Source organism: Solea solea, chromosome 3 (genome assembly GCF_958295425.1).
Source record: "Solea solea chromosome 3, fSolSol10.1, whole genome shotgun sequence".
Lineage (NCBI taxonomy): Eukaryota > Metazoa > Chordata > Actinopteri > Pleuronectiformes > Soleidae > Solea > Solea solea.
In genome coordinates, this window is record NC_081136.1 from 10,823,403 (window position 1) to 10,939,175 (window position 115,773).

Genomic DNA, 115,773 nt, shown 5'->3' on the forward strand with positions numbered 1-115,773 from the left:
ACCTCATACAACCACACTTTAAAAAAAGAAAGAAACCCAAACAAAAACTAAACGCTCCCTTTAAAAGGAACGCCTCGGAGCATGTTTAAGGGAAAAGAAGCAACGTTGAGCTGCACCTTACCTGTAGGCAGCAGGTGTGTGTGTGTGTGTGAATGAATGAATGAATGAGTGAGTGAGTGAGTTGTGTTTCATCTTCCTCACCATGTCTCAGTGTCGCAGTGACCTTCCGTCCTGCTGTGGTTCTTTGTTAAACCCGTGCTGTTGCCTAACATTCTGTTTCACACTGATCTCGATGTTATTTTTGTTTTTTTTTATTTATGGCTAGTGTTGATAGAGTTGTGCATTATTCTGAAGACTTTTATGTATGATTATGTTGTTGGATTGTACATTTAAAACAAAATATGTAAAGATTAAATTTCGTTTTAAAAGGAACAACGGTTCACGTGTCGTCGTGTTGGTGTTTCTTTCCTTCACACGGTTTCTCTTTCACCACAGTCAGGCCGGATTATTTTGTCCTCATAATCTACATTATTAGACGGCAATCTTTAATCTTGTCTTTTATTCTTGTTGTTGACGTTGGTGCCAAAATAATTCTGATTTAAAAGTGAACATATTGATTACAATTGTGAAGATTTAACATAATCAGTGTGATAAAGATGAGTACTTCTTATCATTCCTGATCATGAAAACTAAAATTAAATGAAAATAATATGTATATAGAGACATTTTTACTTTGCTATGGCATTAATCCAATACTTAGGTGCATTAACAGGCATTTTTATGGTATATGTAAGTATTTGTTTGGGCACTTTTATAACACACTGCTACATATTTTCCCACGATGTTGCTTTTCAGGTGTTATGGGGAGTTTTCGTCATGCAATTTTGGTCTTTATTTTTACCATGACATGGAGTTTTGTAGCGCCTCAATGACGTTTTATAATTTCGTGTTGCTAATTTGTACCCAGTCGTATTCAGGTGTTTCTGTGACGTTTTTACTTCACCACACAGAGTGGGAGTGAAGTATTGTTTTTAGTGGCTCTGTCTGTGTTTCCGCACTTGCACTTGTCAATATGACCAGCAGAGGCCGCCAGAGGCTTGTTGCATGAATGGGGTGAAGTCTGCCATCCTTGTTTTTGTACAACATACACATTTTTGACACTATTTTAACCATAATCCAGCATTTTCATCACATTGTTATACTATGATATAAATTCTGTGGTTGCTGCTTATTTCAGCTGAATTATTGCCGTTTTAGAGGTTTTTGTGACATTATTATAACTTATTCAAGAAAACACGTTTCCAAGTCTGTAGATAAATTATTTTATTTTATTTAATTTTTTTGCACAGCACTTCCATTTTTATTCCACTACCAAAAAAAAAACAGAGGCATTTCAAGAGCACCAGTAAAAGAACAGAGTCCAGTTCATCTCCACCACAGAATGGACCATTAGCCAAGCAAAGGAAGAAAGAAGTCCTTTTAGTCCCAGAGAAAGATGCCAAACATCTCCATTGTTCAATTTCACATGCAGCAGAAATGCAACTGTACTGGAAAGAAAATAAGCCTCTGCAGAAGCGAGAGGAGGCTGAGAAGTGGAGTTAAAAATCTAAAAGGGCACATGACAGAGGAGAACAAGCTTCTCTTCTCGACTGAGAAGACAAAAGGGCTTTTTTTCTTCTTTTTTTTTTTTTTTAAACTAGCCGAGGAACCAAAATCACAATACAGCAGGTAATAATATTATTATACTTAATAATAAATCAAAGGAAAAAAACTCTATCCAGAAGTGTGTGTGACCCAATCAGGGAATACACTCAGGTTAACCTGGTTTACTTATTTCGAGACATACAGTAGAACATACAATCATGAAGTTGGGACCACTCTCAGCATGCATCTCTGTGTGAGTGTGTGAAATACCAGTGGATCAGCAGTAACGGAGGCTGGGCCACCCATACAGTTTATTTTATTTTGCCATGACTAGATTAATGACGACGAAATTTCCAGAGTACAGTTGGAAAATCATCTCGACATTTCCAACAGAAATTTCCAACAGTCGGTCTCGGACTGTGTTTCGCTGACATCGCCAAGGAGAGAGACTTCACGTGATTATTATTTTTTACTGCTTCCAGTCAAAAGAGTTTCAGCAGCTCAAAAACTAACTCACATTTCCAACCCCATCTGACACTGACTCTCCGGATTCAGTGGAGCTTAATCTCGTCATGGCATAAAAAAATGTTTTCTTCACGCGTGGCCCGAGTACTTGAACGTTCATGGTTTTTGTGGAAAAAAAAACGTCATGAGGAGCAACTTGAGGAAGATTTCTTCATAGAAATCTTGCCACTGTAAGAAACTAGTGACTGAAATATCAGGGACCCTAAAGTGAGACTTTAAATAATATGTGTGACGGTAATGTTCCTTTACAATTCTCTGCTTTTTACATTAATAATAACATAGTTTATTCCTCCTCACGTGTACATTCAACCATGGAAAGACCCGAGTGAGAGAAACAAAAAGCAAGTGTCTAAAAACCTTGTATCAGTAAGAACCGCCTACAGAGGTTTAAAGAGATTGTTCTGTTCAGAAAAGACAAATAAAAGTATGATAACTTCTCTCCAAAATGTGAACTAAGAAAATGTTTTGTGGACCTTTAGATAATTTTTTTTCAAGTGAAAATGCATAGCAGGAGAAGTCCTCGTTTCATCACACATGGCTTTCATAGAACACCTGGCAGGACGGGCTCTTGTTAGCCTCCGGCTCTGTCGCGGCCTGTTCCACACTCTGCTCCGCCTCCACCCCTGTCTCCGCCCCCGCCTCCGCCCCCGCCTCAGGTTGCTCCTCAAGGTGAAGAGGAACGAGAGGTGGGAGGGGGGGAGGTGAGGAGGGCGGGGCCTCTGGGGGAGGTGGAGCCTCGATGCTGCAGTAACCTCCGCCGGCGAGCTGCGGGTGGACCGACACCTGGATGGCGATGTGCTGCGGCTGCTCCTGAACGGAGGAGTTGTCGGAGTCGGCGGCGGGAGATTCGCTGCGTTCCCTCTCGCGCCCGCGCTCTCTCTCCTGCAGGATGGTGAAGACGTCTCTCGCCCCGATGGAGGCGACCCTGCCCGTGATCTCGCGCCGCCCCTCTGGTGCTTGTCTGACGAAGGTGTGCCTCATCTCTTCCACACCCACCACCTCCAGGATCTCCTCCATGAAGGTGCGGCAGTTCATGATGAGCGGCGGCAGCGGGATGCTGCGGGCCAGCTCCTCGATGTACCGCGCAAACTCCATGGTCTTGAACTGCGTGACCTTGGCGAGCTCCAGCGTCTTGGCCGAGGTGATGATGGGGATCCTCTTGGCGATCTCGAAGGCCTTCTGCAGCTTCTCCGCGCCCTCGGTGCGGAAGAACTCGTTGATGGCTTTCTCCGTCTTCTTCAGGTGGCTGCTCATCATGCAGAGGCGCGTGATGTTCAGGGCCATGATGATGGTGAAGGTGACCAAGCACACGACCATGTAGTACACGCCCATGTCGCCCTTGGTGATGACCACGCGGAGCGTCACCGTGCAGTTGGAACTGCCGAGCGCGTTGGACGCCATGCAGGTGTACTTCCCACGATCTGCAAACTCAATGCTGCTGATGTTAAGAATGCCGTCGTCCAGCAGCCACCACTTCCCACCTGCAGAGACACAGAGACGTTATGGAAACTGAGGGCTGTCATTAGTGATGTTAACCCTTGGCATGCGTACTTCTCAATACTCAATACTCCTGGACCATTTGTGATATCTAGAAAAATATGGACTGCCGATCTGTCCAGTGTGTGACCTATGTCAGCTGAGATAGGCACAGCGTCCCCCGCGACCCTCATGTTTTACAATTCTAAAGAAATGAAATCTAAATAAATCCAGAAGGCCTGAATATCATGATGGTCATAAGAAGTATTTATATATTATCAATAAGCATCTGCACAAACTACAGAGGAGTCTGCCCTCTGGTGGTGAGGTCGTCACAGATTCCTCACAGTTGCTGTGCAAAATGCTGAGGACGTGACAACGAGGCTTCAGTAGATGCCAGGCGAGGCCCCCTCTGCCCCCACAGCTTGCTTGTACCTTGCAGTGGATCACTGTCAGTCCAATTAAGAAGCAATTGAGAGTCAGGCAGGTCGTCTCTGCAGACATCTGTGATCACTGGTGATTTATGCTCTAAGTTCAGCTTTGACAGCTGTTCATGTGGCTGTGTGTGTTTCATGTTTGTTTGTGGAGCATAGACTGTGGTCCTTATTCAGCATCTGTGAAATGCTGTATCATTTGTGTTAATTAGAGAAAACAGAAATAGTTGGCACAGCTGTAATGTCTTTTATTTCCTCCCATTTTAAAGGCACACTAAAAGGGACTAGTTGGGAGATTGTGTTCATCTGTGTTCAGATGGAAATAAACCTGTTAACAGACACTCCCGCCTGCCGTGTTCTAGACTGTCTAACCACAAAAAAGAAGCCGCTCGTGTGCTGTAACGTGACGACAGAAGCTTGTGTGTGATGCCTCTGCAAAAATACTTCCTTCTGCCACTTTCCTGATGCTTTGGTGTCGTGATTGTCCAGTCAGGTGGACGGTTTAGCTCGTTTGTGTCCTCCATTGACTTTATGCACAGTCTCTTCCTGGTTTTTAATAAGCCAGTCCCACTATTTCCAGGAAGCTGTCGCGCAACAATGCACTGCAGTTGTACAGTCAGCGTGTGCTGACGTTACTAAGAGTATTAAGTGACGAGGCTGTGCAAAGACGGATGCAGCAGTGCTCCGCTGTTGTCCTCTCACAATGCTGAAACTACTCAAAGACTATTTAAAAGTTTTCAATCGATATTTGGGGAAGTTTTCACAAAACAACATAATTAGTGTTGCCAGTATTTCTGGCATTTCGAGAACACGCTGTTATGGCATTTAAAAAAAACACGACCTTTAGGCCTAAAGGAAAGTCCTTAAAGCAGTAATTTATACGGTGATGTCATATCTCATCCTCCATTTTTACCGACCTCAGCCTCTGTGAGGTCGATCAACTGCATGTTCACTATATGTATTTTTGAATACAGATGAATCATTGATGTTTTTCAAAGTGAACATGTTCATCTGTGTGGGTAACTTGAGTCCAGAGTGCACCAGTGACTTGACTGAACCTGCCATGCTTTCCATATTAAAATAGGTGGTGGCTCTGTGTGCTGTGGTTTGAGTAGGGAAAACAAAAGCCATCTCGCTCACATGTTTTCATCAAATGTTTGTTTATAGTCTTTTAAATAAATATGATACTGTATTTCAAAGGACCTTCAGTGACTAGTCACCGGCAATGTCTGTCAGTAAGTGAATATATGAATGATGGAGGCTGTATAGCAAGTGCTTAATGTTCATATCAAACGTAATTAAGTATTTCAAGGCATTTTATCTGGTCAGGCAAAAGAAAAAGAAACCCAACAGATCACACAAAGAGAAAGCACCAGGTGTTAATGGAGAGGAAACTGAACGAGAAGAAAGAGAAATGAACAGAAAGAGTGCAGCATCTGCCTCAGGTGGTTGGGGTAAAGGAAAATAGGGGACAGAGGAGAGGTAGGAGACAAAAAGAGAAGGAGCAACATAGGGGGTTGGAACAGATCAACATATCAAGGCCAGTACAAAGGACAAGGACACAGCAAACATAGCATCAAGGACACAGCAAAGGGGACAAAAAAAAGAACAATTACATAAGCAAGCCAACAAATCCAGAAAGATATACAAATAATTACTATAAATCTTAATTTCACTGAGGAGATAATGGTTTGGACTGTTTTCTGACCCAAAACTAAACGGAAAACCTCTAAAAACACTAAACCTTTTATACAAATTGTTGATGTTAATATTATTCTGCCTCTGTTTTTATTAAACAGTAGAATTCACTTGTGAAACTTCTCAGACAAATCACTTCCTCAGCTGCTCAGTCTCTACATTGTGTATGCATAATGAGATCTCTAGCCTTGCGTGTCTAGACAACACTACTACGACGTTCCTGCTTCCCTCTATGCTGCTCGCACGATCAATTTACCACAGCCTGGCCGACAACAGTGTCCCAACCATCCGCTCTCTTAATGTTCGAGCAGGATTTCTAATTTTACCTCCCAACACTGAATCATGCTGCAATCGACGCAGTGCCCGATACTACAAGAGACTGTGTGGGAGAGTGTTCGACAACTGCAGGGGAAACTACAACTAAAGGTTTCTTCATGGTGCTTTTTAAGTAAACAACCGCCAGCTATTGCCTAAATGTTCTCCTGAGTGTAACCCAGGGGAAATGGCTCTCATGGTACAGACACTGTTCTGGGTTTGTGGGTCATAATAATAATAATAATAATAGTAATAATAATAACGCTGCCTCTACATGCTGCGACTGCAGGTTTCAACAGGTCAGCTCGGGACTAGAAACAACAAATGTTTCTTCACTCTGCATTCCTTCTGAGGGGAGTCCCAGTGACAAAATTACATTTGGTATCATTGTGGCTTTGAAACATATTATATAATAATATTTTTTATCTTTAGAATAAGCCTTTTATGTGTACTTTTTGACAGGTGTCTTACAGAGGCTGCCATCTTGTGCTGCCATGTTTCTACAGCAGCCTACGTAAGAACAAGATCTTTTTGAGGGTCAGTGTAGTTCCCTGATGCTTTTGGAGGGGTCTTCCATTTGTTATAATCTGCAATGAGAGACAGAAGGGGAGAGGGGAGCGGCGAGAGGGCGTGGTCTGGTCGTGAAACCTGACACAGAGTTGCCTCTCAATCTCTCACACTGCACTTCAAGTGGTGGAGACAGAAAGGTGACGAAGCGACAGCTAAGAGGGAGGAGTGTGGGATAACCAGCCTCAGCCTGGTTGGACAAGTGGGTGATAAAAGCTTGTACCAGTGAAGCAAGTGTGGACTATGACAGCAAATGGCAAAATGCAGTTATTTGACCATAGAGACAATAGCTAGTATACACCAATGTTCATCACAATACCTGAATATGCAAACAACACTAATAGAATACTTGTTTAGGGATTTGTTTGTTGACTTTCAGATGCCTTGTTTTCCAGTCCACAGTAAACTTGATACATTATGTATAAATGAAATAATAACTGAGAGACTGGCAGTGCTGGTGACAAAGAGAGCAGGAAACCAGGTGTAAAGTAACAGTGCACTCCGTCTTACCACTTGTCTCCGTGTCCAGACGGTCACCATGGGAGTTGAACCACCGAACACTGGGGAATGGGTCTCCAGTGACATTGCAATCAATGAGCACGCAGCTTCCCTCCCGGGCAATTATCTGGTTCACTTTAGTGAACACAACTGGGACAAATCCACCATCGGTCACATTGATGCTCTTTGTTCCGTTTACATCAGTGTCCTCTGATAAGGCCCCGGCGGTGTGAGAGGTGATAAGGGACACCAGGAGCACAGAGACGTATCCACAGGTCCAGTGCATTTTCTCTGAATGATGGCGAGGCTAAAGAGACTTGTCATTCCTCCTGGATCTTCATCCTGTACACTGGCTATCTCTTGATGGTCGAAGGCAATTTGGTATTTAGCTCAGTGGCTTCAAACTTCTTCCTGAAAACAAGAAAATAATTAACATTTATTCATCTAATGCCTTTATCGGACAAATACAGCACAGGACAAAACAACAGAACAGCTCCTCCACTGGCATAAAACAGGCACTTAAATGACACGGGACTGTAACTTAACACTATTTTGATTATTAATGCATTGTTTGCCCTGCAGTACATCTAAAAATAGAGAAATAGAAGACCAAAGACCAAATGACACATTAACAAGACAAACTGTACTCTTTTCTTGAGAATACATTTGAGTTTTAAGAGACTAAAATTCATGGATTGAACAGTGATAGAAAACAATACAGGATAATCACATTTGAGAGGCTTTAAAAAGCAACTTTTCAAAGTGTTTTCCAATTTCTTATCTGTTTCCTGACAAATTATGGCTCAATCTGGTCAACAATAAATGGTTAACAAACCACTAAATAACCTCTCGTTGTGGAGTTAAGATAAGATATTCCTTTGGTTAAGATAAGCTATTCCTTTAATAGTCCCACTACATGGATATTTGCTCTATTGTGGCAGCAATAATAATTGGAAAAAACGTATATTTTATTCCCATAGGAGGTTGTATTTGACTGCAATAAGCCACAAAAGTGTCTACAAGATATCTGAAAACTGAAGTGATTTTTACTGCCTTTCTTTTGACAGTAGTGTAGTTATTGTTGATATTTGCAATTAATGTCTCGTTTTGTATGCGGCGTCAAAGACAGCGTATAACATTGTGGACAACAACGTTCAAATTAACCTCACTGCCTCCCTGATCATATTCACATTCATTAATAGTTAAATAACGGTATAAAAACACCAACACCACCATATAATCCGGCTAAAATGTGGTCACGGCTAAAACCAGTCATGTCATATGACTTAAAACAATATATATAAGTATCTATAGACGCAGTAACATGACGTGTGTCCAGCAGCATATAATAACCACACTGCAACATGGAAATAACGGAGCTATGCGGGCTCCGTCTAAATGCTGTTCACACGACTGCAGCACTTAGCCGCCGCATTTGAGTCCCATACAAATGTACTCACGACAACATCGCTCAGTGTGTATATGTCAAAGGTACATTTGATACGTGCTACGACCATTTAAGCGCATTAAACCGTGTCGTTTAAACGCAACACAAAACAAAGGCGTGGGACCCGGCTATGTACTGGGCCGCTCCGTGTTTCTCTTATCACGGGACCCTTTCAGAAGAATGCACTGTAAAACACGACGGTAAAAACAACGTCTGTAAAATACATGTACATTTTTTAATTAATTACGATTGTTTTAGTGTCCCGGCAACAGTAGTTCGTGAATATTGCTACCGGTAATACACGGATAACGTTCCGAATTCACGCCGAGAAACGGGGCAGCGCTGCAGTCCAGTTGCCGACTCAGCGTCGACGTTAGCGGCTAAATGTTGATCAAAATGTAAGGTAATTGTTCATATCTAGAGCCAGTTTTGTTTACTTACACCATGGTCCGCTTGAGTGTCACTGCGGCTATGCTGTAGGACACACCAGAGTAGTTGTTTTGTCGCTTATTTGTCCGCTGTCTCCATCCTCCTCCTCCTCCTGTTCGTCGTCGTCTTACTGACGTTTGTCCGCCGCTGTGAGGCAGCAACTAGCAACGTGGCCACGTTGATCTGGTTGCATTGCTGTGACAGACGAGGCTATGAAGTTGACTGTGTGACTACAAAGACTGTTATTTAAAATAAGTGTATATGTCTTTTTAAACAGGGCCCGAGCACTCACACAGTGGTGCTATGTATAGTGGAACTATTGGAATTCCATGAATAAAATGTTTTTCTTCGCATTTTTGAAGGCATAAAACGTTGGTGAAAACGGGCGAAAATTGGCATGTAAAATCAGAACTACTATGATGTTTTTGGGTGATACTATAATATGACGTTTTTGGGTGTGACTATTTTAATTTTAATGTAATTTAAACGTTGATTTGTATTTAATATTAATGTCTTGCTTTTATTATGATGAATGTAATTTCAATGTCCAGCTTTTTATTCTGTGATTTACTTAATGTATCTCTATGCCTTTGTAAAGCACTTTGAGTTACCCTGTGTATGAATGGTGCCATGCAAATATTTTGGTGTATTTCTGGACGACATACTATACTATGACTTTTTTGACAGATTTTGGACGACATACTATATACTATAACATTTGGGGGGAATTTTGGACGACGTAGTATAACATGACTATTTTGAGTGATTTTGGACAACATACTATACTATGACTTTTTTGAGTGATTTTGGACAACATACTATACTATGACATTTTGGGGTAACTTTGGACGACATACTATACTATGACATTTTGTTGCCATTTTGGACGACATACTATACTATGAAATTTTGTTGCCATTTTGGACGACATACTATACTATGACTTTTTTGACAGATTTTGGACGATATACTTTACTATGACACTTTTGAGTGATTTTGGACGACATACTATACTATAACATTTGGGGGGAATTTTGGACGACGTAGTATAACATGACTATTTTGAGTGATTTTGGACAACATACTATACTATGATGTTTTTGACAGATTTTGGACGACATACTATACTATGATGTTTTTGACAGATTTTGGACGACATACTATACGATGACATTTTTGAGTGATTTTGGATGACATACTATACTATGACATTTTTGAGTGATTTTGGACGACATCCTATACGATGACATTTTTGAGTGATTTTGGACGACATACTATACTATGACGTTTTTTACTGATTTTGGACGACATGCTATACTATGACTTTTTTGACTGATTTTGGACGACACACTATACTATGACTTTTTTGAGTTATTTTGGACGACATACTATACTATGACATTTTTGACTGATTTTGGACGACATACTATACTATGACTTTTTTGAGTGATTTTGGACGACATACTATACTATGACATTTTTGAGTGATTTTGGACGACTAACTATACTATGACATTTTTGGTTGATTTTGGACGACATACTATACTATGAAATTTTGTTGCCATTTTGGACGACATACTTTACTATGACATTTTTGGATGATTTTGGACGACATACTATACTATGATGTTTTTGACTGATTTTGGACGACATACTTTACTATGACATTTTTGAGTGATTTTGGACGACATACTATACTATGACTTCTTTGACAGATTTTGGACGACATACTATACTATGACTTTTTTGACAGATTTTGGACGACATACTTTACTATGACATTTTTGAGTGATTTTGGACGACATACTATACTATGACTTTTTTGACAGATTTTGGACGACATACTATACTATGACTTTTTTGACAGATTTTGGACGACATACTTTACTATGACATTTTTGACAGATTTTGGACGACAACTATACTATAACATTTTGGGGTAATTTTGGACGACGTAGTATAACATGACTATTTTGAGTGATTTTGGACAACATACTATACTATGACTTTTTTGAGTGATTTTGGACGACATACTATACTATGACATTTTTCGGTGATTTTGGACGACACTATACTATGACATTTTGGTGCCATTTTGGACGACATACTGTACTATGACTTTTTTGAGTGATTTTGGACGACATACTATACTATGACATTTTGGTGCCATTTTGGAACGACATACTATACTATGACATTTTGGGGTAACTTTGGACGACATACTATACTTTGACATTTTGTTGCCATTTTGGACGACATACTACACTATGAAATTTTGTTGCCATTTTGGACGACATACTATACTATGACTTTTTTGACAGATTTTCGACGACATACTTTACTATGACATTTTTGAGTGATTTTGGATGACATACTATACTATGACATTTTTGGGTGATTTTGGACGACATACTATACTATAACATTTGGGGGGAATTTTGGACGACGTAGTATAACATGACTATTTTGAGTGATTTTGGACAACATACTATACTATGACTTTTTTGAGTGATTTTGGACGACATACTATACTATGATGTTTTTGAGTGATTTTGGACGACTAACTATACTATGACATTTTTGGTTGATTTTGGACGACATACTATACTATGAAATTTTGTTGCCATTTTGGACGACATACTTTACTATGACATTTTTGGATGATTTTGGACGACATACTATACTATGATGTTTTTGACTGATTTTGGACGACATACTTTACTATGACATTTTTGAGTGATTTTGGACGACATACTATACTATGACTTCTTTGACAGATTTTGGACGACATACTATACTATGACTTTTTTGACAGATTTTGGACGAGATACTTTACTATGACATTTTTGAGTGATTTTGGACGACATACTATACTATGACTTTTTTGACAGATTTTGGACGACATACTATACTATGACTTTTTTGACAGATTTTGGACGACATAGTTTACTATGACATTTTTGACAGATTTTGGACGACAACTATACTATAACATTTGGGGGGAATTTTGGACGACGTAGTATAACATGACTATTTTGAGTGATTTTGGACAACATACTATACTATGACTTTTTTGAGTGATTTTGGACGACATACTATACTATGACATTTTTCGGTGATTTTGGACGACACTATACTATGACTTTTTTGAGTGATTTTGGACGACATACTGTACTATGACTTTTTTGAGTGATTTTGGACGACATACTATACTATGACATTTTGGTGCCATTTTGGAACGACATACTATACTATGACATTTTGGGGTAACTTTGGACGACATACTATACTTTGACATTTTGTTGCCATTTTGGACGACATACTACACTATGAAATTTTGTTGCCATTTTGGACGACAAACCATACTATGACTTTTTTGACAGATTTTCGACGACATACTTTACTATGACATTTTTGAGTGATTTTGGATGACATACTATACTATGACATTTTTGGGTGATTTTGGACGACATACTATACTATAACATTTGGGGGGAATTTTGGACGACGTAGTATAACATGACTATTTTGAGTGATTTTGGACAACATACTATACTATGACTTTTTTGAGTGATTTTGGACGACATACTATACTATGATGTTTTTGAGTGATTTTGGACGACTAACTATACTATGACATTTTTGGTTGATTTTGGACGACATACTATACTATGAAATTTTGTTGCCATTTTGGACGACATACTTTACTATGACATTTTTGGATGATTTTGGACGACATACTATACTATGATGTTTTTGACTGATTTTGGACGACATACTTTACTATGACATTTTTGAGTGATTTTGGACGACATACTATACTATGACTTCTTTGACAGATTTTGGACGACATACTATACTATGACTTTTTTGACAGATTTTGGACGAGATACTTTACTATGACATTTTTGAGTGATTTTGGACGACATACTATACTATGACTTTTTTGACAGATTTTGGACGACATACTATACTATGACTTTTTTGACAGATTTTGGACGACATACTTTACTATGACATTTTTGACAGATTTTGGACGACAACTATACTATAACATTTGGGGGGAATTTTGGACGACGTAGTATAACATGACTATTTTGAGTGATTTTGGACAACATACTATACTATGACTTTTTTGAGTGATTTTGGACGACATACTATACTATGACATTTTTCGGTGATTTTGGACGACACTATACTATGACTTTTTTGAGTGATTTTGGACGACATACTGTACTATGACTTTTTTGAGTGATTTTGGACGACATACTATACTATGACATTTTGGTGCCATTTTGGAACGACATACTATACTATGACATTTTGGGGTAACTTTGGACGACATACTATACTTTGACATTTTGTTGCCATTTTGGACGACATACTACACTATGAAATTTTGTTGCCATTTTGGACGACATACTATACTATGACTTTTTTGACAGATTTTCGACGACATACTTTACTATGACATTTTTGAGTGATTTTGGATGACATACTATACTATGACATTTTTGGGTGATTTTGGACGACATACTATACTATAACATTTGGGGGGAATTTTGGACGACGTAGTATAACATGACTATTTTGAGTGATTTTGGACAACATACTATACTATGACTTTTTTGAGTGATTTTGGACGACATACTATACTATGATGTTTTTGACAGATTTTGGACGACATACTATACTATGATGTTTTTGACAGATTTTGGACGACATACTATACTATGACATTTTTGAGTGATTTTGGACGACATACTATACTATGACATTTTTGAGAGATTTTGGACGACATACTATACTATGACATTTTTGAGTGATTTTGGACGACATACTACACTATGACTTTTTTTAAGTGATTTTGGACGGCATGCTATACTATGACATTTTTGGGTGATTCTGGACGACATACTATACTATGACATTTTTAGGTGATTTTGGACGACATACTATACTATGACATTTTTGAGTGCTTTTGGACGACATACTATACTATGACGTTTTTGACTGATTTTGGACGGCATGCTATACTATGACATTTTTGGGTGATTCTGGACGACATACTATACTATGACATTTTTAGGTGATTTTGGACTACATACTATACTATGACATTTATGGATGATTTTGGATGACATACTATACTATGACATTTTTGAGTGCTTTTGGACGACATACTATACTATGACGTTTTTGACTGATTTTGGACGACATACTATACTATGACATTTTTGGTTGATTTTGGACGACATACTATACTATGACTTTTTTGTCACATTTTGGATGACATACTATACTATGACTTTTTTGAGTGATTTTGGACGACATACTATACTATGACATTTTTGAGTGATTTTGGACGACTAAGTATACTATGACATTTTTGGTTGATTTTGGAAGACATACTATACTATGAAATTTTGTTGCCATTTTGGACGACATACTATACTATGACTTTTTTGAGTGATTTTGGATGACATACTTTACTATGACATTTTTGAGTGATTTTGGACGACATACTTTACTATGACTTTTTTGAGTTTTTTTGGACGACATACTATACTATGACTTTTTTGTCACATTTTGGATGACATACTATACTATGAGGGCCACACGGTGGTGTAGTGGTTAGCACTCTCGCCTTGCAGCGAGAAGACACGGGTTCGAGCCCCGGTTGGAACAAGGGCCTTTCTGCATGGAGTTTGCATGTTCTCCCCGTGTGTGCGTGGGTTCTCTCCGGGTTCTCCGGCTTTCTCCCACAGTCCAAAAACATGCAATGTGGGGATAGGTAAATTGGACACTCCAAATTGACCATAGGAGTGAGTGTGAGAGTGAATGGTTGTTTGTCTCTATCTGTGTGTGGCCCTGCGATGGACTGGCGAACTGTCCAGGGTGTACCCCGCCTATCGCCCGATGTAGCTGAGATTGGCACAGCACCCCCCGCGACCCTCTGGCAGAGGATAAAGTGGTAGATGATGACTGACTGACTGACTATACTATGACTTTTTTGACAGATTTTGGACGACATACTATACTATGACTTTTTTGACAGATTTTGGACGACATACTTTACTATGACATTTTTGACAGATTTTGGACGACAACTATACTATAACATTTGGGGGGAATTTTGGACGACGTAGTATAACATGACTATTTTGAGTGATTTTGGACAACATACTATACTATGACTTTTTTGAGTGATTTTGGACGACATACTATACTATGACATTTTTCGGTGATTTTGGACGACACTATACTATGACATTTTGGTGCCATTTTGGACGACATACTGTACTATGACTTTTTTGAGTGATTTTGGACGACATACTATACTATGACATTTTGGTGCCATTTTGGAACGACATACTATACTATGACATTTTGGGGTAACTTTGGACGACATACTATACTTTGACATTTTGTTGCCATTTTGGACGACATACTACACTATGAAATTTTGTTGCCATTTTGGACGACATACTATACTATGACTTTTTTGACAGATTTTCGACGACATACTTTACTATGACATTTTTGAGTGATTTTGGATGACATACTATACTATGACATTTTTGGGTGATTTTGGACGACATACTATACTATAACATTTGGGGGGAATTTTGGACGACGTAGTATAACATGACTATTTTGAGTGATTTTGGACAACATACTATACTATGACTTTTTTGAGTGATTTTGGACGACATACTATACTATGATGTTTTTGACAGATTTTGGACGACATACTATACTATGATGTTTTTGACAGATTTTGGACGACATACTATACTATGACATTTTTGAGTGATTTTGGACGACATACTATACTATGACATTTTTGAGAGATTTTGGACGACATACTATACTATGACATTTTTGAGTGATTTTGGACGACATACTACACTATGACTTTTTTTAAGTGATTTTGGACGGCATGCTATACTATGACATTTTTGGGTGATTCTGGACGACATACTATACTATGACATTTTTAGGTGATTTTGGACGACATACTATACTATGACATTTTTGAGTGCTTTTGGACGACATACTATACTATGACGTTTTTGACTGATTTTGGACGGCATGCTATACTATGACATTTTTGGGTGATTCTGGACGACATACTATACTATGACATTTTTAGGTGATTTTGGACGACATACTTTACTATGACATTTATGGATGATTTTGGACGACATACTATACTATGACATTTTTGAGTGCTTTTGGACGACATACTATACTATGACATTTTTGGTTGATTTTGGACGACATACTATACTATGACTTTTTTGAGTGATTTTGGACGACATACTATACTATGACATTTTTGAGTGATTTTGGACGACTAAGTATACTATGACATTTTTGGTTGATTTTGGAAGACATACTATACTATGAAATTTTGTTGCCATTTTGGACGACATACTATACTATGACTTTTTTGAGTGATTTTGGATGACATACTTTACTATGACATTTTTGAGTGATTTTGGACGACATACTTTACTATGACTTTTTTGAGTTATTTTGGACGACATACTATACTATGACTTTTTTGTCACATTTTGGATGACATACTATACTATGAGGGCCACACGGTGGTGTAGTGGTTAGCACTCTCGCCTTGCAGTGAGAAGACCCGGGTTCGAGCCCCGGTTGGAACAAGGGCCTTTCTGCATGGAGTTTGCATGTTCTCCCCGTGTGTGCGTGGGTTCTCTCCGGCTTCCTCCCACAGTCCAAAAACATGCAATGTGGGTAAAATTGAACACTCTATATTGACCATAGGAGTGAGAGTGAATGGTTGTTTGTCTCTATCTGTGTGTGGCCCTGCAATGGACTGACGGACTGTCCAGGGTGTACCCCGCCTATCGCCCGGTGTAGCTGAGATTGGCACAGCACCCCCCGCGACCCTCTGGTTGAGGATAAAGCGGTAGATGATGACTGACTGACTATACTATGACATTTTTGAGTGATTTTGGACGACATACGATTTTGGACGATTTTGGACGACATACTATACTATGACTTTTTGTTGCCTTTTTGGACGACATACTATACTATGAAATTTTGTTGCCATTTTGGACGACATACTATACTATGACTTTTTTGATTGATTTTGGACGACATACTATACTATGACATTTTTGAGTGATTTTGCATGACATACTATACTATGACATTTTTGGTTGATTCAGGACGACATACTATTCTATGACTTTTTTGAGTGATTTTGGATGACATACTTTACTATGACATTTTTGGGATCATTTTGGATGACATACTATACTATGACATTAATGGATGATTTTGGACGACATACTATACTATGACATTTTTTAGTGATTTTAGACGACATACTATACTATGATGTTTTTGACTGATTTTGGACGACAAACTATACTATGACATTTTTGGTTGATTTTGGACGACATACTATACTATGATGTTTTTGACTGATTTTGGACGACATACTTTACTATGACTTTTTTGATTGATTTTCGACGACATACTATACTATGACTTTTTTGATTGATTTTGGACGACATACTATACTATGACATTTTTGAGTGATTTTGGACGACATACTATACTATGACATTTTTGAGTGATTTTAGACGACATACTATACTATGATGTTTTTGACTGATTTTGGACGACAAACTATACTATGACATTTTTGGTTGATTTTGGACGACATACTATACTATGACATTTATGGATGATTTTGGACGGCATCCTGTCCTGATTTTTGACAACAAACTGTACTATGACATTTTTGGTTGATTTTGGACGACATACTATACTATGACATTTTTGAGTGATTTTGGACGACATACTATACTATGAAATTTTGTTGCCATTTTGGACGACATACTATACTATGACTTTTTTGAGTGATTTTGGACGACATACTATACTATGACTTTTTTGAGTGATTTTGGACGACATACTATACTATGACTTTTTTGATTGATTTTGGACGACATACTATACTATGACTTTTTTGAGTGATTTTGGACGACATACTATACTATGACTTTTTTGATTGATTTTGGACGACATACTATACTATGACTTTTTTGATTGATTTTGGACGACATACTATACTATGACTTTTTTGATTGATTTTGGACGACATACTATACTATGACTTTTTTGATTGATTTTGGATGACATACTTTACTATGACATTTTTGAGTGATTTTGGACGACATACTATACTATGATGTTTTTGACTGATTTTGGACGACATACTTTACTATGACTTTTTTGATTGATTTTCGACGACATACTATACTATGACTTTTTTGATTGATTTTGGACGACATACTATACTATGACATTTTTGAGTGATTTTAGACGACATACTATACTATGATGTTTTTGACTGATTTTGGACGACAAACTATACTATGACATTTTTGGTTGATTTTGGACGACATACTATACTATGACATTTATGGATGATTTTGGACGGCATCCTGTCCTGATTTTTGACAACAAACTGTACTATGACATTTTTGGTTGATTTTGGACGACATACTATACTATGACATTTTTGAGTGATTTTGGACGACATACTATACTATGACTTTTTGTTGCCATTTTGGACGACATACTATACTATGACTTTTTTGAGTGATTTTGGACGACATACTATACTATGACTTTTTTGATTGATTTTGGACGACATACTATACTATGACTTTTTTGATTGATTTTGGACGACATACTATACTATGACTTTTTTGAGTGATTTTGGACGACATACTATACTATGACTTTTTTGATTGATTTTGGACGACATACTATACTATGACTTTTTTGTTTGATTTTGGACGACATACTATACTATGACATTTTAGAGTGATTTTGGACGACATACTATACTATGACATTTTTGGTTGATTCAGGACGACATACTATTCTATGACTTTTTTGAGTGATTTTGGATGACATACTATACTATGACATTTTTGGGATAATTTTGGATGACATACTATACTATGACATTAATGGATGATTTTGGATGACATACTATACTATGACATTTTTGAGTGATTTTGGACGACATACTATACTATGTTATTTTTGAGTGATTTTGGACGACATACTGTACTATGACATTTTTGGGATAATTTTGGATGACATACTATACTATGACGTTTTTGACTGATTTTGGACGACATACTATACTATGACATTTTGGTTGATTTGGACGACATACTATACTATGACATTTTTGAGTGATTTTGGATGACATACTATACTATGACATTTTTGAGTGATTTTGGACGACATACTATACTATGACTTTTTTGAGTGATTTTGGATGACATACTTTACTATGACATTTTTGAGTGATTTTGGACGACATACTATACTATGATGTTTTTGACTGATTTTGGACGACATACTTTACTATGACTTTTTTGATTGATTTTCGACGACATACTATACTATGACTTTTTTGATTGATTTTGGACGACATACTATACTATGACATTTTTGAGTGATTTTAGACGACATACTATACTATGATGTTTTTGACTGATTTTGGACGACAAACTATACTATGACATTTTTGGTTGATTTTGGACGACATACTATACTATGACATTTATGGATGATTTTGGACGGCATCCTGTCCTGATTTTTGACAACAAACTGTACTATGACATTTTCGGTTGATTTTGGACGACATACTATACTATGACATTTATGGATGATTTTGGACGGCATCCTGTCCTGATTTTTGACAACAAACTGTACTATGACATTTTCGGTTGATTTTGGACGACATACTATACTATGACTTTTTGTTGCCTTTTTGGACGACATACTATACTATGAAATTTTGTTGCCATTTTGGACGACATACTATACTATGACTTTTTTGAGTGATTTTGGACGACATACTATACTATGACTTTTTTGAGTGATTTTGGACGACATACTATACTATGACTTTTTTGATTGATTTTGGACGACATACTATACTATGACTTTTTTGAGTGATTTTGGACGACATACTATACTATGACATTTTTGAGTGATTTTGGACGACATGCTATACTATGACTTTTTTGAGTGATTTTGGACGACATACTATACTATGACATTTTTGAGTGATTTTGGACGACATACTATACTATGACATTTTTGAGTGATTTTGGACGACATACTATACTATGACATTTTTGAGTGATTTTGGACGACATACTATACTATGACATTTTTGAGTGATTTTGGACGACATACTATACTATGACTTTTTTGAGTTATTTTGGACGACATACTATACTATGACATTTTTGGTGATTTTGGACGACATACTATACTATGACATTTATGGATGATTTTGGACGACATACTGTCCTGATTTTGGACGACATACTATACTATGACTTTTTTGAGTTTTTTTGGACGACATACTATACTATGACTTTTTTGAGTGATTTTGGACGACATACTATACTATGACATTTTTGAGTGATTTTGGACGACATACTATACTATGACATTTTTGAGTGATTTTGGACGACATACTATACTATGACATTTTTGAGTGATTTTGGACGACATACTATACTATGACATTTTTGAGTGATTTTGGACGACATACTATACTATGACTTTTTTGTCTCATTTTGGACGACATACTATACTATGACATTTTTGAGTGATTTTGGACGACATACTATACTATGTTATTTTTGAGTGATTTTGGACGACATACTATACTATGACATTTTTGGGATAATTTTGGATGACATACTATACTATGACGTTTTTGACTGATTTTGGACGACATACTATACTATGACATTTTGGTTGATTTGGACGACATACTATACTATGACATTTTTGAGTGATTTTGGATGACATACTATACTATGACATTTTTGAGTGATTTTGGACGACATACTATACTATGACTTTTTTGAGTGATTTTGGATGACATACTTTACTATGACATTTTTGAGTGATTTTGGACGACATACTATACTATGATGTTTTTGACTGATTTTGGACGACATACTTTACTATGACTTTTTTGATTGATTTTCGACGACATACTATACTATGACTTTTTTGATTGATTTTGGACGACATACTATACTATGACATTTTTGAGTGATTTTAGACGACATACTATACTATGATGTTTTTGACTGATTTTGGACGACAAACTATACTATGACATTTTTGGTTGATTTTGGACGACATACTATACTATGACATTTATGGATGATTTTGGACGGCATCCTGTCCTGATTTTTGACAACAAACTGTACTATGACATTTTCGGTTGATTTTGGACGACATACTATACTATGACATTTATGGATGATTTTGGACGACATACTATACTACTTTTTTGATTGATTTTGGACGACATACTATACTATGACTTTTTTGATTGATTTTGGACGACATACTATACTATGACTTTTTTGATTGATTTTGGATGACATACTTTACTATGACATTTTTGAGTGATTTTGGACGACATACTATACTATGATGTTTTTGACTGATTTTGGACGACATACTTTACTATGACTTTTTTGATTGATTTTCGACGACATACTATACTATGACTTTTTTGATTGATTTTGGACGACATACTATACTATGACATTTTTGAGTGATTTTAGACGACATACTATACTATGATGTTTTTGACTGATTTTGGACGACAAACTATACTATGACATTTTTGGTTGATTTTGGACGACATACTATACTATGACATTTATGGATGATTTTGGACGGCATCCTGTCCTGATTTTTGACAACAAACTGTACTATGACATTTTTGGTTGATTTTGGACGACATACTATACTATGACATTTTTGAGTGATTTTGGACGACATACTATACTATGACTTTTTGTTGCCATTTTGGACGACATACTATACTATGACTTTTTTGAGTGATTTTGGACGACATACTATACTATGACTTTTTTGATTGATTTTGGACGACATACTATACTATGACTTTTTTGATTGATTTTGGACGACATACTATACTATGACTTTTTTGAGTGATTTTGGACGACATACTATACTATGACTTTTTTGATTGATTTTGGACGACATACTATACTATGACTTTTTTGTTTGATTTTGGACGACATACTATACTATGACATTTTAGAGTGATTTTGGACGACATACTATACTATGACATTTTTGGTTGATTCAGGACGACATACTATTCTATGACTTTTTTGAGTGATTTTGGATGACATACTATACTATGACATTTTTGGGATAATTTTGGATGACATACTATACTATGACATTAATGGATGATTTTGGATGACATACTATACTATGACATTTTTGAGTGATTTTGGACGACATACTATACTATGTTATTTTTGAGTGATTTTGGACGACATACTGTACTATGACATTTTTGGGATAATTTTGGATGACATACTATACTATGACGTTTTTGACTGATTTTGGACGACATACTATACTATGACATTTTGGTTGATTTGGACGACATACTATACTATGACATTTTTGAGTGATTTTGGATGACATACTATACTATGACATTTTTGAGTGATTTTGGACGACATACTATACTATGACTTTTTTGAGTGATTTTGGATGACATACTTTACTATGACATTTTTGAGTGATTTTGGACGACATACTATACTATGATGTTTTTGACTGATTTTGGACGACATACTTTACTATGACTTTTTTGATTGATTTTCGACGACATACTATACTATGACTTTTTTGATTGATTTTGGACGACATACTATACTATGACATTTTTGAGTGATTTTAGACGACATACTATACTATGATGTTTTTGACTGATTTTGGACGACAAACTATACTATGACATTTTTGGTTGATTTTGGACGACATACTATACTATGACATTTATGGATGATTTTGGACGGCATCCTGTCCTGATTTTTGACAACAAACTGTACTATGACATTTTCGGTTGATTTTGGACGACATACTATACTATGACATTTATGGATGATTTTGGACGGCATCCTGTCCTGATTTTTGACAACAAACTGTACTATGACATTTTCGGTTGATTTTGGACGACATACTATACTATGACTTTTTGTTGCCTTTTTGGACGACATACTATACTATGAAATTTTGTTGCCATTTTGGACGACATACTATACTATGACTTTTTTGAGTGATTTTGGACGACATACTATACTATGACTTTTTTGAGTGATTTTGGACGACATACTATACTATGACTTTTTTGATTGATTTTGGACGACATACTATACTATGACTTTTTTGAGTGATTTTGGACGACATACTATACTATGACATTTTTGAGTGATTTTGGACGACATGCTATACTATGACTTTTTTGAGTGATTTTGGACGACATACTATACTATGACATTTTTGAGTGATTTTGGACGACATACTATACTATGACATTTTTGAGTGATTTTGGACGACATACTATACTATGACATTTTTGAGTGATTTTGGACGACATACTATACTATGACATTTTTGAGTGATTTTGGACGACATACTATACTATGACTTTTTTGAGTTATTTTGGACGACATACTATACTATGACATTTTTGGTGATTTTGGACGACATACTATACTATGACATTTATGGATGATTTTGGACGACATACTGTCCTGATTTTGGACGACATACTATACTATGACTTTTTTGAGTTTTTTTGGACGACATACTATACTATGACTTTTTTGAGTGATTTTGGACGACATACTATACTATGACATTTTTGAGTGATTTTGGACGACATACTATACTATGACATTTTTGAGTGATTTTGGACGACATACTATACTATGACATTTTTGAGTGATTTTGGACGACATACTATACTATGACATTTTTGAGTGATTTTGGACGACATACTATACTATGACTTTTTTGTCTCATTTTGGACGACATACTATACTATGACATTTTTGAGTGATTTTGGACGACATACTATACTATGTTATTTTTGAGTGATTTTGGACGACATACTATACTATGACATTTTTGGGATAATTTTGGATGACATACTATACTATGACGTTTTTGACTGATTTTGGACGACATACTATACTATGACATTTTGGTTGATTTGGACGACATACTATACTATGACATTTTTGAGTGATTTTGGATGACATACTATACTATGACATTTTTGAGTGATTTTGGACGACATACTATACTATGACTTTTTTGAGTGATTTTGGATGACATACTTTACTATGACATTTTTGAGTGATTTTGGACGACATACTATACTATGATGTTTTTGACTGATTTTGGACGACATACTTTACTATGACTTTTTTGATTGATTTTCGACGACATACTATACTATGACTTTTTTGATTGATTTTGGACGACATACTATACTATGACATTTTTGAGTGATTTTAGACGACATACTATACTATGATGTTTTTGACTGATTTTGGACGACAAACTATACTATGACATTTTTGGTTGATTTTGGACGACATACTATACTATGACATTTATGGATGATTTTGGACGGCATCCTGTCCTGATTTTTGACAACAAACTGTACTATGACATTTTCGGTTGATTTTGGACGACATACTATACTATGACATTTATGGATGATTTTGGACGGCATCCTGTCCTGATTTTTGACAACAAACTGTACTATGACATTTTCGGTTGATTTTGGACGACATACTATACTATGACTTTTTGTTGCCTTTTTGGACGACATACTATACTATGAAATTTTGTTGCCATTTTGGACGACATACTATACTATGACATTTTTGAGTGATTTTGGACGACATACTATACTATGACATTTTTGAGTGATTTTGGACGACATACTATACTATGACATTTTTGAGTGATTTTGGACGACATACTATACTATGACATTTTTGAGTGATTTTGGACGACATACTATACTATGACTTTTTTGAGTTATTTTGGACGACATACTATACTATGACATTTTTGGTGATTTTGGACGACATACTATACTATGACATTTATGGATGATTTTGGACGACATACTGTCCTGATTTTGGACGACATACTATACTATGACTTTTTTGAGTTTTTTTGGACGACATACTATACTATGACTTTTTTGAGTGATTTTGGACGACATACTATACTATGACATTTTTGAGTGATTTTGGACGACATACTATACTATGACTTTTTTGTCTCATTTTGGACGACATACTATACTATGATGTTTTTGACTGATTTTGGACGACATACTATACTATGACTTTTTTGACGGATTTTGGACAACATACTATACTATGACTTTTTTGACTGATTTTGGACGACAACCTATACTACGATGTTTTTGACTGATTTTGGACGACATACTATACTATGACATTTTTGGTTGATTTTAAACAACATACTATACTATGACTTTTTTGAGTGATTTTGGACGACATACTATACTATGACATTTTTGAGTGATTGAAAAACCTTTATCTTTTAATTTAAATGTTACTATTTTCATAACTGCAACAACCTTCTGAATAACTCACGTGAGGAAGATTCAGGGTTGCACAGCAAGGGTTATTAATGGAAGGAGAAGAAAAGTTCAAGGAAAGAGAAGGCGGCAGTAATGCAATGTTACCAGTGCCAACTGCCATAAAACATCAAAGAAAAAAACCCCATGATAAATAAAATAATAACAAAAGCAAACAATAATCATCATTGAAACAATCCTTTATTGACCACAATTAGTAGTTTTTCTTTCTTCAGATGTTCATTTACAATAAGACATAAGTAACAAGTCATGTGCTTTTACCTGTTACCTTTGTGACATAAACAAACACGAGAGTCAAACCTCACATATAATTTTGTGGCGCAGTGAGTGTATCCTTTTGAGCAAGTCTGCATTAACACACAAGGTATAGTGACATACAAATGGACTGTGGTGAAACACCTTCTGTATCTTTTGTGAATTACAATTGTCAAAATGTTGGACTATGAAAGGACAGTCAAAGAAAAAAGCTCAGATAAAAGATCAGGTTCAAACTGGAAAATGCAGAGAAAAAAAAACAATGTTTGAACAATCAGGAAAAAATAAATAAAATAAAGGCAGAGCAAAACTGATATAAATGTATACCAAGTCAGGGTTATCCTGCACATGAAGTCTGAAACTGAAAACTGCACAAAAGCCTTAGCAAACAAAAATATACAGAAGATATTATACATGTTTAAATATTTAAGGGAGCATGTGTGGAGTGTGTTGACAAATTACCATATTTGGATATACTGTATTTATCTAGCTTTTTTTTGTGAGCATAGTGAAATGACACTGTGTAAAAAACAATTGCAAATTCTAAAGAAAATAATATTCAAAGAAATGTTAACAATTAGTGACATCTGGTGGTGAAGCTTCATATTGTTGCTGCAGCAGGTGTAGCTGTGGAGTCATTCGCTTTAAATAACTAACCAAACAAATTACAAATAAAACCAAGACATTGGATTAAAAACACAGCTATTCCTTTGGCCTAAATCAGGTGTCACCTGATTCATTGACCCTTCACATTCACACTGGTCACATGTCTTGTAATTGTTGAGGGATTACAGTTAATGGAACACTTGGCTAGTCAGTCATGATGATGGAGTGCTGGATTTCAGGTGAAGAAAGAGACATCTTTAATTTACACTGAACATTATTAGATACCCATATAAAAAAAATGGTTAAGTGGTTTACACTTTAATCTTGTGTGCACAAGATAATCTTTTTCTTTTTATCTATTACAGTGTTTTATGACTTAAGGAGCTGTGTTTATTTTCCATCTGTCAAAGAAAAAAAAAGCCTGACACAGCATCCGGATATGATTGTGAGTTTGCAGAATGACCTCAGCATTTGGCAAGAGAGTGTTAAACACAATAAACTATTTAAAGTAAATAGAAGAGACTGCACATATTTACTCAGCTTTGTTTGGTGTGGAACCAGCTCATGTGCCAACCCAAACATATAATTACTGAGCCGGAAAAATACAAGTTCAGGGGATTTGGTGCAGCAACCTCCAGCAGCTTGAAATTCACTGTTGAAGTTTGTGTCTCTATTAGGGACAAATCTATTGCTGTTTCCTATACATTTACTCAACATGGAGAAGCAGCCCCATTCATTGCATTTGAGTATGTATTCACAGTATAGTCAATCTGCAAAACATGTAGGAAATCTATAATCTCACAGTAGAGCTGCACAAAATAGTCAGAATTAGATAATTTGACTTGGGCTAACCTTAACCCTATTGCCAGTGTAAAATGATTCTATCAGTAGGCATGATCATTTTCTTTTACATCTAAACGGTAATCTTCAATTTAAAACATGTAATCACAATGATTTGACATCTGTTGGTGTGTCAATAAGAGTTTTGGATGGGTGAAAATCTGCAGCACTATTTGTTATCCTCCTTTTCTTCCCAAGATACTTAAGTATTATATTTTATCAACATTTAGGCAAGGAAACATAATATTCAGGTCAGGATGTATGTTTTTAATTAATGAATGAATTAATTTGCACTACATTCTTTAGCCAAGGACTTTAAATACGTCTATTGTGCAGCGAGAGTTAGAAAAGCCTGATTCCTAAACCCTCTGATCCCATTATCCTTCATATGCACACAGCAGAGTCAAAGTCTGTATAAAGGGAAAGAAAACTAACAGATTGGATCAGATGTTGATGCAATGTGTTCATGAACATGCAAGTTTTAAAACAAAGGAACACAAACTGTCTAAGGTCAGAGAAACTCCAGCACCTTAATGCACCAACTCAACGTTTACTACAATCATGGGCTGCAAAGATAAAACTGTGCGTGTTTTTTTTTTTTTGTTTGGCACACATTTGTTTCCCTGTATTGTATAAATTAAACATTACTATTTTAGCGTCATATAAACATACAAGCTCAAAAGATACAGAAAAACAGCTTGGGTGTAGTGTATCAACAAATCATGTGCTTCACAAGGCAGTCGTGCATTTTTTTGCTCCAAAGTGTTTTCAGCAGAAACATTTTTGCCAGAGGTAATAAATATATATTAAAAATATATTTAAACTCAGTATTTAGTTAGAAATCTAAAAAGAAAAACAAACAAAAAACAAACAAACAGGGAATAAAAATCCTTACAAAGCTTCTTTGATGAGTAAGGAGAGTCTTCTGAAGGCCTGAAAGAAATGTGAGTGATAAGCATGAGTTTTGGAGGTTGTGTGTGTGTGTGTGTGTGCGTGTGCGTGTGCGTGTGTGTGAGAGCGAGTGTGTACCTCGTCGATCTGTTCCGGTGAGGACAGAGAAAAGGCTGCTCTAACATACGGAGAAGGCTCAGTGCTGTCGATCGTGAAGACACATCCAGGAACCAGCAGCACCTACAGCACAAACACATGCAACTCAGCATTTTCCTCTCAGACATTTGACCATTTCATGCATACACAGTCATGAGTTAGTGTTTGTCTCGTGTCTTATATGCTTTTCATACAAACAGGAATACCATTACTGTTTCAAATTTGATTGAAATCGCAATATGGCCTACTGCAATTTTCAAATTTAAAGGTCATTTTACATGAATTATTGCCTTGATCTATACACTGAAGAGAACATCCTTATTTCTCACAGAGCTTTTTCATACGTTGTTTTTCAAATGAAAACGAGAAAAATTATGTAAAAATTACGATTGTGTGTCTGCTCCTTTTCAGGTGTGCAATGGAGTCGGACAAGGGAGCATTTTCTCCCCTAGTTTATTTAATTTCTACATGAATGACCTCTCAAAACTCATGTTAACTGATGCAGCTGCTGTGTACGGTGAACAACATGACAACGTGTTATTATGATCTGCCGAACTAAAGAGATAAATGTACGACATTTCCAGACTTTGAGTTGTCGGGCAATGTCCTGAGCGTCTGCAGTGTTGTGAGATATCTAACAGATCACCGCGCAGATGATGGGGATATTTATCGCCAGTGTCGCATGTTATACGCTCAATGGCAGAAATTTGGTTCCTGCACTGATGGAGTGAAGCTCTTTTTGTTTAAAGCATAGTGTATCCCACTATAAGCTGCAAATCTATGGTTTAATTATATAAAAAAAGGAAGCTTTTAGAGACTGCAAGTCTTACACTCTTGCTAAAAAGGCCCAGATTGTTTGTGACTGCTCGAGTCATTTGTCGAATCAATGTCTGAAAATACTAACAAGCATTACGTACAGTGGCACACGTTACACGTCCTCACTGGTATAACTGCCTTCTGAAAACATATCATTAGGGATCTTTTTGTTGGGTTTGCTTTTATTTCTTTTTGTGTCGTCTGTCTTTTTGTATATTATGGCCCCAAGTCTGCAATAAAGTCTATGTATCTATCTTTTAGGAGCTGCCCATTGTTGAAATAGCTTTTCAGCCAAAGACTAAACATGGGATGCCTGATGTCTCTCCACTCTGTAAAAAAAAAAAGAAAAAAGAAACCAAAACATGTCTGATATGGTTGCCGTAAATGTGGAACCAGAGACCAGAGTGTGTGAAGTAATGATAGTGGAACAGAGTGGTGGCAATGATCATTCCTGTACTACAACTCCTGAGCTAATCTCAACCGTCAACCATGAGGTTTCAGGTGTTTTCACAGAGATCCATATGCAGACAGATGAATCCAGACATGGGACCAGCCACAACAGGTCCTCTGAACTCACAGAAACCAAATTCAGAGGTGGTGATGCATGTGTCCACTTCCCTGAGCTGCATGATTTCCTCCTCGGTGAATGCTCTCTGACTCGCAGTTAAAATGGTCTTTAAGTTCTTGCAATGTGAGTGTTTATTTGGCTTCATGCTTTCATCACAACTCGCCTTGATTACTGTAACGTCCTATATGCTGTGGTTAGCCCCAACTCTCCCGCCTGCGGTGGGCCCCGAATGCTGCTGCTCGCCTGTTAACTGCTAACTCTCCGACTTTCTTCATCACAGTCTCTGAGACCTGCTGATCGGTTGCTTCTGACTGCACCAAAAACTAGACTGAGGCTCAGAGGGGACCCGTGTTTCGTGGCCATGTTATTTTAATGTTTCTGTACAGCACTATGGGCAACTGTGCTATTGGTTTTTTTAAGGTGGTCTATAAATAAAGTGGATTGGATTGGACCTGTGCCATGTTGAGGTTAAAAAAATGTTCTGGTCTCTGATGAGGGAAACCTTCTGTGCAGAAAAGCCGCATTCTATCCACTCCTGTCAGCCGTTCAGTTACACACACACACTCAGTGTACGTGTAGGAGGGGAACCCACTCACATTGTGTATAATCCCTCACTCTATTCAGACAAAACCACTGGTACAAAACATCTGCTCACAAACCGCCCAGCAGAGAGAGAGCGAGAGACACACAAAAACACACAGTACACAGATGCATTCTGGGTACTTGGTATTTGCATTCTTGAGTGGAAAATCCAGTAGTGCGTGTTGTGTGGTCTGTGAATTCCAACCTCTTTCTCCAACGCCTTCTCCATAATGAGCTGCTGAGTGTCAGCGATGTCCTTCAGTTTGATCCACAGGAACATGCCTGCAGATGGGGCGTGCCACTCGGCTACATCTGCACGCACATGCACAAATGAAGGAAAAGAAAAGCCATAAGATTCAAGTTTCCTCCCAGTCACCATTATTACCATCACCAGGTGTTAAAAGGGATTGATCGCGATGATTTTTATTCATCAGCATTGGTCAATTATTACTTATTTATGCAAGTTTTACACATTTTTGTTTTCAATTTTTTGGAGTCTGGTGTATTCTCTGTTAAATTTTGAGATTTAAGACTCTGACCAATCAGTGGCCGGCAGTCTGGCGACGTCACACATAGTATCGCCTCAGCTGGCTTGGAACCTCGCCAGAGCAGGTACTAAAAAAAGTACCTGGTACCACGTATTATACTAGTGGAAACACAACATAACCGTGTTGTGCTGAGGCGAGTTGAGTCGAGCCGGTGGAAACACGGCATTAGCGCCTCTAGTGTTCATCAGTGGTGCGACATTAAAAGTGGTTTAAGTTTAAGTTTATGTGAATATAATCTGTTCAGACACGGACAGTTTACAAGTCTACAAAGTGTACATGAATAAAAAATGCTGTTCTGTGTCTATTTCAGGGACTCCACAAACCTTTAAGCCATCTGTCTGCAGAGGTCAACATGGTGTCACGTTTTTTTCTGTAAAACTCGACCACTCTGCGAGAAGACAGACAACGTATCACACATCTGGTTTTGTTTTTTTTATATAACTGGTACTGAAATGGTTACAAAACACGTGAGGTGAGGCAAAACTATTGTTGGAAGTGACAAACCCATCTACGTGCTGGAGGAAACCATCTTGACCCCAGCTGTGTAGCAACTGAGACACCAGAAGCTGAATAACCACAAGGTGTTACACAGGTTAGACCTGAAATGACATTACTGTAGGTATTCTATAAACAAATGAGACAACAATCCAGTTAGAATGTGACACACCTATTCTCTGAGGGTGCGTTTAAATTTGGTATTTGAATGACACTAACACTATGTACAGACTTTACCTTTACAGACAGACAGAACAATTGTTATGACTTTATTTAAAAAAAAAATGCTGTATCACTGTTATTCTGTGTACACAGCCTGAATAATTGAGAATAATTTTTTGTGCTAATTTTGTTGCCACCAATAAAACTTCTTACAGGGAAATCAGAAGTGCAAAAATGATTATTAAGTGAAAGTGAAACTATCAAGCGGTGATGTAAATGGGAGCTTTTATTCACCTGTGTGAATGTACTTGTGTGCATGGTCGACGCCTGTATGTGCAGCACCACCCGCTCCACCAGTGGTTTGGGGCCAGTCACGAAACCCAACCGCAACCTGGAACAGGAAGACGCGACGTCAGACAGGTAGATGCAAGAGTGTTGTGTGCAGTTACACAAAACATATATATATACCGCTTCAGGTATTAAATTCAACTTAACTATGAACTTCATTTAAAATGACTCAAAATATTCACCCCCCCAAAACTTTAAAATCCCTAAAAATGGTGTTCTAAATACATTGTACACCATCTTTACATTTCATGTTTATTTTTTATGTTCATAACCTCAAAATACTGAAAACAAAACATTGTTTTGAATTAATCTAAAGTGTGATCATGTAGTTGTTGACATGTAAAGGGCATATCTGTAGTATTTTATCTGTGATACACAGGTAGAAACCAATTAAAATCTTTCAAACATGATAAAGGCTTAATATATAAAAATCTAATCCAGTGGGGAAATGCAAAATAAACTTGTTTGAGGCTACAACTGCTAATGCTTTCACAAGAAATGAATGTGTCCTCTCAGCCTACTAGAGACATGTGCACACACACCCTGAAGACAAGATCTTAGAGAAAGAGTCTGTTCTGATAATCCTCCCATCAACGTCCATGGAGAGGAACGAGGGAACCCACGGCTGCCAAATGAAGACACAAAACATTAACGACTGTCCAAGTTCACATATTAAAACCAGGCTATTGAGAAACGATAAAAGGAGAAAACTATTCCTCAGTTTCTGATCTAATGCCATGTAAAGGTAAAGTGTGTCAGACAGAGTAGTACCTTGTCAAACTGCATGAAGTAGTATGGGTCGTCCTCTATGATGAGCATGTCGTACTGCTGGGCCAGCTGTTTGAAAACACCGGGGAGGTTAATAGAGAACGTCACAGTCAATCGGCAGGAAAAACAATCTGTCATCACAAGCTCAGTTCTTTTTGAACTGCCGTTTCCTATTAATATGTTTATTTCTACTTTTTCTCTTTTGACTTTCCTTCAATGGTCACTGGTGTTAGAATTCTTCCTACAAACGACTGCAAACAGGTGTGAGTTTGAGTGAAAACACAAAGAGGAATTTGACAGGATAAACGCTTCTTGTCTGTGGCCCTGCTCTGCTGCTGTATGAACTCAAAACGCTCCCTCAGCCAGGTCTGATAGTAATGCTTAACAGAGTCAGATGAAGGACTCAGCTTACGACTAACGTTAAACTGCCTCTGCAAAGACTAATCAGAGTAACAGAATAACAACAAAAAACGTTATGCACGAATGCATCTTTTATAAAGGATTATTATATTTTTCCCACATTCTCCGATGTCTTTCTTTTCAACTGACAATTACACTTTATGGACTCTCTTATAAGATCAAAAGGACTTATGATTATTCATTTTCTCCTTGATATTTTGTGACCCAATGCAGCACTACTTTGTACTTTTCTCATAAGAAGAATTAGGCAGCTGTGCATTCATTTGACTAAAGAGAGATTCAGAGTGAGTCGTTAAAAGCCTTGGCTTCTTTGTTTTGTGACTCTGCAGGTCAGCGAACAGACCTTGTACACTTCTTTCTTCCGCTGAGTCGTCATGGAGGCACCTGTGGGGTTTCCTCCATTAGGGATAACGTAGAGGACTTTTGGGGCGGTGCTGCCAGGCTTTTGGACCTCTGAAGGTTCCCACTGAGACAAGACCTCCTTCAGGGCTGCAGGTATAATGCCATGCTGATCACTGGCGACGCTGATCAGGTTGCAACCAAGTGGCTGAAGCTGCAAGTACAAGATGTTTGCAGCAGCTTTAGTTACAAATAATCATAAAAGTAGAAATCAGTGGTTTCTCCCCACAGTGTCAGACAGACACAGGCAAAAGTATGAGCTCCTTGGTGGAGTGTAATAAAGTGCTCTTACTGCTGCCAGTGTGCCGGAATATGTCGGGGCATCTAGTAGAACGTTGTCTCCAGGGTTGACCAGCATCTCAAACACCTAAAACCAAATGAACAGTGAACATACAAGATTCAAATACAAGCAAGACTCAAAAATTACTCAAAAACAATTTTACAGGATTTAGATTTGATTTTTCAGTTTGTTCATGTGATTCACGTCAGATTTTATTTATTAATAGGCCAATCATTACAAATCTTTATAAACTTTTTTCAAGTTTTTTTAATGATTTACTTCATACACATTTTACTGAAAATCCTTTATATAATTGCACTGTGGTGAAAACATAGATGAGGAACATAGATTGGAGATACTGATGTTGTTCAATAACTGCCTACTGAAATTTTTGTACATATTAGTCAACCGCTGATACAAATTACCTTTAATGCATGAATCATTTTTCACAATTATCTGCAGTTCAACTCATCTATCATTTTCTTCAGTCCTCATTAAACCCAATTTTTAGTAAAAGTGAATATTTAATATGACCAATTGTAAAATAAAAAAAAATAAAAACATAAACAGCCGTTTCAGCACCTTACAGAGCCCCTCCTGGCTTCCGGTGGTCACACACATGTCCATCTGGCCATTCTCTGGAGAGTAGTTAGCAGTCGGTGGATTGTGAAGATTCTTCTGCAAGTTCTTCATCCACATGAGTAGCTCGGGAATACTACAAACAGGGATGACACATTTTCAAACTCACAGCAATGACTCACAGTAATAACCAGAGGAAAATAATAGAAACAGTATAAATGTGGTACGGACACTTTATTATCACTGACTTATAGAACGTGCTGATGCTTCCTTGAACCAGTGCAGGACATGGCTGCCAGCAGGGACAGAGGGACAAAAAACTCAAATCTAAACCTGCTTAAGTCTATAATGTTTAAAGAATATGTTTGCTGCTTTATGCTATCATCAAATTGCCATTTTCCACTGGAACCTGAAGTTTGTATATTACTCATTCTTCCACACAAAATTCCATAAAGAATATCAGCATTTTTAGCATGTGGGGACAAAGGAGTTGCTGGTTGACTACAGCCTTGACTTACACAGGCAGAGATTTAATTAAGTGAGCGCGTCCGGGTCCCATGTTAGTTTAATGAAACAACAGCACATGCTGTCAAATCAGTAAAATGTGTCAATACAAAAAAATTCCTAAATTATCCTTTGGTAAACAAGGTGTTGGTGTACAACACTATGCATGGAGATCTGAGAGTCAGGCTTAAACCATTATCTGTTAAATCTGATTACTCAACATACTCTGAGTGAACAAATCAGTCTGAAGAGAGTCACTTTAGACAATGATGTTTACAGAGGTGGTGAAAGAAAAACGCCCTCCACCTCCAACACATACACAAACAAATCTGAAAAAGTCTCAGGTGCTTCCTGTCTCAATCTCTCACCCACTGGAGGCCGAGTACTGCAGAGCTCTCTTCATCGTCTTCTCATCGAAGGTAATCGCTGGGCCATTCCGCACCTTGATGGATGCTGACTCAAAAGGGAACGTGTCAGGGTTCGGCGCCCCTGCGGCCAAAGAGATCATGGTTGGAGGCGACCGTTGTTGCAGCTCAGCTTCATTCAGGGAAACAAAGAAGAGGATGAGGATTGACTTACATCGAGGGAGTCTGGTCGAGGAAACGACATAGTAAAACTTCTTAATCCCTCTTCAGCACTTTAAAGTTACACAAATTATTGTTCCCGCTGTGATGGCCAGATTAATCCAGTCTAAACTATAACTTTTTAGATTAGACGGTAAGTAAAGTGCAACAATCCAGATCCAAATTGCTTGAAAAGACTGTGCTTTGCGTGTTTATGCACAGCCACTATATAACAGATAAACAAGCTAATAATGATAATGATTATTATAATAATAATAATAATAATAATAATAATAATAATAATAATAATAGGGACAGAACAAGGCAACACATTAAATGACAAAATTAACAATAGCAAAAGAACAATAAAAAACATGAAGACACCAGACAAAAGCAAGCAGATGTACTGTATTCAGATGAAACAGTGAATTTTTTGGGATCTACTCACTCAGGACCCTGATGGCAGACGGTTTTCTGGCTGCACTGACGGCTGTTAGGAACCGAGTGTAATTCATGTTTCCTGTAAGGAGTCACAAACAACTGTTTACAACCTCACAGTGATGCACCTGCTCAGAGTAATAAAGGAGAATCATTCAAATGACTGTCTCAGTCAAATGGGTCAAAAGGTCACAAATGCTTTAACTTCTCCTTAATTATCATCCTCACCATTCACTGCCAAAGTTTGCGTGAGTGAATTCATTTTCTTAATTGAGGCCAACATTTTTGTTACTCAGTAACGGATGTGATTTAAAACGTATCGAAGTTCAGTACTTCCAAAAAAAACATACTTAAGTAAAAGTAAAATTACAAATTTTAACAATGACTTCAAAAAGTAAGTACACAAAAAGACTACTCAGTTACAGTATCGCGAATAAATATAATGAATTACTTTCCACCTCTGAGTTTATGACCTGGTATGATACTTTTACTTTGACTCAAGTATCCCTTTTAGAGTTTATGTGTGCCAGGCTGCTCCAGCACGAGGCAGCTGCTCCCCCTGCTTTATCAGGCTCTGCTCAGGATGCATGTAACGGTGTCGCGTGAACAAATACCGAACCGCTGGTAGCACACAGAAGAGTAATAATTGTGATTCATGGTATTTGTCTCGGAGTAAAACTGAAAGAACAGAACAGTTTGTACCGCTCAGCGTCTCCCACTGTCCCGTGCGGTAGCGACGGTGGTCAGTGGACAGACAGACAGACAGACCACCAAATTCTCCCTACAACACTCTCTCAATAAAAGTGTATGAATACACCACGCGTGACTAAAGACACCATGACAGAAAACTGTCTGTCCATTTTACACAAAACCATATGTTATTGCTCGTCTAAAGAAAAGAACACATGCGGATCCATTCTTGCCAAGGACACAACAGTGAACAGGTGGAGGATAATAATGTCAGCTAAGAGCTACACTTACCGGATTATTACAGCGTTAACTCACACTTTGGTACCAACTATATGTAACTCAGTCAGGTCGTTTTCCTTTGCGTTTACTGACAAACGATAATATGGAAAGACATTAAACTACAGTGCCACGCACAGCATAGTATGCTTCTTCTAGGGTTACAGCAGCGGCTTTTCCGCTCGTCGCCGCAGGGGCTTCTGGTTAATGTCGTTTGTTCATACGGAGAGATCTCCTGAAGCCCGCAGACTGTCAATGCAAATATGCGCTGAAATATACATACTCCGGTACAGTAGGTGGCGGTATGCAACTTCACAAGTCAATGCTGCCCTCCCCAGCCCCCCCCAAATAAGTGACCGAAAAATAAACCACGAAGAAGACGGAACTTCCGTGTTGTTAGCCAAAGTTTAGCTTTCTGTGTGCTAATGTAATGCTAAGCATTGTAGCCAAGTTTTTTTAGACAAATTACGGTCAAAACAGCGTCAAGTTTAGTCGCGTTCTTCACCTTACAGTGCTACTTTGGTACTGGCTTTCTAATGTTGACTATAGACAATGGATACATGCTAACAAGCCAGTGCTAGTAACAACCCGGCTGGATAAGGTACAGTTAAACCTGGCTAACTCATTCAATTAAGCATTTTAAACAATGCATATAGATGCACACAGTATAAGCTGAGGGAAAACGCGCTATTGGCTCTCGGTTAATGCATAATTTAGAGAAACACGTTTTACGTGCGCTTAGCGGCTACTGTGTGACTGGTGTCAGGCATCTTCAGGTGTTGTTTGTGTGTCTTTTTGCAGTTCGGAGGTTTGTGCTGTGATGTAGCGCTGCGGCCTGTGTCTCTTCATTTCGTGCTGTTCACGTGTCTGTCGTCGTTTCAATGGGGAAAAGAAAAGACATGATTCACCCCAGGTTCCTTGGTGAGTAATCAATGAATACCATTTAATCCTGGACTGCATGGTGTTAGCACAGAACGTGGCGAAAACGATGATATGGGTTCGATGCAAACACAGATCCAGACAGTGTTGACACTAAAAAATTAAAAATGTCGTTATTCGAATTTAAAAAAAAAAAGCGCAACCCTCTAGTGTTAAACTAGTTTGTTATTTTTATTGTTATTTCAGATAATAATTTATTTGTATGTTGTGACTATTTCAACAACGTTGGAGTGAATTGCCCAATGTCCAACTCAAATATTTCCCACAGTGATTTGACTGGAAAACCCTTTGAAATACCAACACTGTCCATTTAATCTGTTTAATATGAATTTAGAAATACTGAAAAGTGGCCTTCTATTGCCAATATGCACTTTAAAGTTATGTAACAAAGACATTCACTTTACAAGCCTTGATATGAGTTTTAAAAAGTAAATGCATCAACCTTTTGGACTGCTCTTCTCTTTTGCATTTCTATTAATCTACAATAATAAAAACAATCAGATAAAGATAAAAAGGCTTAACAAAATCGCAAACCTGTTTTTTAAATCCACCTTTGTTTGTTTGTCCCTCTTGTCCTGTTGAAGGTGAAGGCAGTTCCAGCCTGCACAATGTTCACAAACGGAAACACAAAAAACACAAAAAGCACAAGAAGAAGCACCACAGCTTCAGCGAGGAGCCGCAGCCAGAGCCTGTCATGGTTCCTCGACCTCCTCCACAGCTCCGACTCAAGATCAAACTGGGAGGACAGACGCTGGGGACCAAGAGGTGAGCACTGATGGTGATTATAATGATGGTTTGATGATAGCATACAGCACTTATCTATTTTCCTGTTGTGTCAACCAGTGTTCCCACTTTTACTGTGCATCCCGGTGTGGCCTGCCCTCCCTCTCCTCTCATGATCATTGATAACAATGTTGAGGATGACGACGACGACGATGATGATGATGATGATGAAGATGAAGATCATGATGAGGATGATGACGAGCCCTCTGTGCCTCTGGAGCAGTATCGTGCCTGGCTGGGTGAGTTTGATATGAACAAGAGTCAGTAGATATGTACACTCTTATACTGTTTTTTGTTATTTTGATTTACAAAAAAAGAACACATTATTCCCCTGCTTTTAGTATATTTTGAAAACTAAGGTTTTCCTCCTGGATTTAAAAATAATTCTGCCCACACATGCCACGTTCTAAAAAACAAACAAAGACACATTGTTAAGTGCTGTCCATAATAGTCAACAGGTGGGGATATAGCAGTAACTCTAAAGCCTTGTTGGCCAATTAGAAGACAGAGACAAAATGTCACTACCTGTGCCAGAAGGACATTATGAAAAATAACACATAAAGCATAATACATGTCTAACACCAGCACAAGTTTGGCTATGTCGGACATAGTAAACAAATGTGATGGTGTCCCACACTAATGTCACACATAAAACACCAGCCCAATGTGACATTACAACAAAAGCTTGGAAGTAGCATTTGGCCACCAGGGGGTGACTCTCCTGGTTGCAAAAAGAGAACTGTTTGAATAGAAGTCTTTGGGGGAAATTTGCCTCGGGTGTTTTTCAATAGAACATGATGTTGGTTTTATAATTTATTCCTATTTAGAGGAAAATAGACAAAGCACAGCACCTATGAGTGGACACCTGTGTGATTGACAGCTGATATCATCAGGCTGGAGCCTGGTGACATCTGTACATGTCCATTTTCAAAAACTGACATGTTGAAATTGCAAATTTCAAGGCTTAACAGTTTATTGTTAAGCTAATAGAAGAGTACGTCCCTTTTCATATAGTGTATGGTCTTAACCTACAGTTTGCGGATGTATGGAAGATCAAAATACAAAGAAACAGCGATAATTTCCATGTCCTGGGTGGGACAATAAAACCATCTTGTTGTCCATCTTGTATCAGATGAAGACAGCAACCTGGCCACTTCTCCTCTTCCAGACATGGACTCAGACTCTATGCTGGTTGGACCCGTTGATGAGGAGGAGCGGTGGCTTGATGCTCTGGAGAAGGGAGAGCTCGACGACAATGGGGAGCTGAAAAAAGAGGTCGACGAGTCTCTGCTCACAGCCAGACAGGTAAGCAAGAAAAGAAAAACAGTGGAGAGATTATGTAAGTCTCCCAATTGAGAAAAGATTTTCCTGAGTGTTTTTTTTTCCTTCTTGCACAGAAAGCCCTGTTACACAAACAGCAGAGCCAGCCTCTCCTGGAGCTCCCCATGGGCTACAAGGAGAAGGAAATGACTGTAGAGATGATGCAGAAACGAGAGGAGCGAGCTCGAAAGAGGCGCCTGCAGGCTGCCAAGAAAGCTGAGGATAGCAAGAACCAGACTATAGAGAGGCTGACAAAAACTAGCAAAGCTAAGATCAAGAGCATGAAGGAGAAAAAGTTCAAGCAGAGCCAGTGCCCCATGGTCCGATACAGTGACTCAGTCCAGGGAATGGCTATCTCTTTCCCAGCAGGAGTCCCTGCTCCTGTTCCAGCTCCTCCCTGTCCTCCACCTCCAGCCCCGCTGAGCTGTGGTGTTGGCAGCTGCACGAACCTAAAGAAATATTCCTGCTCAAAGACCGGGGTTCCTCTCTGCAGCCTTGACTGTTACAGGAGGAACCTGCTGCTCGTTCAGAGCACAGCATGAACTTGAAAAATGAAATTGTGCATCACTGGAATGTGATGATTAAACCTCCATCAAACACTGACACAGAAGAATTTGAACTTAAACACTTGAAGCATAAAAATCATTTCAGGACTTTCAGGAATCCAAGTGTCATGTACATTGTATGCCTCTCATTTGCCTATGTTTTGTAGATGTGTCATATTTATAATGATAATAATGGCTTTTCCTGCAGTGATTCTTCACAATGCATTCAAGATTTATGATTTTCATGTTCTTGAATGTGGAAAAATACTGCTCAATAATTATGACATTTTAGTTTGGAAGAATCAATCTGAGAAATATATTTTTTAATCTCAAATAATGTTCATTTTGGCAACATATGAGTCGGTTTCCATACAAAACTGTACAAACAGTTAAATTAATAAAAGCAGTTCCCTCCCATTTCATACAATTTGTGAAAATATCAACACAAACTTTGTCAGTTTTGCTCTGTCAACATGGAGATGTGTGCAGCAGCAGCAGCAGCGTAATAATTTTTATCAGTCCAGTTTTGATGGAAGCTCTTTAAACCAGCACGTCTGAGGTATTCATCCACTGAAATCGGCTCTTCATGTTTCCTGGTTTGACGTCCTGGTGTGAACTTGAGGCCAGCAGTCAGCCTGCTGTTTGGTCATACTCTGTTCTTATCTGCGCAAACGGCACATTGTCAGACTCCACACACACAGACTTCCTTTACATTATCCCACAGACATGAGCTCCACCTCACGTTTCTGTCCATAAAGTTTAGCTTTTTTTTTTTTTCTTCCTGAGAATCCACAAAAAATGCTTCACAAGTCCAGAATCCATCACTGACTCTAATCCAAAGAGAAGTGAAATATTATAAGGCCAGACCAAAGGAGAGTCTGAAGGCCATCTCCACAGGAACCTCCGCCACTGAGTCATGGAAACACACATAGAATTCCTGAGGGACGGGCTCCAGCAACATGCGTCTGAAAGTCAAAGAGAAAAGAAGAAGGAAAAAGACTTAGAGTCGAGACATTTGGCCAAAATAATGAAAGCAGGACTCCTGAAACTAAGCTTTGTGATACAGTCCATTTGACTGATCATCTGCTCCAAGATATTGTGTGCATTCCTTGCCAGTAAGAAGCCAATCAGAACCTGGTGCTACCCTAAACATAGATAATGATGGAACAGAGAGTAGATTATTCCAGACAGAGTGTGTCTTCCCAACCTCGGTGTTATATCTTTCCTTATTTCTGCAGCCACTGCTACAGGGAACAAACGTACCCTATGACCCAGTAGGTCATGGTGGGAGCAGGTTTCCTCTGGTCGGTCCAGTTCTCTGGTTTACACTGGAACAGGACCCCATGTTCCTTCACGGGTCCCAGACTCCAGCCTCCGCCCTGAGGCCTGTCTGCTGCCCGGCGACCCTGAGGTAGAGAAAAATCACATGGACCATTGACTCCAGTGGGTTAATGCATGGAAGATAAATGATCAGAGAAGGTGCTGGAGTCCTACAGCCTCACTTCATTTAAAGCTGTAGTTTGCAACTTTTAAATATAAAGGAATGTCTGTTACATTTAAACCAGTGTCAAATATGTTCACATAGAATATTCCCATTCACTTTTATTTATTTATTCATTCATTCATTCATTCATTCATTAAGTGAGTAGCATGACTCACCCTGGGCGGCAGGCTCTGCTGAAACGCGGCACGTATGGAGAGGCAGCAGTGGTGGAAATTGCGGATGAGCTGCGGGTGAATGGAACCGCTGAGCTGAGCCACTTCTCTGTGAGTAGGCGCAATGAAGATTCCCTGAACACTTTCCATCAGGACGTAGTGGAACAAGGTGTTCTCAGCACCTGAGGACAGTCTGTCACAAACACAAGTGCACAACGGCATGGTCACAGAGAGGACTGGTGTTCTTTTTGTTCAAGGTTTTAACACAAATTAGGTCTTAGACTTGTTGTTTTTAGCAATGCTGTAATGACCAAATAGAAGTATTTCTCTTGATTAGAACACAACCAGAAAATGCAAAACAGCCCCTGACCCACATCTTAGACCTTAAGGACTAGGACTGGAATGAAACCATAATTAAAATTATGGGAAACAGCTGGTTTGGTTCTCTAATACACATGTTGAACCAGTTTAACTCATTGAAAGCCTGTAAATATATTAGGCCAACTTTCAGTCATTATTCTATTCGTGATGCCAAAATCACAGAATAAGCACTGTACATTTATAAAGGACATGAAAAGGATTGTCTGTTCATCACTTACTTCATGGTGTTGTACATCTCCTCTGTCTCCCTCTCAGTCAGGGTTTTCTTTAAGGTGCCCAGGTAAAAAGGGTTTGGGTGCTTCATCCTGGGAATCTGGTGTCAAGTGCACAGCAACAGTGAGATAGAACATTGTATTAGAGTTACAATATAATATCACAGAATTAAGTTTCAGCCTATCATAAGATACACTGAGACAAGACTACTGTTGTGTTTTATTTCACTTTCACTAGAAATCTCTTAATAATATCAAGTCAAGTCAATTTACGTTTAAGAGGAAAGCATGGTGGCTTAACGGTGTTTGGTTGGTGTTTGATCCATGTCAATCCTTGCTTATTTAGGATCAAATAAAATAATACATTTGCAATTCCCTGAATATGCCTTTAAATGCTCAACAAATTTAATTGGAATTATAATTAAAGGCTAGTGTGTAATAGTTATGAGGGTTTATTGGATAACATTGAATATACCACTCATGCGAACAAAGAATAACAAGATACATTCTGGCATGTGAGGGCCACCATAGTTCCCCGATGCGTTAGGAAGTTTCTGACATTCTGCAGCATCATATTAATGTTACTAATTCTTACACACGTCCTTTAAGTCTGTCTCTTTTGTCATAATCTGACTGGTACTCCACCTTGAAGAGGCCTCCACTGCCTCCACTTCCATCAGACCCTCCAGACCCCAGAGAGTCTCGTCGCCCTCCCAGCTTCCTCGCTGAGTCTGGCGTAGAGTGTGGACTGAAGCCTGGAGCCATTGATGAACTGGACCCTGAACCAGCATCCATCGGTCCCTCACTGCCACTGTCTGATAAGCTCCTCTGAGGACTCGACCTCCGGGACTTCTCCCCAAACAGGCTACGGCCTCTGGTTCCCAATGTTGGGCCTTTAACCGCTCCGGCTAGTTTGCTGAAAACGGGGGAGGAAGATGCAAGACTGTCCAGGCGGTCGCGGGCTGTGGCAGCGGGGAGGAACCAGTCGGCGCAGGAGAGGCAGGGAGCAGGTGGAGCATTCAGGCGCTCTTCAATACCTGCCTCCAATGCCTCCAGCTGCAGCAGGGTGGCCTTCACCTGAGGTCAGAACGTACATTTGAGTGTTTTTTTCTTTATATCATTGTAACTTTTTGTGAGCTATCCTTGTTTTTTGTTTGGTACTGAAACTACAGGACGCACAAAGCTGTAGTTTTGTTGTGTGTAAAATATATGTAAGTTATATCAGAAATTCATGGTTCACCTGGTCCACGTAAACACAGTCAGGTCCTGGAGAGCCCACAGCTGGTGAAGCACAGCCGCCTGCTTCTAACAGCACACACTGCATGAAATGTCTCTGAGGTGGAGACAAGGAGAAACACAAGGACACACGTCATTTCTACAATGAACGGATAATAATACAATGTGAAACAAACACTGGGTGACAGTACACAGTAAAGTACCAATATAAGTGCATTAGAATTATTGTGCAGGTCTCACAGTAACATACTAGAACAATATTACAACACAATATAACATATAAAATATTTTTTTACAGGTATTACACCATGTTTCAGTTTTCAGATTTATCTTAAATACCACTAGTTGACATGTAACAATCTATAGTAGGTTAAATTGTTTCATTAAATAATGCAAAAAGCCAAATGTAACCATATTTGAATGGACTAAGGACAAAATCCAATAGTACAGCTGTTGTATGATCACACAAATGCTTAAAAGTCATAATCATTAGGATCTTTTCCATCTCCAACATCCACACCAGGAAATAAACCCCACAAGAGTCTGATTGAACTGCCTCAAGGAACATTTCAAACAACACACGCAACAAGAACGACCAAAAACAATCCCCAGGCAGTGAGTTGCCTCCTTACCAGCCCCACTATGAGAAGGAAGTGTCGTCCTTGTGACTGGCTGAAGCCCGGAACAGCGCCACCGCCGTTTGCTCTCTGCTGAGGGAACACCTCCCTCCAGATGACCAGCTGACCCACGCGCTGCTCAGACGCCAGTGGCAGCAGACAGTAGTGCTGACAGTACAGGCACACGTCCAGCAGGTCCTCTTTGGGCAGATGGTTGGCAATCAGGTACGACTGCAACAAGGTGCAGGGTTTCAAACATTTGTAAACAAATCAGAAAAACGCTATGTTAAAAGACAAATATACACCAAAATAGATATACACCATAATATGCTTCTTTTCACTTCTCGCTCTCACTCTCACCCTGTGTCAGTGTGGGACAGGGTAGGAGTGTGGACCCTAGACCGTAGGGTCATTGACACCACACTGTTTAAAAATGAAAATTTAATAAAAATTAAATACAAAACTTTGTCAAATAAATTGAATGAAAAACTAAAGTCAGTAGAAGTAAGTATGTAGTAAGTATGTATTACATTCTTGAGAAAAAAGAGACTAAACTTGCATAAATGATATATGGCAGAATAATTAAATTGTAATAAGCCACAAAATGGTCAAAAAAAGTTGACCTCAAAAGTAAAATGAGCATTTCCCATTATTTAAATTGTTAAGGATAGAAATGAGTGAATGAAGTTGAACACACTCACTGTCCTTCTCCATTTTCAACTTAATAATTGACGAGAGTAGTTTGCCTCAGTGTCAGAGGACACGCTCGACATGTTATCATGTGTGAAAGGCCCACAGTCCTGCACACGGTCACTCATTTAAGCTGTCTAGACAGTGGTGTACCATCAGGGCAGGATACAGATATTCTGAATGACACTGAAGACTGTGAAACCAACCTTGTAGAACAAACAGGAGCCAAGAATAACGTACAGACGCCTCAGGCCGAAAAAGTCCTCTGACTGCGAAAAAACAAACAAACGACAGCACACAGGATCGTGACTTGCACTCGGCTTATCTGCTTCCAGCTTCAGTAATCCCTCTGTAGTCAGGAAGTGAATGCTGTGTATTGAAAGGACAAGCCAGACTGCACTTGCTTCTCATTCAAAATACGAATGAACATAACACATGATACACATAGTACTTGCAAATGTGTGTAAATAACTCTTTTTCCATTCAGTCTTACCATTTCACCAAAATCTGAAGACTCAAAATCAGAGAGCACAGTGTCCACCTCCATCTGCGGACAAAATCAAAAATCAAACATAAAGGTTTTTGAATATTTACAATAACTAAAATACTGTTCATGAAGACGTCAGTAAAACTTTCATTAGATATCAACGTGTAAGTCACAGCTTCCCGATAATTCTTGCAGTTTCAATAGGGTTCTTGCAACCTTGTGCTTGAACCCTAACAATGCAATATGTCAGAAATAATTCGATATGTGACCCAAATCGTTAAGCCCTCGTGTTAAGTGACATTTTAAACTGCTGACACAAGAGGGCGCCATAGCTACAATTAAATCCAACCAGTCAAAACACTGCTACTTTGCACCTTGATTTCCGGGGGCAGCGTGAGCCACCGGACCGCGGGCAGCCCATCAAGGAAAAGTGTCCCTGAGACGTCCAGGGTCGGGGCTAAGGCGGTGTCCCTCAGGTGAGACGGCTGGATGAGCTGCTGGAAGAACAGGCAGAAGAAATGGTCCAACCTCGGAGTGTGGTCTGCTTTACAGAAGGCCCTGAGGAGAACACAGTGGAGATGACAAACGGTCCTACTAACACACACTGAAGAGATGAAGTGAATAAAAGAAGAGTGATAATATTTTCAGCAATAAGTGAAGACCGAGACGAGTGTGTATTTAAACCAGCATTAAATCATTCTTTTGCTTTGTTGTGGTAGACTTGTGCTCATAATTCTTTACTCCTGTATGTCTTTTATGAAAACGAGTGAGTTTCAACCATGTTTCTCAGCAGGAGCATGAGAACAGCTACGGCAGACAAACCTGTCCAAAGAGCCGTACATCACTTTTAGTGTCCGGACTACGTCTCCAACCACCGTCTGCAGATAGAGCAGAGGGACCCTGCAGGGAAAACGAAAAAATGTCAAACACAGACCTGGATCAACTTCAACTTTAACTGTTTATCAAATACTTGGACTCTCAGAAAGAAGATGAAAAAAAAACCAAGAAAAAAAATATATAAATCTTTTTTTTTTTCTACATCTGGTTTGTGTTCCTCAGAAAATGGATCCACAGATCTGCATTAATGGGATTATTACTCCAACCAAGATGGTGATTGACTGGGCTGACCTGGCTGCTAAAAGAGAGACGTTGGTTTATATGAGTCCCCTCGGGAGACCTTTTAAAACCACATGCTCCTGAAAAACGTGTCCCTTCTGCCAATAAGTGACAGAAATGAGCACATGTGCGAGATGGAATCAAGAAAAATGGACGTCCAAATGGTTTCACAGATCGCGCTCCTAAAAATGTTTCCTCCCGCACACGTCACGCTCTGCAATTTATCACCACACCGGTATCATTACCTCAATCTAAACAGGGATACATGCAAGATCTTTGATAACAACATCACCATATGGGACTGACGTTCACAATATCTACGTAGTGCGCGTCTGTATTCATTCTCGCATCTCTGTCTGCGTGTCTGTCTGTGTCCCTCTACCTGTCAGCAGGAAGCCCGATGACCAGCAGGTTGTTGCTTTCCTTCCAGTAGCCGACATGTACCAGATGTTTTCCGAGCAGGAGAGACGAACTGAGGAGAGGGAAGAGGAGACAGTGAATAATGCGTAATGATATTCTGACTGCTGGTCCACATTGTGAGCACATGTAGCGTATTTAGTTTCTTTGAAAAACTGATCATAAAATAACTGTTAATCCAATGAAATGCCAAATATCTGGTTGGTAAAATGCTTCAAAAAGTAAAAATTGGACATATTTATGACTATATTATATGTAGTGGGACCATAACACATTGAGTCTATGCTGCTTCCCGCACCTGATGATCCTCCCTCCTGTCACATTCTCCAGCATGTCACACAGAGTGAGGAAGATCCCTCTCACTCCTTTTAGCTGAGTGGACGCTTCAGACACTGGGTACTGGTACAAGATCTCCTCCTGCACACACACACACACACATTTTACATATATATGTATATACACATGCGGGGGTAATGTGGAATATCTGGTTGCTCTTTTGTCACGAAAATACATGCAGTGGAGACAAAAGTCTTTGGTTGAAAAAAAAAAACACTGCATAAAAATGTGAAATATCTGCTGTTGGATGCTGCAGTCACCAAAATGTATGCCTCCTTAGAGTTATGGACAGCAAAGAAGAATGAATGGATGAGTTGAGAACCAAGTTTGGTTTGCTCATGTTGGAATAAACAAAAAAAGAATGTCACTTTAAGGATGAACGTCACTGAAATGCCAAAGAAAAAAATAGATTCAGGAAATGCAGGAATTTGACCAACGCTGTGGAAAACTCTCATCTGTGTTTTTGGAGTTGGACGTGCACAGCGTGGTTGTTCCTTGATTTACTATGAAGGCTTTTTTATTTCGACAATTTTAAGATCTACAGGACCAATTCTTGGTGCAGATGAAGTGTATTGTTGTGATAATAGTATTCCCTTGGGGCGGGTGCTGAGAGGGTCAGGGAACAAAGTGTTGGGTGAGGGGAATAAAACCTTGAATCAGTGCACGTTCACAGCCTTGGCAACCACAACAAAAAGACAATCAGCTGCCTCAGGAAGACATTCACTGTGGAGTGAAAGCCACGCACGGGAGTCTACTAAGAGTCTGAGAGCAATGCTGACAAATGACCAAAACTGTAAACCCCTTCAGCTGCATCTCGTGCTCATGTCCCAAAATCCTCACACCAAAAATACCACAGCACATTATGACCTCTCTGATGTCTGCTACCCTGAAATCTCACATATCAAAGTCTAACGCGACACTGTCATTTAGAAAATCCACCGCAGGCTGATGTGGCTCCATCTCCTCTGATGTTAACGTCAAGATGAAACAATAATAATAATCTGGCGTGCAGATACATAGAAAAAGTGTAGAAGATGTTGTAAACAAAACCTTTGTTAAGAATTTTAAATGTTGGCATTAGCATGCACTATGTAGGAAAAAACTTCCTCTTGCATGGATCCAATTAAAAAAAAAAAGGAAATGTGTTATTTTGTTTTAAGTCTGCCTCACGTCAGCCAAAAAGGCTGAAAGGTGGATCTACTGTGGAGAGTATAAAGTCTGCAGCATTAATGTGATGGATCATTTATTGACAGGAGCAGCGCTTGGAGCGTCACTCGGCAGCTTCTCTCGTTTCTCTCCCCTGGTTTCCTGTCAGTCGGTCCCACAAAGGCGCTGGACGGCGTCCAGAGCAGTAGTTTCATGAGGAGTCTGACTCACAGCACAGTAATTCAGAGAGAGCACCACACTCCTAGATCCTCAATCATCAGGACACACGGTGGATGCGTGTGGATAATAAAACGAGTCTAGGCTGTGACAGGTCAGTTTTTAGGTGCAGTTTTGCAGGGGTCACGGTTTCCTGTGACCGCAAACAAAGCCATGAATTACTTGCTTAATCTTCAAAGGTACGGAACAAAATCTAGTCAGGGTGAAGATTTCAATGACAGATGTTGTTTTTTTCTTTATCATTGATTATACTATTCACTCTATTTCAATTGACCCCAGCCACAGGGGAGCCACATCCCGCAACTCCTTGTGCCAGTCCCAAGCCCGGATGAATGGGAGGGCTGCACCAGAAAATCTCAGGCAAATCAAATATGCAGATCATTCACTGTGGCAGGGATGTCATTTCATAAAAATACAATATTCCCCTCTTAGCACCCACTGCACCATTCACTTTGAATGAGACGTACAAATGAATTTGCCACTGCCACAATGTTAACAGTGATCAACGCTTGATTTTGTTTTTCTAATGGTAAAAACATTTTTCATGTTACAGCAGTGGGAGTAGTTCTCCCGGATGGACATCTGGGAGGTATATATATACATATCTTCAGGCTTTGTGTTTTTTGTGTGCTTATGTGTTGTTGACACATAAGCAGTCACAAAATAGACCATTTTTCTTCCATTTTTGTTCATAAAAACGAGCCAAGCAAACTTTGAAATGTGACGTATTTGCAAATATTTTTTTTAAAGAGTACTTTTTGCTCAATTGGGTTTGTATGTATAGTATACTTCTAAAATTGAAGAAAATCATTTCATCAGATTGGATAAAAGGATATAAGACGCTCTATATTACACATATATACATCTATATTAAAGCCTTAGTTTTTTCCATTACTATATTAATGGTAATGGAAAAAGCAGCTTAAGTTTTCTGTGTTCTAAGGATTAAAAACATGATTTTATTTTTGCAAACAGTCATGACGTGAGTGAAGAAAGGGCGGCGAAGAAGTATGTGATCACAGGAGACGCATGGAAGGTGCATTTAAAGCCAGATGTGACACAGTCGTCTTAGTGTGATGGGATGGATGTTGATACCAGGTTTGAATGGGCCCTATAGCGTCTGGATATATGATGCAGTTCGGGTCTTGTGAGGCTTTTTTCTTGATAAGTTTATCCAGAATTTAGAGGAATTTAAGAATGGTGGCACATGATAAAAAGTGGAACTAGTTGATTTCGGGCATCTCTGTCCTACTTTAATAATACCTCCAAATATTGGACCTCATCCATGTACATGGTGCTATTGCACTATCAACATCCAGTATAACCATTATGTTTAGCAATGGTTGGTAGTAAACACTCATCCTTTGTTGATATTTGTGGATATAAACTGACCTCCTCCTGCAGCGATGCCGAGTCCAGTTGAAGTGACAGGTACATGGCGATGTGCGGGATGTGTCCGATCGACATCTGGAGTTCGGCCGTGTCCTCCCCCCACAGCAGACGCACCAGCTGGCTGACTGGCGGGGAGGACTTTGTCTTGCGCGTTGATGAAGCGCCGCCAGCATTGCTGCCGTCCCCTGGAGCCTCCGTCTCCAAGGTCAACCTCACCTGGAAGACACAGAAACAGGGAAGACCGAGAAGGGGATTTTGAAAATCGAGTAATAGAACACAGACCTAAAATGTGGGGGGGGAAAAAAACAACTCTTCTGTTATAATAGAAGTGGACAAGCCTGCTTACCACTTTCTCAATTTTCTTTGATTTCCTTACCATGGCTCCATGATAATGATGATGAAGATAATGAGGGATTTTTTTTTTTACTAGCGCTTGTGTGTTTGGAAAACAGAGGCGTGCATGTATGCTGTGCTTCAATCATTACTCAGTAATTGAGGGAAAAGAGAAAAGCATTATGGAGATTGTCAGAAAAGAAAGTGACACCAACATCTACAGAAAACCACAGCATAACAAAAAGCAGGGGTGTGTGTGTGTGTGTTTGACTAAATTAAAACCAGACCACTGCAAACCCGAAAAACAGTGGCAAGAAAACTATCTTCCCTCGTTTGTGCTGGATTTTTTCTTTTCTTTCCTTTTTTTTTTTTTTTCCCTTTTCATACCCCAGTGCTCTACTTTACGTTGTCGTTCATTCAAGTCGCAGTGGAAACAGAAACAGAGCTGCATGGAAATCCAGCAGGCACGCACATGGAAACACATGCCGTCAAGATGCACAGGAGGAAGAGACAGTGCAGCTCTCTGTTTACAAGAGGCTTGCAGAGTCAATTAACAGCAGACATAATGTGCCGACCAACACTACCCATCATTAATCTGCATAGTCACTGGACTGGAGTTTTGAATTCCTGGCTAAAAATCATCTCCACAGAGATGCTACTATGTCGTCCGTACAAATTCTTAGGGCTTTCTTTGATCACCGTCTTACATTTGAAGTGAAAACTGAAGCTGTTGTGAAACTACACCTGTTTTATCAATCTTTTACTAGGAGTATTTTCAACGTTTCTTTTATTTGCTGCTTTCAGAGCCTGACAGTTAAAGACCGGAAGAGCCTGAACAATATTGTAAAAATCTGACCTTAAAATAATTGGACCAAGAAACCAACCAACAAATCCTGTGAATGGTATTAAGCATTCTTGCTTGTAGGATTAAGCATGCTTGTAGGAAAGTTTACTCTGTTGCCATCAGGGCGTCGCACTTTAAAATGTACGCTCGGAGTCCTTATTTTTACCTGTTTTTTTTCCCTTTACATTATTTTCATAATGTTTTTATACTGCTTATTGTATCTTATTGTCTTGTTTTATTATTTATGTTTTGTATTATCTAGTGGCGCTTACTTGGCTCTTGTTGCACGTTCCTGGTTGTGTATGTAGCTTTGTGTTGTCTTTGTGTTTTGCTGTCTTCACCAAGCAGTCTTAACTACTTTCCCCTGAGACCTGTCAGCGATTCATAGACCGTCTCTGGGTCTAAACTGATGTTAATTCAAGTAACTCAGAACCAAAAATCCAGATGTGAGAAATCTATCCTAAAGGGTGGCATGATCTGGCTAAAACCACTGGTCAGGAAAAATTGATTTGTGAGTGCTGAATGAATAAGGTTCCACGGTGTATTAGGTCATCCAGTTCAGAGTTTAAGAGTCCAGTTCTTCAACTTTTTGTTTTCTATTAAACAGCTGCTGGCAAAATATACAGCTTCACCCAAGCAAGGCCCCCTCCTGGTTTTATTGATAGCAATTACTCCATTTTTTGGTTTTTTACCTCTTTGCTGTGTTGCTCTAAAATAAAAGGAAATGTCTTATAAAAGCAATAAAGTGGGTATGAAGACTTTTCCCTCACTGAGGTTTTTTGGAAGAAAAGCTGAGAGACAGGCAGAGCGCTGGAGGTTCTGCTGGGATTTGACCTCAAACCACGAGGGAGTTTGCAGATCCAGTTATGAGTTTTAACCACGCCGTCTTTACTGGACACGCCCCAGCTATATTTTGGTGTTTGACTGAAACACGGAAAATGAAACATGACATTTATTGAGCGATAAAGACATTTAGCTGCTAACGACGGCTCAGCTTCAGCAACTCACCAAGAACACCAGTTTTAGTTCAAAAAATGGTGAAGTCTAACGTTTTCCCCAGTCGTAGACCATATGGTGCCTTAACCAAATATGTGTGCAGAAAAAAAGCGGATCATATTCCCCGGTCAGAAATGTCCAAACTGTATTTTTCTAATCCACCGATGACTCCCAGAACTCCCGGAGGCTGTCAGCACTAACCACAGGCCACCCGCCTCTCCAGCAGGCGCCTACATCTGGGCTCCCAGCCATTCTATCCAGAGATATTATTAAAGACGAGTACTGGTGGTGCACCATGTGAGGTACCATTACCTTTCAACTGGTGACTCTGTCTTGCTCACTTGCAGCCTCTGAGTGTGAGGTGAGAGCAGAGGCAACGACTGTTAAATGGTTTTCAACGCGCGATGCAGGAAATAGGTTTTTTTATTCCGAGCTGACACTAAAGAAGAAAACACAAGGAAACTTTCTAAGAGTTGAACTTTAAATTCGGGAAATAATTGGATAAAGAGCTTGAATAGGCTAACTGCAGCACTTTCTCTGTCTCTCTCATCATAAATAATAAGGATGTGGTTACACTGGAGTGTGCGCTCACTGAAATTCCACTCTGTTGGAGCCAGAGTCACTGAGCACGCACTCGTGGACGGACACACATACATGAGAGAGAAACTGTTTTTGTCACGTGTTAGCAAAAGCCACGCTGGACTGACTTTAATATTAATATTTGCTCCTCCAACCATAATAAGCACCACACACACACACACACACACACAACACAATCATTCTGTCAGCAACACAACTCTATTTCAAGTTTTCTGAAAATCACTGTGGTGCCCGAGAAAGCTTGTACTTTTCCAAAAAAAAATCTCCTTCACCCGTTTTTTCCCCTACGATGTAATTTAGTTTCCGACTACATCTTCTAATCAGCTGAGCTTTCTATGCCACAGCAGCTTCCTGTGGCACTGAAAAGAATCATGCCACAGTCCTTTCTATCCGCTGTGCCCGCCATCCACCCTGTGTGCACTCTGTTATTTGCAAATTCCTACTTTTTGATGGTCTGTTTTTTTTTTTTTGCAGTGCAAATGCGCAACTGAGGTTTTTCTTTTTTCACTTTGCTACCAATCAAAGCATAACGTCTCCATAATTGGTGGGTTTTTGATGATGGACCGCAGTGGTCTATGCTTTCTATGCACAATTTTGCATCTTAGAAGAACAAATGTGGTTTGAATTAATATTACGTCTACGTTTGCTGTTGGTGTTTCTATTCTGACTATTGTTTCTGTCTAGGCAGAAATGTGAGGACCTAAATGCTATGATTTAGAAGTGTTATCAAGGTTGAAATATCAACTTGTTTAATAAGCTCATAACTTAAAAGTTGCAGTGTATAACATGTTTTTCAAGCCATTGTGAAATAAATTCACACAATAAAACGAGAATGGTGAGCTATGTCTTTTCTAAACACTTTAAACCATGGAGACAAAAATCATAAAAAACTGCAAAGAATTTTCTCTTAAATTTGACAAAGGGAAAGGTTTCTTAGCATGTATCTTGCTTTTTGGTCAGTTCACACACACACACACACACACACACGCTCTGACCTGTGTTGGTCCCGGGATACAGGACAGAACCCTCTCGATGTTTTCTGAGGTCACGTCCACGTCGTCCACTGCTAAAAGCACGTCACCTGAACACAGCACGCAGAACATTAACACTTATCAGTGGCTGGATGAAATAGTAAATACATGCTTAGATCATTTCTGGACAGCAAAGAAGCACAAAAAAGATGTTGTAGTGTAAAGCAGTCAATGAGAAAGGCAGCTTTTCAAATTTTGCAAGAACTTTGCCAGCATAATATTTCAAAAGACAATGCTCTTGATTCTGGATGATCTACAGTCAAACTGTATTTATTATAACATTTTGAACCTATTTTAGGGTGAATCGGTAAATACAAGCACAGCTTTAAATGCAAGTGCTTTACTGGCCTGTAGGGAATCAGGAAAGTGCCATGGGTAGAGCTTCACCTGCTTGTGTGCAGGGAGGCAGAGGACTACAATCTCAGAAACAGAGCTATTTCAGGTATTTAACCACTCTAATTGTTTAAGTATGTAGCTGTGCTGCATAGAGCTTCTCTAAACAGTAACTCATGTGGGTAATCATTGGTGGTGAAGCACAACTGGCATTCCTCCGTCTCCTGGTAGAAACTGCCCGATGGTTAGCCCAGATAGAAGAAAATCACTTCAGAGACGTCCAGCTTTCAAACATTTACTGTTTTTCTCTGAGAAATACTGAACGCAGACGCTGCTGTTAAGAGTGAGTCATGACAAGTAGCCGTAAAATATCCTACACACATATTTTAGTGCTTCGGTACTGTGTGGTTTTAAAAGAGAGATGAAATTGGAAACTATAATAGTGGTTTTATTGCTTTGTAAAACGTACTACGTATTCCTTCGAAATATTATTACATTCATTAATGCATTTTTTCTGTCATCTATAGCCATGTGTGGGTTTGACAGACTGTAATAACTGCAGCCTCACTGTGGCACTGCATTAGGGGTGTACTGTATTGGCCAAAACAGCTGTTACTGCCCTCTTAAGGTTAAAAGAAGGCTCTAAAACTGTTATTTGTAGTATTAAAGGTAATGTTATACATTTGTGCGAGTGACTATTCAAAACTCACAGTAAGGACTGTAGTTTTGAACTTAAGGGAGATTTTAGCAACTTCAGCTGCCGCTGCTCGGTTTCTCAGCTTCATTATTGATGACTTTAAGAGAAACATAAGACTTTCTCCCACAAAGAATTGTGTTATCGTGTGAAATAATACTTTCTGTTAACATTACAAAAGACGGCACTGTTGATATCAATACTGTTGCAAATGAGTATCTAATCCATTACTAAATTGTTTCCTATAATAGTTAACTAGAAGCTAGGTGTTGCAATAATGGTCTCACCGATGAGGATTTGGCCACATTTGATGGCTGGGCTGTTGGGTATTAATCCATGAACAGTCAATCTTTCCTCCTGTCTGACAAATGTGGAGTCCCCGTGTCCTCTAGTCCATGACGGACGATGTATAACCCCCAGCAGAGCCTCCAACAGGCCTCCACTGTCAGAGAGAGGGGTCGATGAACCTCCCAGACGTTTGGGGTTGAGGTAGACACAAACTTCCTTCAGCTGCTGCTGCTGAACACTCACACCCAGCCTTTGGCTCGGCTGGTTCTTCAGGATGGAGGCCAGTGGTGTCAGAGTCGAGTCGTCTTTACCCGCATCCTTCCCTCCGCCTCTGCGCTGAGACGGTCGGCGTTTTCTCCTCAGGATCCTGGCCAGTCTCTTAAGAGCAGGCTCACCTTTTGCCCGTGAACCACACCGCTGCTTCTTGTTTTGCTCAGTGATGATCTCTGCTTCCTTTTCACTGAAGCGCACATGATTAGTGGACACACCTTGGCTGGCGTTGGCCTGAGCCAGTGCCGCCTCCTCTTCACCCTCACTCAGCTCCAGGTAGAAAAGCTCCCCATTTTTCTGAATGTCATCCAGCCACTCTGGTTCCAGGTCACTGAGAGAAAACAAACAAGAAATGTATCTGTTATTGTTTTGTAATGAATTCATTAAGTGATGGAGCTCTTTAGCAAATGCTAGGAAGGTAGTCTTGAGACATAAACATAAAGTGCAGCGCATACTGAAGACAATGGGTGCCAGCAGATCAGTTGTTCTCACAGTTAAAGTATAATAAAACAGCTGTTCACACAGTAAAGGTCCCCTGAACTCAGATTTCCAACTTGAAAACATGGGATTCTAAGATGACTGCAACCAGACAAACATTGCTATACATCTGACCATTATCAGCCATTCAAATCAGTTGTACTCATAGTACTGTTTTAATTTTTAATGTTGCAATACTGTTTGTGTTAGAACGACTTCTTAACTAGAACATGGTCAACTTGAGGGTAACGTCATCCCAAATTCTGTGTAGGACTGATAAGATAATACTTTTTTGGTTTTCAACAGTTACTGTCTAATATATAGGAATGAAACAACTTGACTTAAAGCTACTGCGTGTACAAATTGTAATCATGTGTTTGACCAAAAATGGGTGGTGGGGTTGAATGTCAGTTTTATTTTCCTTTTGGTTAGTCTTCTTTAAAATAACGCTTTGAAGAACTTGACATGCCATCTATTTATTTCCTTATGATGGTGAGAAGCCTGCAATTATTTAAGAGGGTTTACCTCCCAAACTGAATCTCTCTCTCTCTCTCTCTCTCTCTCTCTCACACACACACACCACAAAGCTATAAAAAAGGGATAGATGATGGAAAGAGTGTGGAGGGAACAAAGCTGCTGATCACAGCATGTATTCTTAAAAACCAGCCGCTAGCCCGTAAATGAAAATAAATTATCAAGAGCAACCACATCCCACAAGTATGTTTTACATGTAAACAATATAAACCAAGTGTCAGCTCTTTCTGTCTCGAACAGCTTCTGAAGAACCCAACTGTTGATTATGCGTAAATGGGACTCGTTAGAAAGTTAGGAACCTAAACTGTCACACGTGCAGGTTTTCCTGTTGCGAATGCACATTGGTTTTTAGGACATTGTAGCTCGAAAACTAATGTTATAAACACATTTCACGCGAGTAAATGCTGTTTTGCTAGTAAAACAAAAACTACATTCAATGAAGTCTAGAACCAGGTCCAGGTCATACACAAGTATGTAGTCGTGTCAAATATGAACCGAATATTTAAAGAGAAGCTACAGAGTGACATAGTTTCATTTAATGGAACCTTGACTTCAAATGTTAAAATGTATAAAAACGTAGAGATTTACTCGGAGTAGTCGGAGCTGCTGCAAGTCGACGATGTGGATTCACTATCACTTCCGCTCGCGTGCTCGGCACCGCACACTTCCGTTTGCCTGTCACACAGCGTGGAACACTGGCCGACATTAACATTCGCCATTTAGTGGAAAAACAACAACAAACAAATAAAAGATGACGTTTAAATTCCTTTCTAAACTTTCAGCAGAACGGACGGCTATAGTCTCTCGCCATGTTTGTCAACGCCGACGGCTCCTCCTACAGCGTCACGTGATGCAGAAGCGCGTAATCTGATTGGTGAACGGCGCAGTTGTCCCTGACAACATAGAAGCTTGTGGACGGTGAACTTCCTTTTTTTCTACCAGAAACGACAGCGTTAAGCCAAATTCTGCTCAATTTTAATATATAATTGAAATTATTATAAATTCATTGTATTCAATAATATATATTATAAACTTTAGAAATGTTATATGACTCGAAATTGAAATAAAAAATAATATCTATCTATCTATCTATCTATCTATCTATCTATCTATCTATCTATCTCTCTATCTCTTCTTGTATCTTGAGTTGTGACTATAAGCTGAGGACGTAAAAAGTCTTTACTGACCTGTAAAGGAGAACACTGCGAATTGAGTCGAAGTCCTCCAAATTGTTAGAGAATGAGCCTCCATCTAGAGAGCTGTTGAACATCATTTGGGTGTCATGGTTTCTTCTGGATGCGATGTGATGCGGCTCAAAAAAGTCTCTTTTTCAGCCCTCATCTAGCGAGAGGAGACCGGTTTATTCCTCTCCTCCAGTCCCAGACCAGCTCCAGAGCAAATCCTCCTCCTCCTCCTCCTCCTCCTCTAGTTTCTCACGTCAATCAGAAGTGAACGCTCCAACACCGACACTATTCAAAGGCATGGATGAAGCCACATGGAGTTGTTTTTTTTCTTCCTTTTTTCTTCCTCTTTGGTGGAGGTTTGAGTGTTTCTCCAGGCCAGCAGAGAGGAATTTGTCCCAGTGGTTTTTTTGGCAGGTGGAGTAAAACCACGCCCACTCTGGGCAACAACACAAAGCTCAACACACACACAAGCCCACATTTGTGCTTTCATTAAAAAACACAAAAACACAAAACATAGTATTATTCAAATACTGGTATTTGACACCATGCATATTTTTGGCAATAATCCTTTAAAAAAAACAACATACACACTAATATATATGATTCATGGAAAATACTGCAATAAACTTTCCTTCCCTCTTATTTTTTTTCCCCTGGAAAAATGTCCAAGCATCTAACATTTGATTATAAATAAATAAATGTTATATGTTGTAGGAAAAAGCATTCAATCATTAAAGTGAGGAGTCATTGAATGCATTCACATGGAAACCAATAATCAGACTAAATCTACATAAAAGTAAGTTTATGTAAGCTGATAATAATAATGATAATGATAAATACTGTTCCCTATGATAGACATTTATAGTTAATACAAGTAAAAAAAAGATATGGATAACAAATAAACAAACAGGACTATAATAATAAAAACACAAAACGAGACAATTATATACATACAAATATATTATATACACACATAGAAGGATGACAGTGTAGTCCAATAAGGAATAATAATAACAATAATAATAATTAGTGCTACCATGCATTTGAATTGTTAATGCCTAATCTGTGTATTTTGTAATACTTAAATGTACCTTTTTTATGTGTTGTTTCACTATTTTGTTTTTTATTTATTTATTTATATACTTTTTATTTTGTTAACTTATTAATTGTTTCTCTCTTTTCATTTTGGCTGTGCAAATGTTACTGTAACCCGTTGCAAAGGCAATAAAAAGTAAGATACAAAAAAAGTGAATTGCTGATAACGGTAAACTGGAAAGACGTCACTTTTGCCATTCATGTGTATGGCGGGGTTTGTCATTATAGAAGGCTACAATTGAGAAATTGCGTGTCCGTGAAAACTGAATTGCACATATCTGACCAATTAAGATGTCGTTAGTGTGGAAATCTTGTCTACAGATTGAACGTTAAAAATACTTACAATATGTACATAATAGCACGCTACCACATAAAACCGACTCACATGAGCAAAACCGGAACAATAACTATAGGAACTTCAATTCCCAGCACTAACGTATATTGTGCATGTCACACAACCCAATCACCTATACTACGAATTCTTTTTTTTTTTTAACATAAATGCACTATCACTCTGATCATACTCCTTCCCTCATTGCCCCTGAAAGAGACAGTGAACGGTCATCAATAATGCAGAGCCTATGATTGACTCAAGTCTCTGCATTCGCTTCGCGCTCAAGAAGAAGTATCAAAGCCTCGTCATCGTGATTAGCGAGACTAACAGTTTAGAAACACACTTCTTAAGTCAAAAACTATAGAAATGATCCCTGAAAGTATAGTCTTAACTCTGTAATTGTTACAGTCTCACTATAAGTGAGTCAGCACTGTATGTCTCTGTCACGGTACATGACACGCCCCACCACATACACAACTCTGATTGGCTACTACGTCCGACTAGAAACACGGGGTTACACTGTAGTTCCCATCCATATCCAAACGAGTAAATGCCATCATTTGGTAGGTTTTAGCTGAATTGAGTCAGTCGTTTTAGCAAACAATATATGTTAAAACAATCATTGAAGCTACATTACATATTCCATTGCTCGTTTAAACACTGTAGAAATAGCTTGGTGACACACACTTTAAATAACTTTCCACTTGGGGAATACAATAATGTCTATTGAAAATATCACCTATACATAATGAAAACAGGCATAATAATATTATTATTAATCATAGACCGTATAGACAACAACAGCAACAATAATATAGAGAATATTCAATTCATATTTCTGTTTACAGCAGGAACAGGTGTACCAAATAAAGTGGCCGGTGAGTGTGCATCCGTAGTCGCACAACTGTGGAGAGCAAAGTTTTGTATGCAGTGTTGTAATGTAACAAAGTAAAAATACTTTGTTACTGTACTTAAGTACATAATTCACATATCTGTACTTTTCTTTATTTATATTTCCAATAACTTGCACTTGTACTCCACTACATTTCCTAAATAAATTGTGTACTTTTATGCCACTATATTTCCTCTAAACATCTTTGTTATTTGTTACTACCAAATAAAAGTTGGTAATGGTATGTATTTATATAGTGCTTCTCTAATATTGATGATATTTCATTAACAGGGTAAAGTGTCTTGCTCAAGGACACTTTCACTAACAGAGTCAGGAACTGAACCCACAACCTTTGAGTTGAAAGACAGCTACCATAGCTCAGGACTAACTCCACCCTTTTTTAATACTTTTACTTATAAAACGCACATTTTATACCAAAAAACTGACTTTTGATACGTAAGTAAAGTGAATGTCATATACTTTAAGACTTAATTATATTATAAAAAGTGACTTTAACTTCTACCAAAGTCATTATCTGACAAGACACTTGCAATTTAACTAAAATATCCTATTTAACTACTTCGTACAAGACTGAGTATGTGTAAACAACATTAAACTAAACATACTAAACATAATTATCAGCCCCGTCACTTTCAAGCTACAGCATAGGAGATAATAAGCCCTTTTGACAGCAGACCTTTTAACTAATCACGGTAGAATACACAAGTGTAGGGGACTTATTTAATAACGGATGAGTGCGATTAGGGGTTTCTCTAGGAAGCAATTGATGGATTTTTCACCACCGCCCCAAACGTCATCACTTCATGTATGATACATTGTTTAACTTGAGATATATTGATTTTCACATAAATGCACTATCACTCTGATCATACTTCTTCCCTCATTGTCCCTGGAAGAGACAGTGAACGGTCATCAATAATGCAGAGCCTATGATTAACTCAAGTCTCTGCATTCGCTTCGCGCTCAAGAAGAAGTATCAAAGCCTCGTCATCGTGATTAGCGAGACTAACAGTTTAGAAACACACTTCTTAAGTCAAAAACTATAGAAATGATCCCTGAAAGTATAGTCTTAATTCTACAGGTGTTACAGTCTCACTATAAGTGAGTCAGCACTGTATGTCTCTGTCACGGTACATGACACGCCCCACCACATACACAACTCATCATGATATACACACTTACTTGTTCAATTATCAGTGATTCCAACAGTTTCGAAAGTCAATATTGGAACATATTAAGCAACCATTTGCTTTGTTACATAAAATAGTTGACAACATCCATTACCTCTTTTCAACTTTTATTTTTTTAAACTGTGTTATTCGGTAAATACAATACTCACCATATATGTGTCAGTGATTATAAATCATTATAAATCAATATGCATAGTGAAAAAAAAAATGATTTCAAACTTTAGTACCTACAATGCTTCTCGGCAGCACGGCCCTCATTCCTTACACTCTGATTGGCTACTGCGGAGCTGCTTTAGCTTCAACTGCTAACAACCGACGTGCAAATCGTGTTTTTAAAGATAAGGCGATATATATTCCTGACAACATGCGAGTCTAATATATGTATTTGTCACACGCGGCTTACTAATGTAAAACAAAGATAATTTCACTGAAGTTCTGTTTAGAAAAATACAATTTAACGTTGTCAAAAGCCGAAATGAAGGGGAAACGTATGCGTCATTTTGTACGTCCGACTAGAAACACGGGGTTACACTGTAGTTCCCATCCACATCCAAACGAGTAAATGCCATCATTTGGTAGGTTTTAGCTGAATGGAGTCAGTCGTTTTAGTCTAAAAAACAAACAATATATGTTAAAACAATCATTGAAGCTACATTACATATTCCATCGCTCGTTTAAACACTGTAGAAATAGCTTGGTGATGGAAAGCGTTTCCCAACACTTTAAACAACTTTCCACTTGGGGAAAACAATAATGTCTATTGAAAATATCATTTGACATAATGAAAACAGGCATAATAATATTATTATTAATCATGGACCGTATAGACAACAACAGCAACAATAGTATAAAGAATATTCAATTCATATTCCTGTTTACAGCAGGAACAGGTGTACCTAATAAAGTGGCCGGTGAGTGTGCATCAGTAGTCGCACAACTGTGGAGAGCAAAGTATTGTACACAGTGTTGTAATGTAACAAAGTACAAATACTTTGTTACTGTACCTACGTACATAATTCACATATCTGTACTTTTCTTTATTTATATTTCCAATAACTTGCACTCGACTACATTTCCTAAATAAATTGTGTACTTTTACGCCACTACATTTCCTCTTAATATCTTTGTTATTTGTTACTACCAAATAAAAGTTGGTAATGGTATGTATTTATATAGTGCTTCTCTAATATTGATTATGTTTCATTAACAGGGTAAATTGTCTTGTTCAAGGACACATTCACTAACAGAGACAGGAACTGAACCCACAACCTTTGAGTTGAAAGACAACTTGCCCTACCACTGAGCTACCATAGCTCAGGCCTAACTTGACCCTTTTTTAATACTTTTACTTCTAAAACGCACATTTTATACCAAAAAATTGACTTTTGATACTTAAGTAAAGTGAATGTCATATACTTTAAGACTTAATTATATTATAAAAAGTGACTTTAACTTCTACCAAAGTCATTATCTGACAAGACACTTGCAATTTAACTAAAATATCCTTTTTAACTACTTCATACAAGACTGAGTATGTGTAAACAATATTAAACTAAATATACTACTCATAATTACCAGCCCTGTCACTTTCGGGCTACAGCATAGGAGATAATGAGCCCTTTTGACAGCAGACCTTGTAACTGGTCACGGTAGAACACCCGAGTGTAGGTGACTTATTTAATATCGGATGAGTGCGATTAGGAGTTTCTCTGGGAAGCAGTTTTTCAGGGTTTTTCATCAAGGCCTCCAACCTTCAGCAGTTTACGTTTGATACTTCCTTAACTAAAGATATATTGATTTTCACATAAATGCACTATCACTCTGATCATACTCCTTCCCTCATTTTCCCTGAAAGAGACAGTGAACGGTCATCAATAATGCAGAGCCTATGATTAACTCAAGTCTCTGCATTCGCTTCGCGCTCAAGAAGAAGTATCAAAGCCTCGTCATCGTGATTAGCGAGACTAACAATTTAGAAACACACTTCTTAAGTCAAAAACTATAGAAATGATCCCTGTAAGTATAGTCTTAACCCTACAGTTGTTACAGTCTCACTATAAGTAAGTCAGCACTGTATGTCTCTGTCACGGTACATGACACGCCCCAACATACACAACTCATCATGATATAGATTGAAGATTGAAGATTGAAAAACTTTATTCCTCTCCCAGGGGGGAAACACACATTCACAACAGCTCAGTTAAAGAAATGAGAATTTAAAAAAATAAAATACGATATAGTAAAAAATTACAAAAAATTAAAATACACACTCAATTATCAGTGATTCCAACAGTTTCGAAAGTCAATATTGGAACATATTAAGCAACCATGTGTTTTGTTACATAAAATAGTTGACAACAGCCATTACCTTCTCAACTTTTATTTTTTAAACCGTGTTATTCGGTTAAAACTAAGACATTATTTCAAACTTTAGTACCCACAATGCTTCTCGGCAGCACAGCCCCCTTCCTTACACTCAGATTGGCTGCTGCGGAGCTGCTTTAGCTTCAACTGCTAACAACTGACGTGCAAATCGTGTATTCAAAGACAAGGCGATATATTTTCCTGACAACATGCGATTCTAATTTATGTATTTGTCACACGCGGCTTATGTTGAGAAAAATACGACTTAACGTTGAAAAAAGCCGAAATTAAGGGGAAACGTATGCGTCATTTTGTACGTCCGACTAGAAACACGGGGTTACAGTGTAGTTCCCATCTATATCCAAACGAGTAAATGTCATCATTTGGTAGGTGGTTTCAGTCTAAAACACAAATAACATACATTAAAACAATCTTAGAAGTTATTTTATGCATTTCATTGTTCATGTTATAGTGGTGATTGCAAATGTTTCTCGACCTCTTAACTTGGACAATACAATAACGTAATTTTAGTTTTTTAAAGAAAATAAACTAAAATACAATGAAAGCATACAGGGATTCATTCACTCCATTGCCACCGCCACACAGAAAAACCCCGACAAACATATTATGCGTGTACATATTTCATGGGTTATTATTTTATTATCAAATTACCTGAATTATGCTTACGGATAGACGGCGCACAGTTGTTGTTTGTGAGAGATGCTAGTTTTCCAACGACGAAAGTCACGTTTCCTCACTTCCATTAACGGTTACACAGCGCCCTCCTTTGGTGAAACAATGTATTACACTGTTTGTGATAGCAGTCTTTAAACCCAGAACGAACAATAATAATAATAATAATAATAATAAAAAAACTCTGCATACTAAATTAGTTATTCATTGCGAGTAAAATATACATTTAAAAAAGGGACTTTTTCCTTAAAATTGTTTACTCTGACGTCATATTTATGCGTCGTTCACATGAACGCAACAGGAAGCCGCTGCTGTCTCTGGTACTCACTCGTGATTTCTTCCCATTTCATCCTCCTGTACACATTTATATGTCGTTTTTCAGTTCGTCATTGAGAACACCGAATGTCCAGGTAATGTTTGTGAGACAAGTCGACACGAGAGCAGCAGACAAATGGCGCATATTCCCTCAGCAGAGTGTGACATGCAGCTGAATGGAGTATCAGAGGAGATGGACCTGCTTCACATACAAGTGGAGGCTGATGTGGTGGAGGAAAAGCCTGGGAGAGAAGATGCACTGTCAGCAGTAAGTGAGTTTAACCTTCATTTAAAAACAAAGCGAGATATCTAAGAATATATTAAAACATACACTGCTTTACACTGTAGCATTTCACTATCCATTCAGGTATTAACCCCTATGCTCTTTTATTATCCTTGTAAAAATAAAAACAGAAGACAGAATTATGTAATTTTAGCCGTAATACCCCAAACCAAACAGAGTGTCGTTTTTAACAAGACCATAGTATATACACAGTCAGAACGTGAAAAAGAAACAAGCAATACACAACATTTAGTTCATATATGCTATGGATGGGACAATACCACTTTTTTGTGTCCGATAGGATATCACAAACTTGAGAATCTATGGTCACGGATATTAGTATGATACAGTCATTTTAGACCATTATGAACTATGGACCTGTTAACAACACATTTGTGCCGAGTCATTTCAAAGACATAATTGCCCAACTCTGTGACAAATATTGTTCTCCCAAAAAAGAAATAAACAAACATGACTCAGCTAAAATGCTTTCGCTCATTTTTATTTACAGTCTGTGCATAGTGAAGAATGCGATATGTAGGATTTTTGGATTCTATCTGGTTTTGCATTTATCCGTCTGATATTAGATGCAGTGATTTGACCAGTATCAGGCAGATACCTAGAGAGGTTTTCTTCTGTAGATCTCATTTTTTGTTGTTGTTGTTGAACAAATAGAGGAACGTGTTGAGGAAGCAGCGAAACTGAGAGAGGCAGCTCGCTGTGAAGAAGGGCAAGAGGAAAGAGGAGAAGCAGAGGAAGAGGCTCAACCGTGAGCGGGAGTCTGGTAAAGAAGCAGCGAAAAGAGCCATAAATAGTAGTTTGGCTCTCAGAGAGAATGAGGGGAAAAGTTCCTGTGTTTGTCTGTCATGCAGGCGCTAGTGTTGACGTTCCTCAGTTTACCAAACGGGTCATGAAGGCGATGACTAAAGAGCGCTTAGCTGAGGCTCAGTCCACTGGACTCAAACTGTGTGTGGATCTGAGTATGACGGACAGCATGTCTGACAAGGTAGTAAATCTGATGATGGAGTTTTAAAACAGCATCTCTGAATGTAAAACGCCTGTTTACTCTCCTGTTTCTGTGTGTGTGTGTGTGTGTGTGTGTGTGTGTGTGTGTGTGTGTGTGTGTGTGTGTGTGTGTCAGGAGATTAGTCGATTGGCCGGTCAGTTGAGAAGAGTGTATGGGTCAAACAAGAAGGCGACTCGACCGTTCCACCTGTTCCTGACAGACCTGAGGGCGGACAGTCGTCTTTACAGAGAGTGCATACGAAAGAATGATGGCTTCCTGAGCTACATGGTGAATATTGTAATTATTTTACATCTGTATTCAATTTTGCAAAGGAAGCAAAATGCTGATGTTTTAGTGGTGAAACTGCAGTATGTAACATTTGCTGATTTTTTGCTGTTGTTGATTTTTTCTTCATGAACAGAAACAATTTAACATTAGTGGTTGCGTCCTTCATTTAAAAACAGCCTCCGTCAAGTAAAACTATCAGACCCGATTGAGGGAGCATTTGTGTGTATACAGCAGTTGTTGTTAAACCGCTGATTGGGTTTTATGAACACTAATTCATCAAAGTAGTGTCATATCGTGTGCAGCGGCTATTCATTTTTATTTTGCAAGTTAAAAGGCATTATATAAAAACACAATTAGATAGAAAAACAGCAATAAAAGAATAAAAAGAATAAAACATGAATAATAAATAATGGAAACTTTGTTTTCAGTCAAAAAAATTGGAACAGGCCTCAGTCAGAGGATCTCAGGGTGTGAACAGGATGATAGTCGAGTGAAATATTGCCAATGTAAAACATCAATAATAAAACAGACTAGAAGCCTGTGTAAAGAGGCTAATGGCCTTTTGAAGGTAGTTCATTCTCAGATTAATGTGTATTTCACCAAAGAAAATTAACATCCATAAATAACCCACTTCCTCTGTAACCTGGACCTGTAAAATAGTCTTCATCTGCTTTGTTTTTCAGATGGAAATCACAGATGAAAGTTTTCTGGACTTTTTCCCGACAGAAACTGTTGTCTACCTCTCCCCAGACGCCGAACAAGGTCCGAAGGTTTTGGATTCATTTTACAGATGAGTCAGTTGTCCTCAGTGAGTTGCTGGACATTTGGGTGAATCCCACAGGAAAATTCCATAGAAAATATTTAGGTGGAGTATATATTTTGGCCAGCAGCGGGCACATTTAGACCACTTTTGCTGTTGAGAAATGGAACGAATGATGCTGTTTTATAATATCTTTGTAAATTGGCAGTGCGGTACTTTAGAATTTGTATAAAATACAAAATAACTATAGTACAATATGTAAATAAAAAGAATATATTAATAACATGTGTGACCATTCAAACGCACCAAAAGTACACAAAAAACAGGCACATGTTGGGAAGATACTGCACTAGTCAATAAATACATTTACACTTGGCACTTACATTTGAATATTCAGTGTTTTTGCCAGGTAGATTTATTAGGTACACCTGTTCCTGCTGTAAACAGGAATATGAATTGAATATTCTCTATACTATTGTTGCTGTTATTGTCTATACGATATATATATATATATATATTTTATATATTCTGTAATTTCAGCACTGGAAACAGTGGATGCAGAAAAAGTTTATGTCCTTGGTGGTCTTGTGGACGAAAGCATCCAGAAGGTATTATATGCATCTTGACTAAAAGTTTTTTTTTTTTTTTAAATCTCAGCCACTTTGCAGTACATGGGTTATACTGGTTCTGGTGAGTGGCAGGTAAACCAATAGTTTTGTGCATGATTTGCAGAAGCTGAGCTTCACACGGGCCTCAGAACTGAGCGTCCACACAGTGAGGCTGCCCATTGACGAGTACATGGTGAAGAAAAGCAATGCCAAAAATTTCCATTCAAAGATCCTGGCGGTTAATCAAGGTCAGCGATGATTTTTGTGTTGTTATTCTTTTTTTCCTTCTTTTTTAAATAATAATAATAAAATAAAAAAATAAAGACTGGTTTAATTAAAATTCATTCTGTAATACTGATTTAGTAAAGGAATGATCTGAAATCCAAAAGTGGTATAACCCAGTCACAGCAATCAAAACATAGGCATAGATGTTACTTCCTGTGTTTCACATCTAGGACAATATGTATTATTATTATTATTATCCGTGAATTATCTTTGGAAAATGTGTGCATCTCTATAGGTGGGAGATAGAATTTGTGTAAGAATTGGAAATTTACTTTTGTTACTTATAAATTGGTAGCGTATTGTCTCCTAAATATTTATCTGCATAGTTTCATCCAACTCCACCATCATTTTCCTCAGATCTTTATTAAAGTTGGGAAAGATTTAGGCGCAATATTATAAAATTGGCAAATGTATCCTTTGTGTTTTTAAGCTTCTTCTCCTCTGTCCACAGTGTTCGACATTTTGCTGACCTTCTGTGACACGGGCAGCTGGACGGAAGCCCTGCAGGCATGGTTCCCCCAGGGGAAGGGTTATGTCGTCGCACCAGATGATTCTTCCTCACAGAAGCTCTTTTGAATGAACGAGAAGAGGAAAAAAAAACAATTTTAGTGACCTGAGGGGAACTGACACACTGGGGAAAATGCAATGAAAGATAAAAGTCTTCTTGGTCTTTACACTAAAACCAAACAATGTCACATTATGATGCTGGAGATGATTATTATCAGGGATTTAAAGTCATAAAGCAGAGAATACTGTGACATTTACTCAGGATTCACAAACGGTGAACATTGTTACTATTTAAAAAAAACAAATAAATATATATATATATATTTTAATTATTTATTATTGTAGAGGGGATGGCAGACGTTTTCAGCTCAGAACAGAAATTGAGATACAACGGAGAATGTAAAAACACAAGATGGTACCTCACTGTGAAAAAAGGTTTCAAGTTGGATATTCCACACGCAGACTCTTTCAAAACCAGCAGGCCGTGCTTTCATCAAACTAACTTCACCACAGGAAGTTACAGACTTAATTTTACTTTACTACATCAGGTGTGGTTTTGTCAGAGGGAAATGCTCCACTCCAATACAACAAAGGATACAAACTCCAGTGTATGAGAGCTAGCGTGATAAGTGTGTGTTGAACTTAGAGAATGTTTTTAACAAACCTTGTAAACGTCAAATAACTGAATGATTGTAGGGACGTGTGAGGTTTGAAGAGCAATGAGTGCAGTGAATTACTACTTTTCTATGTGCCTTCCTACAGACACTATGTTCCATTTATGTTCTATATTTATACTGTCTATTTAATGAACATTTTGTTACATAAAGCCCTATAAACGTAACTTGTATCATCTCAAAAATCAGGCTGATGTCCATTTATATTTTTATTTCCCCTATTTTATTATTCTTGTTGGTTTTTTTTTAATTGCATGTACCATTCACTGAATGATGTTTGCTAATTAAAGCAATAGCTGCACATGTACATACAGACCATAAACAATTTGTGTCATCTGAGGTTTGAATATTATCAAGACAGCAAGAACACACTCAAAGGTTGAGAAACTGAGAAACGCCTTCACACTATAACTGAGCTCACCACCAGGGGGCAGATATTCAGTTGTGCATACGTGACAATTCAGATCTCAAAACTGCTGTCACAAATTAATTTATTAAAAATATTCTTAGCACTCGCTGCCTTCAAAATGTATGGCTAGTGTCTTAATAGTGTCGCAGTGTAGATCCATTGCACAAAATAAAACTCATTTTACATCATAAACATGTTTTATTGTTTTTAGAACTTTGGACCTTGATACAAAACAGCAATGAAGAACTTAAGGAAAATAATAAGGAAGCATCAGCACATGGAATTCTATATTAAAACCTGTGTACAGCGTAGAGTTATACATTTCAGCTTACACTTAACTCTTTACTCTGCACACTTTAATGTTATGGCTCTACTATACGTTCCATTCAAATATAACAGCAAGTTTCACACTCCCTGAAAACCCCCTGAGCAGAGCCAAAGAGTATAAAGAAGTTAAAGGGTAAACAAAACCGATATGCTGTCATGTATTCATCATTAAAGTAAATCAGCGTGGCTCAGTTTGCAGGAGGCAGATTCTCTCTGCATGTTTATGCCTGATTCTTGGCGCCTGCTCTTCCCTGCTGATGAAGCTGCTTCTGCAGAATAAAGTGGACCAGCTTCTTCACCCACGTGGACCGAGGATTCAGACAGACCTTCTCTCCACTCGCTAGCCCAGCTCTGATTTAAAAAAAATAAAATACAATAAAATAAGTAATGATAATATTGCAGTTCGGAATTTTAAGTATGGCACCACTCTGTCATTGTGATGAGCTCTGATATTCCATATTCGCAGCTCAAACATCATTTATATACAACAGAATCAATATCCTTTTATTTATTTATGTTTTATTATCTAACTTTTATTTCAGTCAGTAAAAGTCAGTCAGTCAGACAGTCAGATAGACAGACAGACAGACCGACAGACAGAGACCAACACCAACCAACCACTCACTCAGTCACTCACACAACAACCGATCAACCGACTGACTGACCGACCAACCAGTCAATCATTCACTCACTCAGTTAGTCAGACACCAACCGGGTGAATAACCACTCACTCACTCACTCACTCCAACCAACCAACAAACTAACCAACCAACCAACTAGCCCAACACTCAGTTAGTCAGTCAGACAGACACCAACTGACCAACCAGCCAATCAGACACTCATTCAGTTAGTCAGACACCAACCAGTCAACTGACTAACCGACCGACCAACCAACGACCAACAAACCAGCCATTCACTCAGTCACTCAGTCACTCACTCAGTCACCTGTGTGCGTGAGAACTGAGGCTTCACTCACATGACTTCAGCGTTTGCGCAGTAAGGACCTTCAGGGATGAGCTTGATGCTCCTCAGACTGTCCGGAGGAATGATCCTGGACTCCACCTGAAGGCAGCGACAGTGTGTGTTGTAGTCCCTGCTGAGTGGAGGCATTCCTGTCAACACAACACCACACACTGTGTCACACTGTGTCACACAAACTCAGCACGTACAGCAGAGGTTTTGTATGTCACATTACTGGTTTACTTGGAAGATCAACACTTGCTTTTAAAATTTGAACATATCAAATGTTTCTTTCTTAATTAGTTGCTTTGCTTTACTGAGATCTTAGTAAAATACTATTACACCTGATATCACATGGCTGCTAATTCATGCTGACAAGGCCACTTTTCACCGTCACCAGCTTTGACATTGTGACATCCTTATAAGGAGAACTTCTCCGTTTTCCCTGCTGACTAAAACGTATGAAACATAGAAAATCCTTGTTGATGTAATGGTTCTGTTTTTACAACATGCTGGAAAATCTGTTTTATATATGGCAATACACAGTGAAACAGTCAGCGATCATCACTCAAATCATATATGCTATCATATATATTCATTTCTTCCACATGTTTTACTTTGTTTTGAGATTAGATTTTATTTTATTGATCCCACATCAAGGAAATGCACTCTTTTCTCCCGGTATGAAATGAATAAACTCAAATTTAATCAAAGTTGAGTTATCATAAAAATGACAGTAAAAGCAGCCTTGATCCTTCTGTGATGGAGCAGAAGAAAGTTTTAGTGTTTGACAAATTATTTTAATTTTGTAATAAAAAAAAAGAAAGAAAGAAAGGAAAGTGCCTGAAATGTGGGAGAAACAGCACAAGATTAATTCTCACAAATGTTGCAAAAAACAAAGATAGGTAACCCAATGAATCTGCTTCAATTTAATCAGGATTCTGAAAGTATGTTTATTACCCTGTTATAGTACATTTTATGTTTCTAGGATGAAACAAATCAGCAAAAAAAACTCAACAGTATCTACAAAAATTGTATAGTTCTTACCATTAATGATTGCAAAGAGGGTCAGGCACATGAAGAGGATGCAGAGCTTCATCTTGTTAAGGCAGCTGCTTCAGTTCTTGCACACAGACAGATGTTGTACAGCTGTTTCGACTGTCTACATTATTCTTCTTCCCACCACTATTTATACATTAAGTGATCATGTGGTGCACAGATTTGACTGTGGTAATTTAAATGAAAAAAAATAAGCTGTGTGTATGTGTGTGTTTGTTTCACTTTGGTGTGTTCACGTGTGCAGCAGAAGGTAGTCATGGGATGGTGAGTTCAGGGACAGACCACACAGGCCACATTGAGGTTGAGTTACGATGTGCTCGCTGTCAGTGGCCACAGATGTGAGTCACACACGCAGTCGAATGGGGTTTCTGTCTGGCCAAAAGCTTCATGATTGATCATCTGCATGATAAAAAAATCTGCACAATAATTCTCTGTTTTCCTCGACTGTGAAAGAGGTAATACACTTTTGTGCATGTGATAGTCTACTGTGAGATAGGCTTATTCTTTCAATTTAATGATAAAGGTGCAGTGCAAAGTACTACAAATTCAGGACATAGTAGAATTACTTAGAATTACTTAACATTCATTGGACGTTGGCCCTTATTGTACATGCAAATTAAAGATACTTTGCTTTGTTTGCTTCTTTTTCTCTCCATTTTAGCCAACGTTTGCTAGTGCTAACAATAGCCATGTCTGATAGCTAGCAGAATTCTAGCTAAAGCTAATATTAGCAATTTGCATTGAAATGTGTGAAATATAAATAATATAAAATACATAAAATAATTGTTTCCTCTCCACATGTTTTTTCCCCCACTTATTTTTGCTTATTCAATAAGCTATTAGCTTTGATAGGATATTTACAATGTGTAACAGCCAACCATTCATTTCTTTTTTCAGTTTTAATTTTGTAGGTTTCAGTAATAACCTTTTAAGATTAAGACTACTGAAAGTCATTTGACTTTCAATAAGAAAATTATCCACCAACACTGATTGTTGCCAATACAAGTTACCTTAATAGATTAAAGTGATTTCACGTTTAAAAAAATAATTAGCCAATGTAAAAACACTTCCCTCTCTTTTGAAGGGCTGAAAACATAATTTGTCAAACGATAGATGTTCCATTATTTGTTTAACATCTGTCATCTACTCAATTTAAAATGATTTGGCGTCTGTTTTGGTATCAGCGACAAGTTTGCTTAAGCCTTTGATGCCAGACAGATAAACAAAAAAGCAGACAGGCAGGAACCACATTTCACTTGACAGCGGCAAACCTCACGTCAGATAAAGTGCTTTCTGGTTTGCCTCAAGAAATAATACTCCCTTCCTTGTGACTGAAAACATGTGTTTTCATAATAGATGTGGGTCATCATGTCTCTGTCAGAGTCCACATGACTGTATAAAATGAAATGATGTATTACAGTAGACAATGACTCAGCAAAGGTTGAGGGGACTTTTAATACTACTGATCATAAAATGACTATAAACACTCTTCACTTTGGGTCAATAATGAATAAACAATAAAATGATATAGAGCATTATACATTAACGTAGGTATTACACCTTGTTAAGGAAGGGTTATGCGATGCTAGTTGAGTCGGTGGAGTGAGTTGTCTTTCAAATGTCAGGTTGAGGGTTTGATTGCCAGCTCTTTTAGAGGTGTTTGTTTACCTTACTGAAGTCACTGGGTAAGGGTGTTTCCCTGATTACCTTACTTCCTTGTTCTTGTAAATCAGCCCTTCCTTTCTTATAATGACAGACACAACAAACATGTTAATGACATCGAGGCTGTCGGTTGTTCATCTTATCAGCACTTTTTTATTATATAATTACTGCACGTACACAAACGTGAGGTCATGAGTACAACAGGTTTATAACAGTTGGAAAAAACACTGTTTGTGTGTGCAGATTGATATCTCATGCACACACCTGAGTTATGTTAACATGTTCAAGAGATGGAAGCTCAGTTCAAATACTGACCCTTTGTTGGTGTTGATACCAGGGTAACAGGGTATTTTGAGTCATTGCAGCCATTGGTTTTTATTTGGACTTGTTGTTCAGCTCAGGATGATTACAATATTTTAGAACACCACTCCTATCCTGTGGTGGTCTCACTACAAATCACTTATAAACAACTACTTTTCCCTCGCACACACAGCAAAAAATGTGCTGCATGAGTCAAAATAAAAGAGAAATCAGAAAGAACTTCCCTAAATAGAAATCTTGTGATTGAGCAGTTTCTCAACTGCTCTGAATATCCATTGTCATCTCACATGCCTGCACACTCTGCCTACGAGTGCCCTCACTTGCACCCAAGCTACAGTGGTAAAACTACATTCCCTCTGGTTGATCAAAGTACACCTACATGAACAACTCCCTCAAACAGCACAAAAGTCCCTAAGTGGTGTTCAGGAATACATTTTATATCAGAAAATGACTTTTGATACTTAAGTACATTAAATGTCATATGCTTTTACTTTAGTAATATTATAAGAAGTGACTTCAACTTCTAGGAAAGTCATTTCCTGGTAGGATACGTTTACTCAAGTGTCCATTTAAGGTACTTAAGAGCCTGTAAGACTGTGTACAAGAATCCTTTTGAACAATTTAGTCACTCATTAATCAATAATTTAATCCAATTAAAATGTAACCTTGAATCCAGTACCTGCTTGACTCTTTAACAGTTTTAACAGTTTTTTTTAAGAACCCTTCTGCAGGCTGAAATTATGTATTTATAATACTTTCCCCAATTCCCCCCCCCCCAAAAAAATGTGGTTAGCTATGAATTTAAAAATAAATTCATAGCAGTAGTAGTAATAGTAGTAGTAGCAGAGCACTATTTTCTGTTACACACAGAGAAGCATTAACATGCCTTTACTACACCATCCTTCCACAATATGCTATCCCTCTGAAGAATTCTATTTTCACTAACGCCAATCTCCAAAATCATATTTGCTTCCCTGTCAAAATATGAGATTTTATAAACAACAGATTTATAATGTCATCTATTCAAGTCATAATAAATGCTGAAGCTACACTTACATGTGTTTATGTGTGAATATATCAAGCAAGGCAAATAAAATAAATGAAAAATAATGTCTGCTACTTTTACTAAATATTGATATTACTGTTGATATTAATGTCATTGTGCTTATGTAGCTGCATTAGGCTGTCCATAGTGTATCAGCAGTGGACAGCTGCTGTTTTATCTTTGCCACTGTATCTATTTTTGCCACTGTTTCAGTATGACACCTAGTGGTTTCACGTGGTAATAGCAGAGTTTTTGGTTTTTTTTCAGGTTTTGACGGGTAAGATCAGTATTCTTGACTCAACTCCTTAACCAGTGGAAAAACAATCATATCATTCCTCAGTACCATTGTCAGTGCTAATATACAGTACGTCACAGTATCAAAGGCCACAGTATATGCACAGATGTACAGCCAGTAAACTCTTTAGCCAGGCACTGGGTGTGTTTAGTTGCAGCAGATGGGACACACCATTTATAGAAAGTGAAAGTGAAAGAAAGCCACTTCAAACATTGAGGAGTTTAACATGCGGGTATCACATATTAGATGTCTTACTGTAAGCAGGAGTGTAGATAGTGGGCAACAGGACTCACTTCAGTTTGTCTGGAAGTGTCAAAATGGGTGAATACCAACATTCACTGTTCTTTGAAGCGAGGGAGCTGGCAGACGAAGAAAAGCAGAAGATATGGAGATATTTTCAGAAAAAACGAGATTCGGGGGGAGGTGTTTGTGCTGCACTCGAAAGCATTGGGGACAGCATGTACAAAATTAGTTTCAAGGAAATAGAAGGTAAGGAATTGCTTTGTCTCAAGGACATCCTTTAAATGCTCTGTTACTGTGGCCATTTTATTTCTTTTACAGACCAGGAAAGAGTTCTGCACAGGAAGTTTCACACAATCTCGCTACCTTCTGGAAAACTAGATTTGACCCTGAGCCGGACAAATTCACCACAGACCCCTGTTCAGCCCCTGACACAGGTGAGCTCAATGTTACCCTCTCCAAACTTTGATCGGCACTTTCATATTCAGGGAAAACCCAAACATCTGAGCCAAGTAAACTGGCCAAACAAGTTTGAGTGGATTTATGACCAGTGCAAAGAAAATACATGTTGACGTAACACAGTTACTGTGAAATCATTTAATTATTTACAGCTTGAACTGTAATTCCTATTACTCATTAACTTTTGTGATGGCGGTTCTCTTTTTCAGATATTTACAAAAACAAACACAAAAGGCCTTGAGAAGAGTTACAAGATAGATGTTTTTCTCATGCATTACCTGAGAGACAACCCTAAAGCAAATAAGATATTACAGAAACAACTCGACTCTATTGGCTGCAGGGTGGAATTAAATTTTGATGAAGAGGAGGCAATGGTCAGGGGGGATATTGAGAAGGGTCCAGGAGGAGCTTTTGGTGCTTCAGAGAAATGGGAGATACAGGTGGATCGCATCTTTATTGGTCTCACTGAGAACTACACCTGCTATCATGTTCTTGATCAAAAGCAAAAGAAAATGCTACTGCAGCATCACTTCTTGGAGACAGGTGATATCAAAGTGTACAGAGAGACTGGCTATTCTGTGATTGTGGGAGAAATTGAGGATGTGAAGGAGATGCTAGCAGTCATAGAAAACAGTATACCAACCAGAAAGGAAGTTCCAATAGTGAAGAACAAATACAAACTGGTAGAAGAAGAGTTCAATCGAGAAATGCGGGCACATTACCCAGAGGTTAAAATCCACAGTGATCATGATATGATCACCATGGAGGGAAATGATAAGCAAGTGCAATCAGGAGCTAATAAACTTGATGAACTCATCAAAAAGGTCATGGAAAAGAGAGTTATACTTCCTTCAGAGTTATTGACCTTCATAACATCCAGTAACGCAATTTCAAAGTATGAGGCTCGCTTTCAGCAAAGCCTCCGACATCCTGTTTCCCTTGAAGTTGGTTCGTGTCTGGTTTTGTCCAGCTTGTCATGTGGTGCTCTGGATGAGGCTGAAGCAGCACTGAAGAGAGACCTGAGTGTGGACACAGTGATGATGCAGGGTACTGCAGATGTGTCTCTAAATCTGGACACATTGAAGGAAATCCTAAACAAAGCTAAGAATGAGTTGAACTGTAGAGAGGACAAAGTAGACTTCAGCTTCATCACAAGAACCAGTGAAACCTCAGGAAGTGAGGTGAGAATTGTGGGCTGCAATGAAAGTGTGAAAAGGCTGAAAGCAGTTGTACAGGACTTCCAAATGAACCAGGTTGTAACACAAGAAGTACTGAAGCTCCCCCAGCCTGAATTGGTTGATTGTTTTGAGGAGTTCTTAGGCCTGATTGGCTTCAAGCACAAGAAAGTGACAATAAAAACCTCACCTTTTCCGAATCCTTGTGTGCACATATCTGGTCCACGTTGTCATGTCCAGGAGGCCATGGAGTCCCTAACCTCAGTTCTGTCCAGCATTGCTTCAGAAAAACTAGTTCTAGACGGACCTGGGGCTCAGCGGTACTTCCAAACAGAGGGAAAAGTCAGCAAGGATTTGGTAGAGAGCTCTTATCAGGTTCTCATTAGAGAGCAACAAGGTGTGAATGCCAAAGAAGTTAGATTCACATCACCACGCCCATCCATGGCCCAACTGAACAGCAAAACTGTTGAGAATGTTGCTGTCAAAAAAACAACCCTGAAAATAGCAGTTGGCAGCTTGGAAGATGAACAGGTTAGTCTATATTCTTCTTCTTCTTCTAAACTCAGCAAAAACATGACCAATATAATGCCTACATCCATTTAACTCTATCATTATTTCCACAGGTGAACGTGTTGGTGGTCCCTATGGTCAACAAAAATTTAACTTCTACTAATATTGGTAAAAGTCTATTGATTAAAGCGGGGAACCAATTGCAAACCAATTTCCACTCAATGGCGGCAAATCTTACCATCAGCCCTGGAGATGTTCTGCAGGTTGCTGGGCCTCCATCTCTTGGCTGCTCCAAGCTCTTCTTCATTGAGTGTTTGCCTTGGGATGGTGTCAGAGCTCGGAGCGTGCAGGTAAAGTAATACCTTGTGGATTTAAAAAAAAGAAAAGAAAAAAATTACACTGAGTAGATACAATCATTTCTTACCTCTATAGATTTGACCATAGGCTGCATGAAGTGGGAGTGCTGGATGTCTCTCCAGACTTCAGTTGTAGAGAAGTGCCATATTAACTGTTGGCTTTAGATTTGGAAAGTGTCAGATACTTCACAGTCGAAGAAGCAATTTGAAGCATTCTGATGTCTACACACACACACACACGCACACACATAATATATATACAGTATATATGAGAGAGAGAGAGAGAGAGCTATCAACTGTACCACAGTATGCTTTGGTTTGTCAAACATTGAGCTTTGATTTGCTCAGGTTGAATGTGCAAGAGTGATTCATTGACTAATTGTCTAACTTTTGTGGACCAGGCTCTTAAAAATGGGTTGAAGAGATGTTTGGACCTCTGTGCACAGCAAGGCTTCAATTCAGTCGCACTTCCAGTTATTGGACCGGGAGTGGTGCTAAGATATCCTCTGAGAGAAGCTGTGGAAGTTCTGACAGACAGCATATGCCAGTTTGGATCATCCCCATCCTCTAGTACTCTCTTCCACATCCATGTTGTCATTAAACCTGGTTATGCTGACTCTGAGGAGGTGAGTGTTGGTTACTGACACTGCTGTAAGACACATTTAATTATTGAGTCTAAAATAAGAAAGTATTTATTTGGTTGTCTTTATTTACAGTGCTACCATGAGGTCTATTCATCTCTCAGCCGAAGTCAAGGTGAAATTCAAATATTCACTCTGCTTTATTAACTGTTAATAAATTATTATTAATAATGGTAATAATAATAATAATATATGTACATCCTGTTCTTTCTTTCAGTCCTCTTCAGGTCCATCTTCACTGACCTTGATGACATCAGTGTGACAGTAGGACATGGGGTTAAACTACAGGTGGTGTTCGGTGACATCACTAACGAGACTACAGATGCTGTTGTGAACACAACCAACTTTGTCAATTTTGATATTGGTAAGTAGCTGAATTTGACTATAAATATGACTATTAAATGGATAGCAATAATATTTTGTGAATGTTTGTGCTGCGAGAATGAATCTTCTAGCATAGTGTATAACCCTGCTCCAACACACCCCGATGGGACAACAACTATACTGGCAGCAAAATATCTACTTTTGTACAGACATACATGGTTCCAACAAGATTGAGTTGATCCCCTCAACTAGTGTTTATCAAGACCAGTACACAAGATACACAATGAATCAAAAATTATTCATATGTAAAAAATAGTCATATGGTGCCATTATCATGTCTAAATTTCAATTTGTATAGTAATTTGGTTTAAACCAAATACCAGCTAACGACTTTACTCTATTTTTGCTGCTAACTAGTTGATATTAACTTGATAACACACCAACACACTAAACTAAGGTGAGGAACATTGTAGCATTGTCATAGTGAGCATGTTGGCATGTTCAAACTAATATTTGAGCACCATAGAGATGCTAGCTCTAGTGTAAGCTCTTAGACTATTTCTCTGTTATTGATTAATATCTTTATTCTACAGATGGAGTTTGTAAAGACATCTTAACGGTTGCTGGACCACAGGTGAAGGCTAAACTGGTTGGAGGTAAGAAAAGATCAGGTAGGTATTTTAAAGTTAAACACATTAAACAGCATCTTACTTGTTTCGTCCCGCTCTCTTTTTATGAAGCACATGTGGGCCGTGGACAGATTCTTGCAACCGAGCCTGGATCATTCCCTTGCAAAGCCATTTTACATGTGTCTGGACAAAAAGATGCGGGTGTCATTGAGCAACTGGTGTGTGATATCGTTCAACGCTGTGAATCCTCCGGGTGCAAGTCCGTGGCCATTCCTGCTATCTGTGCAGGGGCGGGCGGGATGGACCCTGGGGTCGTGGCAGCAGCCATCATCCGAGGAGTCAAAAGAGGCACATCCTCCTCTCCCCTGCACTGTCTCACTGACATCCACCTTGTCCTGATTAAGATCAAGGTCTTCTTGGAGTTCAAAGTGGAGACACTGCAGGTGTTTTCCACTGCTGTGTTCAACAGAGGTAACAACTTTAAGACGAAGCTCTCCTCTTTTGTTGTTGTTCAGAAATCTGTCCAAATATTGGGGAATTCTTACTGATTGTTTTGATCTTACAGTGCCAGCACCTCAGCGGCCTTATGTGGAACAAAAATCACCTAGTTCTGGGATCGCAGATCTAAGCATCCTCCACACCAGCTTCACAAATAGACAGTCTGTCTTCCTTATCCTGGGTCTTTGGAGAGACGATGTCAAAGCAGCCACGAAGAATCTGGATGACCTGTATTGTGCTCAGTGCTCCACACAAACCTTCACAATGGAGCAGCTTAATGGTCTTTCCCAGAACGACATTACAAATCTAAAGCTGCTTGTAGAGACGGAGTGTCTGTACGTTCAGTCTGGCCAGAGCTGCTTGACGGTGAGCGGGTTAAAAGATGGGGTGAACAAGGTGATGCAGATGATTAATACATCTGTGCATGGCAACCTAAAGAAACAGATGACAATTAGGGAGGAGGAGGACTTGTACAGTCGTGTGGCTTGGTGCATCATGGGAGCACACTGCAACTGGGAGAGACTTCCCAGAACAGCCAATCACAAGCTGGAAAATAAGGACATAGCAGGAGGGATAGTGGACACACAGAATGTCCAGTGGAATGTGGATCTACAGAAGATGGAGGCTGTATGTAGAATAACTAGACACACAAGAATATTAAAACGACTTGAGAATCTGCCAGGTGAGATTGACTTTGATACTTTTTTAGATTTTACTCGACCAAATGAAATTTACAATGTAAACATACCACTGTTTTGTGCCTGATAGGATACTGATATCACAAACATGAGTTTATACCAATAAAAATATCAGGCTGATTTTGTGCAAAGGCATTTACATTGCATTTTGGTTGATTTACAGTGTGTTGCCTGTGTTTAATTAAGTTATTATGTCATATTGAGGGTTAACGGATTGTATCTGATTTTTTTTTTCCCCCAATATTTGATCCAGGGAGTTTTTTTATTGGCTGATTCTTAATATCTGACATTTTTTTCTTGTTCGTGCTTTCCCCTTTTTCAGACTTCACTGTCCCCCTGTATTGGGACAACATGGCTGTCGGGGAGAACATGAAGCTTTTCCCACTGCAGCCGTCTTCTGCAGAGTATAAAGACGTAAAGCAGGGCTTCAAACTAACTTCCAACAAAACTGTTTTGAAGGTAGGAGCCTTTCCTGTAGACAGAGGCTTGACCTCAACCCTATCCCTGTAATGACCTTTTTCACACCACACTGTTTTGCTTTATCTTTTTAGATTGCGCGTTTTCAGAATGTTCATCTGCGTCAAGGCTTTGAAGCGCAGAAAAAGCACCTTTCTCATAAGAACAGAGAGCAGGGTGGCGCAGGTGAGAAGCTCCTGTACCACGGGACGACCCAGGAAAACAGTGACTCCATCATGAAAACTGGCTTTAACCGAAGTTTGGCTGGACAAAACGGTAATGATTCAGCATTATGTCACCAATGTAGGTTTGGGCCCAAAATAATTCCTTTTTTTGCCTCTGTATTGCTTCCTATTCAGCAGAGGAATGAGAAGTAAACCATTGCTCATTAGTATCAGTGAATGACAGATTCATGTTCACTGAAAACATTTAGGCAATTTATTAGAGTCGTGATACGGAATACTTTTTCACTAAATCAATTCCTTGCAATATTGACTAGCGATGCAAGGTACAATTATTTTCATCATTGATTAATCTTGAATTATTTTCTTGATTCCTTTTTTCTTAATGCATTAAATTTGCTTCGTTCAGTTTGATCTGTTTCCAAACTTCGAACATATGACGTCCCCCAAGTTTCTCTGTTCAGAAACCAAAAAGAAATTCAGTTTACTCTCATAGATGAGCAAAGTATGACAATATTCACATTGAAGTGGCCTTTCACGTTTTATTTCCCAAAAATAAACCGGTTGAAAAGGCTTTTGAAACAGCCTCCATACAGACTCTTTCGGGTGTATAGTACAAATAAGACTTCTACTTAAGTTTCATCTAGAAACCCTATTTAAAAGCAACTACTACTTTAGTCTACCAATGACTATAGTTTGTATCCCATGTCCAATTAGTCTTGTCTTCTAACTCCAGGTGTGTTTCCCAACTCCCCTGCATGTTTTAGATGTTGCCATGCTCCAACACACCTGATTCAAATGGTCAGCCTGCTAACGAGCTGTTCATCTGAATCAGGTGTGTTGGAGCAGGGCAACATCTAAAACATGGAGGGCAGTGTTCCCTGAGGACCAGGGTTGGGAAACACTGTAAATAAAGAAGGTGAGAACATTTCCATGCTCATGAAGTTAATTTGGGAAGGCAGCATTCTTTCATTGAATCTCTGTGGGGATCTGTGGTTCTGTCTTTTTTACTCCAGCAACTTCATTTGGTCATGGAAGCTACTTTGCTGTAAACGCCAGCTACTCAGCCCACCCCACCTATGCCAGGCCCAGTCATGATGGCACTCAGTTAATGTTCGTGGCTCGCGTCCTGACTGGTGTGTACACGGTGGGGCAAAGTGGTTTGAAGGTGCCTCCTCCTCGCAACATCCATCAGCCACATGACCGCTATGACAGTGTGGTGGATAGAATGGACAACCCCAGCATGTACATCGTGTTCCACGATAACCAAGCATACCCAGACTACCTCATCACCTTCAAGTGACTCTGATGGAAAGTGTATTTTCTTTTGTGCAAAACAGTGCGTCTTAAACTGGCTATATGTAAGATATTCGACTCCAGTTTAAACTTGGCATTCCCTTCCTCTCTAGAGACTTAAGGTTGCAGGTCATTTGAGGAACCAAATTCCACATAAACCCAAATATAGAACCTTTTCTCACATGTTGAGGTATGAGGTACGGTATGTTTATGGAGCAGAAATGTAAATAAAAGATTAATAACATAAAAATGTACAGTATGTACCTATTAAGTATGGTTACAGGTAGAGTTTGTACAATTTTGCTAAAGTTTTGATGACGTTGCACGCTGCAGCTGAACAATTCATTCATACAATCAGGTAATGGTAAAACCTACAAAGAATTAATTAATTGTCGCACACACGCACGTATATTCGTGGTCACGTACCTCGAGTGGGATTTGAACCCACGATGTCTTGAGCAGTGAAGCAACGTCCTTGTCCACTGGAGTATGTTCAGCGCTGGTGATAATTTTGACAGAGACAGAGGATCAGAGTGAAGGAGGAGTTAATGTTGTCAGACATCAAATTTTAGTGTAGAAACATATTTTTAATGACTTTCTGTATTTTAACTTCCCCTCTTTATGTATGGCAAAAAGAAATGAATACAATTATTGATGTATCTAATGTATCTTGATGACTACATTAATATTTTGACTAAAACAGTATAAACACATGTTTTGTTGTTATTAAGAAGTGAATTACCTACATGCAGACTTGCTTCACAGAAGGTGCGACTCGTGAGGTATTCCAGCTCACACTCTTCGTGAAATCTTCCATTTTAAAATCCTGCTGCTGTCAAACAAATGGCCAAAAATACAAGGTCTGACAACAACTCAGACAATTAACACACAATGTCTCTCTATAGTCGTATAGCAGATTAGGATTAATATTGTATCCAGAGCCTCTGATGGACATTACGTCATACTGTATGTGTTGTGTCGGTTAATATTAAGAAAAGTAGATTTTTATGTCCGTGTGTATACAGGGTACAAAATAATAAAGGCTTTCTTGATGTATTTTTTAACCCTGGTCGAAGAAATAATAATAACTACCTGCATGCTTTTACTTGTGAAAACCAATTTGGTGTTTTAACTGCGATGACATAAAGTCACAGATATTAACTCTACTCAGTCCAGAGGTTCCTGATTGACGATGTGTGGTCATTATCCACCTCTGTTTCAGTTATCTCTAAACACAGGCGGAAATTCATGTCAGCTCCAGGAATAGAAAGTTTTCCACACAATAATAACAAATATTACGTTGGAGATGTGTCCAACTCTTGGCATGTGACTGTGCAGGATTGAGAAACTCAAACTAATGCACAATTTAATTCAGATAATCTGCTTTTTACACATTTTTCAGACACTTATAAGTCAGTGTTTGCAGTGTTTGTATGAGGTAAATGACTATTAACGGAAACAAAATTACAAGAAGAGTAAAAGACACATGGCACACCTTGGACAATGGCAGCAAACTTTGTCTGCAACTGAAATGTTGGAGCCAAAGGGACAACGAGGAGGATGGAGGCTTGTCCAGGCCTTATATTTGAAGTATTTGTTTTTATTTTGTGCTGATTATGTGTTAATAATACCTCATACTATCACACGTAAACTAGTTCGTTTTAGTTTCAGTTTCAGTTACACGTTTACACTCAGAACCGTGGCGCCATCCCCGAGTTCACCACGTGTATAGTTGAGAAACGCAAAAGTGAAATTGAAATAATGAAATATTTATTGACAGTATTGAGATTTTACAGTGAGTGAACACTATTGGGCTTAAAACGGATTTATAAAAAGAAAAACAGCTCCTGCGGGATAATTATATTGTGTTTGTTGGACATTTAAATGCTAACATGTTCACCCCATTGACTTCAGACTACAGTATATCAAAAATGCATCCCTGTCAGATTCTAGTACTGCTCTCAAGTGGAGAAAAATGGATTACTGTAACTGACAAAGAAAGAAACAAACGTTATTTGTGGACCCAGTATTTTTTTATTCGTAGCTTTCTGGAGTACAAAAACTATTTGATCAACCTCTAATACTTTGCAGAGTATTTTGATCATATGCATTAAGTGTTGAAGCTATACTTGTCAACCTACAATCAAAGTATATAATTATGTCATCGGCTTATATTCTTGCTGAAGTGCAGGTGTGATAAATGTTGTTGGGCCTCTGTGATACTGTGCAGGCCCTCAGGGCTTGATGGTGATGGACGCCTGGCCGAAGACCTGCCTGAGAGCAGGACAGTCCAGGGTGGCGATCACTCTGGTGGTTCCGGTCCTCTGTGGGGTAAAAAACTCGGTCCAGGTCAGAGAGGAGCCCCCTGGGATCAGACTGAAACCGGGAAATTTAGATTTTTAAATACAAGCAGGACAGCATTAAAATGATGTTGACGTTCATCTTCACTGTGGTGAAGGGCAACTAAGCCCCCTTTTCTGAGGGCAACTCTGCTCAACGCCTGATTTTGAAAAGGAGTGAGTCAGGACCAGTGGAGGGCATGTGGTCTGTATTTTTCTCTTATTATTCCTCTTATGGGCAGTTACACATGTTACAGAACATTTTGTAACAATGGAAGTCATGATAAATCTTGATAAATCATACTTTTTACCAAGAAGGTTATGCTTTCCTCACCATTTTTTCCCTATTTGTCTGTGCAAATAAAGCTTTCATAAGATGTGAATGTCAAAACAAGACCTTGTTTTTTTTTTATAATGCTACACAATCTATACACAGATGTGATTATACACATGAATATTATGATATTAGGAAAATTCATGTAACTAAGTTGTTATTATTTACTCTATTGTTATTCACCTGTAATACTTGAACTTGGGTGACATAATCCCGGGTCCTTCCATGCGAATGGAGACGCCCTCCAGGCTGAAGGTGAAGGGGTTTGTAAACTGGACACTCGCCATCATCTCCTCGTTGACTTTTTCTCCACCGGACACCTGAAGACGTACATTTTCAAAAAGAAAGGGAAATAAAGGAAAAGTTAGCATGAGGGAGAATAGACGGTGGCAATGTAACTTTAGAAAATCAAAGTTTTAGATTTTTAATACAACAGCAGTTGTTTCAGACCTCAACGGTGAGTTTGGGATTGTGAAGGGTCACAACTTTCATGGCAGTGACAATCTGGCCGGTCTCCTTAACCTTCCCAGTTACAATGAAGTGAAGGTTGGCCTGTTCGACCAGATCCCTCATGTAAATCTTTGACTCAACCTTCACCAACTCCTTCACAGCTGCAGAACGCAAAAATACAAACGTTGCTCTTGAAGTGTTGATGTTTCAAACTTCTATTTGCCTTTCGCAAACATAGATAAACACTCACTTTTGTTGGGTTTGATCTTCACGGTGGGAGTATTGAACATGAACTCCGAGCTGGTGACTCCGGTGTAATACACCACGTTCCCACTGATGTAGGCGTCCACGGTTCGCTCCTGGTCGCTGCGGTTAACAAACTCCACGTTCAGCTCAAAGTCGTTGCCTACGCTGATCTCCAGGGTGGGCAGGACCACGTCCACATCAGCCAAAGTAGGGTCAGACTTCTCACGCTTGCAGCCAAACTCCTCTGCTTTCTCCAGGACAGTCCGCTCCTCTGCACTGCCTGGATTACATAATAATCATACAACGCAGGGTTTTTTGTTCTAATGATGTCCCAAATTATAGAATAGAATGAAAATCCAGTGTAGAGACGGCTTCAGTGGGACAACCATCACCATATACTGAGTAGGCAGGTTGTGTTTAGGATAAATACATTCCAGTTGGTTCATTTTTTAAGTTACATTCATAAGGAGAAAGCTATGGAGTCACCGACCTTCAGAGAACTTGTACTGATCTGTGATATCACGTCGGGTCAATTCTCCTGGAGTTTTGGTCAAAACCATGCGGCCTACGTGAGTCCGGTTCACTTTAACTGGATCCATGGTCCCGTCTCTCCTTCGTGAATAAAACACCACATCGCTGTTCACCTTTAAGAGGAAAGACAACGAGACTCAGCAAAACCTCAGCCTGAAGACCAGCAAAAGAAAACTAATAACACAGTGCAGCATTCATCTTTGTCAAACACTATAGATTGGCACATGTGAACTTGTATGTAAGACGCATACGTATGTTTTAAACATGACTGGGCTAATGGTTGCCACTATAGACCAAGTGGGGACCAGTCACGATGTCAAAAGAAAATTGACAACATGGTCTATTGAAGAAGAGCTGAAAGAACCAAATGAAACATTAACTCCTCGGGAAAATGTTTACAAACGCTATAAATCAAGTGAGAAGTAGAAGCTAATTTTCCGCATAGACTTCCATTCGCCCGCTGGTTGCTGTTCAATACATTCTTACTTCCGGATACAGTTCACCCAGCAAACTGGAGGATTAACTGCACTTTTACAAATGAAAAAATTGTCTGTTGGAAATCTTCCTATGACAAATTTAACAATTCAGAACAGAAGAACACCAAACGCCACTATTTAAAAAACTAAAAAACTAAAAACTATAGGCCTATAATGTCTTGACAGTAACACGGAAAATAAAGTAGTTTAAAGACTCACCTCAGCAAACACAAATGCAGCATCGAAGGGGAAGCATATCTGCCCATGTTTGATGGCCTGCACTGATGCAGGACCACATCTGTACATGCCTTGATTGAATTATAGAACAGCAATGAATACAACTCTTGCCAACCTACAGTACAACTTGTCATTCAAATAATAGTCCGGCAAACACTTCTTATTATTGTTATTTACCATCACTGGTCTCCTGTGGTGTTGCGTCCACAACTTGCCAGCCTCCAAAGCCAGGTGGCAGGTCAGGCCTGGACATGTAGCACTCGTTCCAGCAGTGGTAGTTCCTGACAATGGCAGTATTTATAGAAGTTTGTGTGTTAGTGGAGAAAACATCATTATCATTATCTAAACTTACGTAATAGAATGTTACCACAGAGACACACACACACACACACACACACACACTGCTACACTGAGACACAGGGAGAGTTGTGTGGAGCAGATATGGTTTGAGTGGTTTGACTGTAATGGACATTCATTTATATTTAAAAGTTAGGCAGCTTGAATGAAATGGAAATGTTGGCACTAACTAAAATGTCATTGGTTGAAAGTGTCACACACAAATCTAAATGTCACGGATGACGTTGTACCAGACTGAGTCCTTGGTGCGGTTGCGGTCAATCCTGCCATTCTCATCCAGGATGATGTCAGTCTTCAGGTTTCCATCGTTGTCATGGGCAGAGAAGTAGTTGGTGACGACCCGGGCTGGGATGCCCAGGCAGCGCAGAACTGGGATGGCAAAAAGAAGCAGTATTTAAGTATTATCCACAATAAAGATGCCTTTGTTCTTCCTTTCTGATCTCTAAAACATACAGCGACCATTAAGAGAAGGGGTATGAGTGGTTTGTTTGTCTCACAGGTGTTGAAGACGGCAGCATAGACCCAGCACTGAGCATAGCACACGGGCATCTTGCTGCTGGCATAGGTGAGCAGGATGTCTGTGCTGCCAGTCCAGGATGTGGGCGCCACTCCATAAGTGTAGTCGCCGCTCCAGTTGCCCACAAGCACGCCTTCATCATCACGAGAGTTCAGCTGAGTTCGACAGAGAGCAGCTTTCAGACTCATTGTGGATATACAGCATGGAGAAGCAACAATAAGGGGCCATTTTATTAGGTACACCCTTTTTAACTGCGTAATGACGCAAATATCTCGTCAGCCACTCATACTGCAACAACTCAGTGCTTTTTGGACACAAGGAAGTTGACTTTGAACATGGCATGTTTGTTGTTCTGATTATTTTAGAAAGTGATACACAACTATGGTGGGGGTTTTTTTCACCAAGGTTTCATGTATAAGGGAATGAATAACGATTATTTTATTACCATAGCAGAGGCCTTTCTGGTCACTTTGATGGGGTCTCCTCTGTTGGTGATGGGCATCTCAGCCTTGTCCATGATGTACAGACAAGCATCCAAGACTCCGTAGTTGAACTAGAAAAGATAAACTCTTCTTTCACGGGCAAAAAAAAAAAAAAAGTAACAGGCAAAAAAAATCATACAAAATCCTTGATCTTTTTTTTCCTCCTACCTGACCATAGTTCCAGTTTCTCTCAGAGACATCGTCATAGGCTCCGTGGTAGATGATCCCAATCTCGGTCATCACACACTCCTCCCTCTCCATCTCATCATCCAGATACACAGCATCGGCTGAGAAAAGACAACAAATCATGTTCATGACCATTCAAGTAACATCGAAGCAAAAACAGCACCACCTACACCAACCTGCCACCCAGGGGTTGAAGAGGATGTAGAGGTTTTGGCTTTTGTCGCGCCTCGTCCTGCGTATGCCAAAGGGCGTCGACACGGCAACATACATGTGGTACTTCCCCACAATGCAGTTGGCCTCAGGAGTGATGCCCATGGTGACCTCGTTGCCCGATGTGTTCACGACGCGGCCTTCCCAGGAGCTCTGACGCGTCTTTGTGGGGAAGACGGGAATGTAGGTTCCCTTGCTGAATTGAGGACTGGAGCCTGTGTGAACATGGAGCGTTGGATGATTAACGTACAGGAAGTGGGATCACCTGAGTATACAGTACATTAGTGCATTTTTGCTTAATGTTCATTACTCTGGGCTCACCAATGACAAACTCCAACGCAAACTTGTCTTGAGCTGAATTGTAGGGACGGTTGAAGGTGACCTTGACCTGGAACTCTTGTCCTCGGCGGACAACGAGATGGTCGGAGTTGTAATACATGGTGTGGTGCTGGATTTTGTTGCTCTCATCCGGCCTCCTCATCATGTCCACTTCGAAGATGTCAAGATACTCTGAAACACACGACGAGACGAGGAGAATGTGGAAACATTGAAGCATGAACCGCAAAACAAGTCTGATCTGAAATTGTCTTTATGTGACACTGAAAGACAATCGACGTGCAGATGCACTTCATTAGCATGTGCTTTCTCACACTTTCTCTCACATTAACATATAATTATGTCATAAATGGAACTGCTCCCACTTGTTGTCCTGCAGCAGCATTTTTTAGATTAGATGTAGATTAGAGTAGATGATCTCGCACGCTAGATTGGAGAAAGGTTGTTCAACTCTTCAATGCTCTTCAGTTCACACATTTCCCTCTTCATACATGATTTCCGACCTGAACGTAGATAAGTGTTTCTAGTTTCATACAATCTGAACCTAAAATCTCTGTGTAAGAGGAAAACCATCCAGCTTCTAACACAAATGTTCCCCAATTTTGAAACTGCAAATACTTTCTGCACCATTTTTGACTTAATCTTGACAAAAAAACTCACAATATTTCATTTTGGGACAGCCCTAATGAATGTATTCAAATTTTGAATATATTTCCTACTTTCAGTCCCTAATTTTACAATAATTTCCAACTTCTTTTTAGTCTTCTGTAGTTAGAACTTCTTTAAAAAATATGTCTTTTTTTTTTAAAGAGGACCACTTTTGCGATTGTTATGTTATCTGATTTTTATTTGCTCTATTGTTTTATGTCTTAAAACTTGAAGAGGAGGTAAAGTTTCAACTCGCTTTCATGCGTCGCTGTCACCAGGATATCTCACTGTGTGCAGCTCTGTTGGCTGTGGTTTAGTGACAAGCCACAGGAAGTGGACAGGAACAGTCACTTTTGGAAACTGCTAGTTCAGAACTTTATCTTCCACAACCAAGACCAAACTGTGACATGTGTCATCTTCTCTTCAATTCTGTCTTCCTGAAAAACAATTCTCGTGCCTCACCAGTCAGAGGTGGAAGTCCTCTCGGGCCCGGAAGACCAAAGAACTCAAACTCAGGGACGTCAGTGATGTCAGAGTTGTCGCTGGCGACGGGAACCGTGGTGCGACCACGGCTCGTCGCCTTGGGACGAGGTCCAGTGGGTGGAGGGGGGACATCAGAGGGAGTGGGAGTGGTATCTCGGTCAGACATGGTGGTGATAGATCAGGGTGGATGATGGATCCCTAAGAAGACAGAGAACAGATTTCTACTGCTATGCTTTCTCATATTTTGTGCCATCATTAGTTTATGCATCAGGTTCACCATTGCATGTGTTGGAGGCAACAAAAACCAAACAATCTTTATTTTATAGTCATTACATACTTGTACAAACATGCTTAAAGATGCTATATTAGATTTCTGCCAAAAGCCCTCATTATAATTACACTGTGGACCTTTAAAGTGAAGGAATCTGGTTCATTTGAAGTAAAACACAGGCTCCTCATCTTTGATGTCATATCTAAAACATGCTTGTTCACTAGTTTGTGTCTTTGCAAGTTTGTTTGTGCAGTTTCCAAATGCTGAATTCCAATCGTGCTGCATTCGTTCCTCATGTGTGAGCTGTTGTCTCCCATCTGCTTTACATCTGAGGAATAAGTGGAACCGTGTGTGTGAGTGTTTGTGTGTGAGTGTGTGTCTTTGTTGTAGAAGTAAAGCTTAAATATGTCCTTGTCTATGAGTGATGAAACTTCCAACCCTTTATAATTTACAAAAAAATGTTTCATGTGTCTTTTATGTTGCATGTATTTGTTATGTGTCTGTGGTTCTGTTTTTATTTCTGACTCCATCACTAAATCACAAGAAATAAAGTTTTAATGACATTGTGTCAACAGTTTTATTGTTTTGTTCATTGCTGAATTCATGCCCTTTATATGTAATTGTGTGTTGCCTTGTATTATTATCTTAGTTAACATTTGAGCCAAACCAGACATTAATAAGAAATGTATGCAATAAAATGTTTCTGAACTATGGCATAGAAACGTTTTCCATAGGGAAAGAATCTGAATGCATCTGTTGATTTCACAGGACTATTCTGTGTATTATTCTGTGTGAAACCTGATTTGTAAGCGTGCCGTCATGTTTGCCTGCGTCACTTTCTGTCAGCTCGTAAGTTGCTCTGTCAAACCTGCACAGTGTCCATCTCTGCAGAGTTAAAAAAAAAAACATAGAGCATTCACTGTGTCACATGATGACTCATGCCGCCTGACATCGTCTCAAACTTCCCTGCTCGCCCTGCACACGCCCACATTATGTAACAGGGAGCCATATTTTCCTCTCTGGCAGGTGTTTTTCAGCATCTTATGAAAACAGATGTTGTGTATTTAAGGGTTAAATCAGTCTTACAACATACTTAGAAAATGTGACCTGCAGTGGCAGATAGACTCCATGTGGGCCGAGACGCTGATGTGATTTCAGCTCCGTTTTTTGGTTTAGTGGATTTACTGAGTCACACTGAAGTACACTGAGAGTCTTTGTTTACGTTGATATGACGTCTTCACACTTTGTTTTATTTCCTCAGGACACAGTTATACGTTGCTTTACTCTTTGATTGGAACCATTAATAGAATTTTTTTTATTTTTTTTTCCCAAACACTCGACTATTGTGTAGGATTAATCAATAATACAAGTAACAATCATTGTTATTAACTGTAATGTTCTGAATTAGTAGAATATATGTATATATATATATATTTTTTTAAATAAATGTTCTTTCATCATTGTTATGTTATGTTATTTAATTATATATTTATTTAATTAACATAAATATGACAAAAGTGTCCAATATTTACATTTAGGGAGCTGTATCCTTCTACATTTACAATAAATTAACTTCATCAATTATCTTAGGCTGATTGTTTGCATAATAGTTACGTTAATAACCATTGTACTATGAATTACTGCTATAATTGTAACTTTTCATATTTTAATATCAGTCAATCATAAATATATACTATAGCTATATATATATATATATATATATACATATACATATACATATACAGTGTTGTAAATGAATGTGAATATTTGTAACACTACATCTGCACATACAGTAGTTTAAGCTTAGGTTGATCTGCAGTACAAAAAGTGAATTATATACAATTACAGTGTAACACATGTAAAACCGCTTTACTGTGTTATATTCTACACTACTTTCGATTATTATCAAATTATTGGATTGTTGTATAAGCATAGTTGTTGATGCCTGAAACAATGTGAGGACATATTTTGCACTAGTTTTATTATACAACATAAAATAATCCAATAAAGTACATAAATTCAAATGAATTATTTCACACAAGTAGTAGAAGAGTAGAATGAAAAATTGCAGTTATTCAGAGAAATAAGTGTGTTTTTAACAATTCTGGAAAAAACTTTTAACTCCAAAACTGGAGTTAAAAGGGAAAATAAGCGAACATAATAATACACTTTTTAGAGTAAAAAAATCATTTAAATCTTACTTAAACCTGCAGCGAAAAAAGGAAATTGAAAATAACTTGGTAGAAAAGTGCAGAAACATTCAGGCAGAAGTTTGTCAGATTGTTTCTCCACAATAATGTCAAACATTGCACAACAACATTACTGGCAATACTTTTAAATGACTCTCAGATGTATCAGCAAATTCATTTGCTGATACATCTGCACATCTGGAGACAAAACTAACTGCTGCGGAATTCTAGCGCAATTAAACTGTTGCAACAAAGCGGCTTTTACTCACGATTCCTGTGCACGGATAAAATTTGGAGAGAAGCTGGAGATGGTTGAAGTCAGTCTGCTGCTGCTGCTGCTGCTGCTGCTGCTGCTGCTTCTCCGCCCGGGTTAGTCCTCTGCTTCTGCTTATATACCCTTCATAACCAAGTGTGTGTGTGTGTGTGTGTGTGTGTGTGTTCCTCTGTGGGGAAATGGTGTTGTTGTGGGTGTAACTGGTCAGTCCAACTTGGGAGCAGGATGTGGAATCTACCATCTCTGCACAAACCACAGCTGGAAAGGGCTCGGACACGAGTCACAGATGATACTCCTGTCCAACACTTTTACATGCACACATGCAATCGATGTAATGACACAATTAGCTTCTTCATTACGGTTACTTCTTTTTTGTCCAGAGTAAAAAAGACTTTGACTGCATGCAATAAATGAATGAGGGCAATCTTGAACAATGTGATTTGATTAGGGTATTCGGGAGGAGAGTGATTCCTCTCCATATTGACATTTCGCATTGTGGTTTGGTATATGGCAGTCTTTCAATGGACAGTAAAGAGAAAAAAAAACAAGTTGAGCAAATCTGGTCAGCAAAGTGGTGAGTAAGCCGATCGAGGTGCAGCAAACTTAGCTGCAAGATATCTATAGAAAGCGAGTTACCAGGAAGGCTCAACAAATATTTAATTTCCCTGACCATCACCTCTTTTTGAGCAGTTCAGCCTCGTTCCCTCTGGCTGTCGTTTTAAAACTCATAAAACAAAGCATCATTATGTAAGAAATACATTGTATTGAGTCATAAAAATCAATCACATTTCATTTCATTTAATTTCAGGACCATAAATTCTGTTCATGTTTTGGTTTGGTGTCGCCACAACACAGCGAGCAGAAGCTATAACTCAACCAAACCCAAAAAGCTGCAGTATCCTTGTGAAAAAGTTAAGTTAAGAAGAACGTCGAGTGCCTCAACTGTAACTTAAAAAATGTAAAAGTCAGACAGATGTGGATTTGTCTCTCCCAAGTTGTTGGTGGATCTTTAATTTAAATCATGTTTTTAAAGTCACTTATTGTCGCCTTGTCACCGCCTCTCATTATGTGACAATTCTCTGCTGCAGACACACTTTCACTTCCAATCTCTGACTGTTGCCGACTCATGAAAATGAATCAAATAGTTTCAGTGTAAATAGAAACAAAACAGACATTGGGATTATGTGTATATGCATGAACACAGTGGTCTGGTAACTTTGAATTTGGATGAAACACCACATTTTTACACATTTCAGGACTTAGTTGGCTCTTTAGCTTTCTTTTTTTGACAATTTTCTATTGTTGCCACTCTACATCTTCTATGGCGTTGTTCCCTTTTACTTTTAGTATGTTAGAAGTACCTCTGTTGTCTTTTTTTATGTTTTTAAGTCTTGAAACCTGCTGGAAATCAAAGTTCATTACTTAAAAGTTGGTTGCCAGTCTATCACAGGGTTGACACTGAGAAGTCAAACAACAGTTCACACCCAATTTCACACCTCAAGTTAGTTTAGAGTCTACAGTTGACTAAACCTGCGTGGTTCTAGCCTGGTCTTAAAGGTACAGTGTCTGAAGTTTAGTGACATCTATTGGGGAAGTTGCACGTTGCAGCGGAACCTAAATATGCTAGCAATTTAACACCACTGTGCTTATTAAAGCCTGTTCTAGTTAAAATCATTGTAAGAAGATTCTTTTCTTTATTTTTATGACCGGGAAACTTAGTCAGTCACATTTATCTTGTGCCTGATTTTGACAGAGCAGTGTTTGTTTGCAGCCACAGGACTGACTGATCTATTTCAGCATGTTTGTGTCAGTGTCGTGAGTTACTTATCGCAGGGTTTTTTTTGTCACATCGCACACTTTAGGGTTTTAATTCCGTCTCCTGGTCACCGGTGTGTTTGCTGTGCTGCTTTACCACTCACCTTTGATGGCGCTGTGTATTAATTAATGTGTGGGTTTTGGTTTGTGCTACAGCCTGCCAGTGCTCTGGTGCTAGATGTGGTATGAATGCTTACTTTTATTATATTTTATTTTATATATTTTATTTATTATTTATGGTGCGGGTGTTTGTTCTTAATAAATAATGATGCAACGGCTCCTCCAAATTAAACAACGCACCACTAATATTGATGAAAGGCCTGTGCTAATGATGTGTGATCAGTTACATGTATATTGCTTCTTATTTTGACAGTGTTTCCACCTAGTAATACATTCTCATTTATTACGTTTGCAGATTCCATGAATGTTATTTACATATTTAATGAGGGAATCGTATAAACAGACCTTTCCGTATGCAACCTTTATCTCTTTCATTCTAAAAAAGTTTTCCATAAACACAGCATTGTTTCAAGAAATGTCTTGATACACCCCCTCTATGTGGCGCTGTAACGCTGCTACAGAACTACACCAAAAGTGGAGAACAAGACGTGGAGCATAAGGCTTGCGGGCTGTGTGCCAACTCCAAACACAAGAAGCATGACATCAAGTGGGGGGGTGGGGTTGAGGGTTAGGTCATAGAAGTTGGGCCATGGCGTCATGGTTTTCTTAAAGTTGTGTATTTGTTGTATTTTGTGAAAACACAAGATTTTTTCACTTTCTCTTTTAGAGCTCCCAAAGCGTTGGTTCTGTGTGCATTAAAAGTGGATTCTAGACTCCTTCTCATGTGTGCGGGCCCTGGGTCTTGTCTGCTTTAAGAGCAGCTTTTTGTAATATGAGCCTCTAATTTCGGTCAGTTTTGTCTCTTAAAGTGCAACATATTTTTAAACGTATCATATTTATTGACGCTTCTTTAAGTGTACATATTGCTGCCGTCTTCTCCAAACAACACCTTACTGTTAAAACATCTTTCTGTATTCCCTCTATCATGTACACTTTTCTTTTCCATATTGGCTCTGATTCCGTGTGGAAAATATTCCCCTCTTACTCATTCAGTCGTTACCAAGACTTTCCATCATTGTGGCTCATAAAATACGTAAAACATAAAATACAATTTATTTTCCTTTCTAAAGCTGTCTTCTTAAAAAAAAAAAAAAAAAAGATTCATTTTGGATGTACATTTACTTTAAATCTCCAAATCAAGGAACACAGTATGTTTCTATTACGCATACATTGTTATTTATATTTTCATGGGCAATAACGTGCATATGCTACTCAAAGAACCAACATATGTGGAGCTGTTATTTTTATATTCATGATATGGAGTCTTTTAGATGTTTAGAGGGAAGTGCAGCTGCAGCGACTGCAATGAAAAGCAATTTACTTGCCATTAACAAAAAGCAGCCCATGCTGTATGTATATGAAGAGGCATCTATCATGGTAATATTCACCACACACTTAACAGACCTCAAAAACACTCTGCCTGGCTTAATGGCTCCAAATCAATATGGCTGCTTCAGTCCTTTTCATAAACTGGGTCTGTTTTTATTAACCCTGAAGGAAAGGCTGAATCATGAAGGATGTGATCTAATGCGTGTGTGTGTTTTCTTGGTCCTCAGTGGGACATGAGGACGTGTTGTACCATGGACACACAGCCAAGGTGAGGTGTGGTGACAGAAAGTGGCACTGACCACGAGAGTGATGAAGGGATACTGGCTCATCATACAATACGACAACTGTTACAAGACAAATGGATCTCTATTTTAGTTTGCTCTCTGGTGTTTGATGTTTTGCTCAGTTAACCGAGGGGAAAACGCCACAGAAGCCAAAAAAGATAAATGACCTAAAACACACAGATGCGGTGGTGACTTGTTTTTGTTGTTGATGTTATTATTCTGCCTCCGCTTGGTCTTCACGAACAGAAATGATGTAATATTATTTGTATGCTGCATATTCATCTGAGGCAAAACTTTCAGACTTGACTGAGGGAGTGTTTGCATGTGTACAGCAGTAGCACAGGGGTGGGCGGGGACAAGAAGTGTTTTTTCCTATCAAACTGCTCGACTACTGCAGGTGTAGCTAATTAAACACAGGTGAAAGTAATGAAGGTGGGACACGTAATCAAGCTGGTGGGTGTGGACTAATGACAGGAAGTGAACTGGTCTGCAACAAGAGAAGAATGTTAATTTCAAAATAAAAGTTTGGAATGTAAAAGCTACTGTGTATTTTCCTGTAGGGGGCGAAAAATCGAACCCACAACTCGAAGGTTGTGGGTTCGATTCCCAGCTCTGCTAGTCTACATGCTGATGTGTCCTTGGGCAAGCCACTTAACCCCACGTTGCTCCCGACGACTGTGTGGGAGTGGGTATGAAAGATGAGTGATAGAAAATGCGCTGCACATAGATGCACTGTATGAAAGTGTGAGTGAATGGGTGAATAGCAAAATGGTAGCGTAAAGCAGCTTTGAGTTGTCATAAATACAAACAATTACCATTCAGTTTTAAATGAATAAATAAACAAAATATTCTGCCACTAGATTATTTTAAAACTAGATGTGTTTCTGCATGAACGCTGTGTAAATGACATTACATGTCATTTAGCAGACGCTTTTATCCAAAGCAACTTACAATGGAATTGAGTACAATCAGTCAGGGGTGGAATCAAACTTGTGACCATGATGTCTTTCGCACACTGGGTACCAGTCTTAACCACTGAGCCACTCCACCCCGTAAATGGTGACATAATCTCCACACGAGTGCAATCATGTCAGATGAAAATAACCATGACCATGGGTGTGCACACATGTCCTGTGAACATAGTAAACAACCTCATTTGAACACAACATACACACATACACACACACACACACACACACACACACACACACGGCCAGGTGTGTGACACTGAGGAGGGTTTGTTTGCAGAAATTGCTTATACTGTACGTTTATATTTGTGTGTAATAACTTTAAATAGAAGTTGAATTTGCAGATGAAGATGAATAGTTCCACCAAGACATAGTTTTGAAAGAGTCTTTATATTCTTTCTGCTATGGAAAAGCCATCATAGATGTCTAATGAATGATGTGACATGATCAAAAATTCCATTTGCTGAATGGATGTTGTAGCATGAATCTTTGTCGGCAAAGCCATGTTTGAGAAATCGATACTGAAATGTATTGGTGAATGAATAAAGGAACAATCAGAATAACCTTGGATAAACTCAGTGCAAGATGTTCTTCCTCTATTTTTTAGTGGTGTGGGTTATAATGGGAAATGTGTTTTTTTTTTTACTGCAGCATTTCATAATCTGTACTTTATACAAAAGTATTCCATCTGCTCTTTACTCACTTTGTCCTTGACAGTACACGGGGGACAGAGTTAGAAGCAGGAACTTTCTTCTCTTTTTTTTGTTAACCACAGAGCTGTGTTAGCTCTGCCTGTGTAGGCAAAGGAAACAGAAGTGCCACACATTTACCACAGTGCAGCTCTGTAGCGCACATCATGAAACCTACATGTGTCTCAACATGTAAACTCTTGCAGAAATAGGTATTATGTAAAAATATTTACTCATGCTCCTGCAATCAGGTTGTTTTTCAAGTATACTTGTACTACTTTTTGTAGTGTGTTTATTTTCATAACGAATAAATACAACCAAACATGAAAAAACCAAATAAAAAGTAACTAAAAATGATATATTATTGTATAAAATATTGTAAAAAAAATAAATAAATAACATAAAGTATGTCTTGCGACCTGTACTGATGGGCAGACGTTCCATTGCGTCATAAAAGCTGACAGTGTCAGGTCTTTCACTTCCTGTCATCTGCAATGAGTGCACGGTCGCAAACCACAGCTGGGTCATGTGGTTAAGTGTTCCACTCTCTGTCTTTACTTTGTTCAGCACAACTTCCTCAGTTTGTATGAATTTACTATCAGCATGCTTCTGTTCACTATCGCAATTATGCCGAAGAAACTGTCGCTATAAAAAGACACACAGGAACCAAAAAGAGGAAGAGGAAGGGCTAAGGGAAGGCCGCGGACGGTGAAGTGATGGACACGCCAGATGAGAACTGCCATCTGAGCGTCGTCAGTGGTGGTAAGTCGAAGTCATTCTTTTTTTGACATAATATATGTATATATATAATAATCTGAGGCTAAAGTAAAATGGATAAAACATATTAGCAGTTTCTGATATGCAATAGCAATGGCAACCCTATGAACCCTGATTATATTTTCAGAGAAAAATGCCAACAAGACCTAAAGTAAATGAAGAATTGCTCCACAATATTAAGGACCATATGCATGTTCTTGGTGTCTAATGATATCTAGGGAGTTCAGAGAATGTATAACCAGTGATAGAAGTACTGAAGAATGAAGCTATTTCTCGACTAAGGGGAAACTGAGGTTGGGAAGTATATATACTAGTATTCCTTTAAGTATTTCATATTAAAACTGGAACATGAAAGCATAAAAAAGTTATAACAATCTATTGTGGATGTATAAAGTGTACATTTATATATAAAGCTCAATTGATGATTGATTTTCTGTGTTCTGTGTCATTCAGCTTATCCAGTACGGAGCACAGAGGAAGTACTTCTCCCTGTCTTCACAGATGAGAGTCTCCAGGCTGCTATGGCCTCAGAACTTCGACTGGTCCTCCTGGGCAGGAAAGGAGCCGGCAAAAGTGCGGCGGGCAACACTATCCTGGGAGGAGTGGGAGGGTTTGAGAGTGGGAAGCCCACGGAGGATTGCGTGAAAAGGCGAGCCGATGTGGCAGGGAGAAAGGTCACACTGGTGGACACCCCTGGGTGGGAGTGGTACTACCCACTCAATAGCACCCCCAACTGGGTGAGGAGAGAAACTTTACGGAGCGTATCGCTTTGTCCGCCTGGACCCCATGCTGTGCTTCTCGTGGTTCGTTCCTGTGCTTCACTGACCGATGCTTACATCAAGGAGATGGAGGAGCACCTGGAGCCACTGGGAAGAAGAGTGTGGGAACATACCATGCTGCTGTTCACCAGGGGAGACGAACTGGGCCTGTTGTCCATGGAGCAGCGGATTCTGACCAGTGGCCCTGCGCTTCAGAGACTCCTCCAGAAGTGTGGGAACAGATACCACGTCGTGAACAATCTGAGCAAAGGAGATGGGACGCAGGTGAAAGAGCTGATGAGGAAGCTGGAGCTGATGGTGGAAGGGAAGAACGATGGAACCAGTCATTTGGAGATGGACAACACACTCCTGTTGGGTTTGGAGGCAGATGGGAAGAGGAGAGCCAGGGAGAGGAGGAAGAAACAGAGGCAGATGGAGGCACAGATGCAGAGAGGGACCATTAAAGCTGCTCTCACCAGTGAGTCTTTCACTATGTTTGATTTATAAAACACCTTTAGTTTACAGTTTAAAGCAGGGGTGTCCAAACTTTTTTTTTTTTTTAATGAGAGCCAGATTTGATAATGTGATAAAGATTTCCAGGGGCCAATGGCCTTTTTGGCTTTTTTGTAACAGTAAACGTTGCAAGTTCTGGCCTTGTTGCCGTATACAAGCACTTGTGGGGGCTCCACTGTACTAGGTGTCAATATGCCCCTTGAAAATATGTCATAGAAGGCCAAAAGAAAATCATTAAAATAGTAATATTTCAGCATTTATCATGCTGCCAGACAGGCACAATGTGTTCACAACATACTTACTATGCTCTTAAGTTTGGATGTGACAGATCAGATGATTGTATTATACTTTCAAAGTGGTGGCTGATAGCATGGCAAACCACTGATAGAATGCCAGATCTTACGAACTGTAAAATTGTATTATTTACATAGCAGTTGGACCTTCTACAAGACATTTTCTCTACTGGTCTCCTTCACACCAAAACAATACGCAAATCGTGTCCCCTTCTCTCTCTCCACATGACTTTGGATAAAAAAAAAAATAATTATTTTAATCCAACTAAAAGCAGACTTTATGTTTAGTGCTGTGACCTCAACTGGAAAATGTAAACAAGCTGAAATCTAGCATATCGCCACCTAGTGTAGGGGAACTGGACACACTTAAAATCACCCAAATTAAAGTGTTACATTCCGTACATTTATTTAATTTTAGTAATAATCAGAATTGTACTTGTGATTTAATGCTTCTTATATTTTGTATGATTATTTTGGGTGATAGTGCTTCTTATATTTTACCCTAGCATTTTTATTTGATTGTCTTCCCTGTCACTGATCCGCAACCAAATCCAAATTTGATCATTACTCTGGAAAAATGCCTTTTTATGAATATTAAAAATTCAAAAATTCAAAAATAACCGTGTATGTGTGTGAAAGAGAAAAGAGAGACGACCGAAATAGCAATAACATAACAGGAGGATTATTTTGGATTTGATAGAATAACCACCTTTGTCCCCGACAGGTGATGGTCCTCAGGGATCAGAGCTTGATGCTCACCAGTCCTTCTCCAAGGCTCCTCGACGTCTACCTGAGCTCAGGCTGGTTCTCTTAGGTGAAAGGGAGACTGGGAAAAGTGCTGCAGGGAACACAATCCTCGCCAAAACAGGCTTCTTCCAAGCAGGTGCAGTAACTGAGGAGTGTGTTCGTCAACAGGCGGAGGTGGCCATGCGGCTTGTGACGGTGGTGGACACACCAGGCTGGGAGGCAGGTGGGGCAGGTGCTACACCAGAGAGGATGAAGAGAGAAATTGTTGGTAGCGTGGCCTTGTGTCCACCAGGACCCCACGCACTCCTGCTGACTCTGAGAGTGGACACTCTGGTCAGGGTGGGACATGTCAGGGAGCATCTGGAGCTTTTGGGCGAGGGCGTATGGAGACACACAATTCTGCTCTTCACTCACAGTGACCAGCTTCGAGTCGGGGTGGATATCGAGCAGCACATCCAGGGTGGAGGCAGAGACCTGCAGTGGCTGCTGGAGAAGTGCAGGGGCAGATATCATGTCATCAGCAGTGTAACTGGTGGAGGAAGTGAAAGTGGAGGCTCCACTATGGTGACAAAGCTCCTGGAGAAGGTGGAAAAGATGGCAGTCATGAACAGGTGTGAAGCTTTCTCATACTTGGTTCAGGAGGTCAGGGACCTGAGCCGACAAAAGAATGAAAAGTTCAACCAGCGTCTGAAGGAGATTGGAGATAAGATGCTTCGCCAGGAGGTGGAGCTGAAGAATATGAGGGAGAGGGAGATGAAGAGACTCAGGTGGTTCTTTGACATTAGGAAGAAGGTGAAATCACCTGGGAAGGCTGAAATTCAAAGAGAAGAAGAGGAGGACGAGGACAGGAGGATTGACGGAAAACAGCACGACATCGGCGAGCTAGAGGAGAGAATGCGATGGCTGACGGAGGATAAAGAGAGGGAAATTCAAGATCTGAGCATAGAAAATGAGAGAAAGCGCTTAGCATTAAATCAAAGCAGTCAAGAAAGAGAGAAGGCAATGCTTAGCTTGGAGGTCAAAGAGAGAGAGATTGAGGAGTTGAAGGAGAGAATTGATGAGCAGCAAGCGAAGCTGCTGGACCTTGATCGTGCAAGTGTGGAAAATGAACAGAGGCGAAAGCAGAGGGAGGACGCCATTAGAGTACAGATTCAAGAGTGGAGGGAAGAAGTGGAGAAACACAAGAAAGAAAAAGCAGAGTTAATGGAAAAGGTAGACTCGTTAAAAGCAGAAATGGAAAATAAGAAAAGAAGCTATGATGCTGTTCTTGAAAGAAAAGAACAAGAGAGCAACAGAGAGATAATGAGGCTGGAGGAAAAACTTAAAGAGGATATGGAGCTAATAATGTTTGAAAAAGACGAAGAGCAGGAGGAGCTGAGACAGAAAGTGTTGGAGGAAAATCAGATAACTCTCCATACGGCAATACAAGATCTAAAACTGCAGCATCGGGAGGAGATGACCAGAAGAATCAGTGAAATGGAAAAACTGATGGAGAAAGTCAAAGTTCAACACCAAGAGACAAGGGACAGAAATTTGAAAGAGAAGACACAGGACATGGAACGAATCAGACAACAACATGAAAATGAAATAAGAAATCTCAAAGAGCAATTTGTAAAACAAAATGAGATCCACGTGGAGCTAGAACAACAGTATTGTGCCCAACTAAAACAAAACATGCTACAACATGAAAAAGAGAAGGAAATGATTAATCTAAATCACAACAAAGACATGGCGCAAAAGCTGCAAGAGAAAGAAAAAGAAATGGAGAACTTGAAACTGCAGCATCAGGAAGATGTGGCAAGAAAAATGAATGAGATGGAAAACCTGTTGGAGTCAACGATAGCTGAACATCAGAGAGTGATAGATCAAAGTGTGAAAGAAAACAAGGAAAATGTAGAAAGGGTGCGACAACATTACATGGAAAAAATAAGAGAAATGGCGGAGGAAAGAAAAAGAGAGACAGAGAGGTCTGAGAAACAATTGCAGGGGAAAGAAAGAGAGATAACAGAGTTAAAACTGAAGTATTTGGCTCAAATAGAAGAAAAAAGGGTTGAACACGAGAAAGAGAAAGACATATTTCAGCAAAAATATAAATGTATTTTGGAAAAAATGGAAGAGAGAGACAAGCATATAGAGGAGTTAAAATGTCAGCACATCAATGAAGTTGAGGAAAGTGAGAAGGAGAAGGAAAGATATGAAAAAGAGATGCAAGAAAGGGAAAAGGAGATCGAGGGGATGAAAAAGAATTTCAAGGAACTTAAATTACAGCTACAACAAGAGGAGGGGAAAGAAACAGATCATTTGAATTACATTAAAGAAACGACACAAAGACTGGAGGAAAAGGAAAAAGAAATGGAGAATTTGAAACTACACATGAAAAAAGTGAAAGACGAACTGCAACAGAGGGAGGAAGAAGGAGTAGATCATCTCAATTACAAGAGAGCTATGGAGCAAAGCCTAGAAGACAAAGACAGGGAAATAAAAAAGATAACAGAACACTTAAAACAACTTCAAAAATCCCTGCAACAACAAGAAGAGGAAAGAGAAAAGGATAAATTGAACCAAAAGAGACAAATGGGGCAAAAACTGAAAGAAAACGATAAAGTGATAGAAAAGTTGACCCAGCATATCACGGATATTGAAGAAATACTGCAAAGAAAAGATGAAGAGAAAGGAGAAATTGCTCTGAACCAAAAGAAAGAGGCAGAGAAAAACCTGCAGTACACAGAGAATACGGTGGAGGAAATGAAACTAGAGCTTTTAAATGTAATGGAGAGGAAGATACAAGAAAAGGAAAGTGAGATTGAAAGTATTAAACAGCAGGCTACTGAGCAGAAGGAGGAGAATGAGAAGAGTCAAAAGGAAGTTAACAAGCTCATGGAGATCATCGATCAGAAAACTGAAGAAATAAAACAGACTCAGTGTCTTCTTGCACAGAGGGATACTGAGGTGGATAAAGCAAAGAAGGATAGTGCCAACTATATGAAAGAAATTGAGGACCTGATGGAAAGAAACCAAAACCAGACGTGCGATATTATTGCGATACAACAGCGACATGAGGAGCAGGAGAGGAAAAGAGATGCTGAAGTGACGGAAAAGCTGCAGGAGAAAGAAGAGGAGCTTGGGAAACTGAGACAAAGAGACAAGGGAAACCAGAGCGAGATTATCCAGCTGAAGATCACCATCGAACAAACAAAGTCAGAGCTGAAGGATCTCACCATCAAGATGGAAAAGGAGACGACAAGCATGATTCAGGGATACGAAAAGGAGATTGAAAGAAGAAACACGATCTTAGAATCAATGGCAAAGGAGAAAGACAACGCAATAGCTCATCGGGAGGAAGAAAGTCGTCAGCGCATTCTGGTTGTTACGGAGAAATATGAGGAAACCCAAAAGAGGGTTGAGGAGCTGCAGGAGCAAAATGAGAAGATGAGAAACGACATGGATAGGTACAAATTAAAGTATGAGGAGCTGATGAAGCAGTGTGAAGAAGTTAGGGAACATCTCAGAGGACGTGAAGAGCAGGTGAAGAGCAAAGAGTCAGGCGTCCAATGTGTTCTCAGCGAGAGAGATGTAGAGGTCAGGGCATGGGTGGAGGCAAATAGCAAACTGCAATTAGAGCTAGAAATGATGCGAGAGAGACACGACAGCGAGAAAGTGCAGCTGAGAGAACATTTTGAGACTGAGAGACAAAGGGAGTTCAGAAATAAGGAAGAGGAGATTGAGGAGAAATTCTTGAAAAGGGAAAAAGATGTCAGTGAAAGGGAACAGAATGTGAGTGGAGATCAAGACGAAGTGAGCAAGAGAGAAGTTAGTTTGGTTGCAAAAGAGGTAGAGCTCGCTGAAAAGGAGGTCACACTTGAAGGTAGGGAACAAGAACTCAGAAAACTGAAAGAGAATCTAGAATTACAACAAAAAGAGCAAGAGGAGAGAGCTCAACATGAGCAGGGAGTGAAAATGAGAGCTCAGAATGTTGAGAAGAAGGAGAGGGAGATTGAAGGCTTGCTCAGAGCTCTGGAAGGCAAACACGCAGAGCTAAGCTGTCACGGCCAAGATCTCCAGAGGAAGGTGAAGGGTTTGAAAGACCACGGGAAAGAGCTGAAAGACCGAGAGCACTACCTAAAAAACGAAGAGCAGGAGTTGCTCAGTTGGACGTCGGAGCTGCAGATGCGGAATGATCACGTAAACTCTACAACGCAGCAGTTGGACGAGATGGTCAGAGACTTGGCCTTGCTGAAAGAGGATCTTTGCAAGAAAGAGATGAATTTGAAGATCTCACTCCAACAACTGAACACATGGGAGCAAAGCCTCGACGCTCGAGAGGCACAGTTGCATGAAAGAGAGCAAAGAGGTTCAGGGAGTGGTCCACATGTTGATTGCAACAACGGGAGCATCCATAAGGTGAATTATGTCAGTGTGGGAACTGCAGCGGAGAGCTCAGAGGAAGACGTCCATATAATGTACCAAGAGGTCAGTGAGATAAGGGAAAAGGGAAGAGGACGACAGAAAGATAAAGGAGAACGCACAAAGGCTAGGGAGGATCACACAAGGAAAACGGCACAGTCAGCTGCAAATGGCGATAAATGTCAGTTTGAAACAATGAAAGAGATAGAGATGATTGAGAAAAAGGAAGGGAGGGGAGGAAGAGTAGAGATGATGAAGAAGAGAAGCAAACAGGACCTGGAGAGCATCAGGCAGGAACTGAGACAGTTTGCTCAGGGTCACAGAGGGTCAAACAACAAAGACTCTCCTCCGTTGTATTTGAGGGTGATGGTATTAGGGGAGTCCTGGTCATCTCACTCTCCAGCTGGCGTCACCATCCTGGGTGGCGAAGGCTCCAAACCTGATGGATCCACATTTAGATCTTGGAGAGGTCAGGTAGCAGGGAGACACCTAGCAGTTGTCGAGCCGCTAGGTTTGAGGTGGCGAGACGGACCAGAGCCAAACCACTCACTGCAGAGGAAAAGCCTTCGCGACAGCATCACGTGGTGTCACCCAGGTCCTCACATCGTCCTCGTGCTCATGCCCGCCTTCTTAAACTGCACGCAGAAGTACAGGAGAGCCGTGGAGGAGCATGCCAGTTTACTTGGGGAGGAGATTTGGCAGCGCACCCTGGTGTTGTTCACCTGGGGGGAAACTTTAGGGGTGAGCGCAGAGCAGCACATCCTGAGGAATGGGGAACTGACGGGGCTCGTAGAGAAGTGTGGAGGCAGGTATCACATGCTCACCAGCAAGCAAATGAACTCTGCGAGTGAGGGATTGTTTGAAAAGCTGGAGGACATACTGGCTTTGAACAGCAGAGAGCAGTGTTTGATGTAGAACTGGAAAAAGATGATGTATTTATTGTGTCTGTTATTATCATTATTATTATTACGTCGTTATGGCAACAAATAAACATACAAGAAAAAAAAGTACGAGTAGCCTTTTTTTGTTTATGTAAAAGACCCAATACCACAAAATTAGAAATTGTGGGAAAAAAAATCAGATTTGTCATCAAATAATCAATTATAAGTACAACCAAAAATCCTATTAAATGTAGCTGTACAAAGGTATAAAGTAGTATTTCATAACTGTACCTACACTAATTAAGTACAGGAGCATGTATGTGAATTATTAATTTTAACCAAAGCTGCCAAATTAAAAAGTCAGTGCATTAAATATGTCAAAAATAACATTAAGAATAATCAGGTTTTATTTACTTTACAAAGCACTTGTGTATTTTTCTACTTTTGCATGAACTCCTATATTTATTAACTGTCCAGTTTAAAATGTCCCCTTTTAATTCTCTCTCTCTCTCTCTCTCTCTCTCTCTCTCTCTCTCTCTATATATATATATATATATATTAAAAAAGTCTTATTTAGATTAAATGTTGTAATAAAAATATCAATGACATAAAAATACATGGCAATAAATTAAAATGAAAGTGACCATAAAAATAAATACAGACACAAATGGGAATATATGTAATCATTTGTGCCAATATTAAGCTTCATAAATATAATAGTGTGACTATTTATTCATTGATTTTGATAGATTTGGTCCCCCATTAAGATTCATATAAATACCCATCAGTTATTAGACTTTTTAAAACTTTAAAATGATTTTCCAAACCAGCCTCTGCTGACCTGCACGCTTGCCAACGTGAGAGCGACGTTCATGGGTCCTCCACAAGATGGGGGCCTTGCGTCAGCGTGGAGCCGCCAGAGTAATCAGTGTAGAAAGTCACTGATGAGAAAGAGTTGATGGTGAAAGTCACATTTATAACGGTGTTTTACAATTTTCTGTGCAAATGGCTACTTTTAAAAGGAAGGAGTACACAAAGCCAGACTATAGCAGGCCTGTGCTCCATCTTTTGACTGCAGGCATTTCAGGAGAACCAAACCATCTCGCAATTATAACCCCGGGGAGCCTCCCGCACGCTGAGAGGACTCCTGCTTTGACAAGTAAATTATGACTCTTGATGAGAGGAGTACAGCTTTCTCAGAATGCAATTTTTGACAGCCAGGAAAATGCGGGTGGATACATACAACAACTTCCATCATCCGCGGAGCCAGATGCAGCATCCAAAAAACACTTGTGTGTAATCATCAGGCTAATAATTATGGAGTGTGAGTGCTGGTCTGTATCTAACATGGCAGCAATGTTTTTTAATCTGTCCATTCAATGTCGGCTGCCTTCAGGGGCAAGATGAGAGGGTGTTGTGTAAAGATGGATCCCTGGGTCTTTGATCACCCCGGCAGGGTGGGGACTGTTTTCGGAATGAAATTAAGGGTGCGGAAAAAAAAGTTGTCAAATTGCAGTTGATGCAGACATCATTTTCCACACACTTTAGCATAATGTTTTAAACATATCAGGTATCCAAAAACAAACTCTGCCATAATGTGCCATAAGAACTGACCATTTTTTTTATGTTTTATACATAAATTGATATTTCAACATCAAATATCTGATTTACTATACCACAAAACAATTAAACCAAAAGCTATTAATGGTTAAGCCTTAAAGATTAAAAAGATTAACACGTACAGTAGATAAGATATAGGGATATACATAAATAATATGTCACAGACGAGGACAGAAGGGATAGGCCAAGGTGGAGGCAGGTGGCGACCCCTAAAGGGTGAAGCCAAAAGAAGGAAAAGGAGAGATACACAAATAGATAAAGGATTATACAGGGACAAACTGTACATGGATATGTAAATATATATAGGTACATAAAGGGATAAAGTAGACTTCGGAAATAAAAAGTTTTAAGCCTTGAGTTGTTTTCAGACTTATCTTTTTTTTAAAAAAGCAACAAATAAACAGACCTTTTTTAACAACATCTGGACGAACTAATGATCTAAACGTTTTAAACACCAAGGCTGGAAGAGTATTTAACCCGTAAAAAAAACAAGGTGAAGGATGTGAAAGTGTTTTTTTTTTCCTTTTATGTGAAATGTGATCGCGAAAGCCATCGCACCCTTTCTTATTTCCATTCAAGGACACTGATAAAACAGAAGAGATCGCCGCTATCCGCGAGTTCAGAGGTGAATCCTTGCTCCCCGTCAAGCATTGTTGGGCTAAATGGCACAAACGGTGAATGGTGAATCAACTGCTGGGCACTCTTTTTGGTTTTTGCCGGCATTAGTTCAGATTAAAGCAACACAGTAACCCTAATTTATCTTCATTTGGAGCCTTTTAAGTTCCCGAATCAGGCTTTTGGGGGAATATGGATGGCGCCTCATTTACATGCACCACAATAGACAGGAACGGCAAAGTCAATCATGTCTACAAATGTTGGAAACCAAATTACCGGGCTGTGTTAAAACAGAAGTTAATGGCTGGGCTGATTTTTTTTTTTTTTTTTGCACTCTCATTTGAATAATGGCCTTTCCAACAATGTATTTTTCTTTTCAGTACTTGACCCAGGAAGAGAATAAATGTGATTCTGCTTTAACACCTCCATTAATATTCAAGTGGCTCTAATACTCCTGGTTTATTTCTGACACACTGTAATTAGCACGACATTCTAGTGCTAGTTAATGATAAATCATGTTATGATTGTGCATCTGGGCGCCGACTGTAAAAGGAGGAGTTTAATTACCGAAATATTGTGAAAATGATTTGGTCAGCAGTGACAAATACAATACCGCTCGCTTTATTTGAGGATAATTAGCCATGACACAAAACCTGCTTTTCTTGCAAATAAGTTGCGTTAATCACAGTGTATCTTGCTTTAATTGAACCCGTTTTTACTGTTACTATGAAAATTGGATTTCAATATATTCTACTTGTTATTTTGGGGGTAATTGACAATAAAAGCCTTATACTACTCCCATATTTACTCACATTATAATAGCTTACAACTAATAATTAATTAAAAAGGCAACAGACACCGTTCATGTTACTAGCGCTTCAACGTTTTGTTGCCGTCGGTAGCAAACGCCAGTCAGGAGAACGCGGGTACTTTTCTTCTACTCTTCTTGTGTTGCATCATAATAAGCATAAAAAACACATACAAAACTTTCTTTTCAATGTTTTGGATATGGGAATATGAACTATATAGTCTGTGAAAACTCGAGAGAATACTATGATGAGGAAAAGCTTACAGGCAACCAAAATGAATGTGGACTGATTTTGATCTAAAAGTCTAAAAACATTTCCCTTCCTTGCTACTGCTCCTAAACTGTGCCATCAACACTAATTGAAGACAAAAAGTGAGTTTTTCAGCTTTTAACTTTTTTTTTTTGTCCTCGTACATTATTCTGACTGACCAAAACATTTCGGAGAATTGTGCTCACACGGGCAGAAGAGGCGTCTGCTGACAAGTACAGGTAGGTGGTTTTTTTTTTGCATGTCAGTGGCTGCAAAGGTCACCGCTGGTCTGTCCAAGGCAAGAATTCATATTGAACCTGATGGACCATGAGAAGTTCAAGATCTGGCCCCGCCCCCCTTTTTCAAAGTCGGCCACCACCCAGGAGGTACGTTTAGATAACATAGGACCTTTTAGAATCAGATAGCCCACAGTCACATGAACCACCTGTGGTCTAAGAAAAGACCTCTGATGGTGACAGCTGTGCATGTAAAAAGATACTAATTGAGTATGAGGACAAATGTCTACTAAAAATGAAAGCTGCTTGACGTAAGACGTGTTATGTGAAGTCATGAAATATTCATGATATGTCGTCAGCGATTAACACGTTCCATTGAAATAGTGAAGACGGATGACGGCGTTGAACATTTTCTCTGGGCCAGTTCAGCGATTGAGCCTCAGCCAGTGTTAGTTAACTCTCTCTTTCTCAGGTCCCTATTTCTGTGGTTTTCAGAAACCTCTCTACTATGTTGTGAATCAGGATTGCAGAACAAAGTTTGCGTACATCCCCTCTCAAGTAGGGCCGCACCGATAATGGTACGAGTAACAAGCGTCAGCTGCGTCCGTGTACTCCGAGGCGTGTGGCAATGAGCGGATGTGTGGCAATGTCAGCAGTCTGGGAAGAGTTTTTAAGATTATTTGATGTTATATTAGGCAATTATGGCAAAAGTACTGTAGAGCAGACTACAAACTGTGCTCTGCTACGAAAATTCGGCCCTTCAACACAAGTCGTTTGACAAAGCATCGAAAGAACCAACACGACACAGCAAAAGATTTGACAACTGCTTCTCCCTCTCTAGTGGTCACCAGAGTGGATGATCCACATATTTGATTTGGTAGAGATTTTTTTACACCAGCTGCCCTTCCTCCCATTTATACAGGCTAGGGAATTGTATTATTAGTACTCAAATATAAGTTACCATACAGGAGAAAGTGATATTGGTGCATCCCTACTTGAAATGTTGTGCTCCCATGTCTTTTACTTCCTCACTGCCTCAGCTCTGTCCATTCCTGAACAGAGAGAGCGAGAGAGAGAGAGAGAGAGAGGGAGAGAAGACAAGGCTGCACATGCTGAATCCCCCTCTGGACTGCATCCTTTCCAGCTGACTGCGTCCAGTGGGCCAGAGCCAGGTCCTGGAATCTAGCTAATGAGACGCCTCCCCCATCCCAAGGGCTATGCTTTGCCCCATTGGTTGAGAGGCCGTCAGAGGCCGAGATGATTGGCTGAATGGAGTCCGGTGTGAGCAGCTGTCAGAGTGTGTTGCAAATCAAAGTCATCCAGCATGGCACACCGTAAAGAATCTAAATGAGTGGAGTGAAGTTAGGATTTTTAGAAACTTCCTTTTTTTCCCCGGTCAAATCTTTAACTTAAATTTGATGTGATCACATATGCAGAGGTCACATAAGTGAGTGGATAACTCTGCCTTATTCTAAGATAATAATTCATATACACATATTTAAGATATTCACAGAGATTTGACTAACTTTCACCCAAATCTGAGGGCTTTTGACAACGATATGCTGCTCTATGTTAATATTCTTTTTACAATATGCAAAAACAAGAACCTCTCGTCAGATAACATGAAATGGACACGGACCGTGGAAATGTTACACCTTATAATGAAACTGTCACAAACTACTGTGTGCCATAGACGTTGTCAGTACAAGAGCGACACAAACTCCAGACATCGGAGAAGTTCTACGGTGCAACGATGAAAAAGTCAAACCTGTTGGATCTTTGACATCGTGTTTCTCTGTCTACGTGGAACTGGAACTGTGAGGAGAGTTCAGGTTGCAAGAGGAGGGGGATGATGAACATCTGATCAGCTCATGGTGGCATAAACCAGGAGGCTGAAAAATAGCAGGGAAAAGAGCAAAAAGATGAAGAGAACGATGAAGGGAAGGGGAAAATTAAAGCTATGACTGTGTTCCTTTTTGCTATGGATAGAATATAGAAAAAAAAGGTGAGGGGACCTGGGCCTGATAACAGTTTTGTGTTGGAAAGTAAATCAAATGACTTGCAAAAAACCCCAAATACTTGTAAACAAGATGAAAAAGAAAGGTTGTAGAAGCATAGAAAAGCTACAGAATGATCCAAAACGTCCACAGAAATCAACTAATCTTTGTACAAAAAAGTATATCTATACGAAACATATGACTTATAATATGTTAATAGAATATTTTTTGCAGCAGAGGAGGAGATATTCACAAAGTGCATTGAGTGAACACATTCACATAGAGCTCCTGTCAGCTCCTCTCTCCCTTCACCATGTTCCCATCCTCGTCTCTTCCCTCTGTTTCATACTATGTCAGTGTGTATTATGTCACACTCCTCGTTCCCTTTCCCCCACTCGAATAGTTCGTAGGAAGTCCGGACGCTCGCTCGCTCGCGGAGTCCGTTTGTGCCGTTGCGCTCGGACCGTGAAAACAGCAGATGTGATGTTGTCCGAATGCCCCAGCAGCAGCAGGGGTCAAAAGTTCACCGAGGGCGAGTGCCCTCTAGTGGTGAACACGCCGCCTGTACAGTATGTGCTCTTTTGCTCCTTTACAGATGCACCCATGCATGAACGCACATCCTCAGGTGACATTTTCTCTGTGTGTGCTGGGAGTTAGGTCCATATATTTTTCTCCTGCGTTCTATACGCTGTCTCTTTTACTGTGTACTGACACACACACACACACACTCACACACTCACACACACTGAGCCTAATCCCATCCTTGACCTCTGTGCACCTCATGTGACCAACATTATATAAAACAGGATTTAAAAAAAAAAAATCTTCAAACTGCACAAACACACACACTGATGACATATTGAAAGGTCCAGACTCCTCCACTCACCCCTCCCCTTCCTAATCGGTCACAGGACTACGGTGGCCTTCACACACTGGATGTGACACGATGCATTGACTTTGTATGTCATTTCAAATCACGTGACAGATTTTAATCCCAGTGCAGACACACAGTAAGGCGATAAAAACCAACTATATGAGGGTAGAATATTCAGTTTCTGCCAATAAACCACACGAGCACCTTTAACCTCTTACGTCTGATGCACACACACTCAGATTCAGCTCCTAACCCTAACCTAAAACCAGGTCTTAACCCCCATAAAGCCCTTTAAAGAAGTGAGGACCAGCCAAAATGCCCTGTATGGTTTGATATGATTTTTGGTCCTCACAAAGCCACAAACACAAGAACACACACACAGACTTGGACTCCATGCCATCCTGTGGCTCTGCTTCTGCAGCACATTTGGACATTTGAGATGTCTCGCACCTTGTGACACCTCGGAAACATTTTCTTTCACCTTTCATCTGGGATTAAATGGAAGGAGCATTTATTCCATTTCAGCTTCATCTCCATTACCGCCATAAAAGTTTGATGGGATGGCAGAGTGTGGGAGTCGCAGCTCAGGGTGGAGGTGATGAAGCGATTAAAGATTAATTGCGTCAATTAATCTTTAATCGGTTCAGTTTTTTTTTTTTTTACTTGTGAGGCTGCACACCTCACACGCAACACACACAAATACCTAAAAATATACATATATCAATAACTAAATATGTTTGCTTTGTAATGTCGATAACATTCAATAACCCAGAGGGCTGAAATGCTGGCTGTGTGTGCACCACCACTATCCCCCGTGTGTCTCCTGATTCTCGTTTTAAATAAAAGTTACAACTCTCAGTCAAGAAAAGTGTAATTTGTGCATATGAGGTGAATCCCTGATGCAAGAAGACCCAGGTTCAAGGGCCATGTTCTCCTCGTGTAGACACTCTAAATTGACCATAGGTGTGAGAGTGAGAGTAAATCTCAGGTGTACCACACCTGAGATTGGCACAGCACCCCCCGCGCCCCTCATGTGGAGGATAAAGCTGTAGTAGATGGATGGATGCAGGTGAATTCCTTGTAGCACCAAACTTACTCCATGACTCAAACCTGCCCCACAGCAGAAGATAATTGGCCAGATTTAAAGCCCAAAGTTTGTTGCGTCTGTGGTCTCCCATGCTTTTAAAATCAAGTCAGATTTGAAAATCCTGTAGTTTTGTGGGCCAGGCTTTAGAAGATAGAGCCAATGGACTGAAGTCATTAAATGAACCACAGCAGTGTTGGTGGTGGTGGTGACCACAGCGCCTCCTGAGCTTTGAGCTTTTGGAAACAAAGATGAACATCATGTTCATCATTGTCATCTCTGCGCTAGAAGATGATCAGATTTGTAAAGTGTTTTTTTGCTTTATCAAAACCAGAGTGAAGTTCAAAAGCATTTTGAATAACTGGATTTTGTAGACAGCAATATAGTTTTCTTTTTCTTTTTTTTTTTTTAAACACTAAGAAAAGACTAGCTACACTCACGTCGTAAATAGTTTCACGCTATTCTAAATCCTTTGTGGCCAAAACGGTGACCTTACTACTTAAGGTTAGCATTTATTTCTTTATTGTTGGGTTGTTTCAGTTCCCCTTTTCATCCTCATTATGTGATGTAAATTACATTGAAGAAATCGCTGGAAACCTCGGCCGGGAACACAAAAAAGAAGAAAAAGAAGTAGTTTTATCTTTATGAATTTGCAAAGCAGGAATTTAAGTTGATCTTCTCGTTTTGAATACATTGATATAATTCAGTTGGATTTAATGACACCATCGGTTTCTGAGTCAGCATCACTTTTGTTACCCGCATGAAAACCCACCGCATTCTTTCTTCCCATTTGTGCACCAAGGCCACAGCCACTGTCAGGGAGGAGGAGGAGGAGGAGGAGGAGAAGAAGAAAAGGTCACATTTGGTACATCTATCAGAGGTGAGCTCGTGGTTAAAGCAACAATCACAACGTGAAATGAGTTGCTTCCATTTTCGCAGCAGTGCGTGTCCTTGCTCGGGACGTTGCCCCCCACTTTTATGAGCCCAACAATTATAAAAGCAAATACCTGAGACGTGGAGTTTGAAATGAAAGTTATACATGACCCGTCCTGTATTTTCAGCTTCTTTCCAAAATGGAGGGTCATGGGCAGGAGGAGATAATTGGCTCAGTGGCCGAGCCAATGACAGATATAATGGGTGTTTGTGTCTTTGTTGCGGAACACACTCACTTACTTACTGGTTGAGTGCATTGGCCAGCTGACATAAGACACTGCACAGAGAGTTTGGGCTTTTACCTAAAGTGTCAGACTGGAGGATTGTGGGTAACTCCTCCTCCTCCTCCTCCTCTTCCTCCCACCCTCTTAATGTCGCTCTTGTCCGACACAGACGCACGTTCACCACTTTGCACACCAGGAAATCATCCCTGCCGCCTCCCATCAAACTGGT

The 115,773-nt window shown here is 39.2% G+C and overlaps 9 protein-coding genes and 3 non-coding genes across 14 annotated transcripts; 4 read left to right on the forward strand and 8 right to left on the reverse strand.

Moving 5' to 3' along the window:
• Positions 1-1,306: 1,306 nt before the first annotated feature.
• Positions 1,307-9,201, reverse strand: mfap3l (microfibril associated protein 3 like). Its single transcript, XM_058625956.1, has 3 exons — positions 9,046-9,201; positions 7,170-7,568; positions 1,307-3,650 (listed from the first exon to the last, which is right to left on the reverse strand). The coding sequence occupies exons 2-3, from the start codon at positions 7,441-7,443 to the stop codon at positions 2,698-2,700; spliced, it is 1,227 nt and encodes a 408-aa protein (XP_058481939.1). The 5' UTR covers positions 7,444-7,568; positions 9,046-9,201; the 3' UTR covers positions 1,307-2,697.
• Positions 9,202-25,785: 16,584 nt separating this feature from the next.
• Positions 25,786-37,080, reverse strand: aadat (aminoadipate aminotransferase). The gene is made up of 14 exons (XM_058623586.1): positions 36,824-37,080; positions 35,853-35,924; positions 35,210-35,378; positions 34,341-34,473; positions 33,771-33,845; positions 33,423-33,632; positions 32,663-32,728; positions 32,434-32,516; positions 31,838-31,934; positions 31,391-31,452; positions 31,210-31,274; positions 30,544-30,650; positions 28,355-28,456; positions 25,786-28,258 (listed from the first exon to the last, which is right to left on the reverse strand). Exons 2-14 carry the CDS (start codon positions 35,917-35,919, stop codon positions 28,217-28,219), a joined length of 1,278 nt encoding a protein of 425 aa, XP_058479569.1. The 5' UTR covers positions 35,920-35,924; positions 36,824-37,080; the 3' UTR covers positions 25,786-28,216.
• A 98-nt stretch (positions 37,081-37,178) lies between these two features.
• On the forward strand, positions 37,179-40,812 carry ino80b (INO80 complex subunit B). Of its 2 annotated transcripts, none has more exons than XM_058623588.1 (6): positions 37,179-37,409; positions 37,610-37,729; positions 38,332-38,512; positions 38,591-38,769; positions 39,699-39,835; positions 39,928-40,812. In XM_058623588.1, exons 2-6 carry the CDS (start codon positions 37,690-37,692, stop codon positions 40,390-40,392), a joined length of 1,002 nt encoding a protein of 333 aa, XP_058479571.1. In that variant the 5' UTR covers positions 37,179-37,409; positions 37,610-37,689; the 3' UTR covers positions 40,393-40,812. The 2 variants fall into 2 exon arrangements, with proteins under 2 accessions (XP_058479571.1, XP_058479570.1); XM_058623587.1 differs by having other exon boundaries at positions 37,181-37,409; positions 39,663-39,835.
• Positions 40,698-58,132, reverse strand: intu (inturned planar cell polarity protein). 2 transcript variants are annotated; one of them, XM_058623585.1, is made up of 17 exons: positions 57,906-58,132; positions 55,437-56,038; positions 54,087-54,172; positions 50,319-50,534; positions 47,506-47,624; positions 47,173-47,262; positions 46,497-46,574; positions 46,049-46,232; positions 45,681-45,734; positions 45,394-45,456; positions 44,513-44,728; positions 43,885-43,977; positions 43,290-43,721; positions 42,651-42,745; positions 42,055-42,244; positions 41,659-41,801; positions 40,698-41,360 (listed from the first exon to the last, which is right to left on the reverse strand). In XM_058623585.1, the coding sequence occupies exons 1-17, from the start codon at positions 57,989-57,991 to the stop codon at positions 41,249-41,251; spliced, it is 2,859 nt and encodes a 952-aa protein (XP_058479568.1). In that variant the 5' UTR covers positions 57,992-58,132; the 3' UTR covers positions 40,698-41,248. The 2 variants fall into 2 exon arrangements, with proteins under 2 accessions (XP_058479568.1, XP_058479567.1); XM_058623584.1 differs by lacking the exon at positions 57,906-58,132 and adding an exon at positions 57,307-57,539.
• A 1,373-nt stretch (positions 58,133-59,505) lies between these two features.
• Positions 59,506-59,720, reverse strand: LOC131457379 (small nucleolar RNA U3). Its single transcript, XR_009240026.1, has one exon. It is a non-coding gene; the product is annotated as a small nucleolar RNA U3 (small nucleolar RNA).
• A 1,380-nt stretch (positions 59,721-61,100) lies between these two features.
• On the reverse strand, positions 61,101-61,315 carry LOC131457368 (small nucleolar RNA U3). Its single transcript, XR_009240015.1, has one exon. It is a non-coding gene; the product is annotated as a small nucleolar RNA U3 (small nucleolar RNA).
• A 1,934-nt stretch (positions 61,316-63,249) lies between these two features.
• LOC131457381 (small nucleolar RNA U3) lies at positions 63,250-63,464 on the reverse strand. Its single transcript, XR_009240028.1, has one exon. It is a non-coding gene; the product is annotated as a small nucleolar RNA U3 (small nucleolar RNA).
• A 1,261-nt stretch (positions 63,465-64,725) lies between these two features.
• On the forward strand, positions 64,726-69,740 carry trmt10b (tRNA methyltransferase 10B). Its single transcript, XM_058623590.1, is given in 8 exon segments — positions 64,726-65,074; positions 65,765-65,873; positions 65,962-66,095; positions 66,231-66,383; positions 67,067-67,145; positions 67,684-67,751; positions 67,876-67,999; positions 68,488-69,740. Coding segments are annotated over 8 exon segments (924 nt in total). The 5' UTR covers positions 64,726-64,942; the 3' UTR covers positions 68,613-69,740.
• A 64-nt stretch (positions 69,741-69,804) lies between these two features.
• On the reverse strand, positions 69,805-72,088 carry LOC131455797 (interleukin-8-like). The gene is made up of 3 exons (XM_058623591.1): positions 71,961-72,088; positions 70,930-71,065; positions 69,805-70,304 (listed from the first exon to the last, which is right to left on the reverse strand). The coding sequence occupies exons 1-3, from the start codon at positions 72,010-72,012 to the stop codon at positions 70,175-70,177; spliced, it is 318 nt and encodes a 105-aa protein (XP_058479574.1). The 5' UTR covers positions 72,013-72,088; the 3' UTR covers positions 69,805-70,174.
• Positions 72,089-75,498: 3,410 nt separating this feature from the next.
• On the forward strand, positions 75,499-83,855 carry LOC131455758 (protein mono-ADP-ribosyltransferase PARP14-like). Its single transcript, XM_058623531.1, has 13 exons — positions 75,499-75,784; positions 75,857-75,972; positions 76,204-77,700; positions 77,793-78,029; positions 78,437-78,661; positions 78,752-78,791; positions 78,894-79,040; positions 79,594-79,656; positions 79,741-80,100; positions 80,195-80,809; positions 81,148-81,284; positions 81,377-81,557; positions 82,480-83,855. The coding sequence occupies exons 1-13, from the start codon at positions 75,613-75,615 to the stop codon at positions 82,764-82,766; spliced, it is 4,077 nt and encodes a 1,358-aa protein (XP_058479514.1). The 5' UTR covers positions 75,499-75,612; the 3' UTR covers positions 82,767-83,855.
• Positions 83,856-84,770: 915 nt separating this feature from the next.
• Positions 84,771-93,423, reverse strand: f13a1b (coagulation factor XIII, A1 polypeptide b). Its single transcript, XM_058625710.1, has 15 exons — positions 93,321-93,423; positions 90,571-90,789; positions 89,446-89,634; positions 89,091-89,339; positions 88,897-89,015; positions 88,692-88,799; positions 88,227-88,401; positions 87,960-88,098; positions 87,550-87,653; positions 87,355-87,443; positions 86,619-86,772; positions 86,133-86,408; positions 85,883-86,043; positions 85,616-85,752; positions 84,771-85,135 (listed from the first exon to the last, which is right to left on the reverse strand). Exons 2-15 carry the CDS (start codon positions 90,755-90,757, stop codon positions 84,994-84,996), a joined length of 2,229 nt encoding a protein of 742 aa, XP_058481693.1. The 5' UTR covers positions 90,758-90,789; positions 93,321-93,423; the 3' UTR covers positions 84,771-84,993.
• Positions 93,424-99,029: 5,606 nt separating this feature from the next.
• Positions 99,030-107,000, forward strand: si:dkey-185m8.2 (trichohyalin). Its single transcript, XM_058625709.1, has 3 exons — positions 99,030-99,292; positions 99,761-100,543; positions 101,596-107,000. The coding sequence occupies exons 1-3, from the start codon at positions 99,247-99,249 to the stop codon at positions 106,935-106,937; spliced, it is 6,171 nt and encodes a 2,056-aa protein (XP_058481692.1). The 5' UTR covers positions 99,030-99,246; the 3' UTR covers positions 106,938-107,000.
• Positions 107,001-115,773: the final 8,773 nt, after the last annotated feature.

Bases quoted from the DNA above. Each gene is read 5' to 3' on its own strand.
- si:dkey-185m8.2 (XM_058625709.1), top strand. From the start codon at position 99,247: ATGGACACGCCAGATGAGAACTGCCATCTGAGCGTCGTCAGTGGTG. The intron at 99,293-99,760 runs GTAAGTCGAAGT...TGTGTCATTCAG, and splicing joins TCTGAGCGTCGTCAGTGGTG to CTTATCCAGTACGGAGCACA. The intron at 100,544-101,595 runs GTGAGTCTTTCA...TGTCCCCGACAG, and splicing joins CATTAAAGCTGCTCTCACCA to GTGATGGTCCTCAGGGATCA.
- f13a1b (XM_058625710.1), bottom strand. From the start codon at position 90,757: ATGTCTGACCGAGATACCACTCCCACTCCCTCTGATGTCCCCCCTCCA. The intron at 89,340-89,445 runs GTGAGCCCAGAG...ATGTTCACACAG, and splicing joins TGCGTTGGAGTTTGTCATTG to GCTCCAGTCCTCAATTCAGC. The intron at 88,402-88,691 runs GTAATAAAATAA...TGTCGAACTCAG, and splicing joins CCAGAAAGGCCTCTGCTATG to CTGAACTCTCGTGATGATGA.
- mfap3l (XM_058625956.1), bottom strand. From the start codon at position 7,443: ATGCACTGGACCTGTGGATACGTCTCTGTGCTCCTGGTGTCCCTTATC. The intron at 3,651-7,169 runs GTAAGACGGAGT...GTGTCTCTGCAG, and splicing joins TCTGGACACGGAGACAAGTG to GTGGGAAGTGGTGGCTGCTG.
- LOC131455797 (XM_058623591.1), bottom strand. From the start codon at position 72,012: ATGAAGCTCTGCATCCTCTTCATGTGCCTGACCCTCTTTGCAATCATT. The intron at 71,066-71,960 runs GTAAGAACTATA...TTGTGTTGACAG, and splicing joins CCTCTTTGCAATCATTAATG to GAATGCCTCCACTCAGCAGG. The intron at 70,305-70,929 runs GTGAGTGAAGCC...TTTTTAAATCAG, and splicing joins TGCGCAAACGCTGAAGTCAT to AGCTGGGCTAGCGAGTGGAG.
- aadat (XM_058623586.1), bottom strand. From the start codon at position 35,919: ATGAATTACACTCGGTTCCTAACAGCCGTCAGTGCAGCCAGAAAACCG. The intron at 33,846-34,340 runs GTGCTGAAACGG...ATTTGGTTTTAG, and splicing joins GCCAGGAGGGGCTCTGTAAG to GTGTTTGAGATGCTGGTCAA. The intron at 28,457-30,543 runs GTTGGAATTCAC...TTTGTGCTGTAG, and splicing joins AGAAGGCGTTGGAGAAAGAG to GTGCTGCTGGTTCCTGGATG.
- ino80b (XM_058623587.1), top strand. From the start codon at position 37,690: ATGGGGAAAAGAAAAGACATGATTCACCCCAGGTTCCTTG. The intron at 38,770-39,662 runs GTGAGTTTGATA...ATCTTGTATCAG, and splicing joins GCAGTATCGTGCCTGGCTGG to ATGAAGACAGCAACCTGGCC. The intron at 39,836-39,927 runs GTAAGCAAGAAA...CTTCTTGCACAG, and splicing joins CTCTGCTCACAGCCAGACAG to AAAGCCCTGTTACACAAACA.
- LOC131455758 (XM_058623531.1), top strand. From the start codon at position 75,613: ATGGGTGAATACCAACATTCACTGTTCTTTGAAGCGAGGGAGCTGGCA. The intron at 77,701-77,792 runs GTTAGTCTATAT...TTATTTCCACAG, and splicing joins GCAGCTTGGAAGATGAACAG to GTGAACGTGTTGGTGGTCCC. The intron at 79,041-79,593 runs GTAAGTAGCTGA...TTTATTCTACAG, and splicing joins CTTTGTCAATTTTGATATTG to ATGGAGTTTGTAAAGACATC.
- intu (XM_058623584.1), bottom strand. From the start codon at position 57,437: ATGGCGAATGTTAATGTCGGCCAGTGTTCCACGCTGTGTGACAGGCAA. The intron at 46,575-47,172 runs GTAGAGGGACAC...TTTTCCCTGCAG, and splicing joins ATCGGGCTTCCTGCTGACAG to GGTCCCTCTGCTCTATCTGC. The intron at 43,978-44,512 runs GTAAGGAGGCAA...TCTCCACCTCAG, and splicing joins TCCTTCTCATAGTGGGGCTG to AGACATTTCATGCAGTGTGT.